This window comes from Rhipicephalus microplus, unplaced genomic scaffold (genome assembly GCF_043290135.1).
Source record: "Rhipicephalus microplus isolate Deutch F79 unplaced genomic scaffold, USDA_Rmic scaffold_42, whole genome shotgun sequence".
Taxonomy (NCBI): Eukaryota; Metazoa; Arthropoda; class Arachnida; order Ixodida; family Ixodidae; genus Rhipicephalus; species Rhipicephalus microplus.
Window position 1 is genome coordinate 2,006,846 of NW_027464615.1, and position 123,069 is coordinate 2,129,914.

Sequence of the window (123,069 nt, forward strand, 5' to 3'; positions counted from 1 at the left end):
AGTAGGGTCATAGAAAAGCTTTTTGCGGGACTTTTATGGTGTTATCTAGACAAGGTTCACACTCTTTCTAACAAACAGTTCGGTTTCAGGCCCGGTTACTCAACTGAACTCGCCCTGATATCAGTAACAGAGGAAATTAAATATGCTATTGACAGCGGAAGTGTTGTTGGAGACATTTTTCTTGACCTTTCAAAAGCATTGGATTCTATTTCGCACGACATTTTATTTCAGGAACTAGAATCAATTGGTGTACCTGGCGTTCCACTAGAACTGATTCGTAACTATCTGCGTGATCAATATTAGGTGGTATATGTGTCCGGTACCTTTTCCAACCCTAAAACCATAAACATCGGTGTTCTACAGGGTTCAATTTTGGGCACGCTTTTATTTTTAATTTATATAAACAATCTTCCTCAATGTATAGCACATTCGTCCTGTATACTCTATGTGGACGATACCACTATATTAACTACAGATAAAGACGCTGACTCGATGTTGTTTAAACTAAATACCGACCTGATAAATATCGTTAAATGGTTCAATAAGAATAAATCAAACATAAATGTTAAAAAGTCGAACTTCATTGTATTTTCGTCACCTAATCGAATTGTACCTAGGAACCCCTCTGTCTTCGTAAGCGATACTCAAATTAATTCTACCTCTAGTACAATGTTTCTCGGGGTCAAATTAGATGAACATTTAGAGTTTAATTCACATGACTTAGAGCTTACGCGGAAAGCCGCATAGGCCATTCGAATATTTCTAAAATTTTGCCTGTTCTTTCGTTTTGAATAATTGTTGTCACTTTACTACGCTTTCTTTCACAGCAACATAATCTATTGCATTTCATCATGGGGGATTACGCATGCCACTCATTTATCAGCCAACCAACATCTTCAACACCAAGCATTGATAATAATAACGTTTTGTGGCTTCATGTCCAATGCATCATCCTTACTCTGTTCACATGGAATTTTATCAGTTCAGAAGCTGGCTAAATATTTTCTCGGCATTCTTATTTACAAATATGTGAATGGAAAACTTCCGATTCCTTTACTACACACAAGTCAGTTTCCTCAGGCGTCATCGACTCGTTTTGCAAAGGCTAATAACTTTCTTTTACCTAAACCTAGGACTAAATATGGCAAGCTTACCACAAAATTTTCATCTGTTTCCCTGTGGAATTCTTTACCTTTGGAGATCAAAAATAAATACCTCGAAATGCTTAAAGAAGGCTTGCGTTCGCACTTATTAAATTCTTAATGCATGATATTATATGAATTGAATGGTATTGCATTTTTCTGTTAGTTTTTGTGCTCATCGGTACACCTTGTATAACTTATGTTCGCTATTTCGTGTTTATCTGTACATTTTGTATATCTTACTTTTTCTATTCTTACCGTAATAATGCTTGATATTATACAGAGTGAATGTTAATGCATTTTCGTGTTAGTTTTTTCATGCTTAGCTGTACATTTTTTTATAACTTACGTTTGATATTTCGTGCTTATCTGTACGTTTTATATACCTTAAATTTTTTTCCCTTACCACTCTTTACTATTGCGTTGTATCTCTCATGTATGATTTTATAGGAGGTCTCACTCACAGTCTCGCGACTTTGAGACGTCCTTCTGTATTGTACATACCACATGCACTTGTATAACTTGTATTTCAATTCTAAATAAACTATTAAACTATCTATCTATCCATCCATCTATCTATCTATCTATCTATCTATCTATCTATCTATCTATCTATCTATCTATCTATCTATCTATCTATCTATCTATCTATCTATCTATCTATCTATCTATCTATCTATCTATCTATCTATCATTGTATCTATCTATCTATCTATCTATCATTGTATCTATCTATCTATCTATCTATCTATCTATCTATCTATCTATCTATCTATCTATTTATCTATCTATCTATCTATCTATCTATCTATCTATCTATCTATCTATCTATCTATCTATCTATCTCACGGCCTACGTAGCGCGGGTTTGTGCGATTGGTATACGGGTATGCCCATGGTGTGTGGTTGGTTGTTCCTCAGAATCGAGGCGCAACCCACCACGGAGGATTGTCAACAAAACGGACGCTATCTCACCGTATAGATAGAATAGTTTTAAAAACGGAATGTTTGGATGCGGATGTTTCAGAAAAAAAAATTTGATTAAGTGAGTGAAAACTTTATTAGGTCTACCTAGACGCGAATTAACTCAGCGTCACCTGGCTAGGTCCACACGGGGACGGTTAGCTTGAAAAACCTGACCAGTCGTGGGCCTTACTAAACTTGTTCATTCCCTCTTTTGGGAAAGGAGGACCGGTAAAAGCACCACCCCACAGGGCATGCTCGAAGTCTGCGTAACCGCCACACAAGGGGCAGTCCGAGCTTCAGAATCGTTCAGGGTATATTGTGTGCAGTGCTGCAGCTGCTCCGGTAGGTTCTTATGGATTATAGATAAAATAAATAGGTGTAATAAAAAACATAACCGAACAATCTCTTATGGTTGGAAATAAAGTGAATGTATACCTAAGTATAGCATTCTATTCATTTTCCCTACGGAAACGTTCCGTTAGCGAGTCCAATAATTCCATATGTTTCCATAAGGAATGCATAGGTTTCCCATATATTTTCCATATATTTCCGTAAGATTCTTACGGAAACATACAGAATAATTGAACATCGCCTACACAACGTTTCAGTAGGGTTGTTTTCTTTAATAAAATTGCTCAAAGCCTCGCAAACGTTCCTGTGGCTAAATCGCTTTTCAATTGCTCCAAAGTGAAGGACAACCGGAAGGGATAAATTTAAAGCCAACCTACGGAGAGGTTCTTCCAACGTTCATTCTCTTTGATTTGTAAATCACCTGCATGGTAAAAGGAAACGATCCAGAGTTTCACTCTCGTTGAAGTGGAGGAATAAGAGAGACTGTGCCATACCATGGAGGTTCTATAGAACGTCTAGAGTGGCAGCCCCGGCCACCGCTAACGGGAGCAAGTGAAGCCGCCGGCGGTCATATTGCTAGAAGAAAAACAGGGCGGAACCGCCTTAGACTGCAATGGAATACGCGCGTTGCGCACTTCGGTATGCAGTTCCACGACAAAAATATAAAATGAAAACCACTTTTAGGGTACACCAGCAAATAAATGCCTCTTCTTGTTTGTGAAACAAATGATTTCATGCAGGTATTGTCAGCTGCACGCTTTCAGATAAATCTGTTGTCGAGGGATGCTTCGCATATCGAGCTTGCTGGCGCACTGTTTCGCTAGAAATAGGCTGTAGTATATACTGGGTGTTTCAAGAAATGTGCCTGTAGATACTCAAGATCAAGGGAGATGCGACATTCGCTCGCCTCTTTCATATATGGGCTTGTGCGTGCGTCGTTAGATTATCGGAGAATGCATATAATAAAGTTGAAATAATTGAAGATAAAGTTAGAAAAGAGACATATTTAAGTAAACTGGGAGTCACCAGCAATTTTTCTAGAGTTATCGAATTCTTACCGATTTACAGGCGAAACAAAAACCGAAGAACAGATGTCGCGTGCAACCAACAAACTCAAGGAGACGTACCCCAAATGAACCGTTTATAAGAACGATTGCAGTAGCGTTAGTTATGCATAATATTTATCAACTTCCGTTGGCAACGTGTATTGTCATGGCAAGCGCAGCCTTCAGAGCCTAGAAACTAGGTAGCTCGATGTTTGATATAACGCCACTCATTCATTTCGGTTTCGGTTTCGTCGGCAAGATAGAGGGAAAAGGTATCTCATCTTGTTTTAGACGCAATTGCTTATTTTTATGACTACATTCTACTGAAGCTACGTCAAGGAGGTAGAAACTAACAGGTTTTTGCAGATGCGCTCAGAAAACAGAAAAAAAACGAAGATGCACTGCCAGGCCGCAGTCTGGTTATTGTCTGCCCCATTCTATCGAAGCAGCATTCTTCGAAGTGAATAGAACAGAGGTGGTCACCGTCCGTAGTCCTCCAACTATTTCTTCTAACAGCGCTTTTCCAGGCAGAACGCAGCGCACTGTCTTTCGGAAACTCGTAACACGAATAACCACGGCATGGAATTATTGTCTTTGTTTGCGAATTACTCGATAAACATGCACGTAATTCGATATTCACTCACCCCCAAAAAAATATGCATGCACGCTATTAGTCTTTTCTTGTAAAACAACACCCAAAAACTTTGAATTCAAAGGGCATTCAGACGTCCTATGCTCATTACAATGTTTGATAAGTACAGCCGTAGACCGCAAGTGATTCGTGCATGAATTCAAAACTCATAGAGAACGTCGTGTCGGCGAGCATTTAAAGCTTCAAGTTACCTTCCATACAGCTATACGCATGTATTACACACATGCGCACCTTGTATATTGTTTCTAGTTTAACAGCGTGCGCGAAAAAAACGGGTGATCGTCAGTGAACAAAGCGAGAATACTTAAACGTGAAAAAAGATCCAAGGCGTCTTCTGGATGCAATTTATGCAGCCATAAACGACGCACGAAGTCGCCATGGCGTTGTAAAATTTTTAACTGCTTTACAAAAGCATGTCACAGTCTCCAAAGGCCACTGTGAGGGCGAAGCTACGAAGCGCACTTTGTCGTCTGCTTCCAAGTCTTTCCTTTCCAATACTGCGGTGACCGGCGTCACTTATCGGGGCGCACCTTCACTCCAGAAGACATAGTATAGAACCTCCTTGTGCCATACCAGACCTGTGTAGATAAACATTCAGTGGGAGGACTTGGTATCGTAGTCTCGTAACTGATATTTCCGCACTTCTAGAAGAGCACCATAGATGTTTGCAGGGCTAATTAAGATGAATAGCTCAGATGTTGCCAAGCGAGACTTTTCAAGTTTATCCTATGTGAAAATATTTTTTCAAAGTGTGCCACGGCGATAAATTCTAGCGTCGGCAATAAAGAAATTATGGGACAATCATGTGAGGCCACTTCAAGTGCATCTGCGTATTCATTGACGGTTAAGCTGGTATGTCCACGGTTCCATAAAAAATACCATGGTCTCTACTCGAATCCAACCCCAACTTTCTGCGTGGTAATCAAGTGGTCTAGCACAAAGCCACGCCAAGCTTTGGAACCGCTTATCAGATAGATCTAGATGTTCGTAAAACATTTGTTGTGGTCACAGTGCTGCCTTTGCAATTTGTGGAACAATACACATGTACTTCTACGACACAGCCGTCATGGGGGGTAATGTGAATTAGACTTGGGCGCCATCCACTGAAGTTGATTATTTTGGCAGTTTAAAAGGCTACCATCTGCGCGAGTATCAGCGCTGCATATTAGCTTGCCGTTTCTGATGTTACTAGGCCTGCCAATCATCCCATATTTTCGAAACTATACCAACTTTTCATGCAGCGTCTTGGGTACCCCGCCATCTCTGCGCGGACAGCTTTTTGTCCCGGATTAATTCCGAACGGTTCAGATAGAAATATATATCTGAGCCAATGAACCGCGAACAAGTTACATCATGCTACGGAGGATGAAGTTCACACGAAGCGATTTTACGGTGTTTAGGGGTAGCTTCGAGGTTCTTTAGGCACTTTAGCTGAACTTCCACGAGATCTGCGACGAACTTCATCAGAACAATTTCCAGCAAAAGAAAGTCTTGTGAGCAATACGTATCCAGCGTAATTACCAGTTTGACAAAGCGTAACAATAAAGAAATGACGGATATGTCTGGAAGATGCCACAATTGATTGATTTGTGGGGTTTAACGTCCCAAAACCACTATTTGATTATGAGAGACGCCGTAGTGGGGGGCTCGGAAAATTTTGACCACCTGTGGTATTTTAACGTGCGCCCAAATCTGAGTACACGGGCCTACAACATTTTCGCCTTTATCGGAAATGCAGCCGCCACAGCCGAGATTTGATCCCGCGACCTGCGAGACAGCAGCCGAGTACCTGAGCCCCTAGACCACCGTGGCGGGGCTGGAAGATGCCACAATACATAAAATTAATTTCATTGAAGAGTCGGTAATAGTATGGACTCCCAATAGTAACGTTGGTGTTGGCCTCGTTCTGCAACATTTCAAAGTTGGCCATACAAAACATATGCGGCTGTTTAACGTATATCATTGCGCGCACTTGTACGTAAACTTAGCGGTACTTTGTGAAGTTTCTAACAGTAAAAATACCACAATTTCTTCACCTTACATCCGCATGCTGCCCTACCATCGATTCCCATGTTTCGTGGCGTCTGCAAAATATTTTTTATTTATATCATGTAATCTATAGGTTGGTGTCATTATGGTGGCACCATCAACTATTTTCGACAAAAAAGAAAAAATATGTTTTTAAAAATGATAAGGACACAAAATACAATACACTAGAACATACGATGTGAGAGCACAGTACAGCCAAACACCACATGAGAGGTCAGATACGCCTAATAGGTTCATGAACAGAACTGCTTTAGCACGAGTGCGTAAATAGGACAGATGTACTTTCCGTCATTCTGTTGAATCTTTGACATAATAAACATTCATTTCTGTTCACAAGCATCTCATTTTTTATTAAATTCCCTCACACTCAACCTCTCTTAACAAAGTCAGTTAATGCTGCTAACAGATACACGTGGTAAGCAATAAAGTTCAGCCCAAGAATCGAGAAACACGAGAAGAGGAGCGCCGCTGGAATTATTCACACATTTGAAGATTTTCTTACAGAAAACCAAAAGGGTCAGAACTAAAAACACGAGCATGTGCTTGACTGAAGCCCTGACTCCTGTGGAATCAGCGCTGTGTGAGCGATACAACAACAACAAAAAAAGACTGCTAATGTAGACATTAAACAAATGATCAAGTAAGAAGAAAAATGAACATGAGTAACAATAGCGAAATAAAATACACAAGTAAAGGAAGTAGCATAAGAAACACAACAGCGCATTATTTAACTTGCAGCTGCTGGCACAGAAAACAACGAAACACAATAACTTCAATGCGCAACTTTTATACCAAAATCTGCAGATTTGTCTACAATACACTCATAAAGAAGGCAATTTTGTATTATTATCTAACTGTTGTTCTTTACATTTACGAGGGAAGGAATTGTAAACCTCAAGGGATGCATTCCATGATTTATTACGATTTTTTACGTTCCTTTTAGTTATTCACTAGTAGGTTGCAATCTGTAGTCGTTTGAAGATAGCTGGAATGAAATTTTGTCCGGTTTCCGTCAATTTCCTTAAACGTAAAGTGAGAGCTTCTCTGAGTAAAAAACATTTAGTTGAACTACGTTTTACTTGATTTCATATGCCGATGTAGTTTCACTGAAAAGAATGACTTTAGGTACACGAACATATCGTTTCTGCAAAACTTTTACTTCATTTAATATAGTTTGCTTAGACGAGCCCCCCATCAGTAAGCAATAGTGCAGTTGCGACTTAGCTACAACAAGGTATATGATTGATTTGAGTTTATTTAAAATGGAAATGACTACTTCCAATAGTGCATGAATCTTAAGACATATATAAATTGTTTCAGAAGGTAAAGATGGGGTCATTTGAAGACAAATGTTCTTAAAAATGCTCCCAAAAACTTATTACTGCTCGTCTTTTCAAGCATTGAGTCTTGGCAACGTATGTTGAAAGTAGCACTTATACGACCGTTCCGAGCTTGAAAGTGATGTCTTTTGTTTTTTTTGTGTTTAGTTGTAACTCAAACTGACCACTTTGTATACGGAGTGTCTCTTGAGTGCAAGAGTACCAGAACCTTGTAAGAACGCTAACATCATCCTAATTCATTGAAAACGAGACATCAAAAACTTGGCAGATTACAGGCCGATAATCTTACTTTTCGTTCCCTACAAACTATTTACAATAATATTAATTAATGAAATTAACTTGACATTAGAGTTCCATCAACCAGAGAACCGAACGAAATTTCGTACAGGCTACACGTACGTAGACCATAGTCCGACTATCAATTAGGTGATACAACCAACCCCTCTATGAGCCTTCATAGGCTACGAGAAGGCGTTCCTCTCTGGTCGAGGCATTAGCACTGATGCAGGCAATATGAAATCACGGCGTCGACGAATGCTACATGAACATACTAGAAGAAATGTGCAGTGGATGTACAGCCACCATAGTTCTCCATAAAGTGACAGAATCTCAATAAAGAAAGGTGTAAAGGAGCGAGACACGATCTTTCCATTGCTATTCCCCTCGTGTTTATAGGACGTTTTCAGGACTCTAGATTAGAAACCCTATCGGAAATTTTCCATGGTGGATACTGGAAAACATGGTGGGCGTATTGGAAATAATAGTGGGCATGGTGCAAATAATAGTGGGCATTGTGGAAATTATGATGGCTATGGTGGGACGTAGTGGCAAATATGGTGGTTATGCCGGGACATACTGGGTGGTATGGTGTACAGATGATGGGTAAAGTGGAAATGATGGTGGAAAGCAGAGGCTCGATAGTGGCAATAATGGGACACTCTGCCCACCATTGCGATAATGCTGGGAAGCCCTAAGCATATGGTGGGTGGTGCTTGTTATGGTGGGCTACATGGTGTACCAAGCTGAGGAACTCTTCCCACCATTGCGATAATGCTGGGAAGCACTAAGCAGATGATGGGTGGTGCTTGTTATAATGGGCCACATGGTGTACCAAGCTGAGAAGCTCTGCCCACCATCGCGATAATGCTGCGAAGCAGGAAGCAGATGATGGGTGGGCTTATAATGGTGGGCAATTTATATAGTGTACCAAGCTGGGATCTGTACACTACATGTTCTACCACCATGATTTCCACCAAAGGTTAGGCCTACCGACCAAGCCCGTACAATTGTGTTATCCGTGCTTCCGGGTTTCAGAATATACGATTTCGACGATTAAGTATGACAATACAGCGCAGCCATGGCATCAATTAACCTAAATGAAGCATTTTTTATTGCGTATGGTGTCCGCTCAAGAAGCAACAAACATCGATGCGACGCGATTAAAGCACTCCCATAGAACGTAATTAAGTGTCTTCTCACCGACAGCCGCCGGTCGCACTCGCCGGCACTTCTCTAGCTTTTGTACGAGAACTCAGACGTGGCAATTCGTATGCTTGGTGAACCAATAAGATAGCGTAATGTTTCCGGCACACTGCATTCGTTTTGGCCAAGCCGTTATGTAGTTGTTGCTTTAGCGAAAGAGCTACAACATTGCGCTGGCGCGACTGCCCTCTACATTGCGCGAAAAGCATCCCAATACTCAATCAAATAAATTAGGCGGGCGTATCTATGGAATGTGCCTAGAAGCGTCATAAAGCGTGAGCAGATGTCGCCCTTTAGAACGAGCGCGACACGGATATTAAACTTGGCAGACCCCGCCGGTAAACTGTTGCTCCTCCCCAGTCCACTTGGTTTTTTTTTCTTGAAGTTGTGACTTGTAAAAAAAAAATAGCGCTACTGCCATTAACATAGTGGCAATCGTTACAGGCCGCAGTTGCTTGTGTTTAATAAATGTGCAATTTTTAGTAGCAGGTGTAGATCTTGTCTATGTTGTGTACACGACAAACATAACTTAAGTTGAACTGTAAGTTTGTATGCCAACTAAGCATTTAACAAACAATCAACGTCATGTTGGTGCGGCGCAGTGGTTAGCGTCTTCGAATGGGAATCCGCAGGTTGCACGTTCGATCCTCCGTGGCGCTTAGTTTTTTTTTCTTTTACGGGACGGGTGTTTTTATACCGTTTTTATAGAATTCTTTTTTATTTTTTTGTGGCAGCTCGTCACGGTGGTTCTCACGTCATTTCGCACTCAAGCGTTGCCGGCACTGCAGCACCCACCATATATCCCACCATGCACCATGGTGGGCGTTTCCCACCATGCACCCACTACATTAATCCACTATAATGGTGGGTGGTGGTTTACACCATGCCCACCATTCGTTTTTTTCCGATGGGGAAGAGTTAGGAATAAAAGTTAGAACGGAGCCTATCTTATTATTCTGCACTTCGCTGATACATTACCTTGATGAGTAACTGAGGAGATGAATTAGAACTCATGATTACAGAACTCGACACGGAAAGCATAAAAGTAAGTGTGGAAGTTAATATTCACAAAACTGAAATAACGTGCAACAGTCTCGGTGGAAAGACTTTGAAAGCTGTTAAAGTATATGTCTATATAGTACATGTAGTAACCGCGAAGGCGAACCATGGGAGCGAAATAACTAAAATAAAGCGGATCAAATTTGGCAAACATTCTCAAATTGTGAATCGTTACCTGCCGCTAACTCTTATATGGAAGATTTATAAATGCTGCATCTCGTGGTACTTACCTACGGAGCAAAAAGCTGGGGGCTTACAAAGAGGTTCAGCTTAAATTTAGGACGACGCAGCGAGCGATGGAAAGGAAAATGTTAGGTGTAACTTTAGGAGACTGGAAGAGAATAGAGTGGGTTAGGGGAGAAACCGGAGTTAAGGATAGCATAGTTGAACTTCAAAATAAAAAACGGACATGTGCCGGGCACGTAGCACGTAGGAAGGATAACCGCTGGTCATTGAGGGTAACTGACTGGATTCGCAGAGAAGGTAAACGCATAAAGGAGAGACAGAAAGTTAGGTTGGCCGACGAGATTAAAACGTTTAGAGGCATAACGTGGTAACGGAAAGCACAAGATCGGGTTGATTTGAAGATCGTGTTAGAGACATTGCCCTGCATTTGGCGTAGTCAGGCTGATGATGCTGATGATGGCGAAGAGGTTCGCTACACAGAAGTTGAAACATGGAATAATTTAACGCTAAAAAATAAATACACTCGTATGCCTAAATAGGTAGATTTAGAAGTTAATATAAGAAACACCTATTTAATGTTTGGTATTGATAACTTTCTATGCCATATCTGGTTTGCTTATACTCTGTCTAATGTCATTTTCTTACATGTCAGCCAATCATGCAAGCCCTATTATTGTGATTTGTTCTCCAGCCACCACAATTCTGAAAAAAAGACAGCCGGGTCTCATCAAACCGCCTCCTAAACGAAGTGGATAACAGCGATTTTAAACGTTTGGCAAACTTTCGCTGCCAGCAAGCTAGTTTGGTAGAACGACACCATGATTTTTTTCCACACACAAGGACAGCAGCTAATCTACTGATAACAATTAAATTTCCAAAGGACAATTGATCATCTTACTGTCACTCATTTATGGATATTACTTGACTGTGGATAACGAACGAAACGTTCTCAAGAGGAGAAAAACAACACTTGGTATTAGGCCAGGCAAACACCTTTGTCGATCGCCTTGTTAAACGCACTTTAATATCCCTGCCGTGAGTGGTATTAAGACTTCTTTATTGTGAACTTCGAAAGTTTATTCATGTTTTAAAGTGGTTTGTTGCTATATAACCTTATAGGAATCAACCGAGGCCAAGGCCAAGTAACAAGAACGAGCCTTTACAAGTCCCCTTTTATTCTTTCTCAGGGTACATGTTATTTTTCGTTCACTATATAAACATTTGTCTTTACATAGTGCATGAATACTCCGATTTGAAGCATCTGGAGCTTTGGTCAAGACTATTACGTTGTACACAGTGAAACCCCATTTATCGCCGCTATGCGTATTCGTGGTACTTTTATGTTCCTACTTTTCACACTTGTGCATTCTGGGCACTCTTATACAAAACAGTATGAAGACATCTCAAAGGCAAGTTTTTGTGTAATTGTTGCAGTCTGAATGCAATACAACATTCGAAATGCAGGCTATTTCCAATACGTTTCACATAAGATCTCTGCGAAACAATTTGTAGTTATATAAAACAGGAACGTTGTTTTCAGCAAGTCATGCAAGGGGCTCTTGGTGTTTTGAACTGAGTGCTATACTGAAATGACGTATCGTTTAAAGAACGTGTTATAACAGTGGTAAGGATACAGAAGGGCCTACGTGAACAATAATAAATGTTGTTGTGAACAATACATGGTAGCTCTGTGTCAAGAAATGGCCATTTTACCCCAGCTGCCTAATGTATTCCAACAAAAACTCTGTGCGTATCTGTTCACACAAAAACAATGTCGTATATAACCGTATAAGACAGAGTGGCTCATGCATTAGGCACATCAGTCGTCACTAATTGTCATTGGAAAAAACAAAACAAAAAGGCGAGTCGCTCTCTCTATGGTGAATTACTCGCCATCCAGCACTTCACGTGAATACACCCAACAAGTAGTGTTGATTCCAACAACATGCTACAAAAAAGTTTTACTAAAGTATATGGCCAATAATCTTGGGTGGCTATAGTTACTGGTGGAGTATACCACACGAGTATTTTATTACAAGTCCCGGAGTAGAGTTTGAGTTATTCCGCCTATATATCTATATACAATACAAAATCATTGACATGGTAGCTTCAAATTTACAGTTGATCTAATTGAATACAGATGACAACCACCACAGAAGTACTGGAGTATTCCAACCTAGTAGCAAAGCAATAAAGAGCGCCTAAATGAATACAGTCTAAAAATACACAAAGTAGGGATAGTTGCAAAATTTGTGCACAATCAGCGGAACGTGCATCCTAACTAAAACGAATATATATATATATATATATATATATATATATATGTATGTATATAAATATATATGTATATATATATATATATATATATATGTATGTATATAAATATATATGTATATATATATATATATATATATGTATATGTATAGCTTAGAGCAATTATATATATATTCGCTTTAAGCGAATTTGGTCTGAACAATCTGACTTTGATAATAACTGTAACCAGCTACGCACTGCACTTCTTAAACAGGAATATCCGCCCAAGTTAGTCGATGACGCAGTAAGGCGTGCCGACGCACAAGACCGTACAGCACTCTGCATCCCCAAGAAAAATCCTAAAAGTCATTCAGAGGTTAACCTGGTTTTAACCCATAACGCATCGGCACCTAACGTCACATCTATTTTCCGTAAACACCAGAACATACTTATGCAGAGCGAACACCTTGCAAAAGCGTTTCTAGAACCACTACGTGTTGTGTACAGACGAGGCGAAAATTTGCGAGATTTATTACCTTCCTCTAAAACCAGACAGAGCAATAACGACCAGACGCTTGGTTGCCGTCCTTGTAAAAAGCCCCGCTGTAAAGTGTGTGCACACATGACCACAACAACACTGGCAGCCAGTACTGCGACGAACTTCAAGTTCAAAATTAAGGGCAGTTTCACTTGTGATACCGCAAATGTATATTTGCTAGAATGCTCAATCTGTCATGTACAATACATAGGTCATACTGAAACTGCTTTTCGATACCGTTTCAATAATCATAAAGCTCATGTGCATGCCCTTCCTAACTTACCAATTTCAAGGCATGTCACCGAGGCAGGTCCTTCATTCAGTAACATGATAGCTACAGTACTGGAATCGGGTTTTAAATCACACCATGAACGCGAAGTAAAGGGTCATTTTTAATTCATAAATTCAAAACTCTATCTGCCGGCATGAACGAGAGCCCGGGTACGCTTACTTGCATACTGCCTTAGTAAATCGCTTTTTGTTTTACTGACAAGTGTATATTCTTCGCACGATATTGGCCTATTGTCAAATATTACCTACATAATGTAGGTGGCCTTTGTCGCTTCACCATTTTACTCGCATTCATTTTGCTCTGCCTGCTTTGTGATTTTGTTTATCTCAGTAAACTTCTTTTTCTTTTTAAAGGCTTACTGAATGTTTTAGGCTGTGCTTATCCCGCAGAACGTATGACCAAGTGAGCTACTGCGTGCGCAGTCTGTTATTTTGCTGACCTGTTTCATTCCACACAACTGATTGATTGATTTGTGGGGTTTAACGTCCCAAAACCACCATATGATTATGAGAGACGCCGTAGTGGAAGGCTCCGGAAATTTTGACCACCTGGGGTTCTTTAACGTGCGCCCAAATCGGAGCACACGGGCCTACAATATTTGCCGCCTCCATCAGAAATGCAGCCGCCGCAGCCGGGATTTGATCCCGCGACCTGCGGGTCAGCAGCCGAGTACCTTAGCCACTAGACCACCGCGGCGGGGCCAACCCACACAACTTGTAGGGTATCTAATACGTGCAAATTCACTATTGTATAATGATACGCGTTTTCATCTGTATATGCACTATAGCCACGTACCTTTGGTGATATATAATCTTGTTTCTTAAACTACTGATAATGACTTACCCATGTGATGCGCAAAGAAGCAGCTTATATATGTGCCCTGTGTGCCATGTGTAACCATTCACTCCGGCGAAGGCAGGCCCACCTGCCGAAACGTTAGTAAAACTAGCGTTTTTCGCACGTTTGTCGACCTCTTTTTCTACCGCATTTTCTACCGGATCCACCCTGGTAGAAATTTCACCCCACCATATATATATATATATATATATATATATATATATATATATATATATATATATATATATATATATATATATATATATATATATATATATATATATATATATATATATATATATATATCGTTAAATTTTATGGATGCGAGATAAATGCTTTTGACTGTTTAATTCCAGATGATTGCGAGCCAAGCTTGCGCACACCTGTGCTAACTCAGCCTTTATTTGCTCATTTATAGTGCAGAGATTAACCTCGCAAAATCAAAGCGGTATCGTCAGCTTTCGTTATTGTTGCACGTGGAAGAACGCGTGCTGGGTAATTAATATATAATGCTGCGGTGCACATCAGCACCAGCTCTCTGCCAGCTAGGTACTATGTTGTTGCTAATCGCCAGCTGCGTGCTCACTGGTCCAGAGCTGGTGATTAGCAACAACATAGTAGCTAGCATGGCTCTCATGCGATTCCGTGTGTTATTCTCAGGAAATGCGAATAAACACAATGCACAATCTTCCAGATAACTAGGAAAGAAATGAAGCGTCGTGCCGCTAGTTTCATAATGTGATTCTAATTTGTTTAACACTACGTACTACGAAACCACTCTGAATGTTTTTACACGAAACTGTTTATGGTAGCGTCCACCAAGACTTTTATGGCATATTTGTTGCGGACGTCATCAACAACTATGGCAAAAACGTCAAAAGGCTTCATCTTTCACAATGCCACCAACAGTCATGAAGTCACAAAAGAATGGGGCGATGGCTGTCATGTCGGGGTCGTGAGGTGCAAGTGAAAGGCCAGTGGGCCGCATGTGGTTTGCGGGCCACGTGTCAGACTGCTGGTGTATGGCTTAGTAATTGTTTTATTGTTTGTAGAAAAATTGAAGTTGAATGCACTCTGGTGTTTTCTGTTGCAAGTCTGACACATACAGGACGCGGCTGTGTATGAAAGTGTAAGTGGATTGATCATTGCAGTTGACAAGTAGGATTGATGTTTGGGTTTTTCGAATGCTTCGTACAGGTATTTATTTTCTCAGCACGTATGAACTCAGACCACGCAGTGTTATCCAACGCAGAAAACTTTTTTTATCTTATTCAGAACACTTCAGAAAAACATGCTTGCCATCTCCTTTTGTCCAAATATTTTTAAAATCAGTATAGAGTTTTAAGAGTGAAATCATCCCCTTCTTGTTTACAACACTTTGATAGCACTAAGAACGATGTCACCTCACTGTGACCAGTCTCTCTAAGGGGAATATGGCAAAGCAAAAGGCGTTTCGTGTGCTACGCACACTTCGTAATTTGGCGAAAAAGGCAAGCACAGAAGCTGCTGCGTGTGCCTATTCACTTTCTCCGGTAGGGGAATGACAAGCACAGAAGTTGTTGGACAAACTTGAGCGGGTCTCATCAATCAGTCTATTCGGCTGCGATTTGAGGCCTGACGAAAGTATCAGAGAGTTTTTCAAATCTAACGTTAGTAATAACGATAACACGAAAATCATCCACCACTATTGCACAAAACAAACGTTTCGTGAAAGATCTGACTATTGACAATGGACGGCACTGCTCGCAGCGAGCGCTATTACTGCTCTCAATTTTTCGTTTCATGGGAACAAGCTCTAACTACAAAAATTTGAGTAAGCTGCCTATTAGTGGTGGGCAGACCGATGAAGCAAAGGAGCTGGTGGAAATAGCCCTCTTCTTTCCCTCTTAATATAGTCTTTTTTCGCACCCCTTGCTAAACTATAGAAAACCATGCGACACTTTAGCTTCTCACATATTCATTTTCCTCTTCTTCGCAATCTAGGGTCGTCGTTTGGTGAATTTCAAGTAAAATTCACCAAGCCACGAGCGAAAGGTAGCCAAACGTCGTCTGTTTTCTTCAAATTTAGCTAAAAGAGTCGCCACTCTACTTATGTTTGGCGTGCCTAGTAATAAAGATTGCTAATTATATATACCACTGTGAAGAACAACACCATCCGTAGCCCCTTAAATATGTTGACGTTTTTAGATGTCAGTTGCACCACCCGCTTCACCATGGTAGCACTCAGAAGGGGCATGGTTGCATAATCAGCTTCCCTGAATGCTACAGCTCCTCATCAGAGAAGTTTGCGACGGTTTTAGTTGTAGCGAATGCAGGATGAAACATTCGCCAGAACAAGAAAGGGATTACACGCGTAGCCTTTTTAGAAATTCAGAGAATTTGAGTGGAATTATGTGTTATATAATTGAAAAACTTAATTACACAACAAAGGTAAGCAATTCGAAAGTAGCGCGTAACCATCTCAATGCACGCACTAGGTTTTCTGTGCGGTCATGCTTACGCTAAACATTCGCATTAGTGCAGTATCTTAAGGCTGTCCAAAGAAGCCAACTACGGCCGCCCCCCCCACCAAAAAAACCTAATTAAAAATTTTAACTCCACATAAAAAATTGGGTTTACTACAGCAGGGAAGAAGTCGACAAGCTATTTACAACAGTTGGGGCTGAGAACACGTGGCCTAAGCATCCCCTAGCCACTTCAAAGCCGAACTTTAGAGAAGCCGAAAGCTTTTGAAGTTTCTTAAGAACTTAGTACACACTACCACTTAGTGGCACGTGAGATTCCCGCTGGCCTAAATTGTGCTTCGAAGTTGGTGGTGGATGGACCAGTGTCCTTTGCGCAAACGAAGACTGTGCAACAAATACAGGGACCTTTTTGCCCCTGGATACTACAACGGAATCTCAAGAACAGCAATAAGTATGATCCGGCCAATGCCCCAAGGATCTTCGTGAATTGAAAAAATACCCGCCAGGAACAGGGTACACGTACTGAACTGCACATAAAGTGCACCTCCTATTGGCGAGTCTCAAAATATATATATATATATATATATATATATATATATATATATATATATATATATATATATATATATATATATATATATAAAGAAATCGCAAAGAGAAAAGTCACAGCTTCCCCGCAAAGGCGAAGCAATGAATGTGACAGCGAGAAATCAGATTGTCATGCACAGAATGGAAAGCATATCAAATCGTGTACCACATTTCTCACGCACAAATGATGCACGAAACGTACTCACAGGTAGAGATGAACGTGAATAAACGTCTCAGTTGTTACTTCACTGCTATCGGAAAAGCGCGCCCTTTGCGCAAATGAAGACTGTGCAACAAATACAGGGACATTTGCGTCTCCGGTTACTAAAACGAAATCCGAAGGCCAGCAATAAGTACGATCCTGCCCACTTCGAGATAAGGGCGCATGAGTGAGAGTCCAGGTCACTCCTCTCCGTGCGGCAAAGTACGCGTGGGAAATGAGAGCGCACGTCGCCACATCGTGACGACGCGTGCTCGTTGCGCCATCTTCTTAGTAATGCTAAAACACAATATCTCTCCCCCCCCTCCTCCGAGATGTGCGTCTCCAGCGATAAGTCGTAGATATCAATGGCTTGCCGTTTCAACGTTAAAGGACGAGGTACTCGGTGGCTCAGTGGTTAACGCCTCACACTCATGTCTCAGGGGTCTCACGTTTGATTCCGCGTGCCGGAGTCTTTCGCCGCAATCTTTCTTGCGTTTTGATGTATATAGATACGTATACATATACGGTGAGTGATGCCGACGCCGGCGGCAAAATACAGCCGAGAGTGTCCATATAATTGCTATCGCCAAGAAATGGCACCGTATCTGCATTTTCTATAGCAAATGTTGTCGAAAGACGATGGTCTTCCGTCTGGAGAGAGTTAACAGAATAAGCCATTTATTTCATCTTTTCGCGAGAAAATCAGTGAATGCCATTCTGGAGGCACTGCGTGACACACGATCGCCATCTGGCTGTATTATCCGAAAACGCAAAAGAAAACAAAAGAAGAGCGAGTGCGGAGCGTGCATGCGCAATCTTGGAGGCCGTTTTTTGTAGATATGAAGGCAGAAGGCAGCACCGTATTTCTTTACGAATGGGTAGGAAACTCACCTTTTCGGGCATATAATCGCATTGCCAGCGAAGCGTAGTCAACGTTACAACTTTTTAAACGTTACAACAATATAATTAAGCGTAATAAACGGTACGTGCTTATGTGGACTTTTTCTAGTGTAAATAAACACACCACAGAATATTTACGTGTTGATATTATGCCTCAGATGTGGGAATGTGGTCGTACTTCAGCCATTTCCTTTGGCAGAGAGAAGGACAGACCAAAATTTTTGTGTTCAAGTTTATTAAGAAAGACTGCTGTCTTTTAAAATGACGAGAAAAAAACAACTTATGCCATCTCCGGCTAAAGTGAACCATGTGTAGATGCTAAGGACTGGATGCTGACGCTTGCACTGGTGGTGGCGCTGGCGCTGGCGCTCATCGCGGCGTTGTGCAGGAGAGATACCTTGGTAGTCGCGAAGCCCACAGTAATAGGCTAGTTTTTCCTACTGGAACATGCTAGTCACTATCTAATGGGTAATGAAAGACAAAATGCTCCGATTGGAGGCAGAAACCCGCCGTCCGCTTTTACTTAACGCATACACTGCGAATTTTCATTGTTCAACAATGCACAGAAGAAGTCTTCCACCGGCACTACCATGGAAGTAAATATCTACTGCATATAGGTAGGTGTACATTTATTGGCTCTGAAGCGTGAGAAGTTCGTTTTTTCAATCAAGAAACTTGCTAGCAGACGCTCACTGCGTCGTCGTTGCTGGACGACAGAGGGAGCGAAGAAGAGGAAAGAGAGGGCGAGGGGACGCGCTTGGGCATCGGGACTGCATACGCCGCAGTGAGGGATGCCTAGAGGAGAGAGAAAGAAGCAAGCGTAGGCTAGCAGCAATGTTGCTAGCAGACGTTGCGTTCTTCGATGTTGTGAAGTGGGAGAGGGGCAGCGTAGGCGAGGAGGGAGGTAAGGGGAAACTCATGTACCGTTGAGCGCGGACGCCACCCGATCAAGCTGGCTCATTAGATGCGTCGCATCTAAACGTTTTGTCGTGGGGTGTCGTTTCAACAAGCTCTCGCTCCTCAGCGCGCGGCACAAACGAGATGGCCACAAAGCGTGGGCTGTCCAGCTCGTTTGAGATGAGCTCTATATCTACATCATGTAGCGTTCATGGTCTGCAGGGCTCAGAAACTTCAGTGTGTTTTCGTCATCCGTAGTGAGATGGTGCGAGAAGGTGCATTAGGCGCGATCTAAAGGTCATCATTCAACGCGATACGATGCACGTGCGCCTCCACATGGCGTGGTCACACACGCACGCGCATGCACTTATCTCAAAGTTTGGGTGCTTGGTACCTCTTGTGCTTCCTCCGCAAGTTTGCTTCGAGGTTACAACGATGAAATAAAGCATGAGAGAGAGAGAGAGAAAACTCTAATAAAAAGTCAGTCAATTGTTCAGGCATGGCCCGTCGCCCCTAGCTGTCGGCCGGAATCCCTTGGGACGCGGCAGCAGCAAGGGCTTGACTGATGATGTCGCACTGGACGTTGGGATCTGGGCTGCAGATCAGGGCCTCCCAAGATTCTACAGTGTGAGAACCATCGTTTTGACTTGGAGCTGTCCACACCATGTGGACCAAGTTCGCTACCTCATCACAAAATTTACACTGGGACTGGAAAACTGCTGGGTGCCACTTGCTGTAAAGTGTGGGGTTTGGAAAAACCCCGGTCTGTAATTTCCGCCCCAAAACCTCGTTTTCCTTACTTACAGAGTTGTCCGCTCTCGGGTATACTTGCCGATTCAGCCTGTAGTGTGCGACGATTTCATGGTATGTGCGCATATACTGTGCGCATTTGTAACTTACATCATCCTCATCCCTGCATAATCACAATCACCATCATCCACTTGTCTCTTTGCCCTCATTGCCACTCTAGGTCATCATCATCGTCATCGTCTGTGTGCTGGCTCTGCCCATTCGTTTTGCGAGGTCTTTCCTCAAATAAACGCTGTCGCAGCCAAGACTACCAAGACTTCATACGTGGTGGAGGTGGATTTTCGGTCCTCTGACCTCCCGCAGCCCGCTATACCCCCTGGAGCTTCGTTCAGGCCGCTGCTTGCGCCCACAGTCAGGCAGCATGTCCCAGACCGAGCCTGCCGGCACTGATGTCATCAACCACGCACCGCCGCAAGCTGCCCCTCCTACTTACATACACGGATATCAGCGGGAACCCCCGCTCTTCGCTGGTCTTCGGGGAGAAGACGTAGAAGACTGGCTTGATGACTACGACCGCGTAAGTGCCGCTAATAGGTGGGACGAGGCCGCCAAACTGTGTTACGTGCCTTTTTATCTGGTCGGAGTCGAGAAGACATGGTATTTTAACCACGTCGTTGACTTACCCGACTGGGCTATCTTCCAGCAGCAGCTGCGGCACGTCTTTGGGACACCAGACATTCGATCCACCGTCGCGAAGAGGACACTCGATACTCGCCGACAACTTCCTGGTGAATCGTATACTTCATACATCGAGGATGTCCTCGCACTCTGCCGGCGTGTCAATCAATCCATGCCGGAATCGGACAAAGTGCGCCACATATGGAAAGGCATTGAGCCTGTTGCCTTTAATGCCCTCGCTGTGCAAAACCCAGCTACCATCGCTGATGTCGTGGCGACATGCCAGCGCCTTGATGCGCTTGACTCCGTTCGCCTTCAATCAGACATCGGCGACCACCACTCCACGTCAGATGGCCATCTGCGTGACCTCATCCGGGACATTATACGCGAAGAATTGCGGTCCATGGGCTTCACACCTCCTACACCGCGACCTACACAGCCTTCGGGAATGCCCTTACGTGACATCATCAGGGAGGAACTTACATCCCTGACTGGCTATGCGCCCGTACAGCCACCTGCTTCTCACCCTATAGCCACGTACCCTTAGGTTGCTGCCGTTCCTCCCAGCGACGCCCACGCGACATTGCCGCGTCCATCCTACGCGTCAGTTGCTGCCGCTACCCCGCTGAACTACCATTCCGTGCCCCCTGACCCTTCGGCCCACCTGACCGCGCTGTCTCCAGGTGCCCCGAATGCCTTCTATTCCCCACCGTGGCGCTCGTCTCGCCCTGTATGCTACTACTGTGGCTATCACGGCCACATATCTCGTTTCTGCCGAAAGCGCCAGCAAGATGAGCGTCGGAACAATGTGCGTGAACGGGATTTGTACACCGGGGCGTTTTATCAAGGTCGCCGTCATTCGTCTGTGTGCTGGCTCTGCCCGTTCGTTTTGCGAGGTCTTTCATCAAATAAACGCTGTCGCAGCCAAGACTACCAAGACTTCATAATACTCGCTTCTTTGTTCGGTAACTTGGGAGGTTCTAGGGGTCCACCGGTAGGTGAGACCTCGGGCGACGGAATGAACCTCCTCGTTCCCTCTAAGTCCTTGATGAGCTGGAGCCCAGACAAGCAGAACCTGCTCTTTGTGTACTCCTACCATGTTTAATATACGGACGGCAGTCTCCGTCACCCTTCCCGATTCATAATTTCTCACAGCGTTTTTGGAATCGCTGATGACCACCCTGATCCCCTTTTGGCTTATGGCCAAACCTATGGCCACTTCTTCGGCCTCTACAGTCTCGACACCAAGGACTGTGCAGCACGCAATCAGGCCACCATCTTCCCTGACCGCCACTGCCGTGTGTGCCGCTTTGCTTTCATATTCCGCAGCGTCTGTATACGCGACGTCCTGTCGACTGGTGTACCTGGATTGTAATGCCTCTGCCCTGGCTTTAAGCCTGCCTTCGTGAAAGGTAGGGTTCATATTTCGGGGTAGCGGAGGTATCTTTATCCTGTCCCTGATCTCTATCGGTGTGTCTTTTGAACGCACCTGCTCACGCGTGGGCTCAGAGCCCAATCTCTTTAATATTGCTCTCCCCGTTTAGATCCGAGTACTCTTAGATGTTGCGCAGTCACAGTAGCCTCAATTAGCTCATGGAGCGTGTTAGATACCCCCAACTTCATAATTCTGTCAGTTGACGTGTTTGGGGGAAGTCCGAGCGCGACTTTAACACTTTTTCTGATAATGGTGTCGAGTTTGCCCCGCTCCGCTTGGTTTAATTTTAAATAAGGTGCCACGTACACTATCCTACTTATTATGAATGTCTGCACTAATCTAAGAAGGTTCGTCTCCTTCATCCCAGCATGCCTGTTTGCTATTCGTCTGATGAGACGACATGTCTGATTAGAACTGGCTTCCAACCTAGCAAGAGTTTCAGAATTCTTACGGTTCGCCTGAATCCTTAGTCCAAGGACACGGATACTGTAGACCACGGGGATCTCTGTGCCGTTAACATACAAGTTAACATACAAGCATGAAGATCTCGTCGCTCACTGCTGTGGCCACGTTTAAAAAGAAGCGCTCGGCTCGCACACGAAGTAGTCAATGTGTGACATTTAGAAGGGTATGTAGTTTGGCGTGTTCCTAATATAGGACAAATAATAACGTAGCGCGTAAAAACTGACACACAGGACAAGTGAAGAAGCAAAGAGGAGCGAAGGTGCAAAGAGGAGCGCTAACTTGCAAAAAAATTTTATTTCGAAGAGCTTACAAAACAGACAAAACATTTTTGTTTTGTCTATGTGTTTCAAAACTTTAGTGTCTTTCTCGGTTTTCGTGAGTACATACAGGTGCGCTCTACGAAATAACATTTTGTTGGAAGTTAGCACTCCTCTTTGCCCCTTCGCTTCTACTTTGTCTCAGTTTTTACGTGCTACGTTATTATTAGGTTAGACATTGGTTCACGCCCATCTTGTGTACACTTCTGCGCTTGTTGTTCAGCTGCTTGCTCACTTTCGCATGACACTGAAATTTGTTGTAACATGCATTCCTTTCCGCTTAAAGCAATTACTCCTTCGCGCTCATGGCGAAACACAGCACAATGAACGTTGTACTCCCTGTGTGACACGTTTTACTTCCGTATTATACAAGAACAAGGTCTCAACAATGTTTTTTTTAGTAGAGCGCCATGAAGGGAACGCTGACAGAAGATTCGGATGATTTCTGTGTGTGCGCCCTGTAAGGATGTTCACGCACACTTCGATTTTTATGAAGAAACAACACCCAAGCGTCACTAAAAAGTGGTGCGCGCCCACATTTCCTGGAAAACTAGAACGTTCTCCGAGTCTTACGTTTATAGAGCGTGCCGCGTGGCCTGTGCAGACACGCTTGCAAGAAAGGAGTATTGACATGTTATATGACATTAGATATAGAACAAGCATGAATGTGCACATGATTCATGCTGCATACATCTGCTGCGCATCTTGCCGATTCGTCACACGTCAGCGTACTCTGGCGAATAAAGCGGAAAGCTTCTTTGCAGAAATTAACAATTAGACATGTTCAACCTGTTTGAGGTGATAGGTGAAACAATGCACAAATGAAAAAAAAGCAAATTTATTCTGCTGTGTCTTTTTTGCTGAGTTGCAATCATCTGTGGCACTATTTCTCATTTTCTCAACCAGCTTTCTGCAAACATTTGACCATAAATTCTGTCGATAACCTGCCTGTAGATGTTACTGAACTTGCTCAAAAAACCTGGTTTCAACTAAATGCAGGCAGGAGTTTTCCGCGCTGATGTAAAGCAGCACAGTACTTTGGCATGTCTCACCAATTTTGTGTTACTCTACATGAAAAAGTCATAGCAATTTCTAGGTGTGGGCTATCACGGTACTGCTGCGGCGTCAGTCAAAACAGCTGCTGGAGCTGCTGTATATTTTTGGTAGAATTATTACGTCGAAAGTGCGCTAGCTTTGTCTTGGTTCAAGTGGTACCCTACCTTGTAGAGTCCGAGTTGCGCATTGTTTGAAGTGCGAAGGTTTTCGTCCTCAACAGTACCACCGAAGAGGACGGCATATAAACACACCTCGCAGACTTGGTATTTCAGTGAGCCTAATAAAGAACCCATTGCACACTAAAACGTGCTAGGGGCCGTTCCTAGCCCAAACGGCACGTGAATCGATTCATAGGGGCCTGGTGGAGTGCGAAAGGCTGTCTCGCCCTTATCTTCTTCTGCGACGCTAGTCTGCCAGTTAGAAGCTCGGAAGTCGAGTGACCGGATGAATAGGATCGCAAACTTCCGCCTCGTGACATTCTAACAAATTTTCTGAAAACGGCTCGTGGCATAAGTCTATTAATATGTTTTTACCAAAATCAGTAACTTAATCGCGTATTGATACTGCGTACAAAATTATCCGTTGGTCCGGAAGTGTTGCTTTCATGAATGCGACTGGCGCGTCATGCTGTGCCTTCTCAGAATTGCTGCAATTTTACATTTCGTCTACGGTTAGTAGGTGGGAAGGTCAGCCATACATACACGAAGAAGGGATACGCAATGGCTGCCGCAATGTCCCAAGGGATCTATTTTTAGCTGAGCTGGACTGAAACCTTCTTGGTCACCTTCACAATGATGTTCGCCTATGTGGGAGATATTTCTTGATGGCGCGTCTGGTGGTTTAGACATGCATGTATCTAATGAGCTCAGCTTTTTTTTTTCGTCTTGGCACCTCACTCTGAGTTACCAGCTAAAAAACTTACGCTTCCTTGATACTATAGTGTTATGTGACCAGCTAGTTAGAAATTTGAGCCACTTGCTAATAAAGCTTGACTACCGTATGGCTCAGTACACTCGAAGCTGGTAAAAAGGCAATCGCAAAGTTATATCTGTCTAGTTCATTATTGCATAGGTCTTTCGCTGACCTCGTGTGTTACAGTTTCAATAAGCAGGTACTTCACATCAGGAGCGGGTATATCCCTCGCATGTATTTTTAGCGTTGTTGAAGGCCTCTTCATCCACACTGCACCTCTAAGAACCATTTCGCCGCCTTATAATAGTGAAATCGCAGTTATTCTGTGCATGCATGGTTTTGTCCAATGTTCGAAGATAATTTCCTTTTCATGTCATGCTATTCATATAGGTATATATATATAAATATATTTTACAGCTCATATATTTAATTGCATATATTTGCTGAGAGCATCGTCATTTAATTCTATCGGTATTTTATTTTTCAACCTTGTATTCTCTTATTTTCCCACTGTTGTTGCTAATCAAATATTTATGGTTACATTTCATAGGAGGTCATAATTCAGTGTGCACTACGGGACCTCCTTCTGTTTTTTTGCATCTTATTATGCAATAATCAAACTTGATTCGATTTGATTTGATCAATGAACGTGCAAGTGTTTTAGTAGTTTTTTTTTCTGCGCCAGGTAAACTGCGGTCATTGTGCACACTAATTAGCACTTGTGCGCCCAGAATGAGGAAGCGAAATAAGAAGCATAAAAGCTCATTTGTTGGCTGCACAAAAGATGCACTTTATAATATGCCTTTGACTTGTGGTAGATCATATGTTAGCCAAGGGGGACCATGCATTATTAATAGCTTGTAGTAACATTGTTACAATGTTTCTGAGATTAGGGGGCGTTTAAATATACACTACCGATCTTGCACTCTAATGACCACATGTTACCTGACTTACAATCAGTGTTGACTAGCGAGCGGAGTGGAAATCAGTTGACCCGTGAGATCACAGAGGCGCAGTAAATAATGAATAGTTTACCCATGGGTTTCAAAAGAGTCAATTGCTCTTTCTACCAAAAAGCTGTGTTTCTTGCGTCATGATATGCATTTTGTGCAGCCAGTGCACACGCCATGCGTCACGTTTATTTTAGCTATGTATGTGGTCTTGTCTCAAAAATAAAATACTCTTGTAAGCCAACGCTCGTCTGTGTCGAGCCTTTTCTCTGTTTCTAATCTATAGGTTTGCACTCTGTGTCATTTTGCGCTACATTTATTTTTTGCGATTGTCACGAACCAACATGCCCAAGAAAACATTTTACTAATATCTATCTTGTGTAGTGTAAATAGTGCATGAATACATGCGACTTCAAAAAGCTGTTTTTCAATATAACTTAGGTCGAGCAGGCGTTGGTGCGGACGAAAGGACAGAGTGAACTTCAACGAAAAGGTTCAGTAAGGTCTGGCTCATGCCCTGACCAGAGTCGTACAGGAGATTGGAGTTTCGCCTTTGTTTGACACATACCGTGCCTAAAGCCACTTTTTTTTAGCCATCAAACGTAGACTGACTTCTCAAGGTGCCATCGACATATGTTCTTTGTTATTTCCTTCTTATTGGGAAAAAAATCTTTCCTCGAACGTGACATTGAGTGAACGCATATAGATTAAATGCCAAGATCTGTCAACTCCACACTTAAGCAAGTATGCTAGCCGGTGGAAGCATCGAATAAATGGTTTATAGCACTGCTTTTCTTACATTGAGCTCAGGTCAAGCACAATAATAAATGAAGTTGTAATCTTAAGTAACTTTTACCTTCAAAGTTCAAAACGTCGATGTTAACAGAAGAGGTCACTGGGCAAAGGTGAGTGCAGGAGTAATAGAGAAAGAGCAAAATAGATATATGACTAAGTATTTAACACGAAACAGACCTTCTTGGCGAATCCGCATATATACCAGACAGCCCTACGGCCCGAAGGCAAGCATCATAACCACGACGCAGTGCACCCATACTTGGAGAACACGAGTTTATGAGAAATCGTATGATCACGTTGTTTGCATTCCATGGCAAACTTGCTATGGGAGAGGAAATTATAACATGACAGTCGTTAAGAGAGAAAAAGTTGCTATGAGAGAAATAGAGTGAGTCATATAAAGAGAGCCAAACCTAGAGTGAGCAGAGGGAGGGAAAGAAAAAGAATCAAGACTGAGCATCATGTTTAGTTAAAGAGACAATAAAAATGAAAGACAAACATAGAAAAACAAAACAAGCAGATACAAATACATACATAGAAAAATAAAGAACACAAAACGGATAGATACTGAGATAGACAAATGGAAGTAGATAAAAACGAAACGGTTTAAAAAAAGCATATATTGGCAAAAGAAGAAATCTTTCACAACGAAGCAGCTATATAACATGGGCAGTCATGTGTAAAAATAACAGGCTGCCCAATCTTCATAGTATTAGTAACTCTAGGGAAAACTCCTCATTACAAACGCTGCAGCTCTTGTCGTGATTCACAAAAATATTTCTTCCTTGTTCATATAACTACCATTGTAACAAGCTGCATTCATACGGGAAGGCCCGGATACAAACGTGGAGCAGTTACAAACCCTTTGTACTTCATTGTGCCGCAGGTACGGTGGTACAAAAGCAAATGGGTTGCCGAGAAACACGTCAACTTTATGAGTAGTTGTAGACGCGTCACATAATAACTGGGTAGCTTGGTGGGTTGCTGTATCTACAACATGTTGCGCTACCGCATACTTGATATTTTTTTCCCACTTAAATTGTTTGGACCTACCATTAACTCACATTAGGACGACATGCAGCGATCGTGTGCTACTCAAGTGCGTTCAGGTATACTTTTTTAGGTGGCGCTGCTTCAAAGACTGTGCGCACCACTGTAGGTGTATTCGTAGTGGGCATGGAGGAAGGAAAAAACACAGGAGGGAGCATGACGTTACGCACCCAGCCTTGGCAAGCCAACCCGTTTTGAAGCCATCGAAGTCGGCCTAACACATGACCTTTTGCCGTAAAATCACGGAATAAACGAAACTTGCCGATATCTTGATGTACGGCACCTAGTAGCTTTTAATTGAAATGCGCTGATTCGGCGCCGACTGACCGGCTCACGCAGGTGTTTCAAAGACGGAACAGCAGCGAGAGTACTTAAAGCTACCGCCAGCTCTGACGTTTTTATCACGTGTTGGGCTGATCAGGTGGGCTTCACTCGTGTAAAATAATGCTCTCTGTTTTATTTTTCTCACTCCATGGTAGTGGAGTCCAAAGACTCTCAAAATTTTTCTTTGTTCACCTCACCATTGGATGCGCCAGCTGTGCCCAGAAGAAGCTCTTACTGGCTATGCCACATGCTGAAGCCCAGCAGCTTGTGTTCCTGGAGGGTATAAGAAGCACGTCCTTTCATTCGATCCGTGCCAAAGTATCCGGAAGCCATGTGGGTGGTCCCCTGTGATTTCGAAAGACAGCGCAATTCCCTACAGAAAGCATGTGAGCTTTATTACTGAACAGGCCGGAGTGAATAAAATGTTAGTGGCAAACTGATTCCTGTACAGCTAGCTTGAGAATGTCTCAGACGGCTGTCGAGCATCGCGTTGGCCCATCCGTCCTTCATAGAAGCGCAAGGTTTATTGGGGCAAGCAAGTAAGAAAGTGTTAGGGCTGATCGGCAAGTTTTGTGTATGTGATTGTTTCTTTACGGTCGCCTCCAGGGGCTGAAAGAAACGCTCTGATAACTCATTCGTACTCGGGGGACAAGGCTCCGTTGCGACGTGGCGCACTCCTATCTCTCGAACAAGTGCCTGAAAGTCAGTGACAATATTTGTGGCCTGTTGTCAGACACTGTCGCACAAGCGAAATGGCAAAACATCTCGGGAAGACGAATAATAGATACCATGCTGCTTTTGTTTATACCTGACGCAGGCTTCGATCTAGTCAAAATGCGCTTAAACTTCGGCTATTCAGGAGGAAAAGAGGAAACGTTTATTTCAGACAAAAGCAAAGAAAAAAGGAAAGATATAATTTTGCCTAGGAGACCACAGAAAAGGCATAAAAGTATGACAAGGCGCCAGCCCCCTGTAAACCCAAAACACAGCAAAATGACAAAGTGCTCAGTGAAAATAACAAGCCAATAAAAAAGTAAGCACGAATTTTTACATGCAAAACATGTGCGCACAAGAGAACATATGTGAGCAAAAACTTGCGCAGGAATGAAATCAATGAAGAATATCTGCATCTACGAAGCAAACTTCAGAGAACATAAACAAACGCTAATGTAAACTATGCAAAATACTTGAAGAAACTTGAACTTTATTACACAAGGTCTTAAAAATCAAAAGGTTACAGCCTCAATACGCGATATGTGTGACAATAAATTAAACACAGTTTAAATAACATAACCCAGCGTTAGTGTAATTTACACAAGAAAAACTCTTGAAGGAGTGGGAATTAACAATGGTAGGGGGAGGGGTTAGGGTGATTATGTGTGCATAGATAAGGAGTGTTTATTTGTGTTTTAAATGCCATATGATACTTTATTTTTCATTAGAGAAGCTACAATCGTTTGTTCGTTCAGGAAATGCGAGGTTGGATACAACAGTTTTTGTGTGCCGTAATTTGTACGTAGTTTCTCATATGATACACCCGATGACGTAGGTTGTGAATGTGATCTCTCGGGAGGCGCCTCTAATAAAACCCTTAGCGATCAGTTTTTACCTGTTTATAAATAAGCATTGCCTATTTTCGTTTCATGACGTTGGTTACCGTAAGTATTTCATGTTCCTTAAAGAAAATCGTAGTATGATGCCTGAATGAAAGCCCTGATATTTGTCCTATAGCTCTTTCTTGCAATATGTGAATTTTATTTATGTTTGTTTTAGTGGTATTTCCCCATACCAGAAGACAATATTGGATAACATGTCCTACCGGAAGCACCCTGCAAACTCTATGTGTAGTCTCTTTCAAGGGGCTGTTCGCTTCGACCGTAGGTGCCAAAACCTTTCAGGGCACTACGCTGCTCTTGGGACGGTTTTTATCATTTGACGTGAGAATTGATATTTGTGTATGCTGAAGGCCTCCAAACATAGCTTAGGGCAGCTATTTTGATCCCACAGTACCTGGATGACAGTCGACAAATGCTTCTGGATAAAAAAAAAAACCTCAGCTTTGCAGTTCCTCAAACTCACTCATGAGACGACGCACTCCAACTCAGACTGAGGTGTGAGTCTGAGACTGCGACTTTGGCTGTGGTATACATAGGTGAGACTGTATCCGAGTGTGTCCACTTGAGAAAAGTTTTGGTAAATCTGAGTGTGTGTGATTGACGAAAATATTCGTAAGTTTACATCTGCGTGAGACCGGCTTAGTTATAGAAATGTGAGCCTGAGCCCGAGAGAGCCCATTAAGAAAAAATTGGTGAATATGAGTTCAAGTGCGTCCGGTTAATGAAAATATTCATAAGCCTTGGTCTAAGTGTGTTCGCTACAGTAAAAGCTTGGTTATTCTGCATCCTAGTGAGTCCTATAAAAAAACTTATGTTGTGCGTGAGGCTCTGTAGGCAATATTTATTTAGCCAACCCATGCCAACAGATAAGTGTAATGTACTTTTGTGGCGTACCTTGTTTTAGTATACGTGTGGGCTTGTACAATGATAGAATGTATTCTCCAAATTATAAAGCTGTCGACTTCCCCACACATTCCAAACTCGTTCCAGTCTGGGTCCTTGATGAAAAACCATCTATATGTTTGAATAAAATTATGTTTATTGAATGACAGCTACTGACAGCCCTTATTTAAAGGTATGGAATCAAATGGCGCTATAAAAGGCACAGATTATGTGAGATGTTTACATCAAGTTGTCAACTTGAGAAATTCTTCATTATTTCTACAACACAGTGGTTCCTTCTACAAAACAATAGTTCTACAATAACACAATGTAATCTCAAATTATAAAAGCACCTCACCTCTAAAATATCCTGCAATATATGTTGAAAATCTATAAGGTGCGTAGCTACTTGTAGAATTTTCAACGGAGTTTTTGGTCGCGAAGCTATTGCCGTTGGAGGTGGCGCGATTTTAAATTAGAAGTATGAATTTCCAGGAATGCACCAGGACTTTTTTATCATGTAAGCCGTAATGTTTCTAATGTACGTAGAAGTTTTGTGCATTGAGCTGGCTTCTACTTTCTTGCTAATTACTAATGCATTTATAGAGTACATTGTTCGCGAAATTTGGCAAAGTAGACAGATCAATTCGTGCTCTTGCATGCTACAAAGCTCATGCGATCTTTTTCTAGAGGAGAAAAGAAGGGATAGCGAATTGCGATACTAACGACAGGAAAAACTGAATAAATGTTGATCATTTCATTATTTCTTCTAATCTAACCTAATACGCTCAAAACAAGTCAACATGGCTTTAAGAGGGCAGGGAAATTGGCTTTGTAGCATTTTCTGACACTTGTGCAACTACAGGCCTGTTTCATCACCCGACATTGCGATGAACACTGAGTTTGAATCACAATTACACACACAATCAAAAGCAAATGATGGCAGGATTCCAGCTTCACCATTATGCGGCTTCAAAAGAAACGCAGTACCATGATTCATGAGCATCGAGAGCCCCTTTCCTCTTAGTTGCATCGAAGTGCATGCATTCTCATATACCGCTTCAATTTTTCCATTATAAATCTGACGATAAGGAAAGTTTTTAGTGCCAAACAAAATATAAACATAAATGAGACAGTCGGGACAGGCGCTTGTAATTGCCCTGTCGATGAATTGTTTTGCGCTAAAAATTGTCCAATAGCTATGTTGCATAATGCCGAATTTAAAGTTTCGATATAAATGTAGCGACAACACAAAATATCAGCATTCGTCATGTAATTTCCCATCATTTAAGCAGTAACTGTGTCATATAGAGTGCTTTGATATAACCTGCCCTGTGGTATGTTGAAAGTTTTGCCGGCGTATGTTATGGAGATAGGGGGCAGAAACAAACCGTTTATGTTATATGTGACGCCTCTTCACATGAGACAAAAAACCTGTTCCAAGCTGTAACGTAGTTTAAGATTTTTGTTATCTCTGGATACTTCAAGAAATTTTCAACTTTAATGACTTCTTTGAATCCTTCAGTTTTTTTAGAAGATAGTGCAGGGATATTTTCCCGGCAGCCTGCAGTTCTGTACAGACTAACAGAACATAGAAATACCCGTTATTCGTGTTTTTATTTTACTTTCGATCAAACAGTTTCTCAGTCATAGCCAGTTTTGACGCGTGAAAGCAATTTTGATGGTCCCTCACCCGCCATTGTCTTAGCCTAATGAACACTGTATAATTCTTGATGGCACGGGCATTTCGCACATTCCAGTTTTTTGTACGTGAGTTTTTACGCTCTTAATGCACCACAAAAGATGTAGAGGGAGTAAAAAACAAAACAACAAGCTAGACACCCTCAGCTAAAGTCTGCGAAGAAAGTTAGCTTCATTCTTTCAATTGTGCACATTGGGTAGAAGTCTGCCTTTTTGGGATAACAAAAAAAGCAGAAAAGATAAAACTTTAACCAATTATTTATTTTACGAACCGCGACGTTTTGAAAACTGACCGGCTTTTTCTTCAGGGTTGAAAAGGCCCGAGATTTGCAGCTCGTGCGAGGTTTGCCGTGACTTGTCGCAAGCCTTCGAAGCAGCAGGATGGCCTGTCGTCTTAGTGTGCCTGATGTTTTCCTTTGTATGCTAAGTGTGCCAGGAGTCACGGAGAAGCTACCAGCGAAAGTCATCTTTTATTGCGATAGCAGTTGTATGGAAACTCTTGGCTGGATTTTGCCTCCGGCGTGAGCGTTGACGTCGACGTCGGCATCGATGTCACTCACCGTATATGTATCGCATCAATATATATATTAAACCGCAAGACAACAAAAAAACAGAAAAAAGACGTCCGGCGGGTGGATTCGAACGTGTGATCTCTCCGTCATGAAATCGATGCCTCAACCACTGAGCCACCCCAGAGAACACTCTTGACCGTTCGAATGACAAGCTACTTATATCCACCACTTACCGTTGCTGTGTTTTTAGCATTACCATGACGCAATGAGCGCATGTCGCCACATTGCGCAGCGGTACCCGCTCTAATCTCCTACGCGAACTTTGCCCTGCTTGGAGAAAGGGAGTGACACTCCCTCACGCGCCCTTATCTCGCGGTGGCAAGGAAGGGACGACCGTACGCCTTCGCTGGCCTCGGGCTTAACGTGGAACGATTCTGCTGTAGTTACCGGGCGCACAAAGGTTACTGCAATCATTGCAGTGTTCGTTCGCGAAAAGCGCGCGCTTTTCAGAATCAGCGAATTAACAATTGAGACGATTATTCGCGTGCATCCGCACCTGTGAGTACGCTTTGTGCGCAATTTGTGCGCGAAAAACGCGGGGCATGTTTTGATTTGCTTCCTATTCTGCGCGTGATCTCTCAAAATGTTGCTATCGCGTTCATTGCTTCGCCTTTGTGGTAAAGTAGCGCCTCATTTTTTTTAAATGCAAACCATTTCTTAGGAAACTTCAGGGACTTTGAGCGTATCTATCTATCTATCTATCTATCTATCTATCTATCTATCTATCTATCTATCTATCTATCTATCTATCTATCTATCTATCTATCTATCTATCTATCTAGCTATCTATCTATCTACCCGGTCACGTCCGAGCGCTCTCGTTGTCACCCCCGTAACTTGGCGTCAGCCGAAAATAGAATGGCAGGGTAAGATGGTTTGAAGAATATGACGCGCTGGTCGAGACAGGAATAATGTCACAATCCCGTCACGTACGTTGTCAAACACTTTCCGCCAGACAGTGGCACATACCCACAGGCGGTTATGTGCCACTGATATGCGGGTATGTGCCACAGGTGATTGACACTTAGTATCTACTCAAGAATGACGAGAACACACACGGATACTTTTAACACACACAATACTTTTCCCACACACAATAGATGATTGGAATAAACTAACCGAAGCATTTCCTCAACGCCCTTGACCATTTGTGCAAATACTCTTCTTCCATGACTTCCTTGAATCGTATTATCACCTTGTTGTTCAACTGTTACTTTTTTTTAAAGCCATAACCCCTCTGTCTTATAGCAAAGAAATTGTGTAAAAACGCTTTGCAAACTTGTTTCATTGTGTTATTTAGTGTTTTATGTATGCTCACCCTGCTTGGACTTTTTGTCTGCAGTATTATATAAATAAATAAATAACGCGTGAGCGTTACGCAATACCCGACATCAGTATCGTCAACCCAACGAAGGCATACAATAAGTGTTGGTGTTAAAGAAAAAAAACCTGACAATGGCAGCGTTAGTGACCCCCCGAAGAATGCATATAATAAGTTTCAGGGTCCCAGCAGAAATCGAAGCTAAGCATTTTGTGTGTTAGTCAAACAGGTCTCGGAACTAGTTTTCAAATAGACGCTAATGTTCGCGAAACGTCAATAGTGGCTGCCTACACAATTTTATTAACATTACATATAAAATCTTTGATGCCATCGTCACGTCGGCACAACGTCAATCATGGTTAGGTGCAATGCGTTGAAGTTTATTTATGTAGCAGTGTCTAGCACCAGCATCTTCGCGAGCATCAGCGCTTCACATAAGCTACTGGTGTTGCTAATACGATTGTTCCAGTCGACATCTTTGCGCAAGTGCAAACAACTGGTTATATGAATGTCTGCGTCTGTTTACGTCTGTGCGTGTAACATTTCTACATATATTTAGCGTCATTTCATTACGTGTCACTCATTGAAAAAATGCACCACGGTCATCTTTTCTCTGCATGCTTCGCAAAACGTCGATTTCCATGTACGCGGGTTCTGCCGATTTCTTTTTTTTTATGATCGCCGTGCCAGTGGGGCTGGTATGGTGATCAAACTGCTAACAGTGTTCTACTACTGAACTTTATTCACTGTTCAATTGACAGAATTCATTCCTGTGCTACCGCATTCTTTCATGGAAGTTTTTTGTTTCTTCAACGTAACATGCAGGCCAGTCGGAGCACGCGATCCGGCACACGATGCCCTGCGCATTTTTCCGCAGATGCAAGGTCTTTCGGCAGATGGATGAAAAAATGCCGCCATATCCACGAAGTGAATGATGATGAGTGGGCGAAGCTCCGGAGGTAAACCTGGTAAACCATGAATCCTCCGTACATTTTGCCCACTCGATTTTATTGCAACGCTCCCCCTAGCGTACGTCGCCGCACTATATCGAACGATGACACGCGCCATATGTGGCATCATTCCTATTTTATAACACCTCGCATCTTTCATAATCAACTACACGTACCGCCGTCTAGTTTATAACATCTTGCATCTTTTGGACGGACGGACAGACGAGGGACGGACGGACGGATGGACGGACGGACGGATGGACGGATGGACGGACGGACGGACGGACGGACGGATGGATGGACGGATGGATGGACGGACGGACGGACGGACGGATGGATGGACGGATGGACGGACGGACGGACGGACGGATGGACGGATGGACGGACGGACGAACGGACGGATGGATGGACGGATGGATGGATGGACGGACCGGCGGACGGACGGACGGACGGACGGATAGATAGATGGATGGATGGATGGATGGATGGATGGATGGACGAACGGATGGACGGATGGACGGATGGATATGGCTGTATCTTTAGATCGGGCGGTGGCTAGCGTAATATTTAGAACTGAACGAGAGGTGGCTACATACAGGGGACGCACAGCCCACGCCTTAAGGAGCTTCGCTCCTAAAATATCGATGGTGCGGAAAAGCTTGTGGGAAACATCGATTTCTGGCTTTATCATTATACGGGCTAATCATTCGATGGCACCCGCAATATAAGGGATCGACTATCTGTGTACGTTGACGCGATGTCATTGGTGTCCCGTATTCTTCATCGTTTTTAAAGGGGATAGTCTTTCTTGGGAACCTTCGACGCAAAAATTTCGGTCTGTCTGTCCGTCTTCGTTTCTGTATGTTCAATTGTCTGTTTGTCCGTCCTTAACGATAGCCCAAAAGGCCAGCCCCACCCACAGCACCCACCAATATTGCTCAATATGATCAGCATTCTTACTTGTACGAGTTTAAATTAAAAAGCAAAATATTGGGCATATCTGAGGCACCATAACAACAGGTCAATATTTGTATTTAAGACTTTATACAATGAAAGGCCCACAAACATATTTCTAAAGACCGTAGCGTTTATCGCGCGGCGCTGAAAATGCAACTCTTGACCGAAAAATGCGTTTCCAACTCTTCACTAAGACGACACCATGGCGGCACATAGATCCGTCGCTTTGCGTTCTACACCTCATCGCCTACGAGAAGGGCGCACACGCCGCGCACTTCGATTTTCAATATAACTGCCAGATAGCTTTCTTGTTTCACGTGTGACATGACTCAATGGTCTCGTTCACCTCCGCTGCATGCTCCAGGCGCTCTAAAGGAGCGCCTCCAGAATACCAATCACCAGTTTTCTTGCGCAGAACACCAAATAAACTCCACGAGTGTTGAAGATTGGGCGAGTTGGTTCGTCGTACTTGAACTGGTATAGCGCATTACGGGGAAGAAGAAACGGCCGAGCAGACCGACACAAGAGGACAGAGCGCTACTGTCCTCTTGTGTCGGTCTGCTCGGCCGTTTCTTCTTCCCCGTAATGCGCTATACCAGTTCAAGTACGACCAAATAAACGTTTTGTTCAGTCTCTCCAGACGCAAGACTCTCGTATTTCGACTGCATTCACAGTGTAACATGCAGATACAGGGCAAATTTTTTCTTACGAAGGGCTCGGTGAATAAACACATTTGCATAGCCGTTGGTGTCGAGGTCACAAATTATTCTCTCTTTTTTTTTCATTATGCCGCTGCATTGACGATTTGTTATTGAAATATTGGTTGAAGTTCTTTTTTTAGCCTAGATTTCTTCATTCTTGTCCAAGAAAGGCGATTTTGAACATTCTCAATTACGGGAATGACCATGAATATATATGTGCGAACATAGTTGATTTGAGAGGAAGCTTCCAGTAAATGATTGGATGGCCACTAGACCTCACTATAATGCACCTCATCCACAGCTTGAGAGCCCAAAACAATGTTGAGCTCCATTTCATACGAAATTATGAAGATAAGATGCAAAAAGATGTCTTTTGCCTAAATGAGCATTGCTCAAGTTCTTGCTGTCATCACTCAATTAACCACCATTCCTATTCTGGTTGGTCGTTACTTACTCCACCCCCCCCCCCCCCCTACCTGGAAGAAATGACAGGTTCATAGGCATAAACAGCCCCCCCCCCCGCCTTGGACGCTCAAAGTTTTGTTAACCGAAAAGGGGGAGTAAAAGAGCATTGATGGAGAAATTGTTGCACCTAATTTTTTTCTTCACAGGTAGCTCATGAACCACTTATCATGACTGGAAAGCGTATTTGCTCTAGCGCACAATTGCTTTTGAATGCGAATCATTTCTTAGCGAACTTCGGCGACTTTAAGCGTATCCATCCATCCATCCATCCATCCATCCATCCATCCATCCATCCATCCATCCATCCGTCCATCCATCCATCCGTCCATCCGTCCATCCGTCCATTCGTCCGTCCGTCCGTCCGTCCGTCCGTCCATCAATCCATCCATCCATCCATCCATCCATCCATCCGTCCGTCTATCTATCTATCTATCTATCTATCTATCTATCTATCTATCTATCTATCTATCTATCTATCTATCTATCTATCTATCTATCTATCTATCTATCTATCTATCTATCCGCCTACGACTTTTAGCTCTCCTATCTCTTTCAATAATGGTGTGTAAACCAAGTGAGTGAGTGAGAATTTATTAGAAGGCAGAGAGGTCGGCCTGAGCTAGTTCGCTCTAGCCTGCTACTCTACACAGGGGATAAGGGAAAGGGGAAGGAAAGAGGGATGAAGGGTGATGATGGGGACAAGAAGAGGTGGTGCGTATGTACAGTAGCCACTTAGCATAGTACCCTGCAGCCTAGTTTCTAGTCCAGTGGTTTTTATATAGTCTAGAACAGTCTTTGTAGCAGTTTTTGACACTGTTTGGTCGTTCATTGCTGACAATATGTGGTTTTCACTTAATGGTGTTCGTGCAATGTTTGCCAACGTTGCAGTTAGCATTTTTGTTTGCGCCACGTGTAATGCACAGTCACAAAATATGTGAGCTATCGTTTCGCGCACTTGGCAGCGTTCACAATTTGGGCTGTCCGAACGGTCGATTAGGTGGGTGTAGTGGCGAGTGAAGGCGACGCCCAGGCGAATTTGGTGCAGTATATTAGCATGTCTTCGGCTATGTGTAAACCAAACTTCGTATGGCATAACAGGACTGTATAAAAACATATTGTCACTATGAGTCACAAGTACTGGGGGATTTATTAAACCACCGAGTAGCAATCTCTAGGATGATGCGTCTGTCGTGGCTGGCTCTTGAACAGAGAAGAAGCACGCGATCATGTTTTTCCTCCAGATTGAGAGCCGCTCTTGCTGTCGACGCAGTACGTGCTGGTGGCATTATCTCCCCTTCCGAAAAGAAAAAAACAAGTTCCAGAAAGAGGAAAGAAAAGTACATAGCAGCACCGCGATGCTACTACATAGGCACCTGAAAAAGAAATTGGAAATTCGGATAAAGTGAAAGTAAAAATTGAAGAGCGTGCCAATATAAGAAACATCAATCAACGAGAAAGCAAGTTCACGCAAATAAACAAAAGAAATTACAAAAAATGCTGTACGGTAAAGGAAAAGTTACGAGCAACTCGCAATAGAAGGTTTCATGCACAACACATGAACGACGTCCAGCCTCAGTTGTGTCCTGCTCCGTGCATGGGGTGTTGAGTCCAGAACCACTTCGTAGTTCACGTCACTGACGCGGCGTAACACTTTATATGGGCCAAAGTACCAGCTCAGTAACTTTTCACTAAGGCCACGGCTGCGAATGGGCGTCCACACCCAAACTTGATCTCCGGGGTTGTAAAACACTTCTCTGTGGCGGGTGTTATACCGTCGTGAGTCTGCCTGCTGTTGCTGGCCGATGTGCAGTCGCGCGAGTTGCCGGGCTTCATCAGCATGCTCTGGAAATTCTTCAGCGTCAGTTGCCAACTAGTCTTCGTCTTGACACGATGTCATAGAGTCAAGCATGGTCTTTAGCGGCCGTAGAGAAGCCGAAATGGCGTGAATCGCGTGGTCTCTTGCACGGCGGTATTATACGCCAAGGTCATGTAATGTAAGATCCGGTCCCATGTTTTGTGCTGTACGTCAATGTACATTGAGATCATGTCTGCGAGGGTCTTATTCAATCGCTCGGTAAGTCCGTTGGTTTGCGGCTGGTATGCAGTTGTCCTTCGGTGTCTGGTGTTGCTCAGTTTGAAAACTTCGTCCGTAAGCTGTGCCGTGAATGCCGTTCCTCTGTCCGTTATTACACTGGAAGGAGCACCGTGTCGTAACACGATGTGGTGCATGAAAAATTGTGCTACCTCAAAAGCCGTGGCTCGTGGGATCGCCTGCGTCTCAGCGTAGCGTGTAAATAGTCGGTCGCGACGATCACCCATTTGTTGCTGACCGCAGACAGGGGAAATAGCCCTAGAATCTCCATGCCGACTTGGTCGAACGGCGTGCATGGTGCTTCGATGGGCTGAAGCAAACCAGCTGGCTTAACAGATGGTTGATTTCGGCGCTGACATTCCCGACAGCTGTTGACGTACTTCTTGATGCTTGCTGAAAGTGCTGGCCAATAGTACCTCTCGCTAACTCTGGCAAGTGTCCTTGAGTAGCCCAGATGACCAGATGTGGGTTCATCATAGCAAGCGAAGAGGACGTCGTCTCGCATGTCTCGAGGAACCACCAGGAGGTAAGCACGGTTGTTCAAACGAGCGTTCTTCTTGTACAGCACACCGTCTCGCAGGCAGAACGACGTCAACGAGCGGGATAAATGACGTGGTATGATAGCGCCCTGGCCCTCTAAATGGTCAATGATTTGACAAATCTCTGTATCATCTCGCTGCCGTTTGCTCAAGTTTGATGCGCTAGCGGTGCCCAGGAAGCCTTCGTCTTCCTCTGCTTCCTGACTGAAGACATGTAGGGGTGCTCGTGACAGTGTGTCAGTGTCTTCATGCTTACGGCCGGACTTATAGACGGTGGTGACATCAACTTCCTGCAGCCGCTAGCTCCACCTTGCTAGCCGTCCTGAAGGGTCACGCAGGCTTGCAAACCAACAGAGCGCGTGATGGTCCGTCACTATCTTGAAGGGACGACCATAAAGGTACGGGCGAAACTTGGTGATTGCCCACACGAATGCGAGGCACTCTTTCTCCGTAGTGAAATAATTCGCCTCGGCACGGGATAGAGAGCGGCTAGTGTAGGCTATGACTCTTTCGGTGTCCTCTTGACGCTTAACGAGCACTGCACCGAGCCCAATGTTACTAGCGTCGGTATAGACCTCCGTGTCAGCATCATCATCGAAATGAGCGAGAACGGGCGCCTATTGCATGCGCTGTCACAGCTCATCAAAAGCTGCTTGTTGCTCGTTTTCTCAGACAAACGGCGTATCGTCCCTTGTGAGACGAGTCAGAGGTTCTCCTATCTGTGAAAATTCATGAATTAACCGGCGATAGTAGGTGCACAAACCAAAGAAGCGCCGGACGGCTTTCTTATCGACAGGAGCTGGTAATTCGGCAACAGCGGCAAGCTTGTTCGGATCGGGCCGGATTCCTTCGGCGCTAACTGCATGTCCAAGAAATTTTAGTTCTTTATAGCCGAAGTGGCACTTCTGTAGTTTTAGTGTGAGGTCTGCTGATCGGATAGCCTCCAGCACGCTGCGCAGGCGGTGAAGGTGCTGCTCGAACGTGGTAGAAAAGACCACCACATTATAAAGGTAGACAAGACAAGTCTGCCACTTGAGCCCTGTTAGGACAGTGTCCATCATTCGCTGGAAAGTTGCTGGCGCTGAACACAAGTCAAAAAGGAGCACTCGAAATGGGTATAGGCCGTTTGGAGTCACGAAGGCTGTTTTCTCGCGGTCTCACTGATCTACCTTGATTTGCCAATACCCGCTTTTGAGATCGAGAGAAGTGAAATAATGAGCATGACGAAGTCTATCCAGCGAATCGTTGATACGTGGCACCGGATACACATCCTTTTTAGTCACGTTGTTAAGCTTTCGGTAGTCGACGAAGAAGGGTAGCGACCCGTCCTTCTTTTTGACAAGTACGACTGGAGATGACCCCGGGCTGTCAGATTGTTCAATAACGCCCTCGCCAAGCATCTCGCTGACTTGCGTACGTATCGCTTCATGTTCTTTAGCCGACACGCGGTTGGGGTTCTGGTGTATCGGGCGTGCGTCCTCGTACGTGATGATCCTGTGTTGAGTGATAGACGCCTGGCGGATCTTTGAGCAACTTGCGAAGCAAGACCTGAACTCAAAGAAGAGCGCTCGTAGCGCACTCTGGTTATCGGTGGACAGATCATGATTGATGTCAATATTACTCATTGACGCGTCGGTGGTATCCACTAGTTCTGACATGAGACAGTTGGTGACGTTTGCTACTTCGTGGGCAAACGCTCTCGAAGTGCCACGGAACAGATGTCGATGCTCGTTGCTAAAGTTGGATACGAGCAATTCAGATCGGCCATCGCGAAGGTGTATTACACTTTTCGCTACACAAATCCCTTGCTGCAGGAGGTGTTCTAAATTTGTCTCGGCCACCACATCGCCATCGCCCAAACCACAGCATGTTACGTCGACTAGAACACTTGCTCGTGAAGGAAGCGTCACGCTTTGTTCAGAAATACCGAGTACGTCGACACGCCTTCCGTAATTTTGCACATTGATTGCTCGCTGGGCTGAGAACGTGACGCGGCGCTCTTGCAGATCAATGATAGCTCCATTTTCCTGTAGAAAGTCCACTCCCAGGATGACGTCTTGGGAGCATTCGCGTAGAACGAGGCAGCTTGCTACGAATGTGTACCCTTAGATCTGTACTCTAGTTGTGCAGGCACCCAGCGGAGTAACGACGTGGCCACCAGCTGTCCGAATCTGCAAGTTATGCCACGGCGTGATGACTTTCTTCAGCTGCGTTGTCAGTTTCCCGCTCAGTATGAAATAGTCGGCGCCGGTGTCCACTAACGGATTAACTGCACAACCATCAATTGTCACTGCTATGTCGAGTGAAAGTCGGCCATCTTTTGCAGCAGTATGTGATGTCGGACCGGTTTCTGTACGGTTCTGCGTCACTAGGAGGTCTTCAGCGCTTCGACGTTCAGCGACCCCACTCCCAGAGGTCGCTTGGGCTAGTTTTCCCGGTGGGGGCTGGGAGATCGTGTGGTAGAATACCGCTGGGACGTTGATGAAAATCGTGTCGGTGATGGCGAGCACGACTGGCGCCCAGCAGACGGTGGTGCATGCTGCCGGGTGAGGTAGTTTTCGATTTCGCGTGGTCTCTGGTCGTAACGGGGTGGCGGTGAGTACGCAGAGAAGCCGCGAAGCCCAAGACGGCGATATGGGCACTGGCGGTACAAGTGATCAGCTTCTCCACAGTGAAAGCAAAGAGGCCGGCGATCAGGTGTGCACCAAACATCAGACTTCCGAGGAAACGTGCACCGATCGTCGATGTACTGAACTGTTGGCACCGAACGATGGGCGACAGGAGCACCAGGGACAAAGGGCAAGGGCGTTGGCGTGTACGTGCCTTCGTAGTACGGTATGAGCTGCGCTGACTGGAGTGCAACAGCAAAACAGGATGGACGAGTAATGGCGGCGATGCAGCAGGGCGTTTCAAGGCTTCCGCGTAGGTTGTCTCACGGCGGTATTCAGCAGGAGCTGGTGCAGCTGTATCAGGAGGCAACGTGTTCCGGAGGGCCTGGTGCAGCTCATCTTTGATCACAGTTGCAATAGAGCTAATCGGAGGATGAGGTGTTACACCAGCCTTTGCAACTCTTCACGTACTATATCACGGATGAGTTCACGTAGACGGTCATTGCTGCTTTTAGTGGCGGTGAAAATGTCGGCAGTAGACATGCCGCTGACTTGCCTGTCGTATTGGTCGGATCGCTGCTGCAGCATTTTTTACATTGTCACGGCTTCGGACAAGAACTCCGCGATGGTCTTCGGAGGGCTACGCACGAGGCCTGCAAAAAGCTGGTCCTTGACACCGCGCTAAAGTGACGCAACTTCTTGTCCTCCGTCATTCTTGAATAGGCCCGTCGGAAGAGCTGCGTCATGTCTTCGACGTACGTGGTCACAGTTTCGTTTGGCAACTGGACGCGGGCCAGAATAGCTCGTTCAGCTCGTTCTTGGTGATCAGCACTGGCATAGGTCTGCAAAAGTCTACGAGAGAATTCGGGCCACGTCTTCAGCTGCTCCTCTCGGTTTTGATACCACGTGCGTGCCCCGTCTTCGAGATAGACACAACCCAGTTTCGCCGCGTCGTCCCACTGATTCAAAGTGGCTACGCGCTCGAAGTCCGCCAACCAGTCTTCAACGTCCTCGTGCTCCGTGCCATGGAATGTCGCCGGTGCTCGTGGGCTTTCCAACGTATAGAGGTTCGACGTCGTGCTTCCCGTGCCTGTTGACGAGTTTTGCATCGAAGCGCTGGTCATGTTTGTCGACGTGGTGGGAGCAGTATCGTCGATTTACGCAGGCAATCCCCTGATTCGGCGGCTGGTCCGATGCACGGGAGAATTGATTGGCACTGGACTCGTATCACGGCTTCCTGGGGGGGGGGGGGGGTTCTGCAGCATTCGTGAGAATACACAGCACTTCCACCAGTTTGTCACGATGAGTCACAAGTACTGGGGGATTTATTCAACCCAAGGAGGTTATATTAAAACTTCTGGAGTGGCGGAGAGGCTCCGCAGATGAAGCCGACACCGCCATATTGATCAGGGCAGAAAACGGATGGGCGCATTTTAGCGTGCGTGGCTTTCGTGTTGATTTAGTGCTAGTAACGTTGCGTATCATGCCTCTAATTGAACAAGACGCTTCTGAACACGTCTGTGATCACATTTTGAGACAACGATGTTGGGCTCTTGGGTAGTCTTTGGCTGCACGAATCGTGTGAGGTGGACACTGGGCTCAGCTTTCGATGTTTAAGTAGGCATGCTTCGCTCATTCGCTTATTCTCCCATAATTTATCGACTATGCGACTGCATTCATAAATTTTCTTTTGGCGTCCGGGGGCACAATGACACTAAGAATAATTTTTTGCAGGCTCTATGTTTTTGTAGTAATGTTTGTAGTATATATATATATATATATATATATATATATATATATATATATATATATATATATAGTGGGAGTAATAACTCAATGGGCCAGTTAGTCTTCGTGAAGGTATGGGATATGGCACAACGGCAGCGTTGTCAACAAAGATAAATAAATTTATTTCCCAACAGTTTCAGGAGGGGTCCTCCCTTCATCAGGGGATGAGTTTTATATATATATATATATATATATATATATATATATATATATATATATATATATATGTGTGTGTGTGTGTGTGTGTGTGTGTGTGTGATATCCCTGAGTACGCTTTTATTTCTTTTTATAGTGAAAGGTGTTACGAGATCAGAAGACGGGTCATGCGTAGAGCCGTGTCCGCCGCCGCCGCCACTCGTAATTAGTATCGAACAAAAAAAATTCGTTAAGTTAAGAATATCAATGACACAATGAGAGTCCAATCCGGGTCCGCTGCGTGCCAACCCAGAATTCTACCACTGAGCCGCGCCAGCGCTGGAAATTGTTTCTAAACTGGTTTTAGGCAGGCTTGATGTCTGGAAACGAGTCGCATTAATATGAGTAATAAAGCGTTTTAGACCATCAAGGAACAGCGAGGCGTCACACAATGCGAATTGCTTGACGACTTGGTCGTCCAACGCTTCCATCCATTAAAAAACTTATTCTTGATCACCTATTAACTGTGGTGCATAACCACTTCACGCATATTTCTTCATCGTCATCAGCCACTGCATAAAAAGATGCACTAAACTTCAAACAAGTGTGTAGCGAATACCGCGTACGATTCTCCAATGAATGACGAAGGATAGCATAGTGAATGCTGGCCTACTACAAAAAATTTATGATTATTTATGGCACTGTGGGTACCCAGCAGTGCTCTTGTAGCATCCCAAAGAGTTTTTAGAGAAGGCTTTGAAAGACCACTCTCCCAGCTTTCGCTGTGACTGTTCTGCGCGTTTCTTGCAGGTCTGGCGTGTTCTTTTTTTTTACACGCTTGAAACGCCAAATGTCCAAGAAAAATTAAAGCAGATGTGCATTAAAGTCCTTTCCACATTCGTTCGCCCACTAAAAATAATAAACAGGTGCTTTAGTAGCAATAAAGAAACGCACGGCAAGCATCACGGCGCTTCAAAACAGGCGTCGCCTCCTTCTGCCCTGAGCAATATGGCCGCCGCGGCTTCACTTCGAGACATGGGCGGGTATGCGGGACCGCCACTCCAGAAGATTTAGTATAACCTCCTTGATTCAACCACTGGGTAGCAATCTCTAGGACGAGATTGCTACCCGGCGTCAGTCGTCAGTCGTCAGTCGTGGCTAATCCTCGAGCAGAGAAGGAGCACGCGATCTTCTTTTAGGGGCAAAGCTCCTTAAAGCGGCACCCGTTCGTTCCTCGTAGTACGTAACATGTCTTACGCTTTGACCTCCAAGGGGGTGCCGCTGGGAGATTTCTCCTGGGCGTTGTTGAACAATAAAAAATCGCAGCGTTTGCGTTAACTAAAAGCCAAATTCTTCTGTCTTCATTCCCCATTAGCAGCCATTGGAATGTTCCAGTAGGAAACGTTAGTAGAAGTAGAAGTGTAAGTGTTAGCTAAAAGCCGACTTCTGCTGTCTCCCAATCCCAGTAGCAGCCATTGTTTACCTCCGTGATTGATATTCAAAACGCCGTTGATTGATGAAAAAACCAACGAAAGACGCCAGATGTTTTCTAAAAGCAAAACGAAAAGACGCCAGATGTTTTTAAAGCAAAACGAAAAGACGCCAGCTGCTTAACGAAAGACGCCAGGTGTTTTCTAAAGCAGTGGTTTTATAATCAAAACCATATCGCGATACAGGTTTGCAGTTGACGATGCTCGTTGCCTTCGGTGTGTGCTCGTATGGATAAGAATGCCGAAAGTAGAATAAACTTTTTCTAAACACATATACAATGAACTCGAGGTGGTTAAAGGTGGGAAATAGACCTGAAGCGCAAGCCGTAAGAAAGTGTGCGTGTGCCACCTCTCGTTTAGTCCTTAAAATCTCCGCTGGATGGCGGTGCTTTTATATGGGGAATATATAATGAAAAGATCTAAGATGGTGGTACTTGGAGCGTTCAATAAATGGACGAACGGACAAACAGACAGATGCATGGATGGACGCATAAACGGACGCAGAGTTGGATGCATAAAAGAACCCAGAGCGGACGCACGAACAGACGCACGCACGGTCGGGCGGATGGACGCATGGACGGTCACACAGACGGACGCATGGACGGACGGAAGCAAGAACGAATGGACGGACGAATGCTTCGCCCCACTCTCCATCATTCACTCCGTGGATATGCTGCCAATTTTTTTTCCTGCAGATTGAGAGCCGCTCTTGCTGTCAACCCACTACGTGCTGGTGGCAATATTTGACTATTCATAACATGAAAATCATGACATGGATGTCATGAATGTGATGATTTACAATTTATGGTCCTAAAGCCCTTGCGGTGGTTCTGTTCAATTGGCATGTTGCAAAATGTTTATGGTATGGAATGATTTTATGGCAAATACAAGCGACAAACCCTAATAAGAAAGTCATGACATGCGTGTCATGTAACAACATAACTACATGCCAAGGTCATGATGCGCTCGCGGCTGTTACGCTAGCATCATATACATCAAATTTGGTATTGCGGTACGTGAACATATGACGAAGGTATGTGACTGGTGCAAGCATTATAGCCATGAGATGCGTGTCATTTAACAACATGACTGCATGCCACGCTAATGATGCGCTGGCGGCCGTTTCGCTAGCTTCACCTATACCAAGTTTGGTATTACAGGACGTGAATGGATGACGAAGGTATATTACTGGTGCAAACATGTTAAACATCAGATGTGTGTCATGTAACATTAAGACTACACGCTACGCTCATGATGTGCTCGCGGCCGTTTCCCTAGCTTTAGATGTACCGAACTAGGTATCACGTGACGCTACCGGACGACATAGATAAATGACACATAAAAACAATGTAATCGCGACACGCGTGTCATGTAGCAACATGTATACATTCCACACTAATGATACGCTCGCGGCCGTTTAGCTAGCTTCACACATGCAAATTTGGTATTACTTGACGTCAATGGATGACGAAGGTGACTGGTGCAAACATGATAATCTTGATATGTGTTTCATATGGAACATGTCTACAAGCCACAGTCAATGCGCCAATAGACTTCAACGTGACGAGGCGCACGTGCTCGCCGGCGTCCATTTCGACCCGTCACGCTGGCGTTTCGATGCCAGGCGCTGGTCCTGCCTCATACTCGCAGGTGCGCACCGCGCTGCGTTGCTTTGACGCATGCGCGTTTCAGTGCGTCCAGCATCCCTCCGTCATGAAAAAAGGAAGACGCAGTGGTCTCTGAGTAAAGGTAAACGACACATACAAACATGATAATCATGGCATGGATGTCATGTACAGCATCATTTACCTCCACCTCGTGACGTTGAAAAACTCACATAATAACCTTTCTCGTTCGTGCGTCGCATATCATGGATTCCCACTGTACGTGGGATCTGCCAATTTTTATTTATAGACGATTTGTTTGCGCTCAGGGTAAAGTTTTGTTTCAACAGAACGCTCAGTGAGGCGCTTTTCTGTGTCCTCTCTGAGTGTGTGAGTTAAATGTGAGTCTGAGTTAAAGCGCTTGTCTGTGTCCTCTCTAAGTGTGTGTAATTTTTGCGCTTGTATCATCATGAACCATTACCAACATGCCCAACTGGCAGTCATCCTTGAGTGAAGCATGTTGCACTGGGGTTTTCGCATAGTGGAAAAAAAATACTGGGGTTTTCGTCGAAAAATAACTGGCCAGGTGAACGCACAGAACCCGTCCTCAAGAAAGACCGCGTTGACTAGTCTTTTCAATGAAAGTTTTCTCGGCACTGCTATCATAGGCTGTCAGGTACTGTAAATATGCATGACCATACAAAAATCAATGTTGAAGTTCAGATCTCAGCTTTTGTACTCCCGTTCAAGCCTGCGCCCCCCCTTTTTTTTTGTTGAAATGATCCACGAGGAGAGAGTCCTGGCATGAATAGTGGCAGTACTCACAAAAATCCTGACACAAGAGTTGCTTCGTTGTTTAAAAACTAAACCATGTTTACTGTGCAGTAGAGTGATACGAAATTTTAAATAGATTTAAGACGTTCTAGGCTAAACGGTCATTGAATGTTTGTAGATGATGCGTGAGTCTAAACAAATCTATTAAGCAGGTTATCACTCCTTCAAACATTTGTGTCAGTAGTTTCTCAAGGGGAAACAAAGGGAGAGGGAGGATGCGCTAGTGTTAGGATGAAGAGAGGTCTCACAAACAGGCGAGAGTGAAGCACAGCTCAAACAACCCACACCCACCGCCCTGCGTCTTCCAAGAATGTGGTCTTTGAAGCAGGAAAGAAACGAAAGCGCGTGTCCTGCCTTTACCACGCTCATTTTGTATTGCACTGGCTTTCTATCGTAGATCACTGAGTAGTGTCCTCTCATGGGAGGCAATTTAGCGCCTTTTTTATGTGTTTTGTGAAGCAGTATATGTCATTGTGAACTTCCACCGATTTCCCACCTGTCTGTTATCCTACAAAAGAAAATCAGTGCTTCGCGCACCAAGACAGCATGCTGCACTTGCTTCTAATGATGCGATTCAAAAAGGCTGCTCCATTGTTCATTAATTTATTCGTACCCTGAAGGGTCGAAGGTTTTACGAAGGTGAGTGGCGCATTTGAGAATCGATAAGTGGTAAACAATTACATGGTAATAAAACTATACAAGTAATAGATTATTATCAAATAATAGCCATGTGAAATCAAAGAATTGCCGTGAAAGCAAGAAGAAATGAAATTCCTTAGGGTGCAGGATTAGATATATATGTGGTTTTAATGCTTCTGATTTGCACCAAAACATTCATTTGTCAATTAAGCATCTTCTCTGCTGATCTTTAAGTGGAAACATTTATTCCTGTCCTTTCTGTGTACTTGGATGAACACGTTGAATCAAAGCCCGTCTCCCCCTTTTGGAAAACCGCATTCTTGCGTTTGGCTTGAATGTCGGCAATTGATATTCTTCGAAAGTAGTGAAAGGCTACCTCCTTTTACGCTGTCTGTAACAAGCTTCAACCATGCCTTGGAACAGACTGGCCAGATTTCGTCGGTGCGTGCTTATGCATGTTCTCTTTTTATTGCGCCTATGTTCGTCAAGCTATTCCAACAACTCTGCACCATAATTCATGAAATGACGCAGTACCTGACCAAGACAAGTAGTTATTAGCTGGCTACCAAAAATATCTTGCCGGAAGCAATCACAGGCACAACCCTTAAACTTAGATTGAGCGACACATTGAAGAGCCCTTGGTAGTATAACTCTCTGGAACCTTCCACTATGGCATCCTTGGCGATTATACCTCAGTTTTACGACGTACAAGTCTAACAAACTTTATCCGCAATTAATTTGTGAAAGCGTAACATAGAATAGCACAAACTAAGGATCTCTGAAATTAGAAATAATAATACAGTTAAATCTCCTTAATTGAAACTCAAAGGGAAGAGACTACACATTTTTCCTAATTAAGTGGATGTTGAATTAGCGGTGGGCCCTAGAATGAACGTACATTGCAGCACAGTGCGCAGACAGAAGCCAAAGTAGCCATCTGCCCCGCCGCGGTCGTCTAGTGGCTAAGGTACTCCGCTGCTGACCAGCCGGTCGTGCAATCAAATCCCACCTGCGGCGGCTGCATTTTTGATGGAGGCAAAAATGCTGTAGTCCCGTGCCCAGATTTGGGTGCATGTCGAAAAACCCCTGGTGGTCGAAATTTCCTGAGCCTTCCTCTACGTTGTCTCTCATAATTTTATGGTGCTTTTGGGACGTTGAATTCCACATATCAATCACAGTAGCCATTTCTGGACTCGTTACCCCGGCTTTTCCACTACTTTGTTCGTAGCAAATGACTTCGTGAGTTACGTTCATGGAGCTCTACCAGAGGACATTAATTGATCAGTCAATGATACGACACAGAGAAGCACCGATATGCACTCTTGTTAGTACTAGGAACTAATGTCAAAGTATATACCAATAAATACACGGGGTAATACTTATGCTCTAATACACGTTTGCTTACTAGGCAGAGGCAAATAAATCAAACTTAATAGCAATGAGAAATTAGTCTGCGCTTGCTGTTTTGTCATGAACCATGACCATCACTCGCAGCTTGCGCAAAAGCTCCTGCGCAGCGCCTGAATTCTCATGTGCTGACAAAAGCTGCGGTTTCGTTGTTTTGCATAACTGGCTAATTTGGGTTGATTTAGTTTTGCAACACATTGAGATTACTCGGGGCCAACTTGTGCGAGCAGCGGTGAGAACAAGGAGCTTCATGTACAAAAAAACCATGCGAATGATGACATACGTTGCTTAGAATTAACCATTGTTGGTAAATATACGTTCGATTTAGCGGTGGCTTTCCTCCATTGAAATTTACAGGGCTCTGCTGCGACCAGGGCGTGAGTTTGATTGAATGAAAGTTTTCTGTATAATATTTATTGGCGTTTGTTGTCCCAAATGCCTGACGTGATTATGAGGAGCACAGTAGTGGAACTTTCAACAAATAGCGGCTACATGGGGCCCATTACGTGCACCTAAAAAAAAGTACGCAAGCCTTGATGGCCTACATCCATAAACCTGCCGAGATTCGATCCCGTAATCTTTGGGTCAAGTTTCAAGAACCATAACTACTCGAATACTGTGGTTGGCGTTTTCGAAATCTTTAGAGAGGCATAGCCGTGAAACTAATGACGTCATGTTTCCCCAATGTTTCAAGAGTAATGAGCTCAACTCGGCTCGGCTCATCACGTGAGACAACGCGAACACGTGGTTTAGGGTAATTTACTAAAATTCAATTTCAACACCAAAACAAAGCATCTTCATGCAGCGAAATGCTAGCCTACTTTGTAACTAAGTGCGGCAATCAGCACGTGAAGAGTTGATGAGCTGCTCTGTTACTGCTTGCGTCCCTTCCATCGCATGCATTCGGTGCTCTAACCACTTCCCTGTTCTATGCGCATTGTGCTGAAGTAATATTTTTAGAAATTTGTCTGAGCCTCAAGCTTCCTAGTCATTCGATTCACTTTCAACTATCACATGTTGTCAGAGTTGCATGCAGATAGCGTCTTTATGTACAAACGCGCGACTGTAGGAATAATTCCAGAACGTCAATGACGGACAAAATTACACTGCGAGGCTATGTTGTTATTGAGCCAGTGCCAAGAACACTGAGGCCATTCTAAGAAAGCACGACTTAATTAGAGAAGCCATGATGGCTAATGACTCTATAATGGCCAAAAGTGGAAGATAACGTTGATTGAAGTTAGTTTTGATTGCACAATATAGCAGATTACTGTGAGTATGTTTTTTTGGTATGAAGTTATCAAATTTAGGCATTCGTGGGTATTTTACGTGTTTATTAAAAAAATTTTTCTTTATTTATTCGAGTACCTACAGCGCCCTATTTGGGCATTACAGTAGGGGGGAGGAGACATAAAACTTGAAATTGATACAGGGTATGAATACCGATAACAAAACAAGTAAGCATGCTCAGCTTATACAGTGTGTACACATTCTCGGGAACACGAGGCAATCAAGGAAAAGTAAAACACAAACAGAAATGCAGACAGAAATTGGCATCTTTCATTTCAACAAAAATTGTGACAGGGCATTTTGAAATGAGGGTGGCGGGGTGGATACAATATATTCTGGTAGGTTGTTCCATTCGTGTGTGGTTTTCGGGGAGAAGGAGTTTTTGTAAGTATTTATGCGACATCGGTATTCGCGAACTTTGCGGGAGTGATCTAGGCGAGAGGATACATAAGTGGGATCTTTAATGTACACGTCTTTATTTAGACCAGTGCTACCAATATAAATATTATCAAATAGATTTATTCTTAAGAATTTGCGCCTGTCCTGCAGGAGAGGCCAACCCAAATGTTTACGAATGCACGAAGAGCGGTTAGTGAAATCATAGTAACCAGACACAAAACGCGCTGCTCGTTTCTGAACCCTTTCTAGCGCATTAGTACATATTTTAGTGTCTGGATCCCAAGCCACACAACCGTACTCTAAAATTGAGCGAACGTTAGAAAGATAGAGCTTTTCCTTTAGTTTAGGTGGGGCCTGTTTAAAGTTACGCTTCAGGAAGTTCAATACACTGCTCGCTTTAGCACCGACGTATTCAATGTGGTCGTTCCAGGATAGGTTGCTCGTAAACAAAACGCCTAGGTACTTATATTTAGACAAAACTTCCAAACGATTGTCTCCAAGAAAGTAATTCGTATTTAGAATGTTCTTTTTGTTTGTGAAGCGAACGGTATTACATTTTGAAAAGTTAAGTGTCATGTTCCATGTGGTGCACCATGATAACACAGCATTTAGATCACTTTGTAGTTGAGCAGAATCTTGAGCAGACGTGACGTCACGATATATGCAGCAGTCATCTGCATACCTGTGCATGCGGCTAGATACTTGTTGGGTTATATCATTTATAAATATCGAAAAAAGAAGGCGTCCCAGAACAGATCCCTGGAAAACACTGATAAGACATCGACTTCAGATGAATTCACTCCCTCGAGAACAACCCGCTGTTTTCTACCAACAAGATACGCTTCAAGCCACTTCAACAAAGAGGGAGGGTTATTTAGAGCAGACAGTTTAAGTAATAATAAATTGTGTGATACAGAATCAAAGGCTTTTTGAAAATCTAAAAATACACAGTCCACTTGGCATCCATTGTCGATCGAGGCAGCTATATCGTGACTAAAATCAATTAGTTGAGTATCGCAGGACAACCCTTTTCTGAAACCGTGTTGCGTAGTGCAGAAAAAGTTATTATCTTGAAGATGGGAGATTAAATTGGAATAGATAATGTGTTCCATCAGTTTACATATTGCACAAGTTAGCGAGATTGGTCTGTAATTTTTTGTTCGCGTTTTGTCTCCAGCTTTGAAGATAGGGGCAACGTTGGCACTTTTCCTGTCGTCAGGTAAACAGCCAAGCGCCATTGATTTTTCGAAGAGCAAGACTAGAAATGGTACAAGTGAGGCAGCACAGTTTTTTAAAACATAATTAGGAATAGCTTCAGGACCAGGTGCCGCATTTACCTTAATTTTTTGTAGCAGAGCTAAGACTCCACGTTCAGTAAAACATATTTCAATCATTTCTGAATTTTTTCTGACTAACTGAGGGCCGCTGGGTAGGCAAACTGATTGGGTGAAAACAGACTGAAAATAAAAATTGAATCTCTCAGCTTTGCCCTTTAAATCTGCGCTGAAGTTGAGGTCATCTATAACATCTGGAATCGTTTCCTTCACAGCCTGCTTGCTTTTAACGTACTTCCTATCAGTTAGGCGACCCAGATGCTCAAGTTCAGCACAGCGCATCTGTTTAGCAACACTCTTGTTTAGTTCTTTTAACGTTTCATGTAGCTCGCGTTGTGGTGTCTGGCGGTACTTTCAATACACGCCTTGAGGCTGCTGTTCATCCAGGGCTTACTAGTTCTACGCTTTGAGGAAAGCACCCGTGACGGAACATTAGTGCGTATCAGCGATAAAAGCTTAGTTTTGAACAAGTGCCATGTAGTATTCAAATCCAGGTTGGTAGCATGTTGTCTGAACTCCGGTAAAAACTCATCTAGTTCTCGGGAAAGAGAGACATAATCACCGCGATTATAATAAAACACTTTTAGCGGTAACGGATTCGGGCGGCGCACGATATCGCAACCTATTGTTCCAACAACGACTTCGTGGTCGCTTATACCTGGTATTGTTGTGACAGAAAAGATTAGAGTTTGGTCATTGCAAAAAATTAAATCAAGCACATTATTGCAAGAGGAACCTAGTCTGGTAGGACGAGATACAAATTGAAATAGTGAATGAGCGTTAATCATTTCACAAAAAGCAGAGTACAGAAGCGACGACGTGTTAGATTTAGGCTGAAGATGGACCCATTCTATGTTTGGCAAATTAAAATCGCCCGCCAAAATAACACGCGTTGCATCTAGGGCTAGTAAAATATTGCTAAGCTGAAACAATGACTCGAGGCCTTTCTGTGAAGGTGGCCTGTAAAACGACCCGATAGCCATTGCGGAGCCGTTAGCGAGGATAACCTTACACCAGACCGTTTCGCATGATGGGGTATTTAGGTTTATTGGCACGCTACTGATAGCACTATGGACAAGGACGAAAACGCCCCCACCATGCACATTGCGATCTTTTCGATATGCCGTATAGTTCGGCGGAAAAATTTCGCTGTCAGTTATGGTGTCATCCAACCACGACTCAGTGCCCACAACGACGTGTGGCTTTACTAGTTCAACAAGTGCACCAAACTCCTCCTTTTTGTTCTTGAGGCTACGGCAATTTACAACAATTATTTTAAGTTCCGTTACAGCATCTGTCTTTTCGCGCGATAGAGGTTGAATTCGTGGCTATCGGACATTGCACTTCACGCTATCACTAGCCGCGTCATACCTAAAAACTTGTGTGCCAATCTTGAGCTTATTGAAGTTCAGCTTGAAATCACCACCGCGTTCTCTAGCAAACTGGAGTAACTTTTTACGCTCCAGTCTAACCTTTTCAGAGTAGTCTTCGCTGATTGAATAGTCGGTTCTCTTTAGTTTTCGCGCAGCGGTAAGCACCCGTTGTTTTTCTTTAAGTGACACGTACTTCACTATTATCGGCCTGTTGTTTTGCTGTGAAAAACGCCCAAGCCTGTGGGCTCTTTCTATCGATGTTACAGAAGCATCAACGCTTAGTTTTTTGGAGCAAAAAGTAAAAATTCGTTCCTCAGATTCCGCCCACGTTTCACCAGCGGTATCATCAAGACCATAAAATAGCAAGTTATTTCGGCGTGATCTATTTTCTAGATCGTCTTGGCGTTCGCGCATGGAGGCAAACGATGCAGCAAGTGATTCAACGCAAGCCGTCTTGTTTTGTTTTGTTTTGTTTCCCTGGGAGGTTGGCTCATACCCACTCACGGGGATTGGCCAAGAAAGTGTAGTGCAGTTTTTCTGTGATCATTTCAACTATGTTCAATGAATTGGTATTATAATAGGACTAATGTAAAAATAAAAACAACATAAAAAGAGCAAACAAAAAAAAATCAAGTTGAGCAATTTTGAGATTTGAGGTGTTATGTTTACCACTCAGCTGCGTTTACTTCACTCTGCCCTTGAGAGTAATAACTATTTTTTTTATTGAAGATCACAAAGGTATACGCTTGGTTGCCTGAATATAATCGCAAACGGCATTGAAAGCATACCTGTGGCAATGTCCCAAACCTGAGGCGCCAAAGCTTAGCGCCGTTTCCGCCGTCAATCTAAGGCCTATTTTCCGAAATGGCATAGCTAGTAACCTTTTTCTAAGTATCTCGTAGCGGCGACAATACAAAAAATAATGATCTAGTGATTCCATTTCTCCGCAGAATGCGCAGAGGGGTGATGTTGTCTGAGCAGCTCTGTGTAGATACAGGTTTAGGGGGGGGGGGGGACACGACATCGAATTTTAGTAATTAAGACTTCGAGCTTTGTGGACTGACTCCAGTGGGGTTGCCATGGAAACATGAGGTGGTTATAGTCTGTCCATGTAATTAGTTTTTCTATCGTATCAGTGGAGATTGCTGATTTTCGATATCTTATAGCCGTGATCTATTCTACATCTGGCAGTATGAACAAAACTGGCCCATCAAGTGCGGCTCGTGCTAAGGAATCGGCCAATTCATTTAATCTTAATCCACGGTGACCCGGAACCCATAGTAATCTCAGGAGTCTCAACTGCGGCGGTACTAATGTTTCGAATGTGCTTAGAATTCGAGAGTTCTCTGAAGCTGTCAGAGCTGCACAAACTGAAAGAGAATACGTCAATATTATTGCATTGTTTTGATTTGATGGAAGTTTTCGAAGAGCTAAAATAATCGCCAAGAGCAAGCCGTCACTCTCCCTACTTCTTCTTTCAAAGGCGGAACACATGATGCGCTGGCTTCAGCACGCTCGACCTTAGCCGCGAGATCAGATACGTTTTGTTTGATAGCCTGTTGCTCACAGCGTAGGGTGCGAATTTCATCAAGAATGTTTGACTGCTTCTGCAACATCTGAGGGATTTGCATGATCGCAGAAAACATTTTTTGTTCTTGCTCCTCGGAAAGGGGCCCAGGATTCTGCTCGATATTGCCGGACAGCAGCAAAAGCAACCCAACAATAACATCTCCGCTTTTCGAGTAGTTTGTAACAACATGAAATAAATCACAAATAAGCACACTGACACATGTGGGATCTGACGCCAGCTTTCTAAACGGTTTTCCATATACACAACGATAGGAATAACCAACCTGCAGAAACAGTAGGCGTAAATGCCTGGCGTCCATGGCGGCGCCAGATCCCGGAGTGGCAGGTTGAGGTGCCTGCTTAAGTAGTATCCCATCCTGGTGTGACCAAGGTTGCCAGAGGATGAGACGATCGGCAGCCGGTAGCGCTGTCATGTCCAGTGGCGGGTTGCGATCCCAAGGGCATATGAAAGCGGGGCACACGTGGTTCATGTCGGCATTCTTGATAGGAAACAAGCACGCTAAGTCGAAGGTGCCGCAGACGATAGTCATCACCTGCATCAGCTGCAAAAACAGTAGGCGTAAATGCCTGGCGCCCATGGCGGCGCCAGATCCCGGAGTGGCAGGTTGAGGTGCCTGCTTAAGTAGTATCCCATCCTGGTGTGACCAAGGTTGCCAGAGGATGAGACGATCGGCTGCCGGTAGCGCTGTCATGTCCAGTGGCGGGTTGCGATCCCAAGGGCATATGAAAGCGGGGCACACGCGGTTCATGCCGGCATTCTTGATAGGAAACAAGCACGCTTAGTCGAAGGTGCCGCAGACGGTAGTCATCACCTGCATCAGCTGCAGAAACAGTAGGCGTAAATGCCTGGCGTTCATGGCGGCACCAGATGTGTTTGATGGGCCGTCACGGTTTCCCATGTATATATATATGTGACGCTACGATGACTGGGTGACGTGGCTTGGCTCATACGCCATATTTATTCTACTGTCACTTCTTCCTTCTCTACCTCTACTAACCGTCACTTGATACGTCACACGATTCTCCCTCCCCCCGAAAAATGGCACCGTTTATAACCTACGAAAAATTGAAGAAGCCAATAAACAGACAATGTCCAAATTCACAGTTTTACGTCCAGACGGAGTTCTACAATCTCACGAAATCTTCAAGGCCGACTGAGCAGTCCGATGAATTTTATGAGAACTCTGGTGGGCGAGGTTGACTGTTGCGTTCTGGCCAACTAAAGCACGCCTTGAACGTAAAAATTACTGATGACACAGCGATTCTCGTCATGAATGAACAAGGGTTGAAGTACTTGTAGCATTTGAGAGTCGGATGTCGTAGGCACGAAGTTCTCCGTCGTAGACGCTGCTTTCTGTGTCGTGGCTGAGACAGAACGAGTGCTTGCAGCCTGCATGTGCGAAAACCGAAGCTGATGGTATGATGCCTTTGTTCTTTCATTGTACACATGGTAGCTGCACGTCTTTTTCGTAGCTTTCTGTGGTCTTCTCTCAGTTTGTTGAATCGTAGACACGGCGTTGAGAACTGGTGCAGAAAACTTTGTCGACGTTGGTTTCTGCGAAGATGGCTTAGGCATCGACTTCGTCTTTGCTTCTTTAATTGATGTTGTCTCTGATGATCTTTCAGCCACAAGTGTACTCGTGAGGAGGTTTCACTTGATTGTTGTTCTTGTTCGAGTAGCCGTTGCACTTCTTGGAGTTCGTGGAGTTGCCTTTGTTGAAATTGCTTGTCTTCTTGTGAAAGTTCGTCAGGTGGGCTTCTTTCAGGAACATGAGTCTGCTTTTCTTTAGATGGTGATGTGATCAGTAGATTGTCGGTAGTCGACACTGTACTGCTAGGTTTGTCCTGCGATGAAAGCAGCATGACAGGCTGATGAGAACGCTCCCAAGATGGTTGTGAGTCATCCTTGATTGTAAGTGCTTCTGTCAGTTGACAATGCGCCGGCGTTGGTGGATTCGAAATTCCTGCAGTGCTTTGACTCACATGTGTGTTGTCACTTGACGATGAGAGCACAACAGACATGGCTTCAGGTGGTTCTGATGGCGTATGTTTTTCTTTTTGCAGCGTAGTTAGGCTGACAGTGTCTGTCGAACGACCCTGGTTGGGAACGTCAGGGTGGGGGCTGGTATTGCGAGGATTCACCAGCTCGTCACACATAAATTCCGTCACACGCTCGAAACCATTTGGGCCTTTTGTGTGCCACGATGCATCAAGGCATTTGGGTGGTTCTGGAAAATCTGAAGTGTTGTGTTTCAGTGAACACGTTGAAAATGCCAATTTCATTGCACTTGGAAAAGACGGGTTTAGGTTCAGTTTTTTGGTGAAATTTTCTACATTCCTTTCAGTATACGGACGCTTTACCTTGTCTGTTGCGACGTGCACGTTACCAGTCGGTGTTCGAATGCGTGACGTTTTTTCGGAAGAGTCATATGATGGTACAATGGTGGTATATTTTCTCTGAGATCTCGTTTCGAAAATAGGCTTACTGCGGGAAGACTTCGCGTAACTGTGATGGGTCAGTTGAAAAGCCTTCCGCTGATGAAGTATGAACATGTCTTCATCGTATTCTTTGAAGCGGGTAATCATCTCTTCCCTGATCTTTTGCCATGATTCGTCGTTTTCGAATATGTGTGTCAGGTAAAACTTGAATGCCTCACCAGAGATGTAGTCAGTGAAGTTGATGATCATCTCCCGTTCTGACCAGGATGCAGCGGCGGCGTGGACCTCGAATAGGTTGAACCAGTCCTGTACAGGTCCGTCGTCCACTGATCCGGTGTACTTGGGGATGTCGAGCTCAGTCGATGGTTCTGTCATGGTGCCGGTAGCTGTATGCGCCTGAGATCACCTCTTCTGTGGTCGATATTCAGTTGAGGCGTACTGCAGGTGGCTTCGTGAATGATGTGTCGAGGTTGATGAGTGGTGGCCAGGTCTTCATCCTGTCGACTCGTGTGACGCTACGATGTCTGGGTGACGTGGCTTGGCTCATACGCCATCATTATTCTACTGTTACTTCTTCCTTCTCTACCTCTACTAACCGTCACTTGATACGTCATATATATATATATATATATATATATATATACAAGCGAGGTCACATAAAACACACAGGTTTCAAGAAGCGTTAGGCGCGACAAGCTGGTGCAGGAAGGAACCCGGCAAGCACGAGCCCCACACGGACGTCAACGCCTCCTTTCACGCTGGCACAGAGCTGGCGCCACTATGCTCCGGTACAATTACTCCCCGCGCAAAAAGGAGCCAACCTTGCGACCTAGGGAAATGACTCAACAAGGGGGTCATAGCACGGTTTGAAGCGTGATACGTGTATGTTTCACGCCCGCGGCAGCGTTGGTCCAAAGGTGGATCAATGAGCTCAACTTCATAGTTGACACGAGGTGTTTGTCGCACCACGCGGTAGGGTCCATGGTATTTCGACGAAAGCTTCTGGGAAAGACCGGGAGGGTTAGACGGAACCCAGAGCCAAACCAACATTCCTGGGTTAAAGTGGACACTAGACGCAGAGGCATCATGGTCAGTTTTCTGGCGCCACTGGTCTTGTGCGGTAATGACGACGCTCTTCGGCAAAAGCAGCTGCTTCGGAAACAGGCGTCGCTTCGTTAATATCAGGCCTTCAAGGGAGATTGGTGTTTATGGAGCATGATGGTTCACGTCCGTACAGCAGGAAGAAAGGAGAGAAGCCGGTGGTTGTTTGTGGCGCAGAGTTGTACGCGTACGTTACAAAAGAAAGCACTTGGTCCCAATTAGTGTGGTCGTCATACGCGTACATGGCAAGCATATCTCCAAGGGTGCGATTAAAGCGTTCTGTCATGCCTTTGGTTTGAGCATGGTATGCCGAGGTTTTCTAATGGACAGTGTGGCATTCCTTGAGCAGCTCATCGACGGCCTTCGAGAGAAACACGCGTCCACGGTCACTCAGTAATTCACGAGGTGCACCGTGCCGCAAAATCAGATGGTGAAGAAGAAAAGACGCAACGTCTTTCGCAGTGGTAGCAGGCAGCACAGATGTTTCAGCGTAGCGTGTCAAATGATGAATGGCGACGATAATCTACCGGCTGTCTCGAGGAGTGTTGGGTAGAAGACCATAAATATCAATTCCGATGCGGTCGATTGGTCGAGCTGGACAGGTTAAGTTTTGCAAAGGGCCAGTAGTGCTGTGAGAAGGCGCCTTGCAGCGTTGAGACGTAGCACATGACCGAACGTACTGGCGACCGTGCCAATACATGGCGTGCCAGTAGTATCTTAGACGAAGGCGAGAGTAGGTCTTGGATACTCCAGCATGGCCACACTGAGGGTCATCGTGAAAGGCAGTGCAGATGTCCAAACGCAAATGACGAGGGATGACAAGGAGCCACCCGCGGCTATCCGTCAAGCAATTGCGGCGATACAACAAGCCTTCACGGATAGCAAAGTGTCTTGCTTGACGAGAGAGGGAGCGTGAAGTCGATTGTGATGAACTGTGAGAGAGAACGTCGAGCAAAAAATTGATCCAGGGATCCTTGCAGTTCTCGGATGGCATGTCGGTGATGCTCAACGATGACTAAACGCAGATGGCAGTTGGTAAGCAGGCAAGGTAAAAAGGCAGTTGAGAACGGGATAGGGCATCGGCGTCTGAATGTCTGTGTCCTGAGCTATAACGGGCGAGGTGGTCAGTGGGATCTTTCATGGACGCTAGCCAGCATAAGGCATGATGATCTGTGACTACATCAAACTGGCGTCTGTGAAGGTAAGTGCGAAATTTTCCTATAGCTCAAATGATAGTCAAGCACTTCTTTTCCGTGACGGAATAGTTGGACTCTGCCTTTGTTAGGGTACGGCTGGCATAGGCGACAACATACTCGTTGCAGTTATCTTTGCGTTGAGCGAGAATAGCACCGAGGCCGTCACCGCTAGCATCCGTGTGAATTTCAGTGAGTGCATTAGGGTTGAAGTGGCAAAGAACTGGCGGAGACGTGAGTAGCTGGCGCAGCGCCGTGAATGCGTCATCGCAGTGGGAATTCCAGCCAGAGGGTTCCGCGCTACTGGAGAGAAGCTGAGTCTCGGGGGCAATTGTAGAGGGGAAATTGCGAATGAAACGCCGAAAATAGGAACACAAGCCTACGAAACTACGGAGCTCCTTTAGTGTAGTAGGCCTCGGGTACTCGGTAACGGCACGCAGTTTGGCAGGGTCTGGCGATATTCCTTCTTTTGAGACGACGTGGCCCAGAATTGCAAGTTTGCGGGCGCCAAAACGACATTTCTTGAAGTTTAGTTGCAACCCGGCTGCTGTAAGGCACTGGAGATCTCGTTCCAGACGGGAAAGATGAGTTTCGAAAGTTGTCGAGAATACAACTATGTCGTCTATATAGCAAAGACAAATGTGCCCCTTAAGTCCTCTGAGAACACTGTTCATCATTCTTTCAAAAGTCGCAGGCGCATCGCATAGACCATAGGGCATTACATTAAATTCATATAAGCCGTCAGGGGCCACAAACGCCGTTTTTGGACGGTCTGGTTTCGCCATTGGCACTTACCAATATCCAGAGCGCAGATCTACTGAAGAGAAAAACTCCGCACTCTGAAGGCAATCCAAGGTGTCATCAAAGCGTGGCAGGGGATAAACATCCATGCGTGTGATATTGTTTAGTCGACGTTAATTCGCGCAAAACCAGGACCACTGGCGAAGCCCAAGGACTGTGTAAGTGTTGAATAACACCACGTTGCAGCATCTCGTCGACGTGTTAAGTGATGACGTCCCGCTCAGCCTTCGAGGCGGGGTAGGGGCAATGATGAAGTGGGTTAGGATGACTGGTGTCGATTTGGTGAGCGACAACTGACGTGCGTCACAAGGGATGTCGTCCGCGGTCAAAGGAGGCGTGGAAACGGTCAAGTAGTTGAATGAGCTGATTGCGCTGGTCTTGCGTAAGGCCGGTGTCTACGCTGCGCAACAGAATGTCTTTGTCAGGTAGTGAGGGTGCGGTGGCAGCTGTGACAGCATCCATGGACATCGGCGTCGTATCAGACGGGGCATCGAAAGGAAAGATGTCATCATAAGTGTGAAGACTCACAATACATTCGACATGCAATAAGGTAGCGGGACAAGGGAACGGATTGCACACGTACACGGCACTGGAATCATCGGCAAGTGTTATGACGGCAAATGGGATGACAAGGTTCCGGCGACGAGCGCATTCTTGCGGGGGCATAAAGAGGGCAGTTGAATCGGGGACGGAGTTGCACAAGATACCGCGGCGACCAAAAATGCAGAGATGACGACGTCAGCGGCGACGATCAACTTTTTGGGTGAGCAAGGGAAATCTATGAATGTCGTGCCGAATGGAAACAAAACGAGTTGAACACGAGCGCAGTTCACGACCACATGATTAGCGGAAAGAAACTTCCATCCCAGGATGATTTCATGATTGATTGATTGATTGATTTGATGGATTGAGTGAAAACCACCATTTGATTATGAGAGACGCTGTAGTGGAGGGCTCCGGAAATTTTGACTACCTCGGGTTCTTTAACGTGCACCCAAATCTGAGTACACGGGCCTACAACATTTTCGCCTCCATCGGAAATGTAGCCGCCGCAGCCGGGAATCGAACCCGCGACCTGCGGGTCAGCAGCCGAGTACCTTAGCCACTAGACCACCGCGGCGGGGCTGATTTCATGAGACGCATGCAGAAGGACGAAAAATTCAACGACTAAATCGCTCCTTGAATCACACGAGCAGTGCATGTGGCAGAAGGTCAGACGTGCACTGAACTCGCTGTGTGCAAAGAAATTTTAATCAGTGAAGTCGTCACTTAGTTCACTTTGCGGCATAACACTTCACTAATTACACAAATAGCGGCACCTGTGTCGACAAGAGCAGTTGTAGCGAAACCGTACACAAACACGGCAGTTTAGCTAGTGGGCGAAAACTGAGGCCTTGGAAATTTAGTCGGTGGCGCAGCTCTTCCGTCAGGAACTGCAACTGTTAGTCTTCCTCCTGGGCGTGGTTGTAACGGCGAAGCATGGGGGAAGGAGACCGAAGACGGGGTGAAGGAGATCGACGTCGGCTTAAGTCTGGTCGACGTGAGCGGGGGTCAGGTGCATCAGGTGTCGCTTGCGATTTTGATTGCCGAGGTATGTTGCCGGAATGGTGAACATCATTATAATAAAATTCAAGGCGACGACAGTAGTGCGCGACATGTCCTGGAATACCCCGTTGGAGCAGACGGGCCGGTTATCCGGAGTACGCCAAGAGATTACAGGTGCTCGAGGTGGTGGATAGGGCCAATTTACCGGATAAACCGAAACTGGTGACCTGTAGTAGTTGGTGGCTGGACTGTATTAGGAGAGTGACGGTTGGGCAAGAGGTCCGCGCACAGCTTCTGCACAATTCAGCGTTGCAGCAACTGATATTTTGAACACGGGCGAAGGGAGAGCCACGGCAACTTGCGTCTGAACAGCACTGCGAAGTGAGCGGTCCAGTGCTGTGGGTGTCTCGTTGATGGTGGTCACAAGAGAGAGCTGTCAAGCAACTTCCTCTTGGATGTACTGTTGAATTTGAGGCATCAACAAGCTGTAGTCGGGGATACTGCTTTGGCAATCTAAAGCCGAAATATCCGCTGTTTGCTTATGAGCGCGACGTGTAGAATGTCGCTGCTTGCGCAGCTCATCGAAATTTTGACATAGCTGAATCACAGCCGTGACAGTCTCTGGGTCTTTGGCCACAAGCATATAAAAAGCGTCGTCATCAACGCCTTTCAATATATTCTTTATTCTGACAGCCCCCGTGATCTTTGCATCAACTTGCCTAAAGAAGCTGATCACATCCTCAATGCAGCTCGTGGACTTCTCACCTATTCGTTGAAATTGTCCCCGCAGGCCAAGTTCAGCGCGAAGCTTGCGCATGGCTGGACGAGCGATAAGCGAGGATACGGTCTCTTTGAAAACCAACCAGGTGGGGATGTCACCTTGGTGGTTGGTGAACCGTAGGTCGGCCAAATGAGTCAGGTAGAAGATGACGTGAGTCAGCTTCGCAGGGTTATCCTACTTGTTAATCACGCTGGCACGCTAGCACTCTGCGAGCCAGTTCTCGACACCATGATCTTCAGTGCCGTTGTATACTGGTGAGTCACGGAGACGAAGTACACCAGGGCACATGACAGGCGGCGGCGTGGAAGAGGCTTGTGGGGCATCGATGCGCTCAGTCATCGCGGAATCAGATGATAGCTTACGGCCGCGGAGCACCAGGACAGTAAGTGGCGCATCACCTTGTGTCTTTTTTTCTTATCTTCGCTGCACCTTGTGCCTGGCAGCGTATTATATAAAGATAAATGGGGAAGGCAATCGCCACTGCCTGAAGACCACGAAGTGGTGGAAGTGCTATCGGAACGAAGATGTGGCCGTATATCCCAATGGCGCGCAAACATTTTGTGCAAGCGCAAGTTTCTCTCTTTAGAGTTAGACATTGGGGTCATCCATCTCGCTGTATATGCTTCAACTCTAACCTCGCTGCGATGAAAAACAACCTAGAAATATTCTAACATTATATAAATGAAACCACCTAGATAAAACATTGCAACAATCTAAAAGCAACCAGGTGATACTTCAGTACTGCCCAGCTTCATTGTTTCAAGCTTTGTGTGGCTTATAGCATTCTTCTACATATCTTCGCTCACAATTTGCTCCTATGGTAACGTAGTTATCAGTGAACACTTTTTGTACACTATTCGTGAGCCGGAAATTAAAAACGTAAGTATCGCACAAGAACTTTATGAAAGTCTACACAAATGCAGAAAAAAAAACTTGCTTATGAGAATGGTCTTCAATCTCAAGTGGCAGGCGACTGAACGCACCGAACTAGATTGTCTCATCCGCAAGGCGTACAAACGCGCGATCGGATTACCGGCCAATACCAGCACGGAAAAAATTCTCGAGCTGGGGTTGCACAATACTCTAGATGAGGTATTCGAAGCACACAACATCGCCCAGTACGAACGTCTGGCGAAGACCAGAACTGGTCGGCAAATCCTCGAGACACTGGGTATCAACTACCATACGCAGCGCGGCGAAAAGGTCGGGATACCCAGACGTATTCGTGAGCGCATCGTCGTTCTGCCGTTGCCTAAGAACATGCACCCGACACATCACATCGGTCGGCGCAACAGGCGCGCCCAAGACCTTGAAAAGAAATTCGGCAATAGCAAAGACACAGTTTACGTGGACGCGGCCTGTTACGACTGCCACCGCGGCTTCGCGGTCGCAATCACGGATCATGTAGGAACTTGCGTCACGAGTGCGACGATAAGCACGGAAGAGACGAAGGCGGTAGAAGAAGCTGCGATAGCCCTCGCGATAGCCACCATGGACGCCGAGGTAAGAATAGGCGACTCGCAGGCGGCGATACGCAACTACGCCAGCGGCTGCATCTCCCGCGAAGCGGCCCGCATTCTCCAAATTCACGAACGCAACATCTGCCGCAAAAACGACAGTTGTCTCGTATGGACCCCCGCCTACACGAACCCTCCGCTTGCGGGCAATGCGACTGCCCACGCCGCGGCTCGAGGACCTACACGCCGAGCTGCGACGCCTGCCGACAGTCCCGATGTCTCGCACACTTCGACAGCGATGCGGGAATGGACGTGGGGGGATCGCATGACCACTTTCAGAGACATCACGCAACACTACAGACTGAACAAATGCAAATGTCCACCACCCCACGGCAAACTAAACAAGAAACAGCAGGTTGCCTGGAGACAACTACAGACACACACGTACCCGAATCTGGTGATCCTTCGCCTCATCTACCCAGGCATTTATACGTCCGACGCGTGTAAGGCGTGCGGAGCCAGAGCGACGCTGCAGCACATGCTGTGGAAGTGTACCGGTAACGTGCAGCAGTCCCCTACGAACCCGGTAGACATGGCAGTCTCGAACCGCGAGGCGCGATGGGAGGCGGCTCTGCTCAGCCATGACCTTGCCGATCAACTGTGGGCCGTCCGGCAAGCCCAGGATGCCGCCCGGGTCCAAGGACTCGAGGTTGTCACCTAGGCCGGGGTGCTTGTTGCCCCACCCCGCTCAATGACACCGGACATGTTCAATAAAGTTTTTACTCACTCACTATGAGAATGGTATAATGATCCGCCTGTCATCAATGAGGTTATTCTTTTCACGTTTTTCATTGTGACTTAGGCTATATCAGCGAACAACCAAAGCAGCAGAAAAGTTGTATTAAAATATTTTTATTTTTAAAAACAAAACCAACAATGGTCAATGTTACCAGCAAACATTGCTGATGCTGTCCATGAGATCCTTGTTGTTGCTGATAATGTACGTGATTCGGAATACCTGATGCGACTATTATACATGCTCTGCCAATAATGTTTAAAAAACATAGTTTCCTTCTACGAGTGAAGTTGTGCCTGAAAGTGGTGCAATGAACGTGTTGAATCTTTTCAGTCGTAGGTTATTGGAAGTCTTCTTTCACACCTGCCTACGAAGTACTAAGGTGTTGCGAAATACTACCTTTTTTTCAGTTTTACTCGACATCTGCAAAAATAGTCACATTATATACGACGATGGGGGAAGGTGAATGCAAAACTGATAAAGTAACTCATGCAAACCAGTATAGTGCCGACTTTCAAAGAAAATTTCACAACCGTGCTAAAAAGTAAGTATTCATTAGACAGTTCTTCAAAAATTGCCATACTAAAAGAGCGACTTCCACACAGGCAACCACTGAATCTAGTGGGAAAGTTCATCAATGACCGTTATGTCTGGAATTCAGTGAAGTTAGATGCCATGGACGTCAGGAAAAAGAATGGTAATGTATCTATGCAAACGATTTGGAGACTTTTATCTCGTGTGCAATATCGAAATTCTTCCCAGTTAGCAGCGTCTGCGTTCTGCTGCTCTCACCATGTTCGGCTTGTAAACGCGGGTGTGCTAAACAGTTATGTTAAAATTAAATCACCATTTGTGTTTCATTTATAATAATATAATAAAGCAGTTATAACTCATACTTTTTCGTAGTTTCATTCGACAAAGTGAAATTCTGCCGTTCTTAAGTCACGGGGCATAACGTTTTAATACAGAAACAATAATAACAGCATAATCACATCACTAAGTTGTACCAGTAGAAACGTTTCGTTAAAGTAGCGCCGTCTAGGGAATCGTGCGTGCTATGTTGAAGTGGCAGCACGTGACAGCTACTTCGGGGCTCAAGCAGAAAGAAAACACGTGCGTTGTGCCTCCTCTTGGCCAAGGGCTCATGGCAAGTCCTGAAGAAGGAGTCGCGTGGCTTCAGTGAAAACTGTTTGCGTTTAGAGGCTCGGACACGGTCAATCACGCCGTGTCATAGCAGGTACAAGTAGATGTCTCCAAGCTGTGTGCACCCTATATTGCCATCGTTAACTAGGCGTTCAAACAGTGAATAGCATGAAGCTCATGTCCCACGCTGCGGCGGCAGCAATTCTTCACACCATAAGTTCATTGAGTTAAGCCAAATCAGGCGCAAAATGTGCTAGCTCCTAGCCTATACTTATGACATTTGGATTTGTTGCTCTTCCATTCATTGGTTCTCACTTCCGGTGAAACAGACTTTTCAATGTAGCCGAGCTAAAGCATATGGTAGTTCAGAAACGGCAACACATAGCAAGCTTGTTTTGTCCAAACGCGCACCTGTGTTACAAAGTGAGCCGCAAACCATCTTTAATGAAGTCCTTCGCCATACGTGCGAACGTCCCGTTGTCGACTTCTCTCCTATCGCCGCTTGTTGCAAACGAGTAAGTGATCGTTCCCCTGGCAGTTCCGCTGCCGCCTCAGTGTAACCGTTTCAAACAGCCAATGCTTTTTAGAGTACCGCGCTCCACTCGCACGTCTTTAGGCCGAGGACAACTTTGGGCATAACACTATTGGATCATTGTGCTTTGTGCGTGTGGGAAATTGAGAGGTGTTGTAGGGGCGGGAAAGCTGTGTGAGTTTAGGTTGTTCCATGTGCCCTTTCTCAGGATGGCATAAAGCTGAGCGCGAATAAAGGCCGCGGAATTGTTTTTCAATATCGCGGTTTTGATCTGTGGCTCAAAAATCCAGCCTACGTTTTCTTGCACGATTGCTTCCCATTTGGAACGTCTTTCCGCAACCAGACTATCTTAAAGTCTGTCAAGAAAAAAGGGGCTTCTCGTTGACCTCGGATTACGAGCATTGCAAATGAGGTGAGCCAGCTTATTTTATCTCAACAGTTTGAGCTTTGGACTCTTCAGTTCCTCCATCGCCCGTTCAAGGCTGTCTAGTTAAGGTTATCTACTCTTAATGCCAAATGAGAAGGATGTGTTTATGAGAGGCAATCGGGCAGCAGAAAGATCGACACTTTGCTAACAATAAAACGAAGCTTGCAAGAACCGAGGTTCACAACCAGGTCGTGCGTCACATGCTAACGCAGTGCTTACGTTCGACGAGTCCAATTGCATGAAAATTTATGCGACAGCGTCGAATTGAAGTACCTTTGTAACACTAGATTATGGACTCTCAAGGACTGTCTCAGGAGGACATCCGGCAACAGTTAGTAATTAGGCAAACTTTAGTAAAACTGTTCAGGTTTAGCTATTAGAAATTGTGTGCGACACGAACAGAAAGGACTGTATTGGATGAAAAGCTGCTCTTGTTTGTAGAGTTCTATGTGTCCTATGCTAAGATGGTATCACACTGAGCACCAAAAGGGATGCAGTAGGACCTCGATAACGCAATATACCAAAATCGTTACACCTAAATTACTGATGAGTCTTCCACGGCCTCTGATAATAAATCACTGAGATAATGTCGGCAAGATATTTGCGCAACATTAACTTTTGAAAAATGAATAAGCAGGGTAATTGATTGCTTAGCTCCTTGGCCATATCCTACAACGTAACCGCCCATACTATATAACTTCGTTGATATTTACCGTGGTTTTCGTGGTGTTGGTTTCTCGTGGTACCAGCGGTACAATTCAGCAGTTGACAAAGATCGAAAGAAGTTCCGACTAGCAGAAAAATTTTCACAGTTTTGAGCAGCTTTTCGAAAGTGTGATATGAAAAATGGAATTATCCGTTTTTACAATGAACATGGAACGACATGCAGCCAAATTGGTAAAACTTGGGGAGCGCCGATAAATTTTTATACATGGTACCACAAGGTCATCCATAACTCATAATAAAATTACACAAGAAAACGTGTAGTTTTTCGGGGAGGAAAGATTTGTGGAGTTACTAGTACGCTATAGATTATCCGGCCACCCCACCTACAACGGTTACGGAAGAAGTTACAGATGCCCTTTTGACGCTGTGGACGCCCGTAGGCACGCTCTTCCTCTCTTTTCCCGTGCTCGATAAGTTCATAGAAGACATTGGCCTACGTTAGTTTAGAGGTGCACGCTGATTGAACCGACACGATTATGGCAGGGATGGCTGTGGCCTTCAGCTCAACGCGGAAGAGCAAGTTAGGCTGATGTTCCTGATGTGTGGCTGCTATCTTCCTTGTCACCCATGGGCCCAAGGAAGCTTGTTAGGTCGCAACACCGACGTTCAAGAATGATGCGATCACTACCTATGAAAATGTCGTAGAAGTTACGGCATCGCTGAGCTCGACACCCAATTAGCATACCAAGTTCACGCGCACACCAAGTTTGCAAACTCAGCTTAGCACGCCGAGTTTGCGAATCTCTCAAAAAATGTTCTACTCGTACAAAAGAAATCTACGAAGAGTAGACATGTTCATGCTTACCTCATACACTGGCATCGAGAATGATGTGGTAAACAGAGCAGTACTAACCCTGCAAACGGTAGTCGGCGTGTTCACTTACTACGCCCTTCCTCAAGCGTCACAGCAGTGGAGCCGCAATTATGTTTAGGACTGCAAACTGAAGAAGAACAATATTGCACAGAATGAGATGCATAAAAACAAACAAAAATTGTTGCCTACATTTTACAGTATCTAGTAACGAATGCCCCAAGTATTTAACAAACTGCTGCTAATGAACACGATTTCTATTGCGAATCCGCTAGGCTTGAAAAAATATTTAGGAGGAATATATAGACACCCAAATTTTTGTCTTTGTCGTGGAACAAAAGCGAACGCCCTGTCTCTGCCCTTTGAAACAATGAGCTGCCGCAGCAAAAGGTGGAAATAGTGTGATTGCTTCCGTAGTTTCCTCAATAAAACGCTACCTCACCCTTCGTGTGTTTGAAGTTAGCACCATATGCAAAGTTAATGCAATGTACCTGTGACCAAGAACACATTTCTTACCGGGTGGTTGCGGGCTGACCTAAAAATTAATTATTTTAACTGGACCTGAAAGAATTACAAGCTAACCCACCGGTGCACCAGCTCTTCAGAACAAATGAGAAGTTGCATGTTGGCTGATGAAATGAAATTGGTTCATTTTTTAAGCGGAATTTGCTATTGTATACGAAGCACTCTGAGTGATATAAACAAATCGCAGAAGAATTAAGGTTTCCAGAAGTGACGAAGGATGCACTTCAACGTCATTTTTTCTTCAGTTCACAAAATGAACCTGCTAGCAAGCTATATTGTATTTTTTGCTAGCTATTCAAACCAACATACCACCTACGAAAAGTTCTACAAAATATTACCTTGCCTATACCATAACACCTGACACCAAATCACACCTGCAGGTGGGGAACACTACTCCTACGAGCGGCTATTCAATGTGTTTGACAGCTACACATGCGGTATCTTCTTTGTATCAAAGGAAAAACATAGAGGAGGTAAGATGATATTGCGTCATATTTCAAATTTTTTATTGATGCTGCCCATTTGTTGTGCCCTTTGTTGTACCTTGCGTGACTCAATGAAACGGTATCCTGTTAATGTTTTTTTCGTGAATAAGCCAAAAATATTTTGTTTTCAAAAGAATGAGAACGCTCGTACGAAACGGATGTTCGCATTTTGTAGTTTTAATAAATAAAAAAGCTGTTATGAAAATACAGGGCATTTATTTACTACTCTGGTGAAGTATGTAACTTTGCATCTCTCTATGTCTAATGCTATGGTGTGTGAGATCTTTAACAAGATGTTGTTTTTTGACGCGGTCCACGGTAAGTGAGTAGCCAGCTTAATGCCGTCTTTCGCTAACACGATAGTTACAGTTGGTTTTAGGTGCACACTACAAAGCATTGCGCTGAAACATGAATATGAAAAGAAAGCTGGATTCCCATGAAATATACGATTAATTAGGCATAAGTAATTGAGGTTTCACAATGTTGGTGGTAATGCGAAATACACTTCTTATTAGAACCTTATCTGCGACAAACATGAGTCGGAAAAGCAGAAGATATTATGATTATATCACAATAAATGTATGGCGCAAATTTCAAAATTATAAGCATCAGTTTATTATTCCTGAGAATACTTGATACAAAAAATTCCAAGAAAACTCCCTAAAGCACCTAAAAAGGGTACCAAGAATGTTGTGAAGAGCTGTTGAACAACACACAAGTATATATAGGCAATCTTCAGTAGATATCGAATAAGAACGTCCACTTATTTGCCTGGAATTTCATGAGCCCATTTTCTTTAGAGAACAATAACTTAAATCTTTTTAAGAGACATCTTTTCGAAATGGCGTTCATAGGTGCAAGTAGTATTTCAGCAGGTGGACCATATATTCTAAGAGGGGGTGACTACAACCGGCGCAATAATCAAAACGCGGGGACAAGCCACGTTCGGCCCTTCTGCTAAGGTAACAATACACTGTGGCATATTGTACACTTTATCACAGCGAAAATGTATTTGTTACACCTGCTCGTTGATGTACATTTTATTTCGTGTAAATGATGTTCTTAGTTTTTTATATAATTTATTGATATAACCTGGAATTTATATTCAGTACCCTAATACACGAATTATTATATTTTTGTTCATTTTGTCTCGCACAAAGCCAAACTGATCAGCTGTTTCGAATGCAAGCTCTGGCTGCTTTAACTGATCTTCACTGTTGAGCCATGGATGTTTGACCGGGACGTTTCGTGTATTTGCGTGCTTATTGCAAACGTTTATACATGATTTCTTCTGATATGTGTAGTCGTAAAAAATTAGAACGTTGGGTCATAGGTAGAATGGACGCTACACCAATGAGTTTCAAAGAATACTAAAATACGTAAATCGTTTTATTGTTTACATATTGTTAAACAAAACTTGTGTACACATCTGAAAATGTCGACAACAGTAACTCAAACACCAATGAAAAACTTTAGAGGCACAACATGGTTACCAAGTTGACACGTAGTCTTTCAAAAGTGCGTCTGTAGTCAAAGTCATCTTTCACGCTTAGATGTATGCAGAAATGAATTCCCGGAATGCCCGTTTTACAACGGAGTGAAGTGTCTTGGTAACAAAAATTACGTAAAAAGTGCATAAGATAATATCACAAGAAATGGGTATAAAAATTGCCATGCAAGGAGTCGAACTCACAACCACATGCGCCTAGCCTATGGCAAAATTCGTTGCGTCTGTGTCACATGCGGTGAGGGCTTTTCGAACACGTCTTGGTGTGTCACAGTGCTGTCGGTCAGCGGGGTGGTGTGGCTGCTTGAAAGCGGTAAAATGAATTTATCCATGATGACCATGGCCTCCGCGAATCGGTTATGCAACGCTCCATGCTATGCGTTTGTCCCAATCAGTGCGTTTCTAATAAAAGTACAATTTCATCAATCCCTTAACTCAGCGTGGTGTGACGACCTTAGTTCAAGCTTGGGCCTCGCTTACAACATCCATACACACAAACAAAATTGCGGGATCCTACGTTCAGTGGAAATTGAAGATATGCGAAGCACGAATGACCAAGGCTGATACGTCACTTTAAAATCAGCACAACGTTACAAGGTGTAGTACACAGTAAATACACGTAGAAATATGACGCACATTTACGTACCTAGATAAGGCTCCAGTACGCTGTTTAGGGTCGCGTAACGACTGCATCACTGACATTTGCAAAAGCACCACCAACAATGGTAGGTATGCAAGTTTTGTCATACATAACTACATGTCACGTTGAACATGTTTGCGCCTGAAATTTGAGTTCATCTTCCATTCACGTCACGTTATAGCAAATTTGGTATATGTGAAGCTAGCAAAGTGGCCGTTAGCACGGGTGCACAATGAGCGTGGTATGTAGTTATGTTCTTACATGATAGGCGTGTCACGGTTATCACAGTGATAGGCGTGTCACATGTCATGGTGATAGGCACGGTGTCACGGTGATAGGCATGTCACGGTGATAGGCGTGTCACATTGCAGCAGTAAAACTTGCCAAATCACACTTTCTTCAGCGCACCCTTCCTTCTATGCTTATTAACGACCCTAAAAAATTTTGGCGTGTGATCACTCCTTCTAAAACGAATATTATTACATTGACTGGGCAGATGGTTCCATTATACCCAGTAGCAAATGTTCTTCCCTACTCAATGCAGTTTTTTGCCAGAACTTTCTTGTTTCTTGTAACCCCTCAATACCTGAACTTCAGAACTGTAATTATCTCTCCATGGACCCCATTGTTACTGACCCAGGTGGTGTAAGTAAAATAATCCAGTCACTGAAACCCTCATCGAGCCCCGGTGTTGACCTTATTATTACGAAGTTCTAAAAAAGTACTGTTGTGTATTCCTCTATTATTTTGTGCAAAATATTCCAGTAGACCCTCGACACGAGCATCCTGCCGGCGGATTGGGAAGTCGGGAAGGTGGTGCCACTCCATAAGTCCGGTAACAAACACACGCCTAACAATTTCCGACCCATATCACTAACAAGCATTCCATGCAAAATTCTCGAACATGTAATTTTTTCCCATCTGGTCAAATTTCTTGAATTTAACTCTTTCTTCTCACCCACGCAACATGGTTTTCGAAAGAAGTTCTCGTGCGAGACCCAATTGCTTTCATTAACCCACAAGCTACACTTAATTTTAGACCGCCGTTCATCCGCTGATTGTATCTTCCTCGACTTCTCCAAGGCTTTTGACAAAGTGTCTCACAAACTACTCCTTTACAAACTAAGCAAGTTCAATCTAGATCCTAAGTTGTTTGCATGGATTGAGTATTTCCTTTCTAATCGTTTCCAGTTCGTCACAGCCAATAACTATGACTCTTCACCCAGTTCTGTTCATTCCGGCGTTCCCCAGGGCTCTGTCTTGGGACCACTTTTGTTTTTAATATACGTTAATGACCTACCTAGCTGTGTTCTCTCTAATATTCACTTGTTTGCAGATGACTGTGTTATTTTTCGAGAAATTAACAACGATAACGACGTTACGGCACTGCAATCGGACATAAATGCAATTTCTAACTGGTGTGAGCAATGGTTAATGGAACTTAATACAACTAAATGCAAAGTCTTACGCATTTCAAGAACAGCCCTTTCGACGGGTTCCTATTACCTTAACAACACACTTCTTCAACCTGTGACGTCGTACTGATACCTGGGAATTCACATAACAACTGATCTTACCTGGTCGCTTCATATTAATACCGTTATTAATAATGCTAATCGCCTGCTTGGCTACCTTCGCCGCAACTTCTTTTCTGCACCTACCTCTATAAAAACACTTTTGTATAAAACATTGGTTCGTTCTAAACTCGAATATGCATCATCCATTTGGGACCCGAGCCAGGACTATCTGGTGACATCACTTGAGCTCGTGCAGAACAACGCAGCACGTTTCATTCTCGGTAATTTCACCCGTGCGGCAAGTGTCACGTCCATAAAAAACTTGCTTCAATTACCCACTCTAACTTCGCGCCGTAAACACTCTCGCCTCTGTCTCTTTCACAAAATTTACTACCATAATTCGCCCCTATTCAGTGAGTTAATTACTCCTCCTTCATATATTTCTTCTCGTATGGATCACCGACACAAAGTAGGAACAATACCATGCAACACCAACGCCTTCTTTCAGTCATTTATTCCTCGGACGTCACAAGATTGGAACCGCCTTCCCGGACTGACCGCCGCAATCGAAGACAACCATCAGTTTCGTGCAGCACTAGCTAACATTGTATGATTAGGGCCCATGTATGTTTGTACTTATCTGCTTACTACTTTTGTCGCTGCTCTTTAGTTTTTTGTATAACCTTGTAACCCACTCCCCTCTGAAATGCCTGTAGGCCTTGAGGGTACAAATAAATAAAAAAAATCATGTTTGCACCAGCCGTATATATTCGTCATACATTCACATCATGTAACACCAAACTTGGTATAAGTGATGCTAGCGAAACAGCCGAGAGCGCGCTATAGGTGTTGCCTGTTATCATGTTTCAGACGCGCAAGTGATCATTATCATGTTTGGACGTGTCATTTACTTTCACCATCTATTCAAGTCACGAAATACCAAGTTTGGTATACGTAAAGCTAGTGAAACGGCCGTAAGCACGCTATGAGCGTAGCATGTAGCCTTTTTTTACATGACACGCATGTCATGATTAACATGTTTGAACGCGGCATTAGATGTCGTCTTCCGTTCACGCCACGCAATGCCAAATTTGGCAAACTAGAAGCTAGCATACCAGCCACGAGAGCATCAAGAGCATGGCAGACGTTCATGTTCTTACGAGAGACGCATTTCATGATTGTAATGTTTGCACCAGTCATATACTTTCGTCATCCATTCACGTACTATAATACCAAAGTCGGTATACACGAAGCTAGCGAAACGACCGCAAGAGCACCATGAGCGTTGCGTATAGTCATGACTTACATGACATGCATATCATGATTTCCGCGTTAGGGCCTGTCTCTTATGGTCACCATGAAGTCATATCATATTATACCAGTTTTGCAATATGTCATGGGAACGAAACTACCGCAAGAGCAGCGAAACCATGAAATGTAAATAATGACACCCATGACAAGCGTGTCACAACTTAAAATTTATGACTTGTCACTTATGCGTGTTATTCATTCATGTTATGCCATACCAATTTTCGTATAGATTCCTTATGCGAAATAGCAAGATTATAGATAGATAGATAGATAGATAGATAGATAGATAGATAGATAGATAGATAGATAGATAGATAGATAGATACGTGCTGGTGAGACAGGCTAATGTCTTAGTTGTTTTACGAGAGTTCACATAATTTGAGTGCAACATCTTGCTTCTCTATTAAAGCGAGCAAAGTTCCTAATGTCTTTGTTTCATGTAAAACGATAGAAACGGTGTCCGCGCTGAGTCCCTCTCTTTATTGAGGAAGTGTTTCAAGGTTTCGAACCCCTGCAATTTCGATGGAGGCGAAAATGCTGTAGGCCCGCGTGCTCAGATTTGGGTGCACGTTAAAGAACCCCGGGTGGTCGAACTTTCTGGACTCCCCCCACTATCTCTCATAATCATAAGGTGGTTTTGGGACGTTAAACCAGCCAAGTCGAACAATCAAGGTTTCCTACCCCGTAATATGCTGAGCCTTGGTCGAAATTTACACTGTGTAAATTAGCACACGATGAACCAGGAATTATTTTTCAGCAACATATGACAGACGGCTGCTGCGCGTTTTGACAAAGTGTCGCAAGATGTATTTCAGCTTTCGGAAATAACAAAATACTAGAACAGCACAGTGAAGGGATTATTCATGTTTACTAGGGATAATGCCTTAGGTACCTCATCAAGCGCGAGAGCTTCTCGTCGACGTCAACACCCGCGATAAAAAATCACCTCAATTTGACGTGCTACATATTGTAAGGATGACGTCATAAAATTCCAAAAGTTGCAACCTGATTGTTGCCACAATTATTGCCGCATATTGTCTGTCTCGAGTATTTTGATCGCCCTGTTGCACTGCAAGTGCTACCGTGCGCAAACCGCGCACAATGGCCAAGAGCAGTAGACGTACTTGTACAGAGTTCTCATGCAATGACGCACCCAGCGCGAGCCTTAGAGTTTCTTCTAGAACGGTCGTGTCCACATGTGCTCTGCGAATTTTCCGGTTCCATTGTGAAAATTTGTGTGTGCGATCGATTTCGACTATTGCCATGGCTTTCTGAACTTGTTCCACATCGACTGAAATCAACCACAGTTGTAAGCGACTGGAACGCTTTATTTCAGAAGGCCAAACACAACTTCCTATCGTGCGAGCTCGACAAAGTCATCGCCGCCATGTGGGCGGCGGCAGGAACGTAACCTTGCGCGTAGCGCGTGTGCTCGATGGCTCTCGCGAATGAACCCTCAGACGCTATTGCGCGTCCCGGACCCTCGCGGATGACGAACACGTGACGCTAAGACCTTGATAATGTGAATTTTGAAGACTCTACAGCTAACAGCTTCTCACTGTCATATAGAACCAACGATCAGAACTCTGAGACCAACAGCAAAAACCAAGCGGATAGAGCCTGGCAAACGGTGCTCACTCTGAGGAAGAAAAAAGCTCTTGCGAAAGAAAAGAAGGTTAAGTCCATAGATTTTTTGACGATTTTGTACCACCAACAAATATTTACTGCTGTATTGCCCCCATAAAGATAAACGGTCAGCAACACTCAGTCAATGCTTACGTAGCGACAAGCGAAGGGACATTTAAAGGCATCATTCACGGCTTAGATTCCCACACGACGCCTGAAGCACTAAAAGCTAATATCCACCTAAACACACAAGGGGTCGAAATTACGGATGCACGTATGCTTAAAACCACCAAAATTGCCGTTGTAACAATTTTTCGAGGCATTGCACCTTGGTACGTCTATTACATTGGTGGAGAACTTGCTTGCTACCTCTACAAGGTTACCACCCAGGTGTGCAAAGTGTTCCATAAGGTTGGTCCCCGTTCAGACGTCTGCCCCCAGCCGGACAATCAAGTGTGTCACGTTTGTGGACATAGGGACCCTGCAGCCGAACACGAGTGCTCTCCGAAGTGTGCAGCTTGTGGCGAGGGTCGTTTGACAGACGACCGATGTTGCAGGACACGACTCAAATCTCCGCAGAAAAGAACCTCAAGGGCTACTGCGCACCAGCCTTCCTGAACGACACTTCACCGAAGCCACCTCAACATCCCCGCTGGTTCAGTTTTGATGATAGAAAATCTGCCTTGTACAACTGGCCGGAGTTGCCAGAGACCCGCACATGGTTCAGCTCTTTAGATACAAACCTAGATCGAGATACTGGACCCGGAAGGACTCTATTCACAAGACCCTACCTCATTCACACTTACACAAGTCACCTAAATTTGAGGCTCCAGGCTCTGCGATTAAGCAAGCACCCGAACATGGCGAGATAAGTTATGTACGAGTTGCTTCACTCACTGCTCCTATTACGGCTAATCCGGAATATCAAAACAAAAATCTGTCAGAGCTAACACGAGGAAGATGTAGCCTTGACAGCGTTCAGTTTTCGAACTATTTTTTTATTATCGCGCTGCACCCGCCACGCGGCCCAATGCCAACTTCTTGTTCCTTGACGAGCGCCGAATTCTGTGGCGCTACAGGGCTCCCCCCCCCCCCGTAGAGCGAGAGCCGTAGGAGTCCCCAGATCAGTCGCCCAGTGGACATGCTTGGATGTGGGCATCCAGACTGAAGATTGAAACCCACGGCCGCGAGAGCAGCGATATACGCAGGTTTCAGTCGATGAGCAGCCACGACGTCTTCACGGCCATTGATGTCCAGCGTGTACGTCTTAGGTGTACGATGGAGTGCGCGGAATGGGCCATCATAGGCTGGTGTGAGTGGTGGCCGTATTTGGTCACGCCAAACAAACACGTGACTGCAGTCATGCAGATCCTGGCTGAAGAAGACAGACTGGGGGTGTCGGTCGGCAGGAATCACAGGAGCAAGGTACCGAAACGTGGTGCGCAGCTCTCGAATGTACGGGGAGGCATCGTGAGCGGAAGGTGGCAATTTTGCCTCGAAGAATTCTCCTGGAAAACGCAGGAAAACGCCAAAGACTTGTTCGGCCGATGAGCAGCCGAGATCCACTTTCAATGGTGATCGCATGTCTATAGGTATGAAGGGAAGGTGGTCGAGCCAACGTTCCCTTGTCTGGTGAGCAGTGAGGGCCGCTTTCAGTAGTCGAGGAAGTTGTTCGACCATGCCATTGGCGGAAGGATGGTAGGAAGTAGTGTGGATGTGTCAAATGCCCAAGATATTGGCAAGTGCGGTGAAAAGGGCCGATTGAAATGGACGACCGCGATCAGTGGTGACGACAGAAGGGCATCGAAAGCACGACACCGAGCTATTTGTGAAAGCCTTGACAACTGTTGGTGCTGTAATGTCGGAAATCAGAAACGCTGGCCACCTGGTGACACGATCCACACATGTCAGCAGGTAACAGACTCCTTGCGATGACGGAAGAGGGCCGACCATGTCAAGATGGACATGGGAAAACTTTGCGTCTGGACGGAACACCACCTAGATTTTTTTTCAAGGTCTCGGCAAGCCTCCGTCTCGTCAGCGTGACGTCACTGCTGTGAGATCTGTGAGAAAGCAACGCTCGACTGGCTGAGGTCGGAATGGCTTGCGGCTTCTGTTCGCCAAATAGAAAATCTTTTTTACTTTGAAACAAGTTTTCAGTAGGCAAACTGTAGAAAATAATTACCTACTATCTAACAAAAAAAGCTTAGCAATATTATATCTTTCAAAAGATGTACTTATTTACTTGCTTTATTCACGCTTTAAACATTTTTGTGCACAGCCGAGCGAAGTTGGCAGCGCATGACAGTGCGTCTGGCCACATTGATCTTACGTGCTCGCTCGCTCTGCTGGCTGTTGTGGTTGTAGGCTAGTTGCATTTTGTTACCGCTCACGCTGTTTTTTCTTTCTCTTGTGCTGTGTGAGCATGGTTGGGTAAACTACGCAATATGCCTGGATGCTGCTGTGCACCGGGGTGCAACTCTAACTATGCTCATGGACCTAAAGCGCGCGTCTATCGGTTTCCGATGGACGCCGACCAAAGAACCGCATGGACGAAAGCGATCCCTCGCAAGGATTTTGCGCCCACAATGTACACTGTGGTAAGTGCGTTCTTTCACTTGTCGCAGGTGCCTACGCATGTGTAAACTCACTGAGCTATGCAACTAAAAACCTTTCAATTTTCATTATTTGTGAGCTATGCCTTCGGGGCACTTGCAGCATATTTTACGAAGGACATGAGACACGCAGTATTAGTAATCATGCTGTTTGCCTAATTTTTGTTTTCGCGTGACCAGTCTTGACAAACAAGTACTTTCCTCGCAATCTCACGCCTAGCTGATGGCCCGAGTTGCTCTAAATAGACTGCAGCGCCTGATCAAATCCTATGAGAGTTAGATTTAGTAAACAGCGCTCGCCTGTTGGGCCGCCTAACAAGGCATTGCTACTATGATAATGCCTAATAATACAGCCACATTTTCTGATATGTAGTTGACGAATGTCTGCTAGCTTTTTCTTGCTTGATTTTTGTGCTATAAGCACTGTTTCATTTTTCTTTCTTTTTTTTCAGGTGTGTAAGAAGCACTTTCATACAAGTGATTTTGTGACAACATCGACCTATCAAGATGCGAAAACCGGACGAGTACTTGAAGTTCCTCTCCAGCTGAGACGACTCAAGTCTGGTGCTATCCCGAGGCTATTTCCAAACTGCCCTTCGTATCTTTCTCGCCCTACTACTGTTGTCCGGGAAGGCCCAGAAGAGAAGCGGCTTCGTCTAGAGGGAGAATCGCTACAGAAGGCAATAAGGCAGTCCGCTGAACCTCACGAAGAAGAGAAGAAAAAGAATAACATCAGTACTTTTGAAGACTTGCTCACCGCTCTGACAAGTTTTCAGACAAACACCTTCTGGACAAAACTTGTTACTCACGACAAAGTCCTCTTCCTAAACTTCGATTCTCAAGAAGCTCCAACTGTGCATCTTTCTGTGACAGTGTCAGCTGATTTGATTGTGAAAGTGTTCGTTGGTGACGTTCAGCTTAACAAGCTTGGAACCCTCGTGCTTCCTGTTTATTTGTGTGATCTGCGGGAAATCGACAAAGTCCTTAGTGCTGTGAAAATTTTGGCAGGAGGTTTCTCCGACAGCGAAGAAGGCTTGCAGATTGTCATAAAGAAGACAGTGGAAACACTGGTTGAACTAGCATCCCAAAGTGTCCCACATGAGTGGCAAGTAGAAGTTGTCAAGTTCTTAAAACAGCAAGTCGGCATTTTACTGTGCAGAACTTCGAAATACCCTGTGGACTTGCTGGTATTTGCTAGCCTTGTGTTCACAATATCTCCACATGCGTACAGATTTATTAGGTCCACATCAAAGTGGAAACTTCGACATCCCGACACAATTAGACCTGTTTGTGGGTCATGCCGTGTGAACCCATGCTCTGAGCAACAAGATGCTTTATTTCTGTCGTATGCAAAGAGGCTGGCCGCAGGAATGGATGACCACAAAAAAACTGTGACGCTTGTCATGGGCCAAATTCATCTGCAGCCCTACATTGACTACAAAGATGGTGGTCTAGTAGGAATGGCTACAAACAGTCAAAACGCAGCAAGAACTGCATATGTGTTTATGATTCAAAGCCTCCTGTCGTCAAGCAAAGACGTAGTGCACATCCTTCCAGTGGCAAAAATAGATGCAATACAGCTGCATCAATTTCTTCGTGAGCTCATTAATGGGCTGGAGGCAACAGGCTTTCGAGTAATCGCGCTTGTTTCAGACAACAACTCCATCATTGGGAAGCCAATGTCATTTTTTTCAGAGCCACGGAAGGTTGATGCGGTCTACAAGCATGCATCAGACCAATCAAGACCACTGTTTTTATTTTAGATTCTGTTCATGTTTTAAAATGCATACGAAACGATTGGCTTAACCAGCGTAACAGTGGTAAATGTATGTTTTTTCCAGACATCAATGGACTACCTGACAAGCCGTGCGTGCTAACAGCTTCATTCAACACGCTGCTAGAGCTCCATGAGAGAGAAAGAAATGAGCTTGTACGACTTGCTCCAACATTGTCTTTGAAGGCACTGAAACCTTCGAACTTAGAGCGACAAAACATGAAACTTGTTCTTAAGGTGTTCAACAGTTTCACAATCGCAGCTCTCAACAGTGCACAAGCAGCAGAACTGCAGCATGCCAAAAGCACAGCCGATTTTATCAGCACTGTCGTAATGTGGTGGCGCATAGTGAATGTTAAGACGCCGGATAAAGGGGGGCACCTTCGACATGACTTACAAGAGCCCATAAAGGCAGTTTGTTGCCCCCAAGTCGAGTTTTTGAACAAAATAGTCAGTTGGCTCGACTACTGGAAAAGCCTCAAGCAGACACTGGTCATTTCAGTCATGAGACGCACAATGCGTTGCGTCACACGTCTCTTGCTCTTGTTCAGGTGACAAGCTACTGCCTTGAAAAGCTTGGATTCAGGTACGTCTTACTTGGGAAATTCCAGTCGGACTGCCTTGAAGACAGGTTTGGCAGGTACCGACAGTTAAGTGGCGCACAGTACCATATCTCCATACGGCAGATGTATGAAGCGGAGCACGAATTGAGGCTGCAGAAGGTCCTCGAGCTGCCAGAGAGTGACGAGATTCTTCGATGTGCCTCCACTGATGAATTTCGTGATGCTTTAAAGCAATTCCAGATTGTAGTTGGAGAAGAGGACATTGCTGCAAAGCAGCACACACTTCTAGCTACAACTTATGCCGCCGGTTATTGCGCACATGCTGCACTCAAGAAGCTTAAATGTGCATTCTGTAAAAATAATCTAGTTGTTGGGAGTAGGACTCCTACAATTGAGGCACACGAGCTCATAACGAGTATCACAAGAGGTGGACTTAAGTTTCCCCAAGCCGTCGTTGTGAACGCCGTACTGACGATGAATATTGTTCTCGAGAAACTGACAAGTGAAAAACACGCAGCCAAATTTTATTCCTGCGAAGAGCAGAAAGAACTGCTTGTTTCAATGACAACAATCTTCCTTGAATGGAATGAAAACTTCGATGTTTGTGACAATGGCCATATGCCATATGTAGTGATGAGGTACATACTTAGTGCAGCAGCCAACACTTTGTTAAACAACCTTTGCAAACGAGAAAAGAACAGGCTGTCTGAAGCCAAAGCAGCTAAACGGGAACTGAAGACACTCCAGGCGTAATCTCTCGCACATGACTGATGATGTGTCTTTTGTGTTTATAAAGCCAAATCGTTTGAGCTCCAAGTTTCAACACCTTCTACAAGATCATTTTAAAAATGTTAAAAGCTTTATCTCCACAATTTTTTAAGGTATTGACACATTGTTTCTTTTGCTGTGAACATTGCCTTTCTTTTGGCACTTGAGATGTTATGTGGAAGAATCATTTGAAGATTTAAATAGATCATATCTAACCCATTTCGTGTGTGTTCAATTATATCTACTGAAAATAAGTCAACTAAGTGTTGAAAAGATTTTACAGATAATGTCATGTTTGCTTTATTTTACTTTTTATGAAAATATTGTATATGAGAAACTTCACATGAATCCTCGTTCAATGGTTTTATTTCATTGTTGGTTTCTTTTTAATAGCACTTTATATAATAAAACATGCAGTTTTGTTTTGACACAAATCTTCTGGTCCATTTACTGAAATGCAAAATGGACCCTCCAATGCCTTCAAAAACTTTACATAAACCAAGGAGTCCAATAACGCGCCTTACTTCAGTATAATCATAACTCACTGAGGCACACTTTCTCACGTGTGGTATTATAGCCAATAGACTTATTTTTGTTTCCCGTTACCACTGCTCTGCTGCTAGGTGTGAACTTCTCCATTGCACGATGAGCTCATCACAAGGTTCTGCTACAATTGTAAATATAGGTGTAAATATCAAAAACTTTTCGGGGTCTATAACATTTACACCTGTTGCTAACAAAAATTCTTTCTAGGCAGGCCCGTAGCCAAAAATTAATTTTCGGGTGCTGGAGCACCTGTTGAAGTATTTGACAAACCCCTATTTTCACTATTTATTCTCAGTAAAACAGCCCTCTCCATCCGGATTTTGGCGGGGGGGGGGACAAGGGGGCCGCCTAACCCCTCCCCTCTAGCCACGGGCCTGCTTCTAGGTGTAAATCTCTGAGAAAAAAATGCTACCAGTGCAACTGGGCCGCGGAACGACAAAACGCGAACGTGTGCCGGTCATTTGAGTGAAGCGAGCTTCCAGGCAGATCTCACACTGATGACATCACGTAGGCTTGCGGAGGCCTGAAAAAAAGTCTAGGTGGTGTTGCTGGAGGCCGAAAAGGCGAGTTTGCCGTGACTGTGTGACGGTGAACTTTACCCCGCTGGCGCTCAAGGCAGGTTCGCGCCCAGGGCCGGACATCAGCATTGATGCTTGGCCGAAGGAAACGAGATGTGACTAGCTTCTGGTCGCACGAATACCAGGATGACTCATGTTGTGCAATTGATCAAAAATTTCACGACGAAAAGCTGAAAGCACGAAGGGCCGAGGGATTCCAGTAGACATTTCGCACGTTAATATTGAGGTAGAAAATGAAGGTGGCCACTCAGTGAACAATAGAGACGTGGATGAAGAACGAAGACGATGCAGCTCAGGATCATTGCTTTGGGCAGCTGCTAGCTCATCTATGTCTATAGTGGTGGCTGGGTCGACAAGGCATCGATGCGAGATAGTGCGTCAGCAGCAGCAATTTGCTGCCCATGTAGTTGTCTGATATCCACAGTGAACTCGGAAACAAAGCATTGTTGACGGTCCTCCCATGCAGTATAATATCTGTGATTACGATAGAAGGGAAACGTTAGGGGCTTGTGGTCTCTAACGACGTAGACGTCCCGGTCCTCCAATAAATGGCGAAAATGTTTGATGGCGAGGTATAGCGTGAGGAGTTCTCGGGAAAATGTACTGTATTTTGCATCTGGTGGCTTCAGTTTTTGCGAGAAAAATATCAAGGGGCTGCCAACCGGACTCATGCTGCTCGAGAACGGCGCCAACTGCCACGCCTGATGCATCGGTGATGAGACGAATTGGGGCATCAGGGACAAGAAGTATGAGCATGGTGGCGTCTGACAGGGCCTTTTTGGCAGTGTCAAAGGCAGATGCAGCGTTCTCGGTTCACTCCAGTAGTACAGCCGGATTTTTCTTTTTAGCCAAAAGGTCGGTCAAGGGCTTTAGGAATGTAGAAAACTTTGGAAGAGAGCGGCGATGGAGGTTAAGTAGGCCCGGAAATTCTCAGATTGTCTTTAGTGAAGTCGGGGGTGAAAAGTCTTGAATAGCTTTCACTTTGCTGGCGAGTGGTTGGATACCCTTTAGAGTGACAAGGTGGCCTAGGAACTCTAATGTAGTGACGCCGAAGAGGCACTTATTGGGATTAATTACGAGGCCGTAGTCTACCAGGCGGTGTAACAGGGTGCGCAGGTGGGCTTCATGCTCAGGGCCAGATGAGCTTGCTACAAGGAGGTCATGATGGTAGGCAAATACGAAATCGAGACCTCGCGTGACCCCGTTGATAGTGCGCTGAAAGGTCTGTGCAGGGTTGCGCAACCCAAAAGGCATCCTCACATATTCAAACAGACCAAATGGGGTGGTGATGGCCGCCTTCAGAATGTCGGTGGGTGCTACAAGAATCTGATGGTGAGCCATCACTAAGTCCATTTTAGAGAAGATTGTGCACCCAGCCGAATTTGACGTGAAATCCTGTATGTGAGGAATTGAAAAGCGGTCTGGTAAGGTGTGGGCATTTCATAGCGCGGTAATCGCCACATGGTCTCCAGTCGCCAGGACCTTTCTTCGGCACTATGTGGAGTGACGACGCCCAGCTGCTACAGGAAGGCCGCCGAGTTCAAGTATGAGCTATAATTCACGCCGGGCGATGGCAAGGCGTTCTCCAGATAGTCGATGGGGTCGTGTAAAAATGGAAGGTGCAGTGGTCATAATGTGGTGAGTGATGGAATGCTTCACAGGTGACTCTCTTGTTTGTGGCTTCATGATGCTGGGAAAGTCGGCGGGCGTTTTCGCCTACGGCGAAGCAGTTGTGAGAGCTCGCAGTCCCGTTGGCGAGGAAGTACAGAGTATACTGTTGATGGAGAGGTGGGTGTTGAGATCAATGAGGCGGTGAGTATGCATGTCCACAGCAAGATGGAAAATTTTGAGGAAGTCAGCTCCAAGAAAAGTTTCCGAGACGTCAGCAAGGATGAAAACCAGCGGAACGTACGGACTAGTTTAAGCTCAAATGTAATAGAGCGTAGGCCGTATGTGCAAATGGTGGAATTGTTGACCGCTTGGAGTGGGTGGTTCTGTTCGTTGTGACGGCGATCTGCACACGTGACCGAGATGCCACTAACCTGGGCTCCTGTGTCCACTAGGAAGCTAGCGCAAGTGATCTTATCAGAAACATAGAAAAGGCGGCATGATTTTTGACCAGTACCACTTGCCGCCGTTAGTGACCGGTCGTCGCATTTCCCTGACCAGGAGCATGGACGAGTGCACTAGCGAGCAGAGGCACCGAATCGACGGTGGTACCAGCACACGGTTGAGGATGAGACGTCCCGCGGCGCGTCAGTTGTTCGAAGTTCCGGAGAACGTGGGGGCATCGGGGAGCGACTGTGTATTTGGGGGGCGGAGGGGCCGTCGGAGAGTGACTTCTCCTCTTCGGGGGTGGAGGGGTCGCCAAGAAGCTGGCGCATGCGCTGCAGGAGCTGTGATGGGCGACGGTCACCGAGCTCTGTAGACATGATGAGCTGTTGGAGTCTGCTGTGTTCCGACTCAGATTTGCGGGAAATTATAGCTGCCTTCAACGTCTCGCAGGGATGGCTCGAGTGCAGTGACACTAAAATATCATCTAAGTAGTCGGCTGCGTCCTGAGCTAAGCAGGACACCAGATGCCACTACCTGGTCTGTTGGCTGGTAATTTGCCGTAGACGGAAGTGCGCCTCGACCAGCAGAAACCTTGTGCTGGGGCTGCTGGGCCAAAATGGTGGCAGGTTGACATGGTGAATTGCAGTGACTGCAGCACCGCTAGGTGTGGCGTCTTCTTGAGCGTCAGGACCGGTAGGATTAATGGTAGAGCCGGCGAGACCTATGCGGCATGATCGGGGTTGTGTGTTCTTTATCGGGTCACCATTAACTGTCGGAGCTAACACGAGGAACATCCAGCCCTGACAACGTTGTTTTCAAACTCATTTTTATTACGTGCTGCACCTGCCACGTGGCCTAACGCCAAATTCTTCTTCCTTGACGAGTGCCGCATTCTGGTGCACTACAAATCTATAGTGAGAAAAAAACTCCTCCGTGAGAGCTTGGCAGAAGTAAAACGAGAGTTGGCCTCCCTGAAAGCTAACCGCGGTATAGAATCGAGCTAAATACACTTTCTAAAACAACCGGCACATCTGGCCAGGTTACATTGAGTGAAGTTTTATGAAAGGTACATTAAAACAAGTATTGCAGCAACTGCAACGCATGCTAAGCTTTTAGCAGCAAATATATGCCGAATTTCAGAACTTCAAAGAGTTATGTCAATGAATCTATCGCCAGCATAAGGGCCGCTGTTCTTAAACGGCCTAAAAGCAGCCTGGGTGCTCCGTCTATCCGTCGTCCAAAACAACTCCCAACCTCGGACAGCGATAGAACTATTCATGGCGAGTAAAACACGAGCGCATACCGAATATCTTAAAATATGGCAATGGAATTGCCGCACCTTCCACAAACGGGCGGTCACTCTACAACAATTTCTTAATACTGAGCCAGTCAAACGTGATGTCACTTGTCTACAAAAGGTTTGTAATAAGCCGATGAAATTGAGTGACTACTACACGATATCAAATTCAGACTACCCTATAGTCACCACGTTGGTTATTAAGGAAATAGCGACTAGTATAGATCATCTGGTAACTAGCAGCATTAACCACCAAATCATAAGTAAACTACCGCAAAAGCGTAGCAAAGCCAAAACCATAATCGCGAACGTGTGTAGTTCCCCTAAAAAAAAGCGGGCCGATTTTGACGCACTTATTCGGTATGCCAAGAGTAATTCCAGCATCCAAGATCAACTACTGCTTCTCGGGGACTTCAATACCCCTCACACTACCGGGGGGTACCGAACAGATACCCCGAAAGGCCCAGTATTCTAGCGAGTTGTTGATGCTCATGAGCTCCAACTTCTCGTGCTCCCGCAACATGCGACAAGATTGGGTAACAGCGTCAGCGTAGAAAAATTTCCTGATCTAGCATTCATAAATAACGGATACGAGGTGTTCTGGAGTAGCCTAGAAGAGAATCTCGACAGTGACCATTATATCTTGAGCATGTCAATAGCCTCCCCCAAAATTCAGCAATCTCAAGGCCATGTGTTATTAACAGACTGGGTAACTTATCGTTAAGTCCGACTGCCCGAAATTTTACCGTATAGCGCTGAAGATTGAGCGACGCACATACGATAAGCTCGCAAAGCAACTTCTAACCAGGTTGCGCTCGCAGCAGAAATCCCGGTAGTCAACAGCCATCTGATACAAATGTGGGAACTCAAGAGAAGGTTGACCAAGCTGTGTAAACAACAGCGACTGAATAGAAAATTGTGCTATAGAATTGCTGAGATATCTGAGCGGGTCAACGCTTACGCGCAGCAGTTGGAGACGGCCAGCTGGGCGAATTTTCGTGTCTCACTCTGAGAAAACTTACACACCTCAAAGACATGGACAACACTGTGCAGCATAACGAAATCTGGTAAAACCGAAACGGCAGCAAACATAATCCTTAAGAAGCTCGCCAGGCACATTCCAGGAACAGATGACACCTTCCTATGACGCCTTTCTAAGTTCCGAGACAAGTACATAGGCGTGGTCATCACTCCACCGTGCGCTTTAGCATACCAAGGCCAGGAAAACGCAGTGCTCGACGCACCGATCACCAAGGCAGAACTATTCGTGGCCACGCAAGGAGCAAAGCGCAATACTGCCCTAGACTTGACCAGCTAATAAACGCGAAGGTTCGGAATCAGAGTGACGAACAGCTCGAACAGCTTACTCGGTATATAAATGAACAGCAATGAAAGAAGGGCGTGGTTCCGATACATTGCAAGGAAGCCGAAATTATTAATATTCCAAAGCAAGGAAAAACACATGACCTACAAAATTCAAGGCCAATATCAATAACATCCAGTCTTAGCAAATTATTGGTGAATCTCACACGCCTCACGACTTACATTGAAAATCAGAACCTTTTTCCAACTAGCTAGTTTGGATTTCTCCAACATTTGTCAACGTAGGACATCTTCTTTCTACTCCGGGAAGAGGTACTCTGCAATACCACGGTTGGTGCAAAGCATCTCATCGTAGCTCTTGATTTGAAAAGCGCACTTGACACTATGTTCCATGAGCTCATCTTATTTGAGAGAGCTGACATCGGTTGAGGACAAAAGATATATGGCTACGTTCGCTCTTTCCTAACCTCTCGCACTGCTGCAATAGGCCTAGGCAATACACGCTCAGATCTGTTTCCTATGTGTGCTGTTCCATAAAAACAGCACATATGCGCCAAATACTCCTTCATGAAGAATACCCGTTAGGTATTATTAATGACTCCATCAAAAAGCGGAAACTCTGGCCTGCACGACTCTTCTACACTACCAAAGAGATACCGACCAGCACCGTAACAAAAATTCACTATTAACTTTTACGAGCAACCACTGAACATAAACAACGTCCTAAGAAAACACCTAAACATATTGCGACAGAGCGTACGACTATCCAAAATTTTCAATTCTCCTTTTTGTGTTGTATACAGGTGGCCGAAAAGTATAAAGGATCATTTGATAAATTCAAAGATGGGCGTGAAACCTCAAACTGGGTGTCGCCCTTGCAGAAAAAGCAGATTCAAGGTATGCGAACACATGTGGACAATGACAGTGGCGGAAATCGCCCATTCGGATTTTAAGCACAAGATAAGAGGTGCACTGGACTGTGACTCGGATAACGTCATATACCGTATGGAATGTGGTAGATATATTATGCGATACGTGGGCCAGAGAGACACTCTGTTTAGAATTAGATTTAAAAACCACCGGGCCCTTGTACGTTCCCTGCGAGGTCTCCCACTTTCAAAACACAGTACTTTAAAGATCACGGGTTCCATGACATTAAGGCTACACTATTGGAAAGCGATTTTCGAACAATCAGAGAACGGAAATCTTAATTTATCTGCAAATTCAACATTAAGAAAACGGGATAAATGAACACCCAGGCAATCTGTCAGCGTTACGATCCCTAAAAGACGTAAACGCCCCTCTCTAATCAGTAGACTGCCCCTAGCCCCCCATTACAACAAGAATGTTACAGCCTAACAAAGGTTTTAGCGTATACACCTATAGAGAAATCACTTGCCGCTTCAAGCACAGCGGAAGTGCACAGATTAGTGATTGCGGATGTCGTACAGTTCCACCCCCCTTTACTTCTCTATCTTTTTTTTCTCTTTTTTTCTCTTTTTTCTTCTTCTTTTCCTTCACTGACAGGAGCAAATGCATATAATGAATATTGATGGCGGCGCCACAATTACCGGCTCTTTGATATCTTCCGACAATACCAACATGCATTTGAAGCGCTTAAGCTCTCCCTACCAATTTGTCGCAAACTTCAAAGGAGGGCAAGCTTCAAGCGGATTGCACTGAAGGGTAAAATACAGAAACAGTGGGCACAATGTCAACTGCGGGGAAGGGTTGGGAGGTATTGTTGACAAAGATGGCACTGCTCGTTTACGGTCACCTCACTCTGTTGAGCTCCTTTCCCTTCCTAATCCCGCTGTGTCGCTCTTGCTCCTTTCTAACGTTTCCTCCTCCCTTTTTTTGTTGTTGTTATTATTTCTGTTCTGTCCCCTACCCTCCTGTCTCGAGAAGCTATGAGAAGACACGAAAATGTGTAAGTATTATCAAGCCTTGAAACGACGGGGGACTTCCGTGGAAACGTCAGCTGAATAAACAAGTTATGTGAAAAAGCTTTATATATATATATATATACATAAATATATATATATATATATATATATATATATATATATATATATATATATATATATATATATATATATATATATATATATATATATATATATATTGTGAAGACGTTCATTTGCAGCCACTCGGCGATGATACACAACAGGGACAGTGAATGCGGGGACCGACTCTTTGCACGAGCTGCTCTTCTTTTTACGAAAAGGGCAACCCACTAGAAGGTGCTGGTGAGGACGACCCACTGTTCGAAGGCTTCGCCACAACTACCCCGGGTACGAAGAGGGAGCCGCCTGGCGACCTAACAGCTGGGTTGTATAAGCGGGTCGTGGTAGGTTTTGAGGCGCTCCACGTTGACTATGTCGCGCCCTCGACGGCGCATGTCCGACGGCGATGGGTTCAGTCAAGTAATTTACAGGGGAAGTGCGTTCCACAACACGGTAGGGGTCTTCGTATTTGGGCAATAGTTTTGAAGATAGGCCAGTTGCAGTGGTAGGGATCGAGAGCCAGACGGACGCTCCAGGAAGGAACGTGGGCGCAGTAGTGCTGGTATCAGCGCGAATGCCTTTTTGCCGCTCTTGATCATGCGCAGTAAAGGTCTTTTAAAGCTCTCGACACTCTTCAGCAAGCTTGGCTGTAGCAGAAATAGGTGTCCACTCGGACGGATCTGGCTTTTACGGAAGTATCGTGTCAATGGTGTGTGACAGGTGCCTTCCGCATAATAAAAAGTGAAAAGACAGTAGTACTCTGAGGGGTTGTATTATTTGCGTAGGTCACGAAGGGTGGAATGTCATCCAAATTTGTGTGATCAGCGGCGACGTACTTGGAGAGCCTGTCGCCGAGCGTACGGTTGAAGCGTTCGGTGTGGCCATTCGTCTGCGGGTGGTAAGCAGCAGTTTTGCGGTGAACAGCGCTGCACTCTTCAAGAATGGCTTCGACTTCAGACAGGAAGACGCGGCCTCGATCACTGAGCACTTACTGTGGTGGACCGTGTCGCAGCATGAATCGTTAGAGCAGGAAGGAGGCCACATCGCTCGCTCTAGCCGCGGGAGTGCGGCAGTTTTGGCGTATCGCGTGAGGTGGTCCACAGCGACAATGGCCCAGCGGTTACCAGCTGACGTTAGTGGAAGTGGCCCATATAAATCGATGCCAACACGCCCAAACTGCCTTGCGGGGCAAGGTAGAGGTTGCAGACCTACCGGTGACAGGTGCGTTGAAGTTTTGCGGCGCTGACAGTCTATGCAGAAGCGAATGAATTTCTGCACGTAGCGGTACATGTCGCGCCAAAAGTACCGTTGGCGACTGCGGTGATAAGTCTTCAATACCCCGGAGTGCGCACATTGCGGATAAGAATAAAAGAATTCGCATATGTCAGAGCGCAGACTGCGGGGTATGACAAGTAGCCACTGGCGGCCGTCACCGTTGTAATTGCGTCGGTGGAGAAGGTCGTCGCGAACGGCGAAATCATGGGCTTGACGACGCAATGCGCGAGTGGACGAAGTGGATGGATCAGTCAGCAAGTCTATGAGTGATGCAATCCATTGATCCTTGCGCTGTTCAGTAGCAACTGCAAGAACACTAATGGAACAAAAGGCAAGGTGAGACGCTGAGTTGTGGAAATTGTCATCAGGCAAGGGAGAGCGCGACAAGGCGTGCCTCCGACAGTGCCTGAGAAACTCATTGAAGTTCCTTTTCTGTCTGTCGCCTAAAACGCGTTATTGTTACCAGGCTTTGCATCTGGAGGTTGCTGCAATAACTTTTCTTTCTTCCATTGTTATCTCCAACTCAAGGGTCGTCTTTGTTCACAACCGACGCTTGCTGAACAAGTCTAGCAAACGTTGCTGTAATTTATTTTTTTTATTTCCGTTGCGTTGCCAGGATGCCGCATACTTGACCTCGCTGGTAGCTTCTCCATGTACCTGAATTCTCGAAATGGCTAGGCTTTAGTCTATGAATTCACTGATGGAAGAGGGCGGCAAGTTCATCGTAATGCATCGTAACGCGTTCATTAGTGTGCATAATAGAAAGGCATCGCATTTGTTAACACTTTGGGTAGGCACCACACAAAACAATCTCACTGAAGAACAAAACTAAATCTGCCGTTATGACAGGCTTTGAAGACCGATCATGATGCAATGACACGCATTTTTTCAAACGACCGCGAAACGTACACGATTTTAGAGGAAAAAATTAATTCGATCCTCGAGACGGTGCATGACAAGCTTCCGTGGGTACGGCGAATACGTAGCTGCAACGTGTTGTTTCGGAACTGCTCTGACAATGTTCGCGCAACAATAGCTCTTTATGTATACAAAATGTTTCTCAATTTTCGCGGCAAAGTTTACAGCCTGTCGCTTAAATGCGCTTTTAGTGCAAGGAATACAATGAGTACGGACATACACGGAGAAGCACCGCCATTCATTGCGAACTGTTTTTGAGCGGCAAACCACTAATACCGCTGGATGACCCAACAAGAAATGTCACCGTGCTGCAAGGCTGTCTGGCAAGAATGGTGGTGTTTGTTGACATAACACGAATTGTTTCCACCTGCAGTGGCAGAAAGAACTTTTTATACCACGAGCTTGTGTTCAAGTCAAAATGATGCTGTCTAAAAGAAAACCAACCCTATCGAAAAAAAACCGCGTTTTCAGTATCCCCCAGTGCGTTTCAGCACGTTGGGTGACACTGGAAACGCTGTACAGTGTGTCCCTGAGTACCACATCGCGCTGGGAGGCACTGGGACACAGTGTACAGCACGGCCAGCGTCGCCCATTGCGCTGAAACGCACTGGGCCACGCTGTACAGGGTAGCCCAGTGTCTTAAAGCGCGGTGGGAGACGCTGGTCACGCTGCACAGTGTCTACCACACACTGATAACGTTAGCGGCACTTGGGAAGAAACTAAGCGTGATCAGCGCACTTTCTGTAAGACTTCATATTGAATCGCGACATGTCGAGCGTAAAATATATCGAATATGATGGTTCTATCATCTATGTGCTACACATATATAGCTTTGTTTTAGTTAGGCAATGGATGCGAGTATGCTGAAGCATTCATATGTCGAGCGCGTGAGGTAGGGGTGCCACCAGGATTTTTCTGGGGGGACAAACGACAATTGTGTTCCTGCAGGGGGGCCGAAAGCCACAGAACTGATGCGTCATGTTTAACTAGGCCTACTCATGGGGGGGGGGCAAAGAGGGGGTGGCATGCGAGAAATACGGGAAAAACAGTTCCATTCCATCCATGAATGACCCCCCCCCCCCTCCAGGCGTGGGTACACTTTCCCTGAAGTTTGATCAAATTTTATCAATGTATTTTAGGAACGGCATCGATAGAACTAAGAATTGGAAACACAGTATGACAGTAGTATCAGCCTGATAATCAAGACCAACCTACTCTAGCAGTTATCCGCTGCAATGCCCAATCTCGGTGTTTTTAGCTTCTTATTTGTGCCGTCGAAGGTGAAAATGTGACCACTCATGGGTCAGTTTTTATCTAAACTGCACTTTGACGGTTATTAGACTATTTCGAACTGAATATCTACAATCTTAACAGCAACTATGGCGCAAGAAGTACGGCCCTAAACCTAATGGTCGTTTGGTTAGAACGAAGTGCTGCGGCGGTCGTACGCGTAACGTAAGTGAGCAGGACAGTGAATACTTCCAAACTATCCAGGGACAAAATCTACAGTGTACAGTGAGCAGTAGAGATGAATGCTGTTATCTACATAGGTATTACTAGCCGCATAGCGAGTCCCTAGGACTGCCGTGACACATGTGCAGCGACGCTATCAAGCATTGCGGCAAAACGTGCCAGATGAATGTGATCCAAGGCAACTCGCAAAAACTAAGCTAACAATCGCCTGTTAAGCACGAGCACGAAGAGACGAAGCACTGCGTATGTGAATGACAAAATCATAATTTTGGATACCTGAATTTCTTTTAAGATGAAGAAAATTACATTCATTCCCGTCTTTCAGGTGTGGAGTTGTGGGCAGCGCGTCAAGCTCAGAATGTGTGATGTGTTGAGGTAGTAGGTTCGACTCCAGCTCACTCACTTTTCTTCATTTTCTTTTTTTTACTGCCCCTATGTTTCAACCCTAATTACGATGTGCGTCTGACCAAAATTTTTAAAAACAATTTAAAAGCCACATTTAGACCGATGATGGGTGTCCAAGTGTGCAGCGCCAGCGCGCCTTGTGCAGCGTGGCACTGTCCCAGTGTCAGCGCCACACTGGTCCAGTAATCAAGTATGGCACTGGGCCAGTGCCACTTGTTTTCGCGATAGGGAAGTCCTTGTAATTTGAATGATTTTCTCGAAAAGTATTGTCTTTATTATACCTTATTTTCCTGCGACAAAGCTTGGCAATTTAGGTGTACAGTGCTTTTTATGCTTGCTAGTGATTTTTTAGTAATATACAAATATATACAAATATACAAATATACAAATATGGTGCTTTTTTAAAAATATACAGGCAATATTGTCACTGTTACCAATCATGTATTTTGTACCTCTTCCTTGTATCTGTAATGTCGTTATAGCACCAAAAGTATAAGAGTACTTCAAGAAATTGTATATAAACTTGACTCTTCAGTCCGCTGCATATATAGTCACGGCATGATGTTGAACCATATAAATACATTGACAAAGTATGAGGATCCTAAAAAATAAAAAAGCAATTCAGTAGATGTAGCCGAATACCTTTTTCGACATTTTGCTAAAGTGTATCCGCAATATATCTTTACGCTAAAGACAAGAGTACGTTCATATCGAACTTTTCGTCCGAACTCGGGCATGTCGATGTAAGTACTCCGGAATAATTTTCCGAGCATCTCTGCCCAGCCCTGCACCGCTGTGACCAGCTGCAAAGGGTGCTCTGTTTGCTTCAAAGCTACACTAGCTTGCTCTTTCAGTTTGACAGAAAGTAAGAGATTATTTAAGAGTAAAGAACATATTTACATTCCAAATTACAAAAGAAAAATGTCCTAGAGGGTTTCTGTGAGGTGCTTTTGTACAACGCCCGTAGCTAGACCTATGGGGAGATCACCGGTGGAATTTCTTCTAACATGTTATCGAGGCGTGTTCGCTATAGGGCGACTACGTACATACCTCCAAGCGCCCTATGAAGGCGGCGATAGGCGGTGGCGCGAGGCGGGAACCAGGAGCGAACAATACCATACGCACTGCGGACGCTGCAGCCGCTTACCGGGAATCGTGGCCTCTGGACCAGTCATACTGCTGAATTGACTGGTTTGGTGCGACCGAGACGGCAAGATGTGACTGTGCTGGACTCACCTGCTACTTGGCAACGCTTGGCGTTACTTCTTATAACTTGGCATCACTGAGTGTCACTTCGTATTGTGAAGACGGTTTTGGAACCAATCAGCTCCACTGTGTCTTTTTATCCTTGCACCACTGGTAAATAATTTTGATTGCAGGAGGCTAATAAGTGCTACAACTTACAGGCGCATGGTGATGTTTTTACTTACACTCATAGAAACTGTGATAATTTTTATTACATGCTCAGGTGACTTTCCAAGAGCACAACACTGATTTTTTTAGGCGCATACATCATCATCATCATCAGCAGCAGCAGCAGCAGCAGCAGCAGCAGCCTGACTACGCCCACTTCAAGCAAAGACCTCTCCCATGATCTGCCAATCAACGCGCACTTGTGCTTTCGTTGCCCCGTTATACCTGCGAACTTTTTACTCTCATCAACCCCCCTAAACTTCTGTGTCCTTTTTGTGCGTTCGCCTTCTCCCGGAACCCAGCCAGTCTCCCTTAGTGACCAGCGGTTATCCTGACAATATGCTACGTGCCCTGCCCATGTCGAATTTTTTTTCTTGTTTCAACTATGATATCCTTTACCCTGGTTTCTTCCCTGACCCACTGTGCTCTCATCTTGTCTTTTAAACTTACACCTATCGATTTCGTTTTCATTTCTCACTGAATTATACTCAATTAAAGTTGAACCCTCTTTGTAAGCATCCAAGTTTTCGCTCTTTAGGTAAGTAATGGCAAGATGCCGCTTTTATATACTTTCTTCTTGAGGGTTAGTTGCAGATTACCATTCATGATTACGGAATGCTTGCTGATTTTGATCCACCCTATCTTGAATCTTCTAGTTATTTCACTCTCATGGTTTGGCTCCGTCGTCAGCTCCTGTCCTAAGCAAAAATTTTTCTTTACAGCTTTCGGCGTCTGTCCATCTATCACAAAGTGTGCTTTCTGCCGAGAATGTTGCACACTAGTTTTGCATATATAAGCTTTCAGGCTTACTTTTCTGCTTTCCGTGTACAGTTATGTAATCATGAGTTGTTTTGTCCTCTGAGTTACTTATCAGAAAATGTCTTCAGTGAATCGCTGGTTACTAAGATACTGTTCATTACAGTTATTCCTAACTCTTCCCAATCTAGGATCTTGAAAATTCCTGTAAACACGCGGTGATTCTGTCTCCTAACCTTACACTCTTCTTTAATGTAAATCTGTCTCGTTATGGAGAACTTTTTCTTCTAGTATGTTATATAAGGGTTCTTGAATGCCCTGATTCCGTAGTGCCTGCATTATTGCTGATGCCTCCACTGAGTCAAACGCCTTCTCTTAATAGATGCAGGCTATGTAGAGGGGTTGTTTGTATCACCTTTAAGATAGTATGACAATGGTCAATTTCGGGGTAGCCTGTACAAAATCCTGCTTGGTCCTCTGGTTGATCGAACTGTAATGTCGCCTTAGTTTTGTGAGCCATTGGTTTTGTAAATGGTTGGCAGACAACGGAAAGTGAGTTGATCGGCCTGTCATTTTTCAAGTCTTGACATCTCCTTTGTTATTTATTGAGGTGTTGTCGGCATTCTTTTATATTTTTGGTACTCTTCCCGGCAAACGACGATTCGTATATAAGGTGGCCAGTTTTTCTAACACAATTTCTCGGCCATCATTCAGGATATCGAGTGTTAACTAATCGACACTAGCAGCTTAGCCCATTTTCACTCCTTCAGTGGCTTTCTTTTTCCCCTGTCATTGATTGATCGATTTGTGGGTTTTAAAATCTTGAAACCACAATTTGATTACGAGAGACGCAGTAGTTGAGGACTCCAGAAATTTCCATCACCTGGGGCTCTTTAACGTGCACCCAAACCTTAGCAACCGGACCTACAACAGTTTCGTATCCCCTGGTCGTTAATTTTAGGATGTCGAATTAATCTGGACTATTATTGTTTCTCATGATATCATCCTGGTTGTTCTCGCTTGTGTACAGCTCTCTGTAAAACTCCTTCGCGACCTCCATTATCCTATCCATATTGCTTTGACATTAGCTTCCCTGTTTCTCATTACATAACCGATTTTAGCCAATGCATAATTTTGCCTTCACAGCTTTGAAGTGACTGCCGCTTTTTACAGCCTGCTGTATACTTTTCATTCAAACCATTTATTGTCGGCAGCTTTACGCCTAATAATTAACTTTAAAAAGGCGTATGCAGGGTTTAAGTACTCAGAACAAAGGTGAACGTGCCATTATGGTACACCTTAATAAAAGTGTCCTGCTTAAGTGAACACTTGACGCACATGTCTCTGCTCTGAGAATTTACGGGCGGTGTGCCAGCAAGTGCAGGTAAGGCATATTTGTCTGCTCATTGTGAATAACGACGCACGAGCAGACTCCATGAGAAAGCTTGTGAATATATATTTTCACCCAGTTAAACGCCCACTTTAATAAATAGAAGGAGTTGGAGTGAACTTTGGCCCAAGGTACTAATACCTCAAAGAAAGTCTGTATGGCTGCTTGAGATGACAGTCTCTTCTCAATTTCTCACCTCTTTTCATTCTGTGTTTCTCGAGCATCACGCGAGGCGCGTAGCTGTTGTTGCATGACTTATTTTGAGAGGTGCCACTTGCAGCATTTCGGACCTGTTTCACCAGTACACCATCTGCGATAGGGAGGGCGCAAGAATCAGACGGCGCACGTAGTTTGAAAGTGGCTTGTGTCAATACGTGTAATGCTTAACGACGCATGGCAAAGATCAGGTGATGTGATAAGTGGTGTAGTCGAGCCAATTGATATATCCTTTACGTGTGAATAGACTGTTTCGAATTTCCTTTATACACGCATGGTTCGAACGCTAAGGATATTGCTTTTAAAGCCTGAAAAATATAGATTTGGTCGTTTTAACTATTTTTGTTTTAATCAATTTCATTGTGTTATTCAACACTTAGTAATCATGCAGTCGGGAAGAGCTTTTTTTTAATTGTATTATTTCGAGGCAATTAAAATAGAGATATTGATGTCTGTCTTTTAAGGCAGTACGGTGAACGATACGTTTAACGTGATCATGGCATCGCCAAAGAAGCCAACTAGTCATACGCTGCACGTTGAGGTAAAGATACATCAACTATTCGGAACGTTCAACTCTTGCTATGCGCAATACGTGATCCTCGTTTTGCGCAACTAGTACTAAGTTCTGGCGAAACGAAGTTGAGACTACATACGGGGACATTGTTCTCCAAGAGGTCATCTTGGGTATGCCTCACAATTAACAAAGGACGTGGCTTGTTGTGTCCCCTAGAATGATTTAAAATACAGGGCGATTTTGGTTTTTACTTTCCTCTAGCTCAGAAGAAATAAACGTTTTGAGAAAGTTGTACGTAAAAAATCAATGAAAATTCCTGTCAATTTTTTTCTCTAGGGAGTAACTATGAACTCCGTGTCAAGAAGGGGACCAAGCCGAACGGAAAGTGTTACGATAAATTTATGTGGCACACAAAGAGTGCAGGCGTGGCCAGCAAGATAACAAAATGTAGAAGTAGAGAAGGCTGAGCAAGAATATATGACTACGTTGCCAATAAAATAATTCTTCTGATGAAACTTGCAGTGTTTTATTGTAGGCAAGTTTACAAACCCCAATTTTGTGTGAATAAAGCACTAAAACTGAGAGCACGCAAGTGGACTCAGAGTCGCGCCATCTGCTCTCAGTTAACGCGCACGCTGCAAATTTTTATTGTCCAACCACGAAATGGAGAGGTCTCCCACTGGCGCTACTTTAGTGGTCAATATCCTGGCTAGTGAATGTTGCGTAGCGCGAGCAGTCGGCTGTTGAGATAGCAATTAAATAGACATTCTCAGCTGGATTTTGCCGCCAGCAACTTTTTTTCTTTATTGCCTTCTTGACTACAGATCAAGCTAATCTGACAAACGCCATCACACGTGTTTCTTGAGTGATAACGCATCAAATATATTACATTTTCCACACAGGCGGTAGACTCATACACATCTCGCACTTCTATAACAGCTTCCTCGAAACACTCATTAACGGATCGAACTCTTACATAACAGTGTCTGTATGAAAGCATACTACGCCAAACCGAAAGAAGACGAAGTAAAAATATAACATCCAAATTTTGCACAAAACTATCACAAGGCAAAAAAAAAACAAATTCCATATCGAGTAAGAGGAGAATCTTTTTTAGAGTCCTCTGTAAAATGTCCCAAAAGAATATAGCATTCTTACAATCAATAAACACATGTTCATTGGTGTCAGGTTTGTTGCACAGGAGATAGCTGCTTCCCCATGGTACATATATCCCTCTCTCTTCAAGCCACGTTTTTACTGGCAAGGTTTCCTTATGAAGTATAAAAAAAAGGTCAGTGTCGCCGTCACTCATGGTATATGTATACGTGTTTTTATATAGGGAAACGCAAGAAAGAAAATTATCCTAAAAAAACTCCCAAGAATTTCGCGGGGAGAACATGCTTAAGTGCGAATGTACGGGGTGATGCTATAAGGGGGGTAAAGTCAATATCCGTTGGCATTTGCCAGTGGGTTAATTTAAACTCCCCCGTGTGATCACATTGCGATTCCTAGCAACCATTGGGCCCTCTCAGAAAATTTTGGTAAGTTTACGCCTATATGTGACACTAAATTCGCAATATAATGATGTTTATGTCCGCGGCCCGCTTCGCCCGCTTGCACTCGGCATCACGGGCCCTTCACCGAGCTACCTTGTCTTAAAACGGTGCGACATCTTCAACAACTCGTGCAATGCTCGCGTTCGATGGCGTTGTACTCGTTGTTGGAGCTATCGCAGTCGAGGTTTATGCCTGCGATGTATCCATACCTATGACGACTTGCTGATCTCGAGCAAGTCGTGGTGGGCGCGCGCAGCCACGGAGCGGAGGGCGAAGCGCATGCAATCACGAGGTGTGTGACGTCGCTGCGCCGTTGCTACAGATGCTTCTCTCGGTTTCTCGCACCGTTGCTAAAGGAGAAAAGGAGTCGCACCGTGGACGGCGGATTCATGGGCGCTTATAAAGTGCATTCGCACTTAAAACACTCCGACGCGTGGAATCGAACGTGGAGCCTCTGAGTCGTGAAATAGAGGCGTTAACCACTGAGCCACCGCGAAGCACGTTTTTCATCGTACAAACGGCATCTACCTCTTACCGCTGGTGATGGGCAACATGAGGGGGGGAGGCACTATCGTGCTTTCAGCATTGCCAACAGGATGGGGCATTGAGCATGCGGCGGCGCGTGCTGTCCTTTCCCACACGTACTTTGCTCTGCAGAGTTGAGAAAGTGTACGCTCGATTGCGCACCCTTCTTTCGTGGTGGGGCGATCGGACGTTTTGGCTGGCCTGTGGCTTTCACCATAACAATTTTTATGTAGTTACCAGGCGCACAAAGGTCACTGAAATTGTTGCAACGTATCCGTTTGCGAAGCGAGCTCGTTTTTCAGACACAGCGAAGTAACAACTTAGACGCCTATTCGCGTTCATCTGTACTTGTGAGAAAGTTTCATGCGTTATTTGTGCGTGAGAAACGCGGCGCACGCTTCAATTTGCTTGCCATCCTGATCATAACCTACCCATTTTTGGATATCGTGTTCATTGGTTCAGCCTTGCGGCAATGTTGTGACTTCTTTTTGTTTTTAAATGCAAAGCACCTCGTAGCGAATTTGAGCGACTTTTAGCGCATCTATGTAGCCGCCTACGACTTTAGCTCTCCTGGCCGTCTCGATAATTGTATCGATGCCGAAATGGGTATGACATAATATGACGGTATGACGAGCCTCACTGACTAGTCTTAAAATGAAAACCTTGATATGTATGTCATGAATGTCCAGATATACACTTATTCGTCTTGCTGCTTTTGTGTTGGTTTCGTTTACATGACATTTTGAAAAACTGGTATGATATGACATACTGCATAGTGAACATAAGTGACAGACTCTAACGTGAATGTCGTGAAATACATCTCGTGATTTTCACAATATGACTAGCTATGACTACACGCCATGCTCATGATGCACTCGCGGTCATTTCGCTAGTTTACACATACCAAGTTTGGTATTACGGGACGTGAATGAATGACGAAAGTACATGTCTGATGCATACATGATAATCATGAGATGCATGTCATGTAAAAACATCACTACATGCCCTGCTCATGATACGCTCGCAGCCGTTTCACTAGCACCAAATTTCGTATCAAGTAACGTGAATAGACGACGAAGATAAATGACACGTCCCAACAAGATAATCCTCATATGCGTGTCATGTAAAACATGACTACATGCTACGCTCACAGTGCGCTCGCGCCAGTTTCATTTGCTCCACAAACACGAAATTTGTTAATACGTGACGTGAACGGGCGACAAAGGTAAATAGCACGTCCGAACATGATAATCTTCATATGCGTGTCATGGGAAACATGATTGCATGCTACGCTCATAACGTGCTCGTGGCCGTTTCGCTAGCTCCACATATACCCAATTTGGTATCAGGTGACGTGAATAGACGACGAAGGAACACGACACGTCCAAACATGATAATCTTGATATGAGTGTCACGTGAAACATGAATGCATGCTATGCTCATAGCGTGCTTGTGGCCATTGTGCTAGCTGCTCATGTACCATTCTTGGTATCAGTTTACGTAAATATATGAAGACAGTAAATGACACGCCTAAACATAAAGATTACTATATGCGTGACAGGTAAAACGTGAGTATACATGCTACGTTCATAGCGTGCTCGCGGCCGTTCCGCTAGCTTCACACATGGAAAGATTGGTATTACGTGACGTGAACAGGACGAAGGTAAACGACAAGTCCGAACATGATAATCATAGCACGGAAGTCATGTGCGGCATAATTTACGTCAACCATGTAATGTTGTGCTCAGTATAGTGACATACTACCTTCCTCACTAGTGCTTTGCATATCATCGATCAGCGCTAGAGCCCCGAATTTCATGGCATATGGAATTCAATTGCCTGATCACAACCGCTCCGTACAGGAGATCTGCCAATTTTTTTCAATGAAGAACCTCGCTAGCAAACGCTGCCTGCGTCGGCGTTATGAAACAAGAGAGGGAGACGCATATGTACAATGGTGGTGTAAACGCTGCGCGGAGGAATGCCTAGACGAGAGGGGGGAGCTAGTGCAGATTAGCAGACGCTCCCTGCGTCGACGTTGCGAGACGAACGAGGTACAGCATAGGAGAGGAGAAAGAGGGGAAGCGAGTGCAAACAGGTGGTAGGAGAGAAGCTGAGAAAGGAACGCGCAGCTGTCTTAGATAAAGAAAAAAATTGGCAGATCCCACGTACAGAGGGAATAGATTACATGCGAAGCACGAATGAGAAATGTTGATATATCACTTCAAAATCAGAACAACGCTTCGAGGTGGAGGTATATGATGCCATACATGAGTTTCGTGTCATTATTATCCTGTTTGGGCGTGTCGTTTACATTCGTCATCTATTCACGTCACGCGATACCGAATTTAGTGTAAGTGGAGCCAGCGGAACGGCCGCTAGCACGCTACGAGCGAGGTATGTTGCCATGTTCCTACGTGACACGCGAGTCAGGATTATCACGTTTGCACCAGTCATATATTTCGCCATCCATTGACGTCACGTAACAGCCAACTTGGTACATGTGGAGCTATCAAAACGGCAGCGAGCGCATCATGAAGGGCCCAATATACTCCAATGTAGCGTGGACGTGTGCACACGCTGGGTACACCGACGCTACGTTAGCAAAACGAGAGCGCAATAGAGAGTTTTAGTACTGCGTACGCTGCGTACGTGGCGGCGTTGCGTACGTAAGGACACCACGTTCTGCGTAGTGCGCATGCGCAGACCGCAACGCGCCCGTATCGCATTACGTACGCCTCCGCTACGTACGCACGCATGAGATGCGTGCGTGCGTACGTATGAGGTGATCTCGCCACTCTCGAACAAGTTCGCGACAGCGCGAGACTTCGTTTTGCAAAATGGCGGCATCAAAGGCAAGCACCGACCGACTCTGTGACTTAAAATATTGCCATAATCTGGCTATAACACTTGGATTGGCTCACATTGGCTGTCAACAACACGTGCTTCTATTTTGATCTACCAGATGACGCAACACGCTTCACGCTCGTTACGTACGCGGGTACTACGGCGTACTAAAAGCCGATTAGTGGCAAACGACGCCACGTAACGCAAGGCGCTTGCGTGATGCGTACGTAGCACCATTCCGCAGTACTAAAACTCTCTAATATAGTCTGACGCCAGGCGCGGCCAGCGTCTGTCGGCGTGGCCCAAGGGCAACTGGCGCAAAATGCGACATGCTGCATTTCTAATCGATTCATTAACCAGACCACACTGCGCCTATCTCTTTTCGTGACGGAGAGACGCCGGATGCGCTGAAACGTGTATGCGTCAAAGCAACGCAACGCGATGCGTGCCTGCGAGTATATGGCAGGACCGGCACCTGGCGTGGCAACGCCGGCGTGACGCGACGAAATGAACGCCAGCGAGTACGCGCCCCGCGTCACGTGGAAATGTATTGGCGCCTTGACGGTGGCAAGTAGTCATACTCTCACATGACACACATCTCATGATTACCATGCATTCACCAGTCACATACCGTCGTAATTCATTGGCGTCACGTAATGCTAAATTTGGCATATGTGAAGCTAGCGAAATGTCCGTGAGCGTATCATCAGTGTGGCATGTAGTATGCTGTTACATGACACGCATGTTGTGATTATCATGTTTAGATGTGTCATTTACCTATATCGTCCATTCGCGTCGCGTAATACCGAGTTAGGTACATGTGAAGCAAGCGAAACGGCCGCGAGCGCATATTGAGCGTAGCATGTAGTCATGTTGTTACATGACACGCATCTCGTGTTTAAAATGTTTGAATCAGTATCATACCTTCGTCATTCATTCACGTCCTGTAACACCAAGTTTGGAATAAGTGAAGCTAGCGAAACTGCCGCCAGCGCATCATGAGAGTGGCATGTAGTCATGTTGTTACATGACATGCATGTCATGATTTTCATGTTAGGGTCTGTCGCTTGTGTTCGCCATGCAATCATGCCATAACATACCAGTTTTGCAACATTCCATGTGAACGAAACCGCCGCAAAGTGCTGCAGGACCAAGAAATGTAAATGTGACATTCATTACATACATGTCATGATTTTCATGTTATGACTAGTCAAATATGTTCTTCATACAGTCATGTTGCGCCATACCAAGTTTGGTATTGTTAGCATAACTGAAACGGCCAGGCGAGCTAAAATTCGTAGGTTGCTAGATAGATAGATAGATAAATAGATAGATAGATAGATAGATAGATAGATAGACAGATAGATAGATAGATAGATAAATAGATAGATAGATAGATAGATATGTAGATAGATAGATAGATAGATAGATAGATAGATAGATAGTTAGATAGATAGATAGATAGATAGATAGATAGATAGATACCCTCAATGTTGCTGAAGCTCGCTGAGAAATGCTTGACGTTTAAATATTGGCAGATCCCGCATACAGTGGGAACCCATGATAAGCCAAGCGCGAATAAGAATTGTTGATATATAAGTTTAAACTCAGCACAACGTTACGATCTGGAGGTAAACTATCCCGTACATGACTTCCGTGTCATGATTATCATGTTTGGATGTGTTGTTTACCTTCTTCATCTCATCACATCACGTGATACCAAATTTAGTATATGTTATATACCAAGTTTGATACAAGTAAAGCTAGCGAAACGGCCGTGAGCGCATCTTGAGCGTAGCATGTAGTCATGTCGTTACATGACACGCATCTCATATTTATCACGTTCGCACCAGTATTATACCTTCGCCATCCATTCTCGTCTCGTAATACGAAATTTGGTATAAGTGAAGCTAGCGAAACGGCCGCCAGCCCATCATGAGCATGGCAGCTCATGTTGTTACAGAACACGCATCTAATGTTGATCATGTTTGCACCAGTCATCTTCCTTCGTCAACTATTCACGTTCCGTAATACCAAACTTGGTATATGTGACGCTAGCGAAACGGCCGCGAGCACATCATGAGCGAAGCATGTAGTCTTGTTGTTACATGACACGCATGTGATGATTTTCATTTTAGGGTCTGTCGCTTGTGTTCGCCATGCAATCATGTCATACCATACTATTTTTGTAATATGTCATGTGAACGAAACCACTGCAAGAGATGCAGGACCATGAAATGGGAATCATGACATTCATATCATGATTTTGTTGTCATGACTAGTCAGATATGTTTTCAGAGTCATGTTATGCCATACCTAGTTTGGTACCAATACCATCATCGAAACAGCCAGGGGAGCTAAAAGTCGTCGTAGGTGGCTAGATAAATAAATAGATGAATACGTTCGAAGTCGCCGAAGTTCGCTAAGAAAAGGTTCGCATTTAAAAGGTAGAAGAGGACACTACGCGAAATCTGGCCGCAGGGTGCAGCTCACGACCACGTAACAAACTGGTGCTCTCACCAAGCGCCAGACCACGCAAGTGTGAAAAAAATTTTATTAACCCAACAAAATGCTTTTTTTTTCAATATCAAAGTTATACGCTCATTATCGGCATGCTGTTTTTACGTAAAAAAATTCAGTCAACGCTGCTTGCGTGACTATTTTCGTTAAGCTGCACTGCCATAAAGAGGGTCTACGATTCACGCCGATTCAAGTACCCGTCATACCAGCATGCGACAAGCCCAGGCATTACAGCGAGAAGGCTTCGTCGAAGTCGGCCGATTCGGTGTTTTCTTTTGTGAGAGCAGGTGAGTCACGTTTTCAAGCGAAGCTTGTTGAATGACATGTTGTTGAGTTAGTCAAGTGGTTGATTCTGAGAAAAAAAGGTTACAACTACGCGAGAAAAATACAACGTAAAAAAACATAAAACCCCCACACACGTTCTGCTTCGTGCGAACGTGTTTCTAAGTTTGCTACGTGGTGTCTTATTCGCGCAGTTGTAACCTTTTTCTGAAGCTTGTGACGGCGAGCTTTGCTAAAAAAAACTGTTTGCGGCTGTATGCGTCGGTAAGACGCGGATACTGGGCAACGAGCGCTGTATAAGAAAACATTAATGTGCGATGTTCTCCCCTCTTTGTGCTTTCTATATGCTCAGCCCCCTCTTTGCCTTAGATTAAAAACATTGTGGATACTGAGCCTCCTCTCTCATCGATTTATATATAGATTGACCACTTCTTTTGAAAGAAAAACAGACGCGATAAATAAGGACAGTGAATAATGATTACCTGCATCTCTTTATGATATAACACACTCTAAGGCAAAAGGGTGTTAAAAGGGTGTGTGGTTCAACCATTTGGGGAGTAATGGGTCTGCCAGAACCAATAATCCCTTTAAAGAATTACGGCACCAGGTCTAACAGCTCCCGCAGACGAGCTCGCGGGACTAACATTTAGTTTTCACATTTACACCTTAGAGTAACTGTTAGTTCAACAATTCACCTCAAAGGATTACCATTTAGTCCTCACAGCTGCACCTAATAGGGAAGCTCTTTATCCCCACATTTGCACATCACCAGGCAACTGTTAAGTCTTACAGTTATACCTAGCCGGACAAACGGTTGGTTCACTCAAGTACTCCATTCGGATCAACTTTTTATCTCCAGTTCAAACGTTGCTTCTTTTATTTATTTTCCGCGAGGCTAAATACTTTTTTCGTCTGTTTTTCTGCGCAGCGAGCAACAAATAGCGCAGGAAAGAACACGAGAAAAAGTAATTAGCCGCCTATGTGTAACTGCTTTTGCAGTCACGGCAACAACATAAAACAAAAGTGAGACATAGAAATATTTTATTTTTCAACATACAAACGAAGTTTCTCCATTCTTTTAAGTGAATTCATGGTGAAGTGCAGAAGTCCATTCTCGTTGTCACATCTTATTCACTTCTTGTAGAACTGCTCCGACGGAAGCGATAGATGACAGGCATTGCAGACGCCAGGGCACGCAGCCTTCTGCCTGCTGTGTTCTCACGGCTGTACGTACAATAAATAGTGAAAATAGTTAGACACACGTGACAGAAGATGACGATGCACGCATATGACAAGTACGTGCAACTTAATATAAAAACATTCTTGTAAAATATGACACACAAATAACTTTACCTTCACATCTCGCACAGTCTTTCTGAAGCTGCTCTGACAAAAGAGATGGATGACGGGCATCCCAGGCGCCAGCGCACAGTCTTCAGCACGGTGTGTGCCCACGGCTGCACAACAAGTATGCAAAATAGTGGGTCACACGTGACAGAGGATGAATACGAATGAATATGAGAAATACGTGCAAGGTGAAATGAAATCATACGCGCAATATGACATGCTAAAAATTTCACCGTGATGTCACATATCGTCAAAGACTCATTTCGATCCCCATAACGCAACAGCTTAAGAGCAGCGGCCACAGCCTCAACTCCGCAAACTACCGTGCCGCCAACAAGTCGGCGAGCCCGAAGCGAGCGAGTCGTTCAGCTCGAGCAAGTGAACGGGAGACCGAAAATGGCGCTCGCTGCACGCGGAGTGTCTGCCGCCAGTGAACTTTGAACAGGAGAGCGAGCGTACGCTTGGCCGCCGCCACGAACAGCGCCGAGCTGGTTTGGAGCTAGCGCCGAAGAAATTGGCGGTAATGCGGCCATTTTCTGACAAACTCGAGTGAGTGCAGCACGCAAACGCTAGTCCGCCGCCACAGCCAACGGACGGTGCCGAGCTGCTTGCGACCGACTGGTGGGAAAGCCAACAGTTATGGCGACCAATTTTCACAGAGTTCCGGCACTAGCGAAAGCCCCACCAGCCCGCGCCCGTGCTCTTACAGCGCGCGACATACTACAACCAAGCTCGTTACGAGAATCTGCAACGTGTTTTCGACGAATTCCAACACATCGATGAGGTGTGAGCCCGATACCGTCCTCCCGAAGCTCATCGCGGCGGCGAAGACATGCGAGTACTCGATGAGCGAGCGCAAGGGAGGCCGACGGCGATTGCGGCCAATTTCCAGGTGGTCACAAAGCACAGGCGAACTGCAGACGCCCAATCTGACCTTCGCGGTTCATTTCGTGTGTGCGATATACAACACGACCAAGCCCGTTGCCGGCAAGTGCGATCCGTATCGCACACGCGACAAGTAAAGTAGAATAAAGAATGATAACCTACTTGCCTTAGAATCCTACGCTGTTTTCTGCCCTGAGTCGGACTGAAGTATATATCCAATAGGCCTGTTCTTCTCAGCCACCATATTGGCCTTCCCAATTGTTGCTGTCGTGTGTTGTTTGTGACTATCTTGAAGCCAGATATATACAGCGCGGCGTGGTGACCTGTTGAGGCTTGCTCCAGACTTCATGGGTGCAGCGAAACGCTAAAGCAGCAACCCACGCTCATCCAGGCGTACACACAAGCACCACGTCGAAATTCCTAGATCGTCGAACCCAGGCAGCCGTTGTCGAGCACTCCGAGCGCGACGCAACGTGAACCGTCGCCAGTAAAATACTGGGAAAGACTGAGCCAGGAAAGGATGAGGATGGCTAGAGACCTTGGCAACGCTATCTGCACTGCCTGCAATCTCCGGGCGGTTCATCCCTTTGGAGCGTGCTTGGAGACTAATTGGTTTGCACGCGGCACGCTTCCAGCTTTGGTTGCTCCTCAATGGACTATCCGTTCATCGCGCACGCCTATTAGGCTCCGTTACTCCTTTTTCGGAAATTTCGCCTCAGAGTGCATAGCCAAAATAAAAATTACGCCATGACCTACATTCGCACGAACCCTTTGAAGCTAGACAAATTGGAGAATCGCTAAATCAAAAGACTAAACATTAGCATTGCCATTTGGGCGGAGAAGAGTGGTCTGAAATTATCAACACTTGCCATACATTAGTGGTTACGCACAGCAATACAAAATTCGCGCCAGTGTGAAACCAAAGCGGGAAGCGCAGGCAAGTTACTCTCACCAACCACCTGGTGCACTAGGGCTCTTTGGGCTGCCATGGTGTAAAGTGTTCACCCTTGACTTGAGAGATGTGGTAAGAGAATGAAACCATCAAGCAATGTTAAATTTCTGCCCTGGCGTTAAACAGGAGCAACGAGGAAAACAACAGGCGCGCTCGCACACCTCTCACAGTGTCTCCATCTCCCTTTTTCTTCGTCTCTGCCATCTCTCCTTGAACTGGTGAACTATCGTTTCACCCGGTCCAAGGTGTAAGCCTAAGCTCCCTGTCATACACTCAACGGTTGGTTTGTTGCCACTGGTGACTCACGCTACGTCGCGCACGCCGCAGACGCTCTCCTCGCTAGCTGCGAATCCTGCCGCCTTCATGAAAGACAGCAGTGAAATCAGGCGCCTAGTCGTTTAGACGCCATTGCTAAGGAGCTTTGCTGATCGGTAGTACTCGTACACGGAACATGTGCGTGTTTTGACAGCGAAAGCTGTATATAGCTAGAAACATAGAAAAATCGTTCCGGATGGGTATAACGAGTAGTCTCCATTGGCTGTGGTATCAGTTGCATCAATCTCAGCATCGCGTCTAAGCACGCGTTCTATTAGCTGCCCTGTAAGTGACGTCGTCCATACCATCGCAGCTGGGGCGCCGAGCACGCACACTTCAATTTCAGCAGAGAGGGGCTTCCTTTCGTAGGCGGCGGCAGTCAGACGCATGTCACGTCGGCTCCGTTGGAAATCGACGAATGTTGTGGACTTTTGGCAAATATTCCCCAGAAACTGGTTTCAGCGTTTTGACGAAGTCGTCAGCAACATTTGGATACCTATTTTATCCAGGTAGGCCCATTTTCTCGCAATCTACGACTGGTTGAACATCATGCGACGCCCGAGCCCAGCTGAGCCTAACGCCGACGAGGCTTACGCTGGGGCTCCCCAGCCATGGCGGCGTCCACGAAGACAGGCTATGACACCAGCACGATGTAGTGGGTTGACATCGAGGTGGCAGAAACACGGGAAGACCCCATACCAGGTGAAGACGAATATCTTCAGATCATGTTTAGCCAACTACAAGAGAAGCTCGCTAAAAAGGATCAAAGGATTCAAAATAGAGGTGCCCGCTTCATATCACGAAACTACGACATCACGTCAAACATAACGCAAAAAAAATCAGACCTTCAGCTGCCGTCATTAGATAGCCGTCGCAATATTGCTCTTCTCTGTCTGTTCCAGAAATATATTACCTCTAATAAACGAACGCGGCTTCAGCTTCAAACACCTCACTCTTTTTCACGCAGATTGCATAATCAGTTCAGCTTCATGCGCATATACGGGTCAACTAATGCATTCAATTCATCACCACTGCCTCGGGCCGTTCGTCTTTGGAATGACCTCCCTGATTGCATAGCCTCCATATCTAATCCCGATACATTTCGCCGTCAGCTACTCACTCTGTTCACCATGTGACCCTGTTTCTGTATTCTGAGTGCATTGCGTAACGGTGATTTATATTCCCCTTGTCTTTTATTTTTAAAATGTATCCCTCTGTCGCCATGTTCATATCAACAAGTGCTGTATTCCCTCAAATTTACCTCGCCCTGTATAGCCTAAAATGTGATTTCATTTATATATATATATTGTGACGGAGCGAGGTCTTAGCTTACAGGACAGCGTCCACCGAGAGTCGGCAGCCGAACAAGATGTCTGAGTTGCCTCTCGTGCAAGCGCCTAACGCACAGGCGTCTTCTCCATCTTCGCTAAGTGCCACGCTTGCTCCTGTCGATGATGCACCGTAACATCACTCCCCTGCGGCGGAAGCGCCGTCACGGCGCTTAGTACGGCGGCGACGAACGAGAAGGGTGATACGGTTTCAGTCTGGAAACGTGTACAACGTCTGTCTGGAGTGAGGTGGTCGAAAAGGCATTGTTTAGGGGTGCGATCTCGTAGCTCACGTCACTAAGTTGTCGTAACACTTTGTAGGGGCCATGGTAGTGTGATAGTAGCTTCTCTGATAAGCCGACTTGGCGGTTTGGTGTCCAGAGAAGTACCAGAGACCCCGGCGAGAAGTGCACGCTTTGGTGGCGACTGTCATAGCGGTCTTTTTGCTGCGCTTGCGACAAGTGCAGCCGATCACGGGCAAGCTGACGGGCTGCATGGGCTCGAGAAACGACATCGCTGGCGTACTCAGTAGACAAGGGGGCAGCCGAAGGAAGGAGCGTGTCAAATGGTATTGCTGGATGTCGGCCAAATAGCAAATAAAACGGCGAATAACTAGCTGTGTCGTGCCGTGAAGAATTGTACGCGAACGTGACAAAGGGGAGTGCTTTGTCCCAGTCACGGTGATCTGGCGAAACGTACATTGACAGCATCTGCGTCAGCGTTCGGTTCAGACGCTCGGTCAATCCATTTGTCTGTGGATGATAAGCGGTGGTAAGCTTGTGCTCAGTGGAGCAGGCGCGGAGAATGTCATCCACAACACGTGAAAGAAAGTACCTTCCTCGATCAGTAAGCAGCTGCCGCGGAGCGCCGTGATGAAGAATGACTTTATACAAGAGAAAGTCAGCGACGTCAGTGGAACAGCTTGTCGGCAGTGCTTTAGTGATGGCAAAGCGTGTGGCGTAGTCTGTGGCGACTGCAACCCATTTATTTCCGGAGGTGGACGTAGGAAACGGGCCCAACAGGTCAATGCCAACACGGAAGAATGGTTCCGTTGGTATGTCAATGGGCTGTAGGAGGCCAGACGGTAGCACAGAGGGGCGCTTGCGGCGTTGGCAGCGGTCGCAAGCAGTGACGTAGCGAACCACAGAACGATACAGTCCAGGCCAGAAAAAGCGACGTCGCACACGATCGTAGGTACGAGAGACGCCTAGGTGACCGGCTGTAGGTACGTCATGTAGTTGTTCGAGAACGCTGGTACGCAGGTGATGGGGAAGCACGAGTAGTAATTCCGGGCCATCAGCGTTGAAGCTGCGACGGTACAGAATGTTGTCGTGCAGTTCGAACAGGCGAACGGAAGGGTCTGTCGGAGCAGAGGTCAGACGCTCGATAATGGAGAGTAACGACGGGTCACGTCGTTGTTCGGTGGAGATATCACCCAAAGCGTGGATGGAGAGAACGCAGGGGTCTGAATCAAGGTCTGTCAAGTCGGGCGTTTCAACCGGATAGCGTGACAAACAGTCTGCGTCTGTGTGGAGGCGTCCCGACTTGTAGTGGACCACGAATGAGTATTCTTGCAGACGGAGCGCCCAGCGACGAAGACGTCCAGATGGGTCCTTTAGCGATGACAGCCAGCAAAGAGCGTGATGGTCCGTAACAACGGAAAAAGTTCGGCCATACAGGTAAGGCCTGAATTTCGCCACGGCCCACACTAAAGCTAGGCATTCACGCTCAGTGATGGAGAACTTCCGTTCGGCAGGTGAAAGAAGACGACTGGCGTAAGCAATCACGCGGTCCTTCCCGTGCTGTCGTTGGCCAAGGACCGCTCCAATTCCATGGCCACTGGCATCGGTCCGAAGCTCTGTAGTTGATGCTGGGTCGAAATGGGCCAGTATTGGTGGCGTAGTCAGCAGATGGATAAGAGCCGAAAAGGCGTCCGCTTGCTCTATACCCCATGCGAAGGGAACGTCCTTCTTTAAGAGATCAGTAAGCGGTCGAGCGATGTCGGCGAAGTTGCGGACAAATCGACGAAAATAGGAACATAGCCCTACAAAACTTCGGACGTCCTTGGTTGAGCGTGGTTCAGTAAATTGTTGTACTGCTCGCACCTTTTCGGGATCTGGTTGAACACCATCGGCACTGACAAGGTGGCCGAGTATGGTGATTTGGCGACGTCCGAAATGGCATTTTGCAGAATTGAGCTGGAGAGCAGCTCTTCGAAAAACATCCAGAACAGCTGACAGACGTGTTATATGGCTGTCAAAGGTGGGCGAAAAGACGATGACATCGTCTAAATAACATAAGCAGATGGACCACTTATATCCTCGGAGAAGGGAGTCCATCATGCGCTCGAAAGTTCCGGCGCATTACACAGTCCAAACGGCATGACTTTGAACTGGTAGAGGCCGTCGGGCGTAACGAAAGCGGTTTTTTCACGATCCATGGGGTCGACGGAAATTTGCCAATAGCCGGATCGAAGGTCGATAGACGAAAAGTATTGGGCACCATGGAGGCAATCGAGGGCGTCATCAATCCGAGGCAAAGGGTAGACATCTTTGTGGGTCACTTTGTTTAAATGGCGATAGTCCACGCAAAAGCGCCAGCTGCCATCTTTCTTCTCAACGAGCACGACTGGGGAGGCCCAGGGGCTGGATGAGGGTTCTATTACGTCTTTAGTAATCATTTTATCCACTTCATTTTGAATTACTTGGCGTTCCTTGTGAGATACGCGATATGGACGCCGCCGTATAGGACTGGCATTACCAGTGTTGATCCGGTGAGTCACTGCAGTTGTTTGGCTGAGAGGGCGGTGGTCAAAGTCGAAAACGTCTCTATATGATGTTAGCAGACTACGGAGGCTGGCAGCTTGCACTGCAGTGAGGTCGGGAGCAATCATCTTGTTAATGTCATCTGCAGGCAGAGTGTAATCGCGGCCAAGACAGGGGGATATAGTATCGGTGTCCAAACTAGTAACGTTGCAGCTGTCAAGTGGAGATAGGGTGGCCAAAGACATGTCTTGCGGAATAACTTGAGTCAAGAGACTCACGTTGAGTAGTGGTATAACCACTGTATTATTAGCGACGGCGACAACAGTGTGAGCAAGGGCGACGTCTCGGGCCATCAGTACGTCGACTATAGGAGTGACGAGGTAGTCACCGTCGGGCACATGACGTGAGCACGACAAAGTGACATATGTAGCAGCTTGCGGAGGCAAGCGAACGTGGTGACGAGAGCGTAAACGGGGAGAATAGTCTGCTGAAAAATCGGCAAACTGCGGCAGTTCAAGCTGAAGAGCACCAGTGGCACAATCAATGAGCGCAGAATGACGTGACAGGAAGTCCAAACCAAGTATTAGGTCATGAGGACACATTTCAATGACGGCAAACTGAACTAATGTAGGATGACCGGCAATGGACACACGGGCCGTGCACATCCCTTGAACATCAGGGGTCCTCCCATCAGCGACACGAAGTTTGTGGGAAGCGGCAGGCGTAAGCACTTTATGTAGGCGTCGGCGAAGGTTCGCACTCATTACAGAAATGTGCGCTCCAGTATCTATAAGGGCAGAAATAGGCACACCGTCAACGGCAACGTCTAACAAATTTTGTCTCGTCGGAAGCGTCAAGAGAGGATTTGTGGAGGGAGTCGAAGATGCAGCGTCACCTCCGGGCGCTGCACCGTTTAGTTTTCCGGGTAGGCAGGAGCGGGGTTGAATGGAGATGACGGCCTGCGAGTCTGCGGTGAGCGAGACGACTGGCGACGTCCTGGAGGCGAACGCGACTGATGACCATGCGGTGACGGAGATCGGCTGTTGAACCTTCTGTAGTTGTTTTGCGGAGAAGGCTGCACGGCAGACGCGAAGCGGGTGCTGTCCTGTCGGTAGTGAGGTTGAGCTGAAGTCCGAGGTGGCGAGGACCAGCGGTAATTGCAGTAACGGACGACATGACCGATACGGTGGCAATGAAAAAAAATTGGTCGATTGTCGACGGTTCTCCACGCCGCAGGGTCGCGAGATCGGGCCGTGAACTGCTGCTCGCGATAGGACGAGGGTGGACGCCATGAAGCTCGCTGCGGGCTGGGCAAAGCGCACACCGAGGGAATACCTATGCTGGCGAGTTCTTGGCGGACGATAGCTTGAACCATGTTAGCAGTGAGTGGGGTGGTGTCACTTGCAGCGGTGTGAGCCGGAGCAGAGGCAATGGCTTCAAGTTCGCGCCGTACAATTCGGGTCACCTGATCCGATGAATCTAGAGGTGGTGGCTGTGTTCTTGCACGGTCTTCGCAAGATGATGTTGCCGCCGTATTCGGAAGGCGGGTGAACACGCTGTTAATCCGCCGGCTCTTCGCTTGCTCAAAGCGCCGACATTCTTTTATAATGGCGTCCACTGTAGAAAAATTTTTGCAGATGAGGAGGTTGAATGCGTCATCCGCAATCCCCTTAAGAATATGCCCGACCTTGTCAGCCTCCGGCATATCGGCATTGGCTTTGCGACACAACGACAACACATCTTCTATATAGGAGACGTAAGACTCGGTTGAGGTCTGCGCCCGAGACGCGAGCATTTTGTTCGCGGCCATTTTTTCTTCCAATCGGCTTTCCGAACAGGTCTAGCATTTTCTCCCTGCACACTGCCCAACTCACAAGTTCTGTTTCATGGTTCTCATACCACGATTTGGCGGTTCCCCTAAGATAGAATAACAGGTTCGCCAGCATAAGAGTCGGGCCCCATCGGTATCGAGTACTCACACGTTCGTACTCTGCCAGCCAATCTTCAACGTCAACTTCATCTGGATCGCCGGAACCGCTGAACGTGCCAGGATCCCGAGGGGGTTCGAGCACAAAGGTTGTGGTCGCAGAAGGAGATGTAGTTACCGCATCATCTCCGGCCGCAGGAACACCAGGAGCAGATGCAGACGCCATACTCTCCGTCATCGTTGTGGAAGGACCCTTCAAACGTCGGCCGCTGCGAAGTTCCGTTGCGAGGCGGTTGCCCAGCACTTCCACCAAATGTGACGGAGCGAGGTCTTGGCTTACAGGACAGCGTCCACCGAGAGTCGGCAGCCGAACAACATGTCTGAGTTGCCTCTCGTGCAAGCGCCTAACGCACAGGCGTCTTCTTCATCTTCGCTAAGTGCCACGCTTGCTCCTGTCGATGATGCACCGTAACAATATATATAGTTTTTCGTTGTTCTTGCACTGATCCTGCCTGTAAACTGTTCTTTACCTGTCTGTACCATTCCGATTCCTCCCCACCTTACCCAATGCACTGTTCTGGGGCCTGTAAGGTTTTTTTTAATAAAGAATAAAGAAAACGAAGCCTCGAAGCTCGAAGGCCGCCACCCAGCCACAGGCTCGCAAACAGGATCAACACCCGCAAATTGCGTAGAGTTGCCTCTGCAGCTGGTGACGTGGAAGCCTACACACACGCCTCTAATCCGTTCGGACGAGTTGGTTATTGTGCTTAAACTAAAAATAACCATGAATATGCACGCTGCGTTCGGCCCAGGCGGGATTGGCACAGCAGTGCAATGCTTCACCGGCAGCACCACGAACGCTGGTATCTCCGTGTGGCCGGTGTGGAACCAAAACATCATTGTTGTAGGTGTGAAAACGGAACGACTGGCCTCGAAGCTCATCGGGGACATCACGCTGACGATCGGGGACCACCAGGTACCATTTCAAAGACATTTGAAATTAGCCGGAGAAACCTGCAAGGGTGTCGTCACCATCGCAGACAATGAAACATCGGAATTCCTTCGACGCAAGCTCGAGTGGATCGACGGCGAAATTTTGTATGTGCAGAAACTCGGAACATTCAACGTTGCAGTGGTGACCTTCAAAGGACGCCGTGTTTCAAGATTCATTCACTTCTGCTGTGAAAACGTTCACAGACCAGATGCTCGCCCCAATCCGGACAATGAGCGCTGCATTCACTGTTATGCGAAGGTGGAACTCACTCTGGAGGGCCCAGCGAAGCACGACTGTCAACCCGAGTGCCTTATACGCATGCGGTGAAAACCATTTCACCGGCTCTGCGCAGTGCGTCGGAAGATTCCGGAAGGCATAGAAGCCCGCTCTACTATGGCGGCAACATGGACTAAAAACAAGCAAGAAGAGCCCTCAGCACCTCTAAAGACTGACGAAAAAGCGAAGCTCATGCACAACAAGCCCAAGCCGATCAAAGCACCAGCCGGACATAAGTCGAGGCCGCCTACCTTCGGCGCCGAGGATTTCCCGTCACTGGCAAACCTGCCCAAACAGGTGAGCAATTTGGTAAGGGTCTCCTCTTAGTTTCCCACCACCACCACTGCCTCTCCCTCCAATCCTGAAATTTTAAAACAATTGGAAGCCATGAAAAAACGCATTGAAACTCTGGAACGCGAAAATCGGGACCGAAGACGTCGCATGCTGCTACTTCTCCACCGCCGTTGGAACCGTTGGCTATGCACACCTCCGACTGCTCGGACGATGAGCAGGACACTCAGTCAGACGTATCGGGTAACACTAGTGTGTCTAAAACTGTAGTAGATGCTTCGAACGACATAGAAGGTCGACTAAGCAGACTAGAGACTAAACTCGGGGAGCAGAGCAAAATGATTCTAGAACGAACCAAGCGCACAGTACAAGAAATTATTCCGCAGCAGCTGAACTTATCAGTCCAAGCGGCTATGCAAGACCTCAAGCAGAGCGTTTTGCCGATTCTCACAGCCAGTGTACTACAAACCATTCAAAATTGGCTCACACTCCAATTGGACCAACTCAAAACTAGCATTAAGACAACGGAACAACTCCGACGCAAAATTGTTCATCGTAACACGGCAAATTCTGAATCCGAGAGCAACATAGCCCAACCGTTAACAAAGCACTCTTACTCCCCCACCTTGCCTCTCCAGAGTCCCCCGCTGGCTGCGGTGGCGAAAAGGACACCTCCTCAGTTCTAAACATAATAATGAAAGGTCTAAACAACAGCAACTCGATATCTTCTAGTGGAACTGCAGGAGGTTCAAAAATAGGAAAAAGAGGGCCACTCTTAACTTTTTCCAGCAAAATCAACATTTTACCCTTGCAGTTTTAGTGCTACAAGAAACCGGCCTACAGGCGAAATTGCCTCGTTACAACTCATTTTAGGGAAGTGCGTTCACCTGTGTTCTCGTACACAAGGAGTATGCCGCTTGCCAGATAGTACTTGATCTGTCAGAGGCGCATGAACACACAATGATCAAAGTCCTTCCCAATAAAAGACGAGATTCTAGCTTGTACATTCTAAAAGTATACAGTTCTCCAAAATCTAGGCAATGCGCCTTCAACGAAAAGTTTTATAAAGCGATTAAGGAAGTAGACAAGTACCCACTGGTGATTTTGGGTGACATTAACGCTCCCAGTTACCACTGGGGTTACACCCGCGAGGTCCCCAAGGGACGAAAATTGGCAGAACTCATATCTACTCTTCGTCTATAGCTTCTCACAGATTCGATGAAACCCACTAGAATTGGTAATTCTGTAAACCTAGATACTTGTCCGGTTCGATCACTGGCTAAAACATTTCCTACGCAACATGGGAAAACTTAGAAGAAACGCTCGGCACTGATCACTGTCTCCTCAGATTCACACTCTCCGCCAACATAGAACTTAGAAAATAAAGCCAAGCTAAGCTGACAGATTGGACAGCCTTCCACTCGCAGGTGATCCCCTCTGGGCCAGGGGCGGTAGGATATACGGGATGTGCAAAACAGCTCCTTGCAGCCAATTCCAGGTGTCTTAAAACTATAAAGACAACGGAAGACACCCCCGCTGTCGATAAGCACCTTCTCTACCTTTAGGACGCCAGCAGAAGCTTAACTAAACGATGGCGGAAAAACAAATTCAACCATATGCTTAAACTTAGAATAGCCGAGTTGAGTAAGCAAGCGGAAGAATATGCTGCACAACTGAACGAATTTAATTGGATAGAACGGTGCAATGTTGTAGCTAAAGAAATGAATACAAGGAAAGCATGGCGCCTTTCTTGAACTCTCGTGGACCCCACCGAAACCAGAGGAGAAGCGCAAAAGCAGCTCCGTCGAGCCCTGCACAGTTTTCAGGAAACCAACTCCGAGCTGGCTGATACTTTGTGTGCTAGATACCTATGTCGCACCACGGATCCCAACAGGAACGCATATGAATACGCAGGTGGAGAAAACAGTCAGCTCGATGCCCCTTTTGAAATGTGCGATCTGAAAGCAGCACTGAAAAAATGCGCAGAGGCACTGCCACGCACTGAGACCTGCTCATGGTAAAACTGTTAGCAAATTGGTCAGACGATTCTTATCGGCATCTATTGCAGTAAATCAACGCGATCTGGGATGGCCAATCACTCCCAATGAATGAAAAACTGCAGTTGTCTATTCATCCCCAAACCAGGCAAGCAAATCAGCACGGACAACCTCAGACCTATATCACTAACTTCGTGTGCCGGCAAATGAATGGAAACAATGTTTAGAGACCGTCTCACCACGTACCTCGAGCGCAAGGGGTATTTCGCAGATTCCATGTTTGGCTTTAGGCCACACCTGTCTGCGCAAGATATCCTCTTGCAACTATAACGAGACATTGTCCAACCCATTCCCTTGACGCAGAACGACAGGGCAATCCTTGCACTCGACCTTAAAGGCGCATTCAACAACGTTAAACATGAAAGCATCCTGAAGAACTTGAGTAGTACCCGTTGCGGTAAGAAAATCTTGGCCTACATCAGAGACTTCCTCTCTGAGAGACTGGCATTCATTCGCATAGATAACGAGGAACAAGTACCATTCAAAATGGGGACGCGGGGAACCCCGCAAGGAGCTGTCCTATCTCCGCTGCCATTCAACATTGTCATGATGAAGCCCCGCAAGTATTGGTAGTAGTGGAAGCAATATGTCATGCAATATACGCCGATGATATAACAATCTGGACAAATTGGGGTAGTTTAGGAGAAATTGAAGACCGCCTGCAGCAGACCGCCTCCATTGTGGAGGACTACGTGGCTCAGTGTGGGTTGCAGTGAGCTCCAACGAAATCTGAATTCCTGCATATCAGAGAAAACATTAAAGATAGGACGACCCTAAACTTGATAGTATCAGGATCAACTATATGGGAGGTTTCAGAACTACGAATCCTTGGCCTCTTGATTCACAACGGAACAAAAAACAGCACCACGCTAGACAAGCTACACAAAATTAGAGAACAGGTAGGGCACATGATCCGCCGAGTGTCAAACAAGTGCGGGGGGCTACGAGGAAAGAACGCGATTTGGCTCACCCATGCTTTTGCAACTACCAGGATTCTTTATTCAATACCGTACTTACGAATGACTAAACACGAAGAGAACAGAGTTGATGCTATTCTTAAGAAAGTAATGAAGCGCGCACTTGATTTACCAATCAGCACTTCAAGTCAGAAACACTCTGCATTAGGAGTCTTTAACTCTATACAAGAGCTTCTTGAGAAGCCCACCTCACAAATCAATATACGCGTCTTACGCAGACGCCCCCCGGGTGGCGCCTACTAGACCGCCTCTTAATCAGGTGCGAATGCGATATTGAAAACGCGGAGCGTATTACTGAATTTTGAGGACAAAACTCTGGGTGTCCCCGCTTCCTCGCAATATGACCAGGGAGGCGCACCAGGGTTGAAGGCAAGCGCGCGCTGAGACACTTGAACAACGGCTTGGCTCTCGTAATGGGGTGTACTACGTCAATGTGGCCGGGCCGTCACCTAGGAATACTACAGGGCGGCGGTAATACATCAAGGAACACAGGTGGATGGCCTCACTTTCAAAGCTACAAGCTCAAGTAAGGCGGAGGAGGTGGCCATTGCACTGGAAGTACCCCATCCAAACTCAAAACGAATAGTTACAGACTCTTTAAGAGCCTGCGAGAGCTATCTTGCAGGAGAAATCTCTTCCTAGGCTAATAGACTTTTAAAATTCAGCATCAGAAACCGCGATCGTACCCCAAAACGAAGAGCCTGGGACATCAGGGTCTACGGGGTAAAGAGGCTGCACATGCGGCGGCCTGCGTGCTTCCTTCCCGGAAAGCTCCCCGTTCCCCTGATAGACCTGAACATCTCACACAATTAACATGGTTTCCAGAAATCAAAGAATACTACATTGAGCGACGCCACTTGTATCCCGCACCAGCGAAGGGACTCTCAAAAACGGAGGAGTGCGTCCTGCGGCTCCTACTGACAAACACACTGCTCTGTCCAGCCATACACAAACATGACGACCCAAAAATAAGTGGGCAGTGCCAGTACTGTGGGGAAGTGGCCAACACTTACCATATGGTCTGGGATTGCCAAATGAACCCAAAATTAACCCCCTTTCCCAACGCCACCAAAGAGGACTGGCAGAGGGCCCTACTCAATAGCTCCACACTAGAGGAACAGTGAACTCTAGTCCAGCGGGTTCGGGTGGCCGCCTCGACTAATGACGTCCCGAACTAGAGATGTCAACCAGCCCGGCGTTGATAAGGGCTATCTGGCACAGCCAGCATCAATAAAGGCTTTTTTCTCCTCCTCAGCAGAGACTTTCCACTTGGGTATCCGAGGGTGCAGTCCAGCCACAAAAACAGACCTGGAAGGTGCCAACATCAACTGCTGTTGCGACTCCGGCTCCTGCGGGTCTCAGTTTGGTAGCGGGCCCCCGTCCTAGGACTCGACACATTTATTTCCTGGTTTACACATTCAATTCCGATGACACATTTTATTCCTGGTTGTTTGCTAGAAGCTGTGGCTTAGCTGCACATAACCCGGGGCTCCACTTCTCCTCACAAGATGCAGCCCCAACCAGTTTGGCTTTAGCTTTCTGCCTGAACTGCAAATATCATGCTGGTTCCGAGATTTCCAGATCCTCGGTGACCTCGAAAATGGCCCAGCTGCCTCCTTGTCTGCCTCAAAAGCCTTGCTCCCAGCAAACACAATGGCCTCTCTTGGCTCGTGCGTTTTCTTTGCGCGAACCAGTCCCTAACCCCTCGTTCAG

At 45.4% G+C, this 123,069-nt stretch overlaps 1 protein-coding gene and 1 pseudogene across 1 annotated transcript; both read left to right on the top strand.

The window, feature by feature from the left end:
* The first annotated feature begins 11,532 nt into the window (after positions 1 to 11,532).
* Positions 11,533 to 100,027, top strand: LOC142787044 (uncharacterized). Its single transcript, XM_075884675.1, has 5 exons — positions 11,533 to 11,681; positions 66,788 to 66,921; positions 66,983 to 67,074; positions 70,922 to 71,014; positions 99,849 to 100,027. Exons 1-5 carry the CDS (start codon positions 11,592 to 11,594, stop codon positions 99,977 to 99,979), a joined length of 540 nt encoding a protein of 179 aa, XP_075740790.1. The 5' UTR covers positions 11,533 to 11,591; the 3' UTR covers positions 99,980 to 100,027.
* On the top strand, positions 79,902 to 83,452 carry LOC142787033 (uncharacterized; annotated as a pseudogene).
* Positions 100,028 to 123,069: the final 23,042 nt, after the last annotated feature.

Excerpts from the sequence above, each read along its gene's own strand:
- LOC142787044 (XM_075884675.1), top strand. The coding sequence starts at position 11,592 with ATGCGTATTCGTGGTACTTTTATGTTCCTACTTTTCACACTTGTGCAT. Across the intron at positions 11,682-66,787 it reads AGTATGAAGACATCTCAAAG|TTTTACTCGACATCTGCAAA; the intron begins GCAAGTTTTTGT and ends CCTTTTTTTCAG. Across the intron at positions 71,015-99,848 it reads AAAGGAAAAACATAGAGGAG|GGAGTAACTATGAACTCCGT; the intron begins GTAAGATGATAT and ends TTTTTTCTCTAG.